Consider the following 144,179-nt stretch of genomic DNA (forward strand, 5'->3'; position numbering starts at 1 on the left):
CAGTATCAGTGTTCTTATATTATTAATTACCTGCAGAACTGTCAAGCGCGTCTGTGCTCCATGTCTCATGCCTTCAAACGCCCATACTTGTTCATTGCATGTTTGCATTGTCTTCTAAGGCGCAAGTCATTTATTAAATCAAGAAAAGTTTGACGCAGCTTTTTCTACCACAGCAAATTAAATTTTTACTGTTGAGATTTGGGGTCAGTTAATCAGGAAATGACGATTTTGTTTGATTTGACTTGTTGAATGGAAACGATGGTTTATTCGCACATATTTTTTTGTGATATTCATGATATTCATGAAGTTAATGCGCATTTTTGGATGGAAACATAGCTACAGTTAGAAAAAAAACCCATAACATGTACAGTAATAATCTGGCAGCTGTGGTTGCAGCTGTGGTTGCAGCAGTGTTGCGGAAAGTTACTTTTGAAAGTATTGAAAGTTACTTCCTGAAAAAGTAACTAGTTAGCATTACTTAGTTACTTTTTATGGTAAATAATGCATTGTTACTTTTAAGTTACTTTTTCTTACATGGCTGAGGGTTGATCTCTTTTTGAATTTGCAGTTTTTTTTTTTTTAAATAGATGAGCTCTGCAATTAACAATGCACGCCATTGCCATGGTTTACCTTTAAAAATACACAAAATTAAAATTTAACAATGTTATATTCTGAGAGCTTCTTGACCCCAGAGATATACATGTCGTATACAGATTCATGAAAATTTCAAGCAATATGTTTGCTACTAGTGTACTTTTTCTCTTATTAGTTAAGTCAGGGGTGTTAAACTCAATCCTTGAAAGCCCTGCACAGTTTAGTTCCAACCCTGCTCCAACACACTTACCTGTAGGTTTCAAACAAGCCTGAAGGACTCAATTAGTTTGATCAGGTGCGTTTAATTAGGGTTGGAACTAAACTGCGCAGAGCTGCGGCCCATTTGGAACTGAGTTTGACACCTGTGAGTTAAGTGAACCCTTGTCAACCTTTGCGTTTTTGCTGGGGTTCTCCCGTATTTTATCATTCTATCCTGATATCATTCTGTTTAAGTATTTTCTTGCATTTGTCTTGTACTTTACATTAAAAAAAAAAAAAAAAAGTCATAGTAGCATCAAAGAGCCGATATCTAAAGTAGCATCTAAAGTGTGATATAATTGCAAGAGCTGTTTAAGAGGATTAAATTAAATCGGTATCCCGTATTTTTACATCTCATAGTTGACCGGTATGGAAGTCACTATTTATTGAGGCAATCTCCTTTTCCTTTTCTTCCTTGTGTTCAAAATAATGAGTACTTCTATCGTAGTAATGGCTATGCCATCTTGGTTTGTCTGATCCCATGGGGAGCACATTCACTCATTCGCTCATTGAGTATGTGATTCAACATGGCTACATTAATTTTACTTCAGCAAGTCATCACCTTGGAATTATAATGTTCCGCCTGCGTTCTGAATGATATTCAGATAATGAGCTTTAAAGGTTTTGCATTCCATAGCAAACAGTATGTGTGTAACATTTGTTTTTTGTTTTTTTTTTATAAAAAGTCTTAAAATGAAAACAACTTATAAAAAAACATCCCATAATGTAAATAAGTTGTCATTTATTAAGTATATGTCAATAACTCCATTTTGACAAAAATGTCTGACAACGTTTTTTGATATGTTTAATGCAGTTTATATGTTTAATAGAGAACTCAGATGAATCAAAATGATTTAAAGTAATATTCAAAGCAGAAACTTGGCTTAAAGGCTTTTTAAGCTGCAGTCACATTAGAGATTGAGCATGCGATATTCTGCAGTGCAGCGCTGCGAATAGGGGCGGGATTAAACAAGCTTATTAGACATTTAAAAAAGCTGAGGTGTGTGTTTGGGTGTTTATAGCAGTTTGACTGATTAAAAATTTGTTGTTAAATTGTTTGCGGTGCAAAACAGCATTTCCCGTTGTGTACATCGTTGCTACAGCATACCATTAACGCTACAGTGTACATGATCATTTTAACAAATAAAAACACTTACAGGTTGTAGTTCACAGCTTCTGCTTTGAGGAGATTTAACCGAATCCAGCAATGAACTGGGAGAGATTCTGGAAGCTGTTTTGTCAAATCATGCTTGCTATGTATTTTATAATTCTCTGGAACAAAATTAATATTGAGCTGTAAGCACTTCTGTCTTTGTGTTGTGTCTTTTGGAAGCCCAAATACAGAAACAGTCAAAGCTCTGTGGAAATAGCAGCGTTTGGACGCATTGTAGCTCCATCTCTGCTATAACGTTACATTGCCCTGGGCACGGCCCTTAGCTCCGCAGTCTGTGTGCGCGGCAAAAGTACGTTTGTGATCTCACAAGGCCCGAAGTATTTTTTTGAGTAGTCCTCAATATTCGCTCATTGTAGGCTTTGCTACGCAAACTCTGTAAAAACCAAGCTCTCCCTTTGCGTTGAACTTTGAGCTTTTTACATTTGGTGATGTTGTTTCAGTTCACACAGCTACATTACACACCAACTAAAAATATGTAAGTGAACTAGATACTGAAATGTAGTTTTTTTTACCAAATGAACAGTTAAGGTTTACCAAATGAAAAATCTGCCATCATTTACTAATCCTTGACTTTTCTAAACCAGTTTGAGTTTGTTAGTTCTAAAGAACACAGAAGAAGATACTGAAGAATGTTGAACAACCACTGACTTCCATTATATTTGTTTTTCCTACTGTCAATTTCATTGCTTAGAGGTTTCCAACATTTATCAAAATACCTTCTTTTCTGTTAAACAAAACAAACAAAAAAACTCAATCAGCGTAAATTCGGAAAATGTAAGCAATTTTATTTTAGGGTGAACTATCCCTTTAAGAACAATGTTAGAAAGTAACAGCAAATTGATTTACCTTTAATTCACTTTTGATCCAAATCATTAATGAATAAATTTTTTCATATCTTTTTTCTCACAGCCTCTTAGTCAGAAGCATTTAAAAATGATAAACTTAAAAAAAAATCTCCATTCTTTTATTAGTATAAGTTCAGTAAACTATTGGTTTGACATCCATTTGTTGGCAAAAATAATCCCACGATGCTGTGATAGGATGTTCACGAGAGTTCAGTGTGACTCTTTAGTTGTGCTGCACGAGCAGAAGGAGCAAGTGGCAAGCTTCTCAATCCTCTGAGAAATCAAGCAGCTTAAGCAAACTGTCTTTGCGGTCCAGGAAATGGACAGGCTGCTCAAACAACACCAGCATCTCTCAAGAGCTGCCATTTATAGGTGCTCAAGGTCCTGAGAAACAGGTGAGCGATGGAGGGAGGGATGCCAGATGTTCTTGTGGTTGAAACAGAGAATGAGACACATGTGGGGTGAAGAAAGGGGGGGGGGGGGGGGGTAAACTCTACTGAGCCTGGGTATTTTTGACCTTGTCGGTAGCATTTCTCAGAAACAATCATATTACATCTCCTTAAGTTTTTTTTGCACCTCCTTCGGGTGTGACGGAGCTCAGAAACATGTCCAACGGAAGCTTCACCTACACACACACACACACTCCGCTGAGTCACACAATCTGTCTTTAACGTAAGCTGAGTAAGACTGACTCTGCACTCGTCCCAGGACGACTATCTTTAAAATGTGAATGTGCAATTGACAGCATGTCATGTGATCTACTAAAAATAGTCTTTAGGCCTAATAAAAACATATAATGAGATGTTCATTCAGTTGGATACATTTAATATTACTGACTATCACTGATGATTTGATTCAAAGGTGAAATAAAGGTCAATCAACTTACTGTTACTTTCTTACACTGAAATGTAAAATCTGTCATCATTTACTCACTCATTTCTTGTTCCAAAGCAGTTTTTTTGTTTGTTTTGTTTAACACAAAAGAAGGTATATTGATGAATGTTGGAAACCTGTAAGCATTAAAACTGACAGTAGGAAAAGCAAATATAATGGAAGTCAGTGGTTATTCAACATTCTTCAGTATCATCTTTGGTGTTCTACAGGACTAACAAACTCAAACAGATTTTTTATTTGGTGAATTCTAAATGTTTGATTGGTTAAAAACTACATTGCAATATCTAGTTCACTTAGTTTAATTGCTGTTCCCTGTGCAGCTGCTCATTATTATGTTTTTTGTTTGTTTGCATTTTACAGAAAAGCCTTTTGGTGTTGTTTTATAACTTGTTTATTCTCAATTCACCCTGCTATTTGGGCTTTTATCTTTTTTTTCCATTGGCAATAACAGTGGAAATATTCAGGAGGTTTCAAGACTGCAAGATACAGTAGTGGCCAAAACTGATGATATATGGAACCTTGACCCGACACACTAAAATAAACCCACGCAATTCATATTGGTTTAAGGTTTTTTACTCTTCGGGTTTTGTGACACTTTTTAGCATATTTACACTGTAAAAAATGTATGATTAATAGTCCTGACAGCATATGTTTTTAGGTCATTGTAACTTAGTATACTAAGTACATCATGTTGTAACTTAAGTTACACAAGCTGTTTTAAGTCAGTTTAACATAATATATATAAAATGGACTCAATGTTAATTTGATTCAGCTTAAAAACTTATTGCAAATTTTTATTTTTTTTTACTGCAGTTAAAGCTACTTCACTTATGCTAAAAAAATCAACATAATATTATGCCTGAATAAAGCATGAAATATGAATTTCCAGCCTGAACTCACAAGAAAGCCTAAATATTTTTCGTTTTGCCAGAGAAAATCGTACTAAACTGTATGTATTAGATCATACAAATTCATACGAATTAGCCACTAAATCAAAAAGTTATGAATTGCCATGAGACTGTGTTGGAATTTCTGTTGGCCAAACATTACTTTTGTGTCTAGACTTTTAAAAGTAAACAGCTGAAGTATAACAATTTAATAAAGGCTCTTAATTAAAATGGTGAATATATATCATATACTTCTTTTTCCCCAATTTGCAATTATGTGTTGCAACGTAAACCCTGTGAAACTCAAGTGTGAAACTCATTTTTTTTTCAAAGTATATTGTTTGCTTTACATATTTAACACATTCAGTACAATTTCTAGATCATTTGCAAATCATGATTGTACAGTGTTGTCAAGTTGGTGGCTTATTAGTGGACAAATGTGAAAGCTACTTGTGTGCAATGTAAATTTAACTGCTGTATAGTACCTATTTGTATTGAAACTTGTTATAGATAGTTGTAAAGTTAATTATATATTCATTCTAAATAAACATTTTTTATATGGCCAGCATTTGAAAAAAATAAAATAAATAATGAAAGCTTTAAGACAAGAACACTTATTGTTCAGTAAACAGTTTTAATTCCAAAATGGCATTGATGAAACCTTTTTTTTCATTCATTTTCCTTCAGCACCACAGCGGAATGAACTGCCAACTTATCCAGCATATGTTTTACACAATCTTTTGACTGTGGTAGAAAATGGAGCACCCAGAGGAAACCCACGCCAACACGGGGAGAACATGCAAACTCCACACTTAACTGCCAATGACAAATCCTCCCCTGTGAGATCGTAATGTTCATCAGATGCGCAGTTATTAAGAATACTATGATGTCAATATCCTGTACTGCTCACATGATGAGGTAGGCCCACTCAGATGCTGAACAGGTTTCTTTGAGAGTGGGTTGTGCAAAAAAAGAAAATTCTCCTAGAATTGTAATCGTTTCTCACAGTTGAGAGTTTGTTGGCTTGAAGCTGTGAATTAAAATAGCTCGAGAAGAAAAGTCTGTTTGTGAAATATACTGTACTTGCAACTGTCAAAGTTGCAAGTATAACAAACAAAGTTTCAAGTACTTTCATCTACAAGCACCTTAATTTTGTCTCAGAGTCTTCCAACCCACATGGCAAAAAACAAGTCATTTCTAATAATAAACAATATAGTGGTGGTGACACAGTGAGCTGGTTAGTACTGTCACCTCACAGCAAGAAGGTCGCTGGTTCAAATCCCAGCTTTTCTGTGTGGCATTTCTGTGTGGGGGTTGCATGTTCTTGGCGTGGGTTTCCTCCGGGTGCTCCAGTTTCCCCCCACAGTCCAAAGACATGCACTATAGGTGAATTGAATAAACTAAATTGTCCACAGTGTGCATGTGTGAATATGAGTTTATATGGGTGTTACCCAATACTGGGTACCGGCTAGAGGGGCATTCGCTGCATAAAACATATGCTGGAACAGTTGGCGGTTCATTCAGCTGTGATGACCACTGATAAATAAGGGACTAAGCTGAAAGGAATACTAGTGTTTTTTTTTTTAAACCAATACTATATAGTAAAGTGCATTACACTATAAAGGAACTGATGAACTAATGAACACTGTCCTGGTATTACTTACTTTAGTCTTCAATATTTGCCATTTTCAAGGGGAATAAAAACTAAACAAAAGGTTAAAAAGCACTAAAGGTAACATTTGCTTAAATGTTTTAAACATTAGGCCTCCTGTTTTTGTCCTCTGAACACTACAGAAGACTGATCAAATATTCAACAGATTCCCGCATGCAGCTGCTTCCTGTGTATTACACAGACTTCTGAACTGTCACACACACACACACACACACACAAGCAAGATACAGGACTTTGCTTTTAATTAAAAAGCCGATAGTCATTTTTCATTTTTGATTCATATGTGCAAGCTTGTCATCATACAGCAAGCATGGAAAGAAAACAAACACTGGAAAACTGTGGTTTGGAAAATTGTTTTGTTTCATTTGCTTCGCTTTTGTGGAGTTACAACTTTAGACCCCTTATAAATGTCAGTCAGTAAAAATGATTTACTGTTTGCCCGTGTCATCAGTTTCATGAGGTTTCCTCATCTTGCTCTCGCCTTTTAAATAAACATCTTTGCGTCAAATTGGTTCATGCGTGAACACTGACAGTTCCCAGAAACATTCACAGTCCAGACATTACAATACATAGATTTTTGAGCATAGATATGTGTCGGGATCAAATTTTTATGTTGCGATTAATTGCTGAAGTTTGTATGGTTTGATCACGATATTGACCAGAGCTGCAGAAAAACTTATGATTTCCTAAAAATGTATGTATATACATGGTCATTCATACATTTTCCTTTGGCTTAGTCCCTTATTTATCAGGGGTCATCACAGCTGAATGAATAGGCAACTTTTCCAGCATATATTTTACAAAGCAGATGCCCATCCAGCTACAACACAGTACTGAAAACACACCCGCATACTCTCACATTCACATACGCACTCATACATTACAGCCAATTTAGTTCATCCAATTCACTTAACGAATGTCTTTGGACTGGATCTTGCTGTGAGGCGACAGTGCTAACCACTGTGCCACCATGCACTGAAAAAAATTATATAAAGATAATTCCTTGGATCTACTAATTTTTTTTTTACGTTAAGTGGTTGTAAACAATTTATTTGGGCTGAATTTAAACAAATAAATTAAGTTGAACATTATTAAACTTAATTTGTTTGTTTAAATTCAACACAAATAAATTGTTTGCAACAGTTCTGCATGCAACACTTTTTTTCATTGTATACATGTCAAAGGAAACCTTTTTGCTTTTTGCTCAAACTATTTATTTAAAATGAGCTGAAACACAATTCTTTAGATTTTATTCCCAAAACTTAATTGTTTTATGTTCAATCCACTTAAATTTGCAAAAACAAAAAAGTTAATTTAATAAATTCAGTAAAGTAGGTGACATTTTTACCGTAAAGTCTCATTGATTAATGTTCAAGTCAATCAGAAAAGGGTAGATGTATTACACTTACTAATTATGTTAATATTATTTAATAAAATGCAACTAAATTGTATGTTAATAATAAAATGATTATGACTTTTGATTTTAGTGTTTCATTAGGAATTCAAAGCAAATGAACATCAGATTAAAGCTGCGGTCACACTGGGCTTTTCCTCCCATATACTTCCATTCATACGCACGTGAGTGCATCAGACCGGAAACGCGGGTCTGCGTTAAGTTTCGCAGGTTGCTGCAGTGCAAAGTTCAAGCTTGGTGAACTCTGACCTGCGAAATCGCATCACTTGACTACGTGAGACCAATCGAGGATCAAAACATGACCTCTCTGGACAGAAATTTCAAACATGGAGCAATCGCTTTCTTTTTTAAATGCCTAATAAGCTTGTTTAATCCCGCCCCTTTTCGCAGCGCCGTACGACAGAATTTCGCTCACATAAACTCTAGTGTGACTGTAGCTTAAGATTAGGAAATGTTAGTGGTAGTTTTCATTATATTGACTTTAGTTAAATTAACAAATGGAGCCATACTTTACAGAGTTAACAAACAACCAACATGAAAAAATATTCTGAATTTTCAATGTCATATTAACATGTTAACGTTTAAAAACGAATCGCTTAACCGTGGACAAAGAATTCTTTATCATTTGCTGCTGATGAACAACCACGGTGAATACAGCAATCTGAATATTCTTAACACTTTAAATGTTAATAATAAATAAATATTCACAGTATTTTGAAGTGGCCATGATATTTTTGATATTTCTACCAGGCCTGTCACGATAGCTTATTGTTGTACGATATATTGCACCAAATATATTGCGATAAACGATATTATTGTTATTTTCAGACCATTTAATGCCCCTCACTATATATGGCCAGAATTACTATAATATTATTACAATGCAAGTACAGAAAGAACATATAATATTTTGTATTAAGAATATTTCATTGAATTCTAGTCATTTTAACTATTTAATAATCAGGCATTGGCGTCAGAATGTGAAAATGTATATTCTAAACAAACAAATAATAAGTAGTATTTATAACAAAGTGCAAAGTAAAAGGTAACAGAGGCTGCGATATCTGCTACCAGATCTACTTTTAGCTGTCAGACACCAACATGGAAATATACTATAGTAATTTATAGTAAACACTACAGTGTTTTTAACCACACTGACACTGACACTTCCAGTAGAGCTAATGATGTTGCTCAATCAGCTAAAGTTTTTCTGAAATTGGTCGTTATGTATGGGCGATACATATTGCATCACCAAAAATGACTGAGGTCATGTCCATATGTTGTACAATAAGTCGATATATTGATTATTGTGACAGGGCTAATGTCTGTTTGTGCATAAACAATGCCATAATCTAGATGTAACAGTCAGGAAAGCGCAGGAATGAGTGAACTGGTGCCCCCCACTGAACACCGATCCTTACAGCACAGTGACCCGCGCCTGCCCTCCATCTGGAGGAGTTCTGGAGCACCAACAGACAACAGCAGTACAATAAGCAGATGTCTGCGCTAATCAATGCCATATTTCCAGTTCCAGCACTGATAGAAGAGAGCGAGGGTATATGTTCATTCACACAGTTAATCACCCTGCTGCCTATACAGCCAATCAGTCGGTTTCGTTTCATTCTGCTTAAACCAGATCGCTTCAGTGTAACTCACTCTGGATCGCAGACCTTCACCCGAGCATCAATAAATCTGAATGTCAGCAAACATTTTGATAAAGAGCCATGAGATCATAATTTACATTCAAGTGGGCCTTTGAAGGGATGCTTCGCCGAAAATACTATATTTACTCAATTTCAAACCAGCATGATGTTCTTCTTCAGACCAAAAATAAGAAGATATTTGGAAAAATGGAGGCAATCATTTCCACTGACTTGTATTGTACACTCAAAACAATTAATTTGCTGCTTGTTCAAACTACTTATGTAAGATGAGCTTAAACAACACAATTATTAAGATATTTTGGGATAATTTAATGTTTTATGCTCGATCCACCTCAATTTGTGAAGTTAACTAATAGATTTTACCAGGTTAAAGGTGAATATAAGACTTTCATATATAGAAGTACACTGTAAACAATGCTGGGTTCCACACATTCCTTCTGTCCCAACACAGATAAAGTTAACGTAATTATTATTATTATTTTTTTTTTCCCACCCAAAAAAATGAAGAATTGTTTTTTTTTTAGCTCAATTTAAATAAGTACTTTAAACAAACTGCAAAAATATTTTATTTGAGTGTGCAGTAGACTCAACAGACTGTATACTGCATCTAACCTTTAAAGTATGTAAAATTCTAATTGAAACTAAAACTTTTTGAGTTTCAACATTCTTCAAAATATTTATTTATTATGTTTCACACAACAAAGACAGTGAGTATGTTTACATGGATACCAAAAATCCGATTACTCTGATTACGAGCCTACCATTTAAACCAGAGATGTCCAAACTAGGGCCCGAGGGCCAAAGTTGGCCCACGCTAACCTTTGGTTTGGCCTTCTGTCCCATCTGAGAAGAGAGGGAGAATAATGGGGATTTTGGGGGGAATGCCTTTAATAGAGATTGCCATTTCTAATTTACATAACCTTTGTTTTTTAACTGTTGAGCTACAAAAAAAAAAAAAGCTTTTTTTCATTTATTGCGAAACATTTGTTCATTCTAAAATGTACAAACATGTATAATTATTTATACAATTATTTAAAATGTAATACATTATAGTATTAATTTAATTATATAATAAATTATATAATGAATTATAATACTAAATTCGATTAAAACTACATTGATAACTTTACAGTTTGGTATATGTATCTCTAAGCCACCAGCCTTAATCAAGTTTAGTTTTTGGCCCTTCATAAGAAAAAGTTTGGTCACCCCTGATGTAAACATTGATTTTTGATTAATTTAATCAGATTAAAGTTATTACTAAACATAAATGGATTTTAGACGTGGATTATGCTGATTTTAGTCACATTATTGAAGTGCAGTGCAGACATGTAAACACCTTAATCAAACTATTACCGTCATGTAGGACTTTTCAACGCATTTGCGATAGGATAGTCTATACATACAACTATTTGACACTATTCTCTGCACCTACTGAGTCAGTGAAAGACCACAGACACCGGTGTTGTAAAATGTGTTTTTTTTTTCTCCCATACAGTGTGCGGTCTCAAATTCCATTAAAACAACACTCTTCCAGCAGTTCATACTCACATCCAATATCTCGTTCGTCAACGGGGGGCATGCATGAAATGTTTCCCGAATGAAAATGAAAGTGTCAAACTGCAGTTAAAGTCAACAAATTAAAAATGAAACATCCAAAATTACATGAAACTCTGGAGGAAATGTGGATAGTGTGCAAAAAGCAACTCATGTAAACACTTTTATCATATTATTGTCTTATTCAGATTAACGCAATCCATTTGATCACTGGTGTCCATGTAAACTTAGTCATTGAGGGTTGGATGCACAAATGACATTTAGGAGAATCTCGGTATAGTCAAACTGTTTTAGTTCTCATTGATTTCCATTCAACAAAGGACATTTTGAAATTTTTAGGATAACAATAATATGGAAAGCAATATCTATTTTTGTTTTCCAGAAGAAAGTCAAGCAGGTTTAGCATGACATGAGATATTTTGAAGTATAATGGTAATGAAACAGCTTTAGAATCCTTTGACTTCTGCTGCAGAAAAACTAAATCCAGTCATGGCCACCGAAACTCTTCTACACCTACTCAAAAATACTACTTTTCCAAAGAAGGCAGCAAGCCATTAAGGTTTGGAGTGACATGATGGTGACTTGTTAACGGCAGGATTACGAGGGGTTTACACAATACTTGTCTTCAACTAAAATAAAATTAAGAAAATCCTTTTTGACATATAACCATTCATGTACTCCTGTTTTGTGGATGCTTTAAAATGTCAACTTTTAAAATTAGCTGCCAAAATGTATGTTTATTATACCACTGTTTAATGACAAAAATGTGATTTTGTTGAAATGGTGACATCTTACACTTCTATATTAAGTTGTTCAGTGTATTGGTGTGCGAGTAATTGACAACCAAAACATCACTTTTTAATTTATCTTTATTTCTATAGTGCTTTTACAATGTAGATTGTCAAAGCAGCTTAACATAGGAGTTCTAGTAAATTAAAACTGTGTCATCTCCTGTTTTCAGAGTTGTAATTCAGTTTGGCTCATTTCAGTGTGGTTTATTTTTCACTGCTGAAAGTCCAAACACTGAAGAGCAAATCCATTGATGTGCAGCTCCACAAGTCCCAAACCAAGCAAGCCAATGGTGAAGAACAAACTTCACCAATTGACAAAGGTGAAGGAAAAAAAAAACTCAAAACAAACCAGACTTAGTTAGGCACAACCATTTCTCCTATGGCCAAACGTCTTGTGCAGAGCTGCAGTCTAGGCGTCGGAGGCTAGAGAACCCTGGACGTCCATCGTGGAGAAGTTGCAAGTGTGTATAGGTCATGGGTGGGTGTTCACTATCACCTTCAAAATAATATGGAAAAAAGGCATTCCTAATTAACTAATGATTGGGAAACACCAGCAGCACAATCTCACTGCAAAATGAATGTAGTAAAATGACCGTAAAGGCATTTCATTCATTTTATGAATGGAGATCTAAGGGGAGTTATTTAAGGACAGCTCAGACCATTTGATGAAGATGATGATCATGTCTCCATTTCCCAGAACCCCTGCTGATTTCTGATGGTGTGGTCATACTCAGTGTGATTCATAGTCTGAAGCCAAAGCAATCTTGTCCAGGTGTTCCAGTTGAGTCCAGCTTTGCTGACCCCTCCGCCATGGTGAGAGCTCTCTAAAACACTGATTCATTTTGCTCACTGCATGCGGCGCCTCAGAGACACTGGCACTCTGCTGGACTGCTGCTTCACCAGCGCTGCTTACATGATTAAAAACAAACAGCAGGACACAAGAGTAGAACGAGCTGTTTGACCAGGCTGACTGACAATCTATGGATGGATCTACAATCTATGGATCTATGAAGAATGTGAGATTTGCTAAGACCGGGGGAAGAATTAGCATGGGCTGATACGCAAAGCTCATACTAATAGTATCTGGATGGGGACTGCATGTCTCAGACTTGCAATGTCAGACACAGTGCACTCAATGGAGCTAGTGACGGGGTAGGGTTAGGGGGTGCCCATTAAAAGCATTGCATGCAGCTCACCTTGCAAATGTACCAAATCTGCATCCTCTCATAAACAGTGATGGGAATAACGGCATTTAAATAAGTGGGGCTACTACCGGCAATACTTTATTCAGTAATGAGTAATCAAATGAGTTACAGTTTCCCCTGTTACAACGCTATTGCCGTATCTGACAATAAATGTGTGTTACTATAATTAAGACGGTTTTCTTGCGAGCAGCGTCTGTCTCAGTCATAGGAACCTTTTTTCCTCTGGGGGGTGTGTGTGTGTGTTTGAGGCTGGGGTAGGACACATAACCAACCACTGATGATGATTGGTGTGTCTGTGAACGTGGTGTAATTGAGAACCTGATGATTGGCTCAGTAAATTTCAGAGGCAGAATAGTGCGGGTGTTCACACAGAAGCTCACACACAGTGTCGCACACACCAACGACCAGGAGTCAGAATAATGGCAAATCCAACAAGCTAGCTTTTGCAAACTGAAAATATAAGCACTACTTTTTTTCAATTTTCTAATATTTATTATGATATGTTGAATTTGATGATGATGATGGTGTCTCTCACATTGTCCTACATCAACATTACAATAGAGCAGATTAGTGTACAATGTTTTATATTTATTTTATAGTCATTTGACAAATTAGATTTTTTAAAGTAACACAAAAGTTACTTTCCCTGGTAATTAGTTACTTTTATAATTATGTAACTCAAGTTACTTTTTGTGAATAGTAACTAGTAATTAAAACTAATTACTCTTTGACAGGAACATGGTCAACACTGCTCATAAATACTGACTTCAAGCATGAAAATACTTATAAAGGGACAAAACAAAGAAACAAAACAATGGAACGCAATGGCTTATGTTACCGACATTATTCAAAATATCTCAAATTGGATTCAACATACTCAGAAGCCTTCTGTGGAGAATGTGAACTATAACAGAACTTTCAATTTGTGAATTTTATTTATAAACAAATTTCAAGAGGATCAGGTGCTTATGATTGTTTGCGACATAATTCAATTTATGATTCACCAATCAGAAGATTCTTAAGCCTCTATAAATACCCTTGGTTTCATACCACAGTCTTCTTTGTTTTAAAGAATCCCTCCTTCCACCCCTACTGCTCCTCCTTTCCTAGATGGGTGCCATGGTGGCCCAGTGGTTAGCACTGTTGCCTCACAGTAAGAATGTTTTTGGTTCTAGTCATTACCAAGATAGCTGATGTTTCTTTGTTGAGTTTCCCCTGGGTTCCTCCCACCATACAAAAACATGCAGCTTAAGTTAATTGACTAATCCAAATCGGCACCATAGACATGCTCCTAGTAAGTAGTTATCTCTTAAGAGCAATTACTATCTGTTCAATTAGCTACTACAGCAGGGGAATTCTCAAGATCTACCTGAGCTTTAATTCCCCTCTCACTTTGCAACAGGACAGCATGCCAAGCAAGCTTTATAATCAATCATCAGCTAAGTGTGAAGACTTGAATAGTTGGTTTAGACCTTTAATAAGAAACTTGATGCTTAAAAGGAACTCGCCACGTTGTACAAGTCCCCAAAAGTCTTACCATTTTTAATTCATTCAATTGATCTATGGGTCTGGCAGGGCCATTTCTGTGCCTGAAAATTGTCACCATTTCGTCAAAAGCAGCAAAGTTCCTGAGAGTTTTATTAATGCCAACACCTACCACAACCCTAACCCTCAGTAACATCCAGCTCTGAAGTAGAAACCACTTGAATTTCCATGAGTATTATGCTGGAATTAGAGTATAGATCCTATTCTGCCTAGAATATAGCAACTTTTCATTTTAGTCTGTCTTCATACACAATGTAACTACAGAAGAGTCAACTAAATAAAAAATGTGTCCTCTTTTAAATTATTATTATATTTTGAGCAAGACGCTACTGGTCCAATCTGATTCAATTATTTAAGCTAAGCTAAGCTAAACATGGGCCAGCCAGACCCGCAGATCATCTGAAAGGATTTAAAAATGATCAAACTCAACTGTGTAATTCTAGGTAACTTGTAAAATGGGGTGATTTCCAATTCCAAGTCTAACCTCCTAGGGCTTGAGTGTCCACATACAGGGACAGCACATTTTAGCTCTTAAGTGGCTTTTTAAAATACTTTGAATGCTTTATATTTTGTTACAGTCATCCTTCAACTGTTTTGAAACGCCCCAAACACTATTTTAACTGTCCAAAACGAACAAAAAAATGTTGTTTTTACTCTCCGATACTCAAAACATGTTAAAAAAACACACAATGTTACATAAGCATTAAAAAACAGTCAGGAAAAAGGACCACGAGTCCTCATATATGGACATCATTTTTATCTAAAAGTACATCATATCAAAAGATGATACTAAGGTTTTATTCCAATTAGGTTCCAATAAGCCCAAATAGCAAAGAGAAATAAAAAATGCATGTAAAAAAACAGATTGGGCCTTAAGAACTTCAACCATGTGGCAATTATGTTGTCATAAAACACATTCAACTGTATTTCATGAATGCAATTCATTATAAATTAAAATGGCAGGACGATTATCAATTAAAAACATCAATGGCTGACCATTTTATCAAATGACTGATCAATTTTCCTTGATAGAAAGAGTAAAGATGTCTTACAAATGATATGAAATTTTGACCAAAACAAAGTAAAAAAGTAAACCCAGCAATTTGCAATAGTTATTACATTGTAAAATGATGTAATTTTAAAGGAAAAAAGACACGTTGCCTAATCTGACATTTTTAAAGAATGGTGATTAGTCAGTGATTTTCACCTCAAACATGATAAAAAGTACTGACAGCTTATCTAATAACTTTAAAAATAGCACAACAAAAATGATCAAACTAAGCAGACTCTTCTCGTGAAATCCAAGTACAACTCCTATGATACTAAAAATATATAGAAAACCAAATAATAATAATTCAGAACACATTATTAAAATAAATAGCTGCATTTTCATCTTGTAAACACAAAGCCTTTCAAACTAAACGCAACACAGATCATGCATATTGAACTCAGCGAAGGCACTGAAAACAAGATTACCCATAACATCAAATTCTGTTTTTATTCAATAGTACTCTCTTCATAATCATAATCCATACATCATAATTCATTTAAAACAGTATGAAATTCAACACATAAATCACTTCATCGCTACAGTAAAGGCTGACTAAAATGAACCAGAATGAATAGTAACAGACTGCATATGTAGTATCAACAAACGTCTATTTACAGTGCATAAACTCTGTCTGCACCAGGCCATGAATGCAAGTCTGCTCCACAGAATAAAAGACCAACTAGAAGTTTAGTGTACTTCAGGAGAATCCAATGCAACACTGATGGCCATATTGTAAGAAACAGAATGAAAATGATGATATTAATATGGCAAAAGAAATCTCATCAGGCCAACCTGAACTATATTTCATTGCTTGTATGCTCAAAGACAAAAATCAAGAAACAGTAGTGATGTTTAATACCTTAAAGCTGTAAAAGTGCTTGAAAAAAAAGAGAGAATGAAGATAAAAACAAATGCTGCTCCTTCTGGTGACTGTGCAAACATGAGATGAAATGAAAGCACATTTCTTTCACATGACTGGATGGACTAGAACATGAGAAATTAAAGCCAGAATCCTTTCTGCTATTCCCAGCCATTATTAACACAGACACTGGTACATGTGTTTCACATTGGTACAAAATATTGGTTGTTATGAAAGTTTGCTAAATTCAGCAACACACACACACACATACACACATACCTCCAAAAAAAGCTTGGGTCAGGCCAGCGGCTCCTTCACTTGTGTTTAGTACAGTTCTGTGGCACATTCAGCATGTTTCAGCAGTTTGTGTTTATACAGCATTATTGATCAACAGTCTTTCGCTGTCTCAGAAAACATAGCCGGTCAGGAACAGCGGAGACACACTTTTGATTGCGTCCATCTTGAGTTCAGGGTCATCGAGTTCAATGTCTTCTCAGTCCAGCTCTTCAATGCTGGGTTTATTTGACTGCATCATAGGCCTGCGGATTGAGCCGAGTAATAAGGGCTGTTAACCTGGAGGAGCAGAGAGATGATATTCAGAAGCACAGTCGAAGACATAGAAACAAACAGCAGTAAAGTGCTGACTGAGATGCACTGTAAAAAGTAGGGATGCATAACATATAACAGCAAAAAATTTGCCTAAATGTTTTACTAAATATAAACATAAATAAAGGAATAATTAAAAAAGTCAAGTACACTGCAAAAAAACAAAACAAAAACAAAAAAAACATCTACAAATCGATATCGCAATGTGCGAATCCGCAATATTCACATCGCAGGATCTGCAATGTTGAGTTAGGATTACAGTTGACCAAATACTGCAGTTCTGAACATACTCTACAGTTCTGAGTCACTGCAAAGTTCTCTCACCTTACAGCAGGAGTGGCCAAACTTTTTCTTATGAAGGGCCAAACACCAAACTTGATAGAGGCTAGTGGGCCAAAGGTAAATATAGTTGCCATGGGTAATTTTCTAATTGAATTAATAATATTTCAAATGACTAGAAAACATTGCTTTATGTTAAATACAATATTTTCATTTTAGAAATGAACTTATTACAGTAAAAACATCTCATTTATGAATGAATTACACTAGTTTTTCCTTTGATTTCAATGTCTTTTGCATAGTCCTCTATCTGTCAAGTGACACATTTACAACATATAAAGAGCCCTAATTATGCATTATAAAACAATATATTTAGGTTTGGGGGTCTCCAACAATAGGCTGATATGCATGCAAGGTCAAAAAACACTTTCATTGTCTCATAATGTGCATTTATTTTGCCTAAATATCCTAACAATCTCCTTTGTGTGAGGCTAATCTGCAGTGATTGGTCTGATGACTCTGTTCTGATTGGTTGACGGGGTTCAGCACGAGACAGAGAGAAACGCCCATCACGGTTATGAGGTAGCACAGTGTATGTGAGAGCCTAATGCAGGAATGCAATAAAGCTATGCAGTTTGTATGCAATTACTCTACTCTTAACCATAACTCCAATAACAATAAGTAAGTAATAAGTAATAACAGCGACACACATTTAGTATTAATCAACACTGGCAAAAGTTGAACTATTTAGAAAATGTATTGCGTCGCGTGTGAGGGACAGCTGATGGTGTCCATAGCAAAGGCAAATGGCAGAGGATAACGAGCTCACAAACACATTTAAATTTGTATAGGAAGAAGCTCGCGTTATATTTTCAACATAGTTTTGGATGCATTATGTAAATAACCCCATACAGATTTAAGCTGAGAGATACAGTACGAGCACTGGTCTATAATAAATAAGTGATTACAAGCCGCGTATATCGATTACAAGTTACAACACACAATTAACAAACACATTTTACAAACTACAAAAAAATGAGGCAACAATTTTAATGACACATATGTTATGATCCAGAGGAAGAAGAAACTGGTCCAAACAAACTGCAACAGTTACTGATAAAGTCCCTGTCAAAGTCCCATACATAATAGTCTCTGCTGCTCCATCCTTTAATAGCAGACAGTCCATGAATCCCACGTTGCAGCGTAGGTTATTTTATCAAAAATAGGAAAAATGACAAGAACAAACAGCACACGGTTGGCCATACTGTGGTATTGTTATGAATATGAACTTTAATCCGTTATACCCGCAGCTGAATCTCTATCTGTCAGTCATCGTCATCTTCATGCCATGATCAGTCCTGTGATCCCCCATGCTTCGCTAGTGTGTAAAGTGAAAGGCGCGTTCATGTTTTACCTGATCTGGCACTTTATGTTTGGTGATGTACCACATCAACGTCGGCAAGACAAAAGATCCGAACCCAACAAGATTCATTGATTTGACTATTGAAGTTTCTATTTTGTTGAAGAATCAATAGTTTTAAAGAAGGTGCACTTTCAGATTTAAACCTCAGCTGGATGTTTTTATTCACTTAGTGCTGTGTTACTGCATGGAAGATCATTTTTAAAAACCCATTATAGGGACACCAGTTTCAGTGTGCTTTTTTGTAGCTCAACAATAAAGCAAACAAAAAAGGTTACATCAAATTAGAAATGACGATCTCTGTGACAAAGCCATTTGCTCCAACCCTCTCTATTATTTTCACTCTCCTTTCAGATGGGATGGTGAGCCAAATCAAGGGTTACATTGGGCCAACTTTGGGCATCACTGCCTTAGATGCACATATTCAACTTTCACTCTGTTTCTAATTCTGATCGATGTATTTCAAGCCAATTCAAGGCTTTTGCACACAATAATTTATAATGTTTGTAGATTCAAAATTAATTATATATAATTACTTACTCAATGAAAACAGTGTTATTTTACATTTGATTATTCAATTTGTGTCAGAACCCTGTTTGTTTCTTCAGAGGCAAAAAAAAAAAAAAAGAAGGAACGGACTGTTATTTGTAGCTTTGCTGTGTTGTATTTTTCTATGCTTGTATTAGTTTAGTATTCTTGTAATCTGGTGAAATTGTATTTATATTGCAATATATAAAAATCACAAAAAACAAAATATCTCTTTGCAAGTTTTTTTCCCGAACATCCCAACATACAATGTACTGCCTTGAAGTCAAAGTGTTTAAGCCCTGGTAACCACACCATAAGCCCCAGACACACCTACATCCTAGAAAAGCTGTTGGCGCAAATATGAAGATTTAAATCCAGCTGTACTGCACATCAAACAACAGAAGTCTTATTTACCGTAGGAATACAAATATTCCGTGGGTAAATATTTAGAGTGAAGGCTGTGGTTTGTAGAATATACTGGAGAAGATCGTATGTAAGGGATTCCTAAAGCCAAACGAACACTTAGGAAAAGTGATGTGCGGTGAATTAATGGGTGTCTGATGCTGTTGTTGTGTGACTCACAGGAGAGATGATGATTCACTTCCTGAAGCAGTGAAGTCAATCTAGCGGAGGTGCTTCAGGGCTTCAGGTCAAATGTATGGTAATTCTGCTGGAGATTGGGCAGGATATTCATTAAAAGCTAAATAGCAGAGAGTGGAGTGGATTTAATCTTGAATGAGGAGAGAGTTGAAGCATTTGTGTTTTCTCTCACTCGCAGAGCACACAAATGACCAGGAGTGTGTTTCTAAAAACCATCGTCAGCCAACTAAGGTCGCAGGCTCCGTCGTTACAAACATAGTTTGTTGATTTGGCGTTTCCTAAATCCATCGTTCCAACAATCATTCGCAAACTGCGTTCCAAACTTGTAAGCTTGCGACTGCACGTGTGGAGCTGTAGTTAGAAACATAGTTCCTGGCTGTGTTCTATTCCCACTTATCCCACCTATTCCCTATTCATTTAGAACATTTTAACATTTAAACTAGGAATGATTAAAAAAGCATTAAAGTCATCTCTCTTAAGGTTAGATGTAATAGGTTTTCAAAGTATTTTCACAATTCAGTTTTTAAAGATCTTCATGTTTAAAATTGTGCTCCCTTGGCAATGCATGTTTGAAAACATTCATGTAATGCTGAACACAGCCGTGGCTCATGACAAAAGCTATAGGTGACCTATTATTTAAAAGCGAATTTGTTACATCTCCAATGCTTGTGAAAATAAATGTATCATACGTTAATCATTTAAATTTATATTAATTATAATTAAAATTATGGTTTAAACCACCCCGTTTAAACCGTCATTATGGGCATTTTACGTTATAACTGGTGGTTCAAACGATGGATCTGCGACAGAGAAACTACGGGTTTTGGAAAACACTTGTCACTACATCGTTCTTTTCCCAAACGATGCATCCTACTATGATAGCTCAGCCACGAGTTATGTCGTTGTTTGGGAAACGCACCCCAGATTAATTAAATCAGCAAACCATTAAAGGGACATTTCACCCAATAAAATTTAAATTGTGTCATCGTTTACTCCGCTTCTGTTGAACTCAAAAGAGATTTTGAAGAAACTGAAAAAGCTTCTGACTTTCATTGATTTTCCATAGTATTTTCTACTCATGGTTAGTGGTTTTCAGCGTTCTTCAAAATTTCTTTTTTTTGCGCTCAACAAGAGAGTAAACAGTGAGTAAATTATCATTTTTTGGTGAACTGTTCCGTTAAACGAACCTTTGAATCAAGAGGTGTTAATTCGAGAACAGATGACATCAGGGGCCTGTACCATGAGGCCGGATTAGCTGGTTAGCCAGTTAAGTTTCAGTTTAGTTTGCAACAAACCTGGGTTAACTTCCAGGGCAGGTTAGCTTTGAAGTTTAAGATACTACGGCAGCAAAGAGAAAATCTTTCTCCAACCTTTAAGCAATGGCTTATAGTACTTCTACACCACCTGACCTTAGAAAAAATATGATATACTGTAAGAGGTAGTACTGATATATTTTTTCTTACTTGGCAACCTGTTTTAGATCACAAAAAGAAGATGGACCCTTCAGTTATTATACTTTCCTTGCTATAATTTTTTTTATTTCCCATTTTCCTTTTCTTTCCTTTCCTTTTATATATAAGAGTAAAATATGTTTTAATTCATATTATTATTTATTTGTATTTTATTTTAATATTGTTCATATATTTTTATAGAACCTGAATGTATGTGTACGACAGGTTTTACTTGTTTGTTGTCTAAACAAAAAAAGAACATGTAAAAAAAAAAAAAGTTATTTGTACTGCAGGTTTCATATCTAACATGCTAAATAAAAACACCTAAAAAAAGAAAGACCTGTAATGGGTGTGAAAGACAGAGAACAATGTGTTTTTACAGAGGTAAAATTTATAGCCCCACATTAGGGAAATTTGCTGAATGCTGCAGTCATCACAATCAACCAACAGTTCACAAGACTACACAAATACATCAGTTTTTAGACACCAGAAAATAGATTAATAAACTAAATATGTACATTTAGTTGGATAAAAAGTGCAATATAAAGCTTTGGAATATAATAAATTAAACGTTTTATAAAATAGACATACACAAGTATAGATATTTCATTGTTTCTTTACAGTAATCACTGGACCTTGAGAAGGCATCATTTCTTTTGTGTACAGCAATGATGTTAATATAACATCAATCTCTGCAACACATTTTTAAAAACATAATTTCAACACATAATGAATCCAAAATAGATGCAATCTACTCCATCTTCATATATTGCTGCAATATTTATTTTAACATAGCGGTGAGGTCAAGTTTTGATGCATCAGTATTCTATCAGTCACGTTTTCGTTACAATCGAAATGTGAGATTTCTTCACATAAGCATTCCTGCATTGATATGAATAGAAGTCAAGGGAATAAAAAGTGTAGTGTGGATAAATGTGTTCAAACTGCCACAAAGACCACCTGCTCTCCATATGCAAATAAACCCTAACCTACTAAATCTACTAATACTCTAATGGGAGTCAGTCAATGTGGTTCTAATTTGCTTTAGTCAACACTTGGTCTCTACAGGGAACTATCAATTTAAGATTATCCCAGAGTGTTTATTGTTTTTCTTTTCGGATTTATCTAGAAACGTAAGAATTGCTTTTAAGTGCTTTAAGTATCAACAAGTAACATTAAACTAATAGTTCTTCTAAACTAGTAGACCTCGGTGCTAAATTTAGCTTATTCTTTTCTGGATTGCAAAGGCTGAATTGCACATTTTCAAAACGTCTCCTAGACTGTTATTTCTGTTTGTGGTCAAACAAGGAATAGACAGATAGCTCTATGTATATAGTGCTACAAATATGCTGGGGTCAGACATCTGTTTGTTCCCACTCTTGTTTTCTACTAAAATTATACATTGACATGCTATACAGTTGAAGTCAGAAATATTTGCCCCCGTTCATTTTCCCCCCAATTTTTTTTAACGGAGTGAAGATTTTCTAAACATTTCTAAACATAATACTTTAATAAGTAATTTCTAATAACTGATTTATTTTATCTTTGCCATGATGACAGTAAATTATATTTGACTAGATATTTTTCAAGACACTTCTATACAGCTTAAAGTGACATTTAAAGGGTTAACTAGGTTAATTAAGGTTGACTAGGCACGTTAGGGTAATTAGGCAAGTAATTGTATAATGATGTTTGTTCTGTAGACTATCGAAAAGAAATATAGCTTAAAGGGGCTAATAATTGTCCTTAAAATGGTTTTTCAATAATTAAGAACTGCTTTTATTCTAGCCGAAATAAAACAAATAAGACTTTCTCCAGAAGAAAAACTATTATCAGACATACTGTGAAATTTCTCTTGCTTTGTTAAAACATAATTTGGAAATTATAAAAAATAAAATAAAATCAATCAAAGGGGGGCTAATAATTCTGACTTCAACTGTATATATTACCATCTCTGAGCCAATTAGCTCATTACCTGCAACTGACTGACTATGACCAATATGCAATTATGTAAGCCACTAAAAATATCTTTAATTCAGTTATTTAGAATTTTATTGCAGGGTGTTCTGTCGTCATTCCAATGTGTGCAATTCTTTTCATGGAAACATAAAGCAATTTATTTATTTATTATTTATTTATTTACTAATGAATGAATTCATTTATTTATTTATTGTCACATCAGCAACTTATGGCTAATTTATGGCAAGATGGATATAGATAAAAACATTACATAATAAAAACAAAATTCGTATTAGAATAAAAAGTTGCTTAGATAAATATATAAAATATAAATGAATAAAATTCACACAAAAATACATTCAAAGTTGAATATGATTTTTTAGTTAATTTTTTTTATAAATAATTTAAGATTTTTCCTAGTGGTACCTTTTTAAAAATATCCAAAGTACTCTTCTTATTAAATTGTTGTCTAATTGTATTTAAACTTTCACATTCCAACAGAATATGTTTGATAGTAAGAGCAGCCTGGCAGTAATTACATTTAGGTGGGTCTTCATTATTGAGTAAATACAAGCGAGTCAACCTAGAATGTCCTATTCGACATCTAGTATATACAGTTTGATCATGCCTGGTTTCAAAATTATAATTTGCTCAGTGTCTTTCATTTAATTTTGGGTTAATTTCATGTAATTTATTATTGATGTAGTTGTCCCATTCCCTTTGGTTTCAAGTTCTCAGGAGGAATTAAACATTCTTTCACTTTGACCTGGAATCCAACAGAAGGTAATGTTGAACTTCTCATCTTCTAGTGTTGTCAATTTCTTTACAATCATGGAATTTATGGGGTGATCACACTTAGAAGCTTCAAGTGCTTAAAAACAGGATTTGGAATCTGTGCAGATTAAAAAGTTACAGTACTCTGTCGCTAAAGTAGTTCCAGGCAAGTTCTGACCACATAACAGTTCTATATGACAGAATCAAATGATTTCAGGTATTTCATAAAGTTTGAAAATCACGGAAATGTGTTGTCAGTGCTGTGCTGATGTTTTTTATTAATACAAAAGTGTAGTAACTTGGAATTTGCGTGTCATTTCTCACTAGTGAGATACTATTGATGCTTATAAATCAAGTTTCATTATTAGTAGAAACGATGCCACCTAACACTGTTGCAGAAAGCACAGGCCCAGGTAATCCACATCTCTCTTTCCATCTCCATCATAATTGCGTTTTTTCTGCTATCAATGGCTCAAGTCTCAATTACAAGCTCAATAAGGACATCTTGGAAATTGCAGCAGAAATGTCATTGTGTGCTTCGTATGGATTTGCCTTAATTACTTTATTAAAGTGTAAAAGAAACATTATATTCTAAAATAACACCAATTCGATGGCGCCGAACATGTTGATTGGCATTTATTTTTTAATGAATGAACTGAAATGAATCAGCACTGAACTAAATAATAGCACTGCCGTCTTGTTACAGCTGCTTTAGATTTGCCTTGTATGTAAAGTTTGAATAATTAACCGTGTTTGCATGCATTGCATTGAGAATTTAACTGGAATATTGCGTAAAACATTTGGAAATAAAGCATTGCTTCCACCCCACACGTTCAGAGAAGTAAATCCTTTCTAGGAAACGTGGAAAGATGTGCTGTAACTGCAATGTTATATTGAGTATGGAGAGGGATGCCTTATGTTTGGAATACTACTCAGAGTAGTTCTTCCTCTCACAGTTAGACAATTCTAAGAGTTAATGCAAAATCATTTCGAGGCTGAACTTTTGCTCAGACATTGTTGGATTTATTAAAACAATATTTGAGCTTGAATATTTAAGGGGTCAGTGAACTTGTCAGACCCATTATTCAAACATATGATCTTATGAGGCAAAACTGCATGATTTTCTAAATCAGTATTGAGTAGATTATTAAATAAATCTGTTTCCAGTGTAGTTTATGTCCATACCCTTTTATTGGGTTAAAAATGATCTGACTCAGTGAACCACATACTTTTTTTTGTTAGAATTTGCATTTAAGTTTCCATCTAACATTTATTTTTTATGCATTATGGTTGAAACCATTTATTCATTCAATCATTCTTTTTTTTTCGGTTCAGTCACTTTATTTATCAGAGGTTGCCACAGCCAAATGAACCGCCAACTTATCATGCATTTGTTTTACGCAGTGGATGCCCTTCCAGCTGCAATCCATCACTGGGAGACACCCATACACTGTCATTCACACACATACACTACGGACAATTTTAGTTTACCCTAATCACCTATGGAGCATGTCTTTGGACTTGAGGGGGAAATTGGAGCACCCGGAGGAAACTCACACAAACATGGGGAGAACATGCAAACTGCACACTGAAATGCCAACTGACCCAGCCGAGGCTCGAACCAGTGACCTGCTTGTTGTGAGGTGATCCTGCTACTCACTGCGCCAACGTGATGTCCATGGTTGGAAACTTAACTATTAATTGTATTACTTTAAAGAGACTACATGAAAAGTTTAATTGGAAAACAAGATATATCCATTTTGAGAAATGTTGGTTATTTGACATTATTACTTAAGACATCAACAGTCAAGTTAATTCACAATTTTTGTACATTAAACTATTACTTGAGCTCAGTGAAGGCCAGGAACACAAAATTTTCAAATCCATGATATTTTTTATTTATTTTTATGTCCAAATAGTTCCTAAATAAGTCAAAAACCATACCAAAATGCAACATATTTATCTTAACATTGTCAAACATCCTAAATTGGTTAAAAAAAAAACTATACACCATAAATATATGGAATAATATATACAAAGATTGATTAACAATAGTAAGATTCTGGGTTAGATTTGGCCAGAATGTACACAACACAACATCACTTTTTATTATTATTATTATTTTTTGCAAAACGCTATATATCCACATTAGGCTATATTCTACTACAGTAATTCCATTAAGAAAAGGTAGTGAATCAATGTTTTGTTTGATAAGTAAGATTAAGTTAGTTAGATAGACGACTTGTAGGTTGTTACAGAAAGAGTGAAGGGCGGCTCCTTCACACTACAGCTGAAAACCAAACCTGTATGATCAGAGCGGGCAGAGCCGCAGTGTCAAAGTTCTTGTCTATGTTGTATCGCGAAACAAGATCGCTTCGCCCCATCATATTTAATGAATTATTTCACTGTAATAATAATAATAATAATAGCTTATTTATTGGTTGTTGTGAAAATGCAAAAGCGTTTATTTTCTCCATAACAACCTGTACCCTTTATGTTCCCTTAATAAATTAACAACAAGAAGTAACGTGAGGTTTTAGGCTATAAATAATAGGTGCAACTGCATAAATAAATCTTCAGCTTCATGTAAGAAATTATTTAAAAAATAAACTTACAAAGGACACTTAGAAATGTCGCCTTGCTGACAGGTATCTTGTGATGGGGAGGAGCGCAGGAAAAAAGGCGCTCCCTGGCCTTCCTCTTGATTGACATCAGCAGAGACTCGTTCCCTGCTGCATTTGCGTATTGTTGACAGACGTATTTTGTTCTAGTCCACTTTTGTAGCGTTTTTATACATTTTTGTAAAGTTGAAGGCTTCATCTTCTATTGCTAAATCAATAAGCAAACTCTCTTTCTAGGGGAGCTCGCGCAGCTTCCTGAATGTTCTATAACTGTTCTATCACACTTTGTAAAGAAACTGGTCGGGCGGATATGGCGTTTTGTGAAAAAATGCGTTTTGTAGCAGGCCTAAAATGTACATTCTTAAATGTTATTAATGGCAGCAATTTACACATCGATTAAGGTACATCTGAATAGTAATAAACAAAATACAAATGTCACAAAATGGCGTTTATTGCGCTTTGCAACCAAACTCATCATATATATTGGATGCAACTTTTCTACTATGGTGATTAAGGGTTCTAAAAACAGTAGATATAGTTCCAGTTCACAATTACAATCGGTCCTCGGTGAAGAAATCTAGACATCATTAGACAACCGTACTAAGGGATGCTGGTAGAGCTACTCTGTTGCCTGGCAGGCAGTTTCTCTATAGCTGGCTAAACAAAACTCTATTTCTTTTTTTCTAGTCATCAAACTTAATGTAAATATAACAAAGTGCCAAAAACAGAAATATCTGATCATAGTCCATATAGCTGCTTAAATTACACATTGCATTACCATTCTAAGGCAATTACTGCCGCATTTGTATTGCACTCCAGAACGAAACCCTTTCCATGCTGATGGTCCAGTTCGGCACAAAATGTAAAGTTTAAGCAAAGAAAAGCATAGAAAATAAGCTAAGAAAATAGTCTAGATTTTTATGCTTAAATCACTATCATATTGCTAAAGTGTTAAATGTTTAACCTTAAATAAAAAAATTCAACCTGACTTTCTAGATTATCTATATATGCCTGTAGAGTCACAGACATTTTTCTCATGTAAACCAAAATATGGTATATTTACAAAGGTTCTTGAGAGCATCTCTTCAATTGTGTGACACATGAAATTAACGCTTATACTATAATTAATTGAATATTACTACTAAAAATCCATTTCCAACATCCTTTTACTTCCAAGCAAAGAATGATGGAGAACTTTGCAATGAGTATTTTTCGGGGCATTAAATCATGTTCAGTCTCTCGTATATTACATGTTCATGATGATGTAAATCCAAGACTTTTGTCATTTGAGAACATAATCCAGATTACAATGCCTATTACACTGCCTGCAGTACAGAGGTGAGAGTCCAAAATAAAAAGCTTTTACAAGCCTTTGAATGCATTATGGAAAGCTGACTGGGTTATTTGAGGTGAGTGACTATGGCTGGACTTTCCATGGCACTGCATCTATTCATACGGGCAAAGAGAGAAAGCTGAGTGCAACTGGCATTGAAAGCTTACTCATTCTGCCATTTCCCCTCCTGCACATTAACTTCCTGGGTAATCAAAGAATGACAGAAAATACTCCAGCAAGGTAGTCCAAAAGTAAATCTAAAACCCAAGAATGGTGACCAAAAACATGTGCTAGGGCAGATAATATGGGTTTATCCATTCAAATAGCCAACACATTCATTCATGAAATGACTATGATTATTCCTCACAGACAATAACATCCAGAAAGTCTCCAAAAATAACCGTCTCCACAACTAATAAAACACACCAGTCTAAATAAGCTGTCAAGTACAACTGGATTTTTGGTTTCAATAATCTAAAGTTGGATGTGATTCTATGTTGAATCGCTCAGATAGAAAGGGTTCAGAGATAAAAACAAAAAGCAGACATACCTATTAAATCCTGCATTTTTTTACCCAAAGAGTCACTGAGTTTGTGTTAACATGTTAAAGCACAAGAACAAAATGTCTTTTCTTTTGCTAATTAAGTCTGTGTGTCTGCACTCTTGCTCAACGAACACAAAAATGCAGGGCGACGTGCACCTGGCGTGAGAAAGAGCATCCATTTAACACATTAGTGGCATGATCAATTCTTCACAGCTGCCTCACCTTTGTGTCTTCCTTCCTGCTTTCATTTACGTTAATCCACTGCCCTTTAAAAACAGGAGCAAAAGGACACAAAAAACAACTTCTAAAATACAAATAGGAAAATATGACCACCAGCAAAGGCATATCATTTTTATCATTAGGGTTACATTTGCTCTTATACTACTTATACTACGGAAATTTAAAAATTTGACTGATCAATTCGACCAGGCACGTGCACACATAGGGGTCGACCTGTGCAGTGCACATGCCCTTTTTAGTCTTGGATAGAAAGTGCCCTTGCAAAATGATCTGAAATGCCCCCGCGACACCCGTCCCTGCCACCTGCCTATATTACCTACACAAGAAATCATCCACTCATTTATTAATAAATAAATCATTAAAGGTTTAATCATCATAAGCTATGGATATTAATTGTTTTGGCCGATTGGTTGCCAGTATTAGCTTACATTTTATGAATCAGCACAGACTAAAAAAAAAAAACAAACAAACATTTAAAAACTTCTTAAAAACTTATAACATGCTTTAAATCTTAAGTAAGCTTGTTACTGGCCATTATATCACTTGATCTTAGCAAGTTTAGTGCCAATGTAATTCTCAAGACCCATTTAATCTACTAAAAAAGGAACTGAATCAGACAGACTAGATATAAATAACTCAGTTTTACTTTAAACTTCAACTTTAAGCCAAAATAATTTCTTTCTAGCAACTTTTCCTTTTATTAGACACAAAAACTGATATATTTTTTGCCATCAATCTTGTACGTTTTTGTTGTAACTGGCAGCTTTGACCAGAACATTCTTGTCCAGTAGTTCTAGACGCCCTGGATGGAGTAACAGTTCATTTTAATCCAATTCAGTAATCATTAGCATTGAAACTCTTTTTCACTATAGCTCAATAATAATGGCTGTTCAATGGATATTTCATGAGTTATATTTCACATACGTACATATCTATACCCCCCCACCCCACACGCACGCACGCACGCACGCACACACACAAACACACTTCATTTATATCCCAGTGGAGACTCTTACATTTACTGTACAGATTCTATCTCCCTAACACAATCCAACACATAACCCCAACCCTCATGAGTCCCCATGTGTCTGTGTGCATCAGGTTTAAGTCCCCATTGGGATTTAAAAACAAGTTATTACACACATTTAATTATGAGTATTTAGAAAATAAAAAACAGACAAGCTTTCAGTACAGAACACTACTTATGTTTGGCGAAAGTTACTCATTTTGGGACATCTCTAAAAATGCAGGATAGTTGGTCACCCCTTATATGTGGTTTTTCAGACAATTTCTGGTTATGGTTCTTGTGATCAGACCACAGGGTATTTGGAAAACGTAGTCAGCAAAACTAAAAGCAAATGACTGACCCAATAATAATACCAATCTAGAGGGCCCAAATAATGCATAGATCAGCTCTGCAATATTACAGCTTGTATTCAGTGGTGGAACAAATGTAACACATCATTTTCAATTGTGCACAGTGTTCTCCTCGTTGAAGGGAAAACATGTTAAGTAGCATGTTATAATGGTAATGGGATCCTGCAATGCCTGACATAATTTGTCTTCTCCTATTCTGGCATAACAAACTGATTTTTTGTTTCCTCAAATATGCCACCCTGTGCCACATAAGAGTAATCTTAAGAAATGAAAAGTGATTTGGAGAGAGCAGCGAGCAGGCGGCCGATTTTCTCACGGCTGAGGCCTGTTTCAGTCTGAAGGGAAACACTTTCCTCCACCCATACTTAGTGACTTATTTTTAACCGTTGACCCAAAGCATCTCTTTTCCACAAGCCAAACACAATCCATTTCAAAACAAAAAAGGACCTCATTAAGACCTAAAAAAGTGCTTATTTTTATATAGCAACTACACCAAAAATAAAACAGTTAAACGCTGTATTTAAACAACAGGTCATACGGGGAAACCTCTTTAAAGTATTTTGGACAAAATTGGTCACAAGTTGTACATTTTAAATAAACCTAGGCACAGAAAGTCTTATACATGTTTGAGCTGAGACATTTAACCTAGACGTGCTTAAAAAACCTTCACATTGCTTTTGTAAGCTCATTACTAACCCACCTTCAGATAATAGACCATTTGAATGTGGTGATGCCATTGACCCATGAACATTTCTTACTTGTTATCAAACTATTTCATAACTGCAACAAGAGGCATTTCAATCCTGTCTTCATGTTAAAACAGCTATCATAACATTATTTATCAACATGTGGCACTTTTGGGTTCTCGGAAGCTATAGAAATTAAAAATGTAAAACAGGAAGTACGCCGGGACCATTGTTGTTGTTTACATCCCTTAAAATGGTCTATAGTACAGGGTTTTTATTTTGGTAATTTTTTTCTATAATACAGTTCCATAAATATTTGGACATAGACACAATTCTACCATTTTTGGCTCTGTACACCAACACAATGAATTTGAAATTAAAAACGATGTGCTTTACCTGCAGACTGAAATTTTTGTATTTACTGTACATCCAGATCAAGTGAACGCTGTAGGAATTACAACTGTTAGCATATGTGCCATCCAATTGTTAAGTGTCCAAAAGTAAACCATTGTGTTATTGTATAAAGCACAAAAAGAATTGTGTCCAAATATTTATGGATCTAACTGTATTTGTACAGTATATTGCATTTGTTTTGTCTAAAGTCTGTGGAGAAGCATTTGCTGAACAAAACGTGGATTTCACTTCAAATGCAAAAACACAGAAAAGCTTTCATGAATTGTCATGTGTTTTGGTTTCCAAAAGGCTAAAGATGCTCTCAGTTTGAGAAAACAAGTAACAGGGTCTCTGGATAACGCGTGGTTGTGGAGAATTTATGTAACTGAGGAGTATCCGGTTCTCTGTAAAAGCCATCCAAAGACTTAAATAATGAAATCAAGTTTGTCAAAATTAATCTCTTTAAGAGGAATAGCTGACCCCAAAAAATAAAAACCGCTGCTTCAGCCTTGCATTGCTCCAGAATTGTTTTCTGTAGATGGCTAAGAGTGTTTGCTTTACTTCATGAAGTTTGTAAAAGTGATTTGATTCTATTTCTAAGACTTTCACTTTAATGTGTGAATATTTAAATGATTTTTTAAAAGACGAGACAAAAAAAAAAACTACTTTATTTATTTTTTATCATGAAAATGATTCTAAGGTAAAGCAATTTTTATTGAAAAATTACTAAAATGTTTCTCACCTCACATCACATATAAAGCTATTATTTTACAACAAAAGACTATAACATAAATACATGTCACAAGGGTACAGCAGTCCTGGGGAAAGTTACTTTTTAAAGTAGTGCATGACAATATAGAGTTACTCCCAGCAAAAAAGTAAATTATTGCGTTACTTTGTTACTTTTTATGGTAAGTAATGCGTCACGTTACTTTTGAGTTACTTTTGTGTTACTTTCCCTTACCTGGCTGAGGTTTGATCTCTTTCAGAATTTGCAGGTGTTTTTGCACCTTTTTCATAGAGAAGCTCTGCATTTAAAAACCACCTATATAACATAAACCTTCAATTTCCTTTAAATAATGTAGGATATACATGCTGTTTATACAGATTAATGAAAGCATGTAAAGTAATGTGTTTGCTATATTTGTACATTTGTATTATTAGTTAAGTAATTTCGTTGTCTATTGAGATAAAGATTGCAATAAAGCCTAAGAGTGGGCTACAAACATGAAATAATTTACATTAAAACAGATTTTAATCCTTTAAATGTTTAACAAAATGAACAGTTAGACGATAAAAAAAAACATCTCCAAATAAAAACAAATTTTTGAGCTTTATACATAGAATAAATGACTTCATGTGGCTCTAACAAATGTGTAAATCATTTCCCAGAAAAGAAAAAAAATCTTTCTTTAACAATAAAAGCAATAATCATATTTGTTTAGTCGAGATAAGTCAAGTTATTGTTGCACCTGAAGACTGTGAACTGATGACAATTATTTGTTGTCTTTGCATCTATTTTATATCAAATAAAATTTTATATAAAATAAAAATTTGATTTTACCCGGATCTCCTAAGTGAACCGGTCAAACTAGTTCATTAAATTGAACTTGAGTTAAATTGAGCTGTCGTGAAACTGTTTGCTTCTTCAATACTTACATACCGGATACTCCCTCTGACTCACAATAAACCAATATCCTGAGTTATTTAATTAGTAGAACAGTACACTGACTCATCTATTTTGAAAAAAAGAGACCTGATGCATGCAAGCTGACTGTTCCCTCGCAGCACACTCTCTCATTGAGTATGCCATTAAATCTGACTAAGATCATTTTTAATGCGCAATATATTTCATAAAAGCCAATTAAGCAAGCTAAAAAGTACCTTGTGTTACATTTTTTAAAATGCAATTTAAATAATATTACTTATCTTTAAAAGTGATGCGTTACTTTACTCGTTACTTTGAAAAAAGTATTATTATTACGCTATGCATGTTACTTATAACGCGTTACCCCCAACACTGGTGTACAGACCACATTTTTTGGGTGCTTAAAATGCACTGTAAAGTTCTAGAAGAAAGCAAGCTATTGTATTCTTCATATCACTCCTTGGCATTTCATAAAAGAAAGCAATAAAGGTTTTGAACAACATGATCGTGAATAAATGTTGACATTATTTAATACGGATTAAATATAGAAAGAATTACGAAAGGTCAGATTGCAAACACACCTCTTTTTTGAAGTGTAACATCTTTCATCCCCAATGGACAATTGTATTGTGGTGAAGGATTTTTAAGGATAAGACTGAGGTGTGTGTGTGTGTGTGTGTGTGAAAGAACTCAACACTGACCCGTGAGTCGTACTCCAGGACAAAAGGAGGGATGTCGATCTGTTCAGGCAGGACGCAGGTGAAGAGCTGCTGCAGGTTTTCTATGTGATGGACTTTGTCTTTAAGGCCTGATACGCTGAATGTAGTGAAGAACCATGTAGAGACCTAACGGGAGTCACAAAGAAAATATATAGATGGAAAATGAAATAAAACAGTAAATGTAGAAATAGCTCTTGAAACATTTGAAGTGATAGTTCACCTCGCAAAACTTATCATTTACTCATTATTTACTCTCATGTGGTTCCAAATTTTATGATTTTCTTTCCTCTGTTAAACGGTAAAGATATTTAAAGGAAGCTAAAAACCATGAGCATTGATTTCCGAAAAAAGAAAAACAAACAGTGTGGAAGTTAATGGTTATAATGTTTTTCAGAAGATCTTCTTTTGTGTTCAATAAAAAAAAGTTTAGAACAAGCCAAGAGTGAGTAAATGATGACAGAAATTTTATTTTCATTTAACAATTCATTTAATACAGGTTTTACACCCTTTTTTTAAAAAAAACAAATGCACATTAGATCAATTCTGAACAACATTGTAATGTTGCATGCTGTCTGAATGCAATGTTTTAAACTGTTAAAATGTGAAACAATGGGTGAAACCATGTTCTTTTGAAAGATATATTTGTGCAGAATAAATAAGTGATAATACAACAAATTTTAACTCTTAATCACTCGTCAGCTTATTCCCTTCTTTGCCAATTTATTTTTTGTTTTAAATGATTCTCATGTCCTTACAAACACTTTTCACACGTCTTTTTTTTTTAAATCAATATATGAATTATTTTCATGTCAACAATATACAGAATCATTTTAGTATACATGTAAACGTTCTTTTCTAACCACCCTCCCCCTCATTCCCACCCTCACAAGACAGAACACTTAAATGGGCATAATTGTGAGACATCTTGCTGATGTGTAAAATAAAAGGAAATAAACAAGTAAACAACGATGACAAATAAAAGATCAAGTCATTCTTTTTCATCATTATTTTAAGTCAATGTAACATACAAGTTATTTATGTATTCAATGAATGTGCCCCAAATCTTGTTGATTTATTTTTTTAAGATTAAAGATTATTTGTTTCAACAGGAACATAAGAAAGTTCTCTAAGCCACACAATATGACTTGGTGGTTCTGCTGATTTCCATTGTATTGTATAGCAATGCAATTCTTTGCTTCTTTTAGAGCCATTTTAATTAAAGTTCAAAACAACAGCGTTTATTAAAAAATTAATCTTTGCAGCTATAAAATCAATCATTTACCCAACACAAGGTATTTACTTTAACTCTAAAGGAAAACAACATTTCATTCAAAGCTCTGAAGCTCTTCAATAATTTGCAGCGTTTTCTCCAATGACGCACCTTTAATGCTTGAACACGTTTCACACCTGGGACTGTTACAATGGTCTAGCATTCTCTGACTGAAATGGATGCATTATAAAAATGAACAATTATGTGACGCTTAATTGCCGGGGTTCCTCTACATTTGGAGCGCACAAAGCATAATTGTCGAATAATTTTGCAAATGAAAGCAAAGCCTGGCAGAGGCAACATGCTCTCGTAAGCACTTCAATTACCTGAATAGGTTCTGTGGAACACTTTGGAACAGTAAGTGCGGGCACATCATGAATCTCAATGCGGTTTCAGAGATGCTTTTCAACATATTCAGTTACAGAGACGCAAAAACAGTCAATGCGAAACATGTGCAGCTGACCGCCATGAATCAGAACACAGGCCCTCATGAGCTCGGAAAGAAAAGCATCTAGCACTGCCTTTAATGGACTTACATCTAAGTTGATGAACTGATTACATTTACCTTGGAGCGGAACGTTGGGTGAACGAAGTAGAAAGCCCTCAGGTTTTTCTTAAACCTTGAAACACAAAGGAAAATCTGATTTTAGAAACATTATCAACACATTCAGCCAATTACTTAAAACCCAAATAGCGAATTCCTGTGGCGCACTGAGCTTTGAAAGGATTATTGCCTTAACAAAAACAATAAACCCATTAGGACAAGAGCTAAAGCAGTTTTTAAGAACTAGGAAAAGTCGGTGAATGGCGTCCAGCAGAGCAGCCGCGTCCAAGCTGCTCACTGTCATCCAAAACACACAGATGGATAGAGATATGGACAGCCAGAAGTGGAGGGGTGTTCGAAAAGTGTTGAGGATGTGTCCGTCAACCTTTCCCCTTTCCCACGATGGATTCGTCCCACCCTGTCCAAGCCCATGAGCAGGGGTCATAGAGACTGATAGCATCACTGGCTAGCTCAGCTGTAAACATGGCGGTGATCACTAACTGAAATACCACAGAGACTCAATGTTCTTGCTCAGGATCATGTCTGTAAAAGGCTTTCTTAAAGAACAATGTTGTGTGAGGATGAATAACACAATGATCATCTCCCCTGCTTCACTGATGCCTCATAATAAATGACACGAGTCAATTGGCCTGGCTCTTGATGTTATGAGTCACGCTGATCTCCACGATGTGCGGAAAGTGTGAGGGACTGAAGCTGGAGAGAGTTTCTGCTTTTTATTTCAAGACTGTGGTTTTGTCTGCCTGCATGCTGTGATTGTCCCTCAAAAAAAGAAAAAGAGATGAATGCCTGACCTCACTATCACCTCCCAGGGTTTTGACTTTCAACAAAGACTCAAACTCTCGACTAAGCCAGGAAAAAGACTTTTCGATTAAAGGAACATTAGTTTTGTTAGCACACAACAGCATTGAGGACTCCGTGGTGATATCTTCATGCAGGTGTTTGTAGGCCTCTGCGGTGGCATGATTGCTGATTTTGAACTGGTTAGAGGAGAGGAGAACATCGAGACCTTAGGTTTACAAGGTGTCAAAACCATTGCAATTTCTATGTGTTCTAGCCTTGATAACCAAAACCCCACATCAGAATTTCCCAAAGTGCTGCTTGAGATGAAAGTAAAATTATTTCACTTCGCTAGGAGCAAATGGCCACAGATCTTTTGTTCTTGATTCAACACAAGAAATCACACTGTTTTGACTGTATTCGCATGATCAACTATTCCCATGACCTATTTGGGTGATTAGCCATGACACTGCAAAGCAAATGTTTTATTTTAAATACATTTAAATAGCTTTTACCACTAAAGTGAACTTTGGATCAATTCTCTGTCCACACAACATGCTCCTCAGCAAAGGTTGGTTTCACATTTTTATTATTTCTGCTGCTGAAAAGTTTGGTCATTGTGGGATTTCAGCCTAAATGTTTTTTCAAATATCGAGACACTATGCAGAGATAAACAAAACCTTATACATTTCAGAGCTGAACAGGTGAGCAAAAGCAGCTACAGTGTTGATATTTTTGTCCATTAAGATTCTCTGCAAAAGACTGATTTTACGTGACTGCCATTTTAATAGCATAAGTGAGGCTGTGGTGGAAAGAAAGACGGAAGTATCGCCTGGAGTCACACAGGAACTGCGTCCGCGATGGCGTATTGTGTACCTGGCTGTTTTTCTCATCAGCGAAAGGAAAGGGACACAAATTTATTATTTCACTGTTTTCCGAGTGACCTAAGGGTCCGTTCGAAATAGATAGTGGGGAAAAAGGGATATCGGACCACATTTTCATTTAAGGTAAAGGAAATGGCACTAGATAGCTAATGTTTTCTTTCCCAAACACACGTTTTAGATGCCATTTATCAACTCAAGTTAATTAACTGATTCTTTTACTAAATCAAACTTGTCACAATACTGAATTTTGGCACCAATTGGTACTGAAAAAAATGTATTCATGATTGAGCTAACAATTGAGTGTGTTCTTAAACACAGCTGATTTACTATAGTATTCACCAGTTCTCAACAAAAATGACTGTGATTGACCGTGAAGGTCATCCGTTCACCAGACTTCATCAAGTGCAAACGAGCGATCCGCTGATGGATGATCTTCACGGCTTTAAAATGCTGTCTATGCATTTATGTTTGCACTCAGTGAAAAGCGGTGAACTGGTGACCTTCGTGGCCAATCACAGTCATTTCTGTTGAGAATGTGCTCAACAGCGCTTAAATGGCAGTAGGACATTTTTTTTGGGAATAATTTAGGAAATGGTAGAATTTAAAACATCACTACCGATTGGTACCGAAATTCCAGTATCTATTACAGACAACACAGGGGTGTGCTCCAAACATTTAAAACAGTACTGCATTGTTTTATCGCTCACTGGGTTACATAGGCTGAAGCAGGGAAGCGTCTCCACAGTGTTTACCTGGTGCCAAGAACTGTTGCCTAGGAGGACACTTAAGCGTATTACTCTTGAAGAGATTATGATTTTGTTTGATGCCTAATATGCTTTTAATTGTTTAAATTAAACTTAACTGAATGATATTAAAGGGATGTTTACACCACATCTTTAAAAATTGCAGCAACAGCTGGAGGTTTGTAGTCCACGGCACGTTTTTGCAATGATGAGTGCTGGTCCTCTATATCCAGGTTTCTTCCCACTGCAGCCTTGCTTTAATTTTTAAATTGGCAGCCACATGAAATAAGCATATATCCTATCCTCTCATGAATTTGTCCGCCTAGGATGACCAATGTTTTTTGGGGGACTTCAAGTAAGATTTAATATTCTAGAAATCACAGATTTAGAAAGACCAACTTCTCTTGCTCCTGGTAAGTCTGAAAGACTCATCAATTTGGCCTTCATCTGGTCAACCTGCTGTTAAAGGGTTTCAGTTACTTCAGAGTGGCTCACCAACTTGCAAATTGGTGAAAACTGACAATTTGGACGGCCAGTAACACAGTTACAAAAAAGTTTGTCAGATAACGAAGAAATCTACCACTACTTTAAAATAAGGAAGTACTCGCTCTAAACCTGATTGCCATTCCTTTTCAAATACCTTGTTTAAAGTGATAGTTCATAAACAATGAAAATTCTGTCATCCGTTATTAATCCTCCACTTGTCCAAAACCTGTTTGAGTTTCTTTTGTTGAACACAAAGGCAGATATTCTGAAGAACAAAAAAAGCCAACTTCCACAGTATTTTGTGTAGAAGCCAACGGTTGTTTTTACCCCCAACATTCCTCAGCATTTCTTGTTTTGTGTTCAAGAGAAGAAGAAAAAACTCCTAAAAATGTAAAATAGCTTGAGTGTGATTAAATGATGAGGAACTATTCATTAAAGGGGTCATAAACTGAGAAACAAAAATTCCCTTAATATTTTGAAATAAGAAATCACGTATTATAAAAACATCTAGCAAGTTCTGGAGCTTGAAAAAAAAAGCTTGTTACTCTAAAAACAGCTCTGTTACTTTTGTTACTCTGCGGAGCTTGATACTCTAAAAACAGCTTATGGACATAGAAGGCAGTCCAAATGACAGGAAATAGAATGTTCTACTCCATGATGTAATAAAGGGGAAAAGCCCCACCTCCGCAGAAGATCGACGCCTACTTCTACTCCACTGCCTGTTCCGCATTGTTTACATGCAAAGCCAAATCACACAGTGGCAGTTGATTTCTGAGTCTACAGCCTGCCACACACATTCAAACAGAGCATTCTGATAAAAGGTCAAAGACAACACAAAGAAATGGACCAATTATTTCAATGTTTTTTGATGTTAATATCTTGCTAACATTATCAAAAAACAAATTAGTTCATGGTTATGGTAGTTCAAGTTTTTTCATTCGTTTATTTTCATTAATTTTCTTGTCGGCTTATTCCCTTTATTAATCCAGGGTCGCCACAGCGGAATGAACTGCCAACTCATCCAGCACATTTTTACGCAGCGGATGCCCTCCCAGCCACAACCCATCTCTGGGAGATTTCCACACACACCTACTGCGCCACTGCGTCACCTACTCAAGTTTTTTATAATGTGAAATATGCTTAAAAAAGATTTTATTTTTAAATTTACTTTAATTAGGTCTAAGCAGAGACTTAAGACATTTTGTAAAAGGTAAATTCTCCTTAAGAGACACGAAAAACAAATACAAAATACAATCAGGATCACTCATCAATAGTCAGCTGGCTGTTAAAAAAAAATACACTGCTCGGTCACACTTTTTTTGATGGTGCATTTGTTACATTTAAATTACATTGCATCTACATGCCAATTAATTCTCATTAGATTATAAGTTGACTGTTAGGTTGGGGTTAGGGCTAGTGTAAGTTGACATGTTCATGCAAAGTTTCTTATAGTCAGTTCAATGTCTGTTTAAGGAGCAGTATCAACATATTAAGCAGACTCAAATGGAGCATCAAAATAAAGTGTTACCCACCGTTCATATAGTGATCAATTCTTTTTGTGTTTGGTGTGAAAGAACAATTCGCCTGCAATTCGCCAAATTACTCAGAGTGAAAACGCATTAGTGTGATAGAGGTAAACCAGAGGAAACATGACTCAGCCGTGATTTACATCGAACGGTGCTTTCCAAACTTGTCAAAACCCACAAAAGGATCAAACTTCTGTGAATAATCTTCATGACATTCGAAGAACAGGACGCCCAAAACAAAGACGTTTGTTACACCATGTCCTGCGCGTTTGGGTTTGAGGAGACAGACAGAGTGCTGTTCCGCACAAGAAGCTCATAAAAAACCTACAGTCACCAAACCAGCATTTATATGAAACTGTGATTAGCTTTTCCATGTCTGGGAGTTATGGTTTTAAAGAAAATCTTCGCCAAGAACTGGGTCAAGTCATCTCGCAAACATTGTAAGGTCATACAGAGCAGGAAATGTGGGTGGTTTGTAGTATCTCTGTAAAGGGACAGAAATAGATCTTACTTGGCGTCCACAATGTCATAGAGCTTCTTGAGAAAGTCTGTGTCCAGGTGGTTGTGTTCACCGGTGAGCGTGTGGAAATACACCATCACATACTCCTTCACTGTGATGTGGTCCATCACGTGGATGAAATACAGCAAAGCCTAGCACACAAACACACCATTATTCAGGCATTTAAATAGTAAAAAAAAATACAGACTTCTATACTTCACTTCCTGGCACGAATAAAATACAAAATAATACACATAGCATCTACAGATAAAGCAAATCATTGCAAATTAGTACTATTTGGGATGGCAATATATCATTTTTTTCAGTTTTACAGATTTTGTTAAGCAATAATGAAAATTCCATTATCATTTACTCAGCTGCACATCTCTAAATAACTTTTTTGTTTTCCAAAGAAAGCCACATAGGTTTGTTAAGACAACACATCCTGACAAAAGTCTTATCGTCGATCCCTGTTGAAAGAGCAACAAATAATAACTTGTCTTCAAGTTGATCATTTGAAAAAGTGGCAGATGGTCGATTTTTCAGATGAATCATCTGTTGAACTGCATCCCAATCATAAATACTGCAAAAGACTTATTGACACCCGCATAGACCCAAGATTCTCACAGAAAACTGTAAAGTTTGGTGAAGGAAAAATCATGGTTTGGGGTTACATTCAGTATGGGGGCATGAAAGAAATCTGCAGAGTGGATGGCAACATCAACAGCCTGAGGTATCAAGATGTTTGTGCTGCCTATTATAAACCACAGGAGAGGGCATATTCTTCAGCAGGATAGTGCTCTTTCTCATACTTCAGCCTCCACATCAAAGTTCCTAAAAGCAAAGAAGGTCAAGGTGCTCCAGGATTGGCCAGCCCAGTCACCAGACATGAACATTATTGATTCTGGGAGTCCTGCAAGAACGCTTTCTTTGCCATTCCAGATGACTTTATTAATAAGTTATTTGAGTCATGCAGAGATGTTTGGATGCAGTCCTGCAAGCTCATGAGAGTCATACAGATATTAATTCTTTTTTCACTGCACCATGACTTTATATGCTATACTGTACATTATTTCTGTTAAGTGACAAGACTTTTGTCTAGGCAAAGTCAAATCTTACGGTCCTAATTAAATAATTAAAAATCAAGGCATGAACATATTTTATTTTAGCAAAATAAGCATAATCTAGAGGCCTTTGCCTTTCATATAAGCCACTTCTGATACCAAATTATTAACTAGAAGTCAAGTTATTACTTGTTGTTCCTAAAGACTTTTGTCAGTTAGTGTATACAAATAAACAATGAAAGGAATTTCGGTTTTGAATGAATTAATGCTTTAATAAATATTTTAATCAGTCACATTTTCCAAATTGTCATTAACAGTGAAACAACGAACCCCTTGAAAAGTAATAAATAAAACTGTGTTTTTTTTATTAAAGAATAAACATTTCAATCAAAGTTTACATTCAAACCTTGTAACAAAGATTCTATGACATAATCAGTTTTATGAAAAACCATTTAAATGATTATTTATCTAAAAAATTTAAATTTGCTGTTCATTTACTGCTCCTCAGGCCCTTCAAGATGTAATATGTTACTTTTCCTCAATAGAAAATTGAAAAAAAAGGTTTTAACCATCCTCCTTGGTGATTAGTCTAAGGTCTCCAGGACTTTGATAGTAAAAAAAAAAAAAAAAAAAAAAACATTTGAAGATTTTATAAAGCAAAATAAATCGGTCTGTGCAACTTGGAAACTAAACATTATTTATAGCATCACTACATTTAATCCATGGCTCAACAAAAAGTATGAACAATGTTCAGTTTCTTGCATAGACTGATTGAAAAATATTTTTTTATTTTGCCTATATTCAGTTTGCTGTTATTAAATTCAATTAAACATCACAATGTGCATAATTGGTGTCAGCTAAAAAATGTCTTTAAAATTCCCACGAACCAGAAGCTGTTTTTTTCAGATTGTGACAGTTCCTAGAGAAACAGAAGATGTGCAAACAGGAGGCATAGACGTTTTTTTCTGCTGCGAGCTGAATGGATGTAGTAAAGTTCATTCAGAAAGACTGGGAAATGTGTTTTGGGAGAGTTATTACAACCTAACAGACACCTCCTCCTCACCATTAGTGTTTGTTGTCAAAACTGAAATGTGGAGCAGCGTGGTTAAGTATGTTAGCCATGTCTAATACCTCAAAACACGCAATCTGAGAATATAACAAAAAAAAAACAGGAAGTGCTTTTTATTTAGATTTTAATTTTAGAGTACAAAAGCAAACTTTTTTTCTTAATGACATGCACAGATGAATTGTTCACTACAAAACTGGCAATGTGATCTAACAAAATCTTATGGTTAGTCTCGATTTCATGTGCACTTTAATGTTTTAATGTGAAAATAAAGTCACCTACTTGGCCTGATAAAGAGTAAATTAACAGCAAACTCTTGCTTTTGGGTGAAAAAAAAATTATTTAAATTATTTAGCTTTTCATCATATTAGGCAACACTTGTCGCTAAATCTGTTGAAACAGAGTGTATGAGTGATTTCTCTTTTACCTTCTCCATGTCAATAAGCATCACTGGAATATTCCTGCCAACTACAACCATGACTGTCCTACCGCACAGATCGACACCTGAAAATGAGAGAGAGAGAAAAAGATATAACTATATTACGAAAGGATGATTCCTCACATGCACTCAGACCCTAATATGGGCAAAAGATCACATTCCCTCAGCTGAAAGCATTCGCATGTGCAGCAAATCTGAGAATCATGTTACACGTTTCAGCCTCACCCTGTTTAATGGACTCATCTTGCAGAACTGCAAGAGTTATGCATATATATATATTGAAATGCATGTTTATGCACCATATTATGAGAAACATCTGCACATGCATGGCCAAATGGTTTTATAAAGCCCATCCTCATGTGGACAGTGAACATGTATGTGTTGAAGTGTACAGCTGGATAAAGTCTGCCCCCATTTGGTCAACAGAGTCAGTGTGATTTAGTTTTATGAAAAGTATGGTTGGGTGCTTTTTAGGAAAAAAAAATACAAAATTAATTTAGCAGGACTAATAGCTTCTGGCTAACTGTAATAAAATGACATGATGTTTAAACTCAGTGGGTTAGCTTTGACAGCAATTTTAAAATGAAGATAAATTCTTATCGACACAGAAACTGTTACTTTGGTGGCTATTTTTTATCCTGAAATTGAGAAACGAGAGAAATGGATTACAGAACCCCCCGATGTTGAGCTCAATGAGGCGGAACAAAGGTTTCCTGCCCAGAGAGCAAACACACAGATGGAGAGAACACAAAGTCCACGTGTGCAGAAAGATATACAGAGAGAAACAGCAACACAAAGAGAACATGTGCGAGATAAAAACAGGCAAACAATTGACAGTATCATACTGCTACAGTAACTTTAACATGCATAGACTAAGAGCTGTAGAGTTAAATATTTTTTCATCACATTAATTGATATGCCAGATAATTCAATTAACTTCTGTCAAATTAAAAACGATTTGAAATATTTAAAAAAAAATTAATAAAATTAAACTCTGCATGAACATCAACATTTTTGAAAATTTGCCTTGCATTAAAAGAAACCCACTCAGAATTAATGAGGCAGTGTTGTTTTAGTACTATAGGAGTGTTTATAGTTTCAATACATCTTTGGAAGTTTGAATACATTTTCTGTATACATTGTAATGATTTGATGACTCATTTTTGATCATTGGTTTTTATATTATTTACATATTTTTTGTAACTAAATCTAAACTAAATGAGTTCCAAAATATTTTATATAATATATATTGTATATTTTTAAAGATCTTTATATATTTAATTTTATAGTGATTAATAGTTAATAAAATATAAATATAATACTTTTATTCTGTTTTTTTATTCAATTTGATATGTATAGCACATTTAAAAATAACCATTGTTAACCAAAGTGCTTCACAGTGTCAGAAAACGTAAAAAAAAAAAATAATAAATAAATAAATAAATAAATATATATATATATATATATATATATATATATATATATATATATATATATATATATATATATATATATATATATATATATATAAACATAGCATCGTATTGCAAATCTTAAATCGAAGTGAATGATAAAGTATACATGCATGTCTTAAGCATTGATTAAAAAAGATCAACAGTTTGATCACTTCTTATAAAAGTGGTCAAGCTGTTCCATAAATTTTGAGGGGTGACAGAAAAGGCTTAGTCACCTTTATTTTTTAACCTCATCCTCGGAACATCTAGGACAGGGGTCCCCAAAGTTTTTCCTATAACAGGCCAAAAACCAAGTTTGATTGAGGACTGTGGGCCAAACCAAATTACAATAAATTTGCCAAAGAGAATTTCCTAAAGATGCTGCTTTAAATCATATTAACTAACGGATTATCATTTTTATCATTTTAGACTGAACTTATTACAGTAAAAACCCATTCCATTTTTAACACAAAGGCGTTCAATGCAGAATACAATAGACAACCTGCTCCTGCCTTCACCTTGATTTGCTCACAGATGACTTGTGCATCTGTCAACTGACAGTATTTACATTTTAAAAGTCTGATTCATGTACAACATTCTATTGAATCATCTAATTTTAGTTGCCTTTTTTGTAGCTCAGGGAGAAAACAAAAAAACAAAAGGTTGCGTTTAATTCAAAATGATAATCTCTGTCAAAAGCATTTGCCCCAACCTATCATTAGGCATTGGATGATAACCGTTTTCAAGGTATATCGCGGTTTGGAAAAGTCAAGGTTTTTAAATAGTCAAAGATTTGTGCAATAGCATTCCTACGGTATGTGTACAATTTTTTGTTTAATTTTTAAAATTTTTGTTTTGTTATTTAGGACAACAGTATCTCCAGCAGAAAAGATCTCTATCGATGCAGTTTTAAATTGTAAAAAAAAAAATGTTTTTTAAACAAATTAAAACAGCAGAAGTCAATAATTCATTAAGCCTGAGATGTTTACTATTGCAAAATATTTAAATGTTTCTCAAAATAAAATACACTGTTCAAAAGAAAAAAAAGTTTTTGTTTTTTACCCAGACATTTAAAAAGAATGTATTTCAGAGCAGTAATCACAATATCAGGAAACTGTGAAATCATAATATCTTTATCCAAGGTTATCATACCGTCAGAATCTTATACTGGCCTATGTCTACCTATCATTCTCCCTTTCTTTCCGGATGGGATGGTGGGCCAAATCAAAGGTTACCATGGGAAAAAAGACAGACAGACAGACAGACAGACAGACAGACAGAGAGAGAGACAGAGAGAGACAGAGACAGAGAGAGACAGAGAGAGACAGAGAGAGACAGAGAGAGACAGAGACAGAGACTGAGACAGAGACTGAGACAGAGACTGAGACAGAGACTGAGACTGAGACAGAGACTGAGACAGAGACTGAGACAGAGACTGAGACAGAGACTGAGACAGAGACTGAGACAGAGACTGAGACAGAGACTGAGACAGAGACTGAGACAGAGACTGAGACAGAGACTGAGACAGAGACTGAGACAGAGACTGAGACAGAGACTGAGACAGAGACTGAGACTGACCGGTCTGATATAATGCCTTCAACGCTGCTATGTCTGAGAGGTCCTCTGCACGAGCTTTGCAAAGCCAGCGGTTATAGCTGTAAAAACAAAAAAGAAACCACATCTAACCAATTTATGACAATGTAAATAATCTGATATGAAGTGGATTTCTGGGAAAAGATACAAACAAACATGCACACTTGAAGTACGCAGTTCTACAGTATAAACATGTCTGTAATCAATAATTTTGAGTATGAATGAAATCATAACATAAAAATTTTCTTAGCAAATATACGGCTAAATATGGCTGACAGCTGTTAGGATGCTGCTAAGTTTCCAGTGTCTTAAATATTTGTTATGATAACCAAAGTTTCAAAATGGGTGGTAGTAAAGTAAAACTGCTGTTACTTATTAAAAAACAGTTGTGATAGTCTCCTCTTCCAATTTGTGTCATATATCGGAGTGAATCTGCTTCTTAAGCTAGAAAATATGTAGGCCAGACCTTGGATTTGTCTAACAGTAATTGATTGTATGGTTGAATGGTTGTGGTTTGCTATTGGCAGACCTCATCATGAGTGACAGATTGTCTCATCTTTTCACCCATGAACGCCATCAGAGAAGAGATGTCATTGAGAGTTGAAGGAAAATGTTTTGGTTAAAGCTTCTAAGGGCGCATGAATTTATAATAAAAAGTAATGATGTGCAACTGATGAATTATTTATAATAACTCTATGATTCCAAGTAAATCCAAAATATGATGGGATGAAGGCTCTGTAGGTTTCTTAGGAATTATGACCAATATTCTATCATAGGAGTAAACTCATTAAATAATTATTTACATTACATTACAGTATAGTAATGCATATTTTTTTTTAGATAATGTAGTAGGGTAAAAACGAAATTCCGCCTTATCTTCAATTGTAATGTTCACATTTCTTATTTTAATTTAAAAGTAATATACACAATTCTTCTTTTCAAATGAACACAAATCTGATATAAGTGCAAAAAAGAGGTGCTTCATTTCAACATTTGACACATTACACCAAAACGTAGAAAGAAAGATATCAATTTACAATGACTGCACAGCAGAGTCAACAACTACAATACTCTGGAAGAACCTACCAAAGTAAATATTTGCAGGTGGTTTCGTTTAAAAAATGTTGTAGGTGTAAAAGGCAACAGTATAATGATATAACCCTACAGGCAAAATACACATTTAACAGACGTCTAACAGACGTCTAAACATAGACGTCTTGGCTAAAACCAGGCTAAAATCAGAGAACATTTAATAGATGTCTAATAGAACAGCCCAAAACTAGACTAGTCATTAAAAACACAGATTAGACAGATTTCAAGTATGTATTCATTCATTGTTTGTTTAATTCAAGTTTAATTATGGGCTATTCTAAGTCTATGCCTATTAGATCTTTACTGACAGCCCGAATTTGGCTTTGTTTTAGCCTAGACGTCTATGATAAGATGTCTACTAGACTTCTTTTAAAGAAATGCTTGCTGGGAACTAAGCATCTTACTTTCTTTGGTGTTGTTTCTGCTGGGCTACTTCAGACATCTGCCCCTGAAGGATGAGTTTCCGTTGCTTATCCACATCTCCTTCCATACGAGCAAAGGCATGACTTCCGACCAGTCCCAGATCCGAGTCTAGTGAATCATCCTCCGGGTCATCTGCAGAAAATTGGCACAAGATTAATATTACATGCTTATTAGCATGCATTAGTGCACTACATTAAGAGTTCTGGATATTACAAGAAAAACAAATCCAACATGTCATAAAAGTTCACTGAAGCACAAATTCTTTGGCCATGATGAACGTCAAGATATACTCTCACACATTTGGAATGAACATTACCAGGTTCAACGAGCGCTACAATATGGTACAAATGTGGTCCACTCCACCAGACGTGACCTCCCACCCTCAACCAGAGCTGGGAACGCCAGTGGTGTGTGTGATGTACGGCCAGGCAAAGCGCACAAATAATCCTCATCTGTTAATCTTGTTTACATGCATATGCCAGATCTCGATTACGGGCCAACCTTCGCCATATCCAAACAGACATGAAAAGAAAGTCCAGTCTTAACAGCAAACACAACTTTTCTCATTTTCTCAGCTCAACTACATGGTCACAGGTCAGTCTGTAAAAAATGTAGCCTGAAATGAAAGAAACACTAACAGGTAAATAGGAGGATGACAGCCAAACAGTCAGCTGCTAGCAAACCTAGGCTGAGACATCGAGATTCAATTAAATGCAGATGCATCCTGAAAGATATCAGTCCAAAAAACATTACAGCATGTTGAAGCAAAGAATAAGATTTTGTTTTTTGCAATGCAACATAACATATGGTCATTTTATGATAGGCCTTTTATGAATGGACATTATCAATGGTTGCTCTGTCTAATAAGGCTTTTAGCTGTTTGGATTTTGAGAATTGGAATTTATCACATCATGACATTCAATTTTATGAAAGGCTGTTTATGTAATAATCACAACTTGTAAAGAATGAAAAGAATTAAATCCAAATATATTTATAGAATAGAAAATGAATGACAGAACAATAAAAGGTACAATGTAAATAAACTTAATAAACTTCATTTAGTGTAAAATGCAGCTGCCATAGTTACCAGGTCTAGAAAATATGATCATATCACTCCAATTTTATCTTCCTTATACTGGCTGCTTGTTATGTTCAATATTGATTCTAAAATATCGCTCCTTACCTATAAAGCTTTAAATAATCTAGCTTCTGTTTATCTAACCAACCTTATGACGCGCAACAATCCAATCCGTTCTTTAAGATCTCAACACACAGGGCTTCAGTTAGTACTCAGAATAGCAAAGTCTACTAAGGGAGGTCGAGCCTTCTCATTTATGGCTCCTAAATTAATACATACAATGCATCGTATAACAGTATCATGCATGAGTGTGCTCCTTGCAGGTGAGTGGCCTTGACAACCACCTGTAAGACACAGTTCTCTTGTCGTAATGCACCAGATATTTTATTAAAAAAATTTTCATATAACTGCTATTTTTTATGTGTAAAACTTAATTTTTGCATTGATATTTAATATTTATTTTCTTTGTTCTCTACCTGGGGATACTCATTTTGAGGCCTCTAGAGGTTGTGTAGCACCATTGCTCAAAGATCTGTGAAGAGATGATGCCAACCATAGAGGACTTCTAGAGGCATCCATAATCCTGGACCAGGCCGTATCCTGAGCAGATGCTGTGGCGGTCATGGAGAAGTGGAGAGCATAAGACTGATTCCTGAAAGACTCCAGTGACAATTGAGTCTCCGAATTGATCTCATGGGCAAGCCTGAACACCCGACGGTGACCTTCTCACACCTGTAGCTTCTCAATGATAGACATCCAGCATTCTCCAGCCAACAGTGCTCAGACTGCAGCTCTTCACAAGAAGTTTGGCCAGAGGACAAATGGTCTAGCCCAACTGAGGCTGGTTTCTTTCAAGGTTATTTCCTTAACTTTCGACAATTGGTGAAGTTTGTTCCTCAGCACTGGCTTGCTTGGTTTAAGAGCATCGATGCATTTGCTCTTCAGTGTTTAGACTTTCAACAGTGAAAATTAAAACACACTGAAATGAACTAAACTGAACTTCAACTCTGAAAACTTCACTAACAGTATCAATTTACTAGAATTTCAATGGTGAGCTGCTTTTTAATCTACATTGTAAAAGCGGTATACAAAAAGATGAACTGAAATGAAAATACCTTAATTTGGCCAGATTTTTTTTTAAGTATAATGTAAATGGCATAGAAAAAAAACAATAAACTGAAAAGTATCAAAACAGTACCGTTTAAATCCCTAATTTTCATATGTAAAATACACAACAGAACATATAAGATTTAAGAGAAATAAGAATGAATAACACAAAATATACAGGCAGAAAGAAATAAGAGGAACTGAAGAAAAAAGCCTGAAGGGTGAATCAGGAGAAAATAGATTAGGCAAGTGTGTGGTTTGAGGCATGCTTTGAAACCACTACATTATAGACTAATCCACAAGAGCTGGCTGTATTAGTGAAGCCTAGTCACCTGCTGTCTTTAATATTACTTTAAGAATAACAAGCAGACCTGCATCACATGATGAAAGGCCATGTACGAAGACAAGAGTTCGAAAAGATCAGTCAGATCAGTGACCGGGTGCAGCACAGCCGGTTTACAAACATTGAAAGAGTGCCCTTTAATGTCTTTCAGAAAGACTACATAAGAACAAACACTGCTGATCCTCATAAAAACCTGGATTATGAATCTAGCTAAACCAAAGATGGAACGAGGAACAATTCAATAAATCATAAAAAAGAGAAGTAGAATACTAAACTTTTAGACCTGCACATTGTCTACTTCAGAGAGGACTCAACACCGAACCCTGCAGGACTACATTATTAATACTTGAAGTAAAGAGCTTACACTTTAGGTGAGAGCTCTGATCCAACTGAAAATTTATATTGTGACCATGACCTGAAATTCATTGTCCTTTTATTTCATTTGATGTACACCAAATGCAGCCTTTGTTGCTTATGTCACAAGAGTGGAGACTTATGATGCACATGACAAACATGTTATAGCCATTTTATCCTGCAAGTCGATGTCAGAATGGCCACTTAAAATGCAGTACGAGAACAAGGTATCAGTTAATTGTCTGAGTTTGTATCGACATTACACAACATACAATAAGACAGAATAATGATTGATTATAATGCGTTTTACTAGTTGTAGACCTCAGTATTATAGTTACCAAAAATGTTTGATGGGAGAGAAATTAGATTCACATAGGATCACGTAGGAAATATATACAGGTCACAAGTCTAAAACACCATTTAAGTAGTGTAATTTTTCATTCAATACTTATTTGACATTCATCAGTCATTGTACATAGTTTTGACTGCCAATCAGATTACATATATTAAATGCAAACGCTATGAATATACTGTTCTATTTGTTAAAGAAACCTAACCAGCCTGAAACCGCAGGCCTGGCTCAACCAGTAATGTTGGAATTAACCCTTGTGTTTGGTTCAAATTTACTACCCTTTCATTATGTTCGTGGCTGTTTTTGCCCTATAGACTCCCATTATAATGACATGCAAATGACACTGCAAATCCATGACAGTACATGATTATGCATTCTTGATTGTTGGTGGTTTTACCTGTTGGAAAGAGGTCAAATGTGTAATTTGTACTGTTGATTATCCGTTGGCAGCATTAACCCTTTAGATAGGCCTGTGCAAAAAAAATCTGGAGTTCTGTGGAGTAAAACATATTATAGTGTGTGTGTGTGTGTGTGTGTGTGTGTGTGTGTGTGTGTACAACTGCTTGTTAACGTAAATTTATAATCAGTCAATCACATGGCAGCAACTCAATGCATTTAGGCATGTAGAGATGGTCAAGAGGAACTGCTGCAGTTAAAACCGCACATCAGAATGTGGAAGAATAGTGACTTTGAACGTGACATGGTTGATGGAGCCAGACAGGCTGGTCTCAGTATTTTAGAAACTGCTGATCTACTGAGATTTTCACACACAACTATCCCTAGATTTTACAGAGAATGGTCTGAAAAAGAGAAAAAGAGAAAGTGAGCTGCAGTTCTGTGGGTCCAAACGCCTTGTTTATGCCAGAGCTCAGAGGAGCCAGACTGGTTCCAGCTGATAGGAAGGCGACAGAAACTCAAATAATCACTCATTACAACCGAGGTATATAGAAGAGCATCTCTGAACACACAACACGTCCAACCTTGAAGCAGATGGGCTACAGGAGCAGAAGACCACACCGGGTGCCACTCCTGTCAGCTAAGAACAGGAAAATGAGGCTACAATTGGCACAGGCTCAACAAAATTGGACAATAGAAGATTGGAAAGACGTTGCCTGGTCTGAGGAGTCTCGATTACTGCTGTCACATTCGAATGGTAGGGTCAGAATTTAGCATCAACAACATGAAAGCATGAATCCAACTCGCCTTGTATCAATGATTCTGGCTGCTGGTGGTGTAATGGTGTGGGGGATGTTTTCTTGGCACACTTTGGACCCATTAGTACCAATTGAGCATTGTATCAACGACACAGCCTACCTTGGTATTGTTGCTGACCATGTCCATCCCTTTATGACCACAGTGTACACTGATGGCTACTTCCAGCAGGATAATGCACCATGACATAAAGCGCGAATCATGTCAGACTGGTTTCTTGAACATGACAATGAGTCTCCACAGTCACCAGATCTCAATCCAATATAGCACCTTTGCGATGTGGTGGAACGGGAGATTTGCATCATGGATGTGCAGCCGACAAATCTGCAGCAACTGCGTGTTGCTATCATGTCAATATGGACCAAAATCTCTGAGGAATATTTCCAGTACATTGCAGAATATATGCTATGAAGGATTAAGGCAGTTCTGAAGGCAAAATGTGGTCAAACCCAGTACTAGTAAGGTGTACCTAATAAAATGAAAATGAAATTTGAAACCGATGTCCATTTGTTATCAGTTTTTCATCTATTCTCTTTAACAACACAAATGATAAAGAAAATGAACGCTTAACATTTGTGTTGTGCCACTTCAGTAAATATGGAGAAGCTAATTTAGTTAAGCGATCACATTAGTTCCGATTATGCAGTAGCTTGTTGTCACTCTCAATCGCTCAAGCAAACATCCAGAAGCAAAACTAATAAAGCTCAATACTGAGTGACCTTAACTTAGGTTGGAAATAGCTGATTTAATAGATCAGTTGGTAAAAGACCTTGGGCTCCCTTTCCATGACCTGGATTAAAGCATTGAAAGAAAGGCAGGAAAGTGCAGTGTTTATTTACATGGGACCTGACTTATGTGGCTTGTTTAACTTGGATCAACAGCTCTACTGAGACTTGATCACCTTAACACAGCTGGCGCGCAGTCCACGAGATCTAGGCTTGACATAAAGGCAAGCCAACAAATATACAAGTTTAATCTCCCACTAACAAATAAATATACACATGTGCTCGGAGTGCTACGGCAAGCAAGCAAGCCAAATGGACACTCACTCTCATATAAGCATGTAAAGATCGGTGCCTACACACACATATATGTTGGTTTTGGTGGTTTATGAGGACTCTCAAACGTATAATGTATTTATTATGTAAATAATAATGATAATTATTATTATTATATGGCCTTACCAAACCAGTGGCAGGTAACATTACACTACAGAATGTTTCTGAGAAATAAATTTGTTCCAGATGAATGCGGCCAAACATTTACTCGCATCCTTATGTTGATAAGACACCATAGCAACATCACAAAGATTAAGTAATTGCGTAAATTCCAGTGTAGTGATTGGCCAGTAGTACACAATGATGTCTTTGAGTTTTCAGCATGTCTGTGCATTAATTCATGAGAAATTCAAGTTGGTTCAAACCAATCAGCGCCCTCTATTGTGAATGAGATGCAACTTCATTAATGTGCATGAGATAGCTTCTTCTCTTTTTAGCGGTGTTCAGAGACGCACCTACCAAGTTGTGTTGCCAAACACAATTAAACCCAATAGAAGAAAAAGAATTGTTCAGAAACATGGGTGTTCTTTCCATTTCCAAGCGATTTGAGCACATTGAGCCCCATTTACCCTGATGCGTTTGTTTTAAAATGGCGTTTAAGAATGAAAGCGGTCCACAATAGCTATTCATCTAGCGTTCCCAGTTCCAAGCCAACACTACCATTTTTAATTTATTGACATCACACATTTTTTCTAGCTTTCAAAAATGGTGTACAGTACATTCTCTCAGCATCAAGGGCATCAATATTCTGTATATTACTGGTTCATCTTGCCATCTGTGGTTTCAGCATAAAAAATAAAAGGCTATTATCATGATTATATTGTAGTATTAAAGTGTATTAGTTATTTAGTAGTGCTATTTGTTGTTTTCATTTGACATTGGTGTTAGGATTTTGAAATGGCATCAGATTTATCAAATTAATTTAGATGTCTTGTAAAAAAATAAACAATACTGGCCAAAACTCATTCATTTTCCTTTCAGACATAGGCAGAAAAATGTGTCCTTTTCTAACGTCCTGCTGTAACTTAAATAAAAATTAATGAGTGCAGACCAGTCTTGTAATATTTATAATAACTTGGGTCTCAGGACCTTATTTAGTTAGAAGTACATGGTCATTTGCATTCATCTGAAAAATATACAATAGATTTACTTTTGAGGTGAGGATAAAAATATATTCATCAAGGGCAAAAATGGAATGATAAAAAATAAACTATTCTTTTATAAAAATACAGTATTCCTATTTCAAATAAATTAAATGTTCCATTAAAGAAACCTAAAAAGTTCACAAAAATATCAAATACACTTGTCGTGATTATGAAATACTGTTTCCGGGTCCAAGTCGCTACTTATTTCAATTGGGAAATAAAATTGGTTAATGCCCACTTTTTAGGCATACACACATTAAAGTGAATTTTATATAAAATCATGCTGTACACAACTGTCTCTGGACTTGCTGCATCAGACACTAATATTTTACTAATATTACACTAACATTACTCAGTTTCTGTCCATCTCATATTACATTTTTATATATACAGAATTTTTATATATCAGAATTATTAAACCCCCTTTGAATTGTTTTTTCTTTTTTTAAATATTTCCCAAATTATGTTTAACAAAGCAAGAAAATTTTCACAGTATGTCTGATATTTTTTCTTCTTTCTTCTCTTATTTGTTTTATTTCGGCTAGAGTAAAATAAGTTTTAAATTTTTTAAAAACAACTTTAAGATCAAAATATATATATTTTTTGATAGTCTACAGAACAAACCATCATTATACAATAACTTAGCTAATTACCCTAACATGCCTAGTTAACCTAATTAATCTAGTTAAGCCTTTAAATGTCACTTTAAGCTGTATAGAAGTGTCTTGAAACATATCTAGTCAAATATTATTTATTGTCATCATGACAAAAACTATTTTGTTGAGAAATGCATTTAAAAAATCTTCTCCCTGTTAAACAGAAATTCGGGAAACAAATAAACAGGGGGGCTAATAATTCAGGGGATTTAATAATTCTGACTTTAACTGTAAACAAAGAGATATATATTGCAATTTTCTAAATTATATCAACATTCATATAAACATTTTCTTTTTTCTGTAGCTCACATATTAGATCAAAGTGGTATTTAATGCAAGTCGCCTTGTATAACATCGTCTGCCAAATGCATAAATGGACAAGTAAATATTGATTTAAAAATAAAGTCTCTTAAGTGGCAAATCAGCATATTAGAATTCTTAAAAAAAAAACATGTGACACCAAAGACTGAAGGAATGATGCCAAAGACTCAGCTTTGCCAATACAGGAATGCACTGCATTTTAAAATAGTAAAACAGTTCATTTAAACTTGTGTAATAGTTTTTTACACCAATTCTATTGCACTGTATTTTTCATAAATTAACAGCAACCTCGATGAGAAAGATAAGTGCTATCTGAAAGACTTATAAATATGTTAAATCTGAGCTCACCCTCTAGATTGACTGGCTTTTCAGCAATGCGGATCTGTCTCTCCGGGACCACCGGCTCTCCCTCAGAATTGCCAATGTCGGCAGGGAGGAGAGGCAGACTGATTCTCTCCTCTTGTTTTGAGCGTGGGTAATACAAAGGCAATAACTTCCTGTACACTGGCTGGAAGAACAATTACAAACAAACTCAAGGTCAATCGATCACACATATCAAACATTTGACACAAATATTTTATATCTCTATCTATTTATGAATGTTGTGTTATGCAACTGTTAAACAGAAACACATGAAACTGTATAATGGCGGAGCTCACGGTTTCACCCACAATCACAACAAATCTGGCCTCTGAATAAGCAAGAATTTCATAAGAAAATGAGAGGCAGGTTTAGAGATTTCAAGGATGGATTCTGTTGCATAACAGTGAAAACGAAATGCTGCGCACCTCCTCAACATCCGAAACAGCAAACACCAACGTCTCAATGTTCTCGCCATGGTTCTCCAGAAATCTGCGAACAGTTCCTAAAAACAAACATGGGGAAAGCACATTCTGATGAGATTCCTCTGAATTTCATCACAGAGGGCTCAACTCACATGTCGCATGTTAAAAAACAAGAAAGAAAATGAAATTACTTAATGCTATATGAGTGGCGTCCTCGACAGGATACGCTCTTTTGACTGTGCTGATCACACAGAAGCCCACAGAAACCATGGCATGCTCCCTGCAGGCAGAAATGTCAGTCATACATGATTTAACTTTCTGACAGTCAGTCATTAAGCGGGTTCCTCACGGCAGAAATGTAGTTTACATAAACATGAGCACTCCTATTGACACACGGTGCCATTCCCAAATATTAGATGAACAACATTCATCTTTACAATCACAAAAGCTAACACATTCAGACTGGGAATCTTATATATTTTCGTGTCATGCCACAAGCATACTGCAAAACATACTTGCCACTACTTTTTACAACTACTTTTTAGTTCAATCAATTGAAAATGCTTTGCGATTAGGTTTAATTGGTTTATTATTTACTAACATGAACTAATAATAGGGTGACAGGGCGGCGCAGTGGGTAGCACGATCTCCTCAAAGCGAGAAAGTCACTGGTTCGAGCACCGGCTGGATCAGTTGGCATTTCTGTGTGGAGTTTGCATGTTCTCCCCATGTGCGTGTCGGTTTTCAAAAGGTCAAAGAAATGCGCTACAGGTGAATTAAATAACCTAAACTGGCCGTGGTGTATGTGTGTGAATGGGGAAGTGTATGAGTGTTTCCCAGTGTTGGGCTGCGGCTGGAAGGGCATCCACTGCGTAAAACATATGCTGGATAAGTTGGCGTTTCATTCCGCTGTGGCGACCCCAGATTAATAAAGGGGCTAAGCCGAAAAGAAAATGAATGAATGAACTAATAATACTAACAGTACAGCATTTATTAATCATGGTTCAACTTATTAATGCATTATTAAAATCCAAATTTAAGCTTGCTAACTTTAGTTATTACACTGTGTGTTAACAAGAACTAATGAGGAACTAACGTTAAAAAAGATGAACAAATTCTGTATTTAATGCATTAAATAGTAAATACATTAACAAACTTTAGCTAATATACCCCTACTGTAAAGTGCTACCAATCAAATTAACTATTCTAGTCATCTCAACTAACTCAATGAAACTGACTAATAAGTAGCACCAGACAGAATCTGTGGACGTTTTTTGCTGTTTCTGCTGAGAATTTTGGTAAAAGTCTGCGGATTTCTGCTGAATGATTTTGGAAGTATAATAACTAAAACCTTAATATATATGAAATAAAATAAAAAGAAATAAATATATTTATTTATTCATATACTTAATATATGAAATAAAAAGTAATACCTTTATAACTTTTATGTAATGTTTAAAATGCAAATCCAATTAGATTCACTTTATTTGGTAAACAAAGCAAGTCTCTCATATAATATCTCTACTAAAATACAGAAAATATGACTGTACAAACTGCATTATACATAAATCTGATTAACATTTTCATATTAGACAATAATATTACTTTAATAAATAAAAAAACTGAATAAATACACATTTACACACATTTACTCAAGTAAATAAACAGAATTAATGATGGCTTAAAATCTGCGGAATTCTGTGCGCGCAGATTCCGTGTGGGCCTACTAATAAGTTAAACTTTATAGAACCTTGTAAATTTAGTTGAAACCAGATTAAAATAAGTTAAAGTGACAACATTTTGTCAACTTAGAATTTTAAGGTTTTAACTGACATTTTTGTCAAAATTAAGTTACTGACATATTCTTATTAATTGACAACTTATTTACATTATGGGATGTTTTTCTATTTAAAGTTTTTTTTTTTTTTTGCATTTCAAGACATTTTATATAAAAAGCAAATGTTACACACATAATGTTTGCTATAGAATGTAAAAACTTTAAAGCATTCAGAATGCAGACAGAACCTTACAATTCCAAGGTGACAATTTGTTTTCAAGACATTATTTTGACAGTGCACAAGGTTAATGCTTCACGTCATCAGACATCATCATTAATAATCGAGAGACATTGAACATGAATGTTTTTTTTGTCCTAAACTCCTTGATGACATGGGGAATGCCATACCAACCAGGATAATGTAAAATAACTATTCAAACATTTTTTTTAAATGCACATCTTACCTTTATTTTTCATCCTGTTTCTAGTCAAAATATCTCTAAATTCTTAAAGCAATGAGCATTTTAAAACGAGCAAAAAATATTTTCTTGTTTTAGGAAATGATGTGCCAAAATGTTTTTTTCCCTAAAACAAGCTAAATAATCTGACAATGGGCCCTTTTCACATTTCCGGGATTCTCAGTTGCGGAAGTCGCCATAGTTGGGTAAACTTGAGTGAATTGGAGAGTACAACCAATATTTTTTTTACATCCCTATTTGCTGAAATAATGAAAGAAAACTCAACGTCAAATTTCTCTCAGCCCCATAGGCGCTGCATTAAATCAGCTCACATACGCGTTAATTCATTTTTGTAATTTGATGCAAAGATGATATAATACATTCATAAATGCATATAAATGTTCATACGTTTAAAAAAAATCTAAATATTAAACACTTTTAAGGATTAAAGATTATGATGACCGTTGTATGCTTCATAACAGGCTTGTGAAAAGGGTCCATAGGGTAAGCAAAATAATAGATATTTGGACTATAAACAAGACAAAAATATAAGTAATAAAAGCCTTTTTTTGCTGTGTGAGCAGAACTAAGCCTATTTACCAAGTGCAACCCATGTGAGAATATCCAGGCTGTTTTAAAACACATTGGCCATTTCACTACCAAATGTTCTTGCAATGATCCTGCTTACTTGGCAAGCTGCAAGACGTTTCTGTAACAGCTGTATAGAGAACTTTCTGCAGCTGTCCGGTACTTGGCTTTATATTTGGGTCCAACGGTGTGAATTATAAATCGTGCAGCCAAGTCGAATCCCTCTGTCATTTTTGCCTCACCAGTCCGACATCCTGGAGAAAAAAAAAGATGTGCACACCCTATATCATCAGAAATAAACAAACAAAATGATGAGATAACATCTATTAGAAATATCAACTGTTCATTGCTCATCAACAGATCATTTCTCGACAGATGTCTATTTGATATCCAGTTAGCGCCCCCTACCTTTCAGCTTAAGTAGTTCATCTCTTAATTCAGGTCCAGCGTGTCTGTGGATACTGTCTGATATGGGGTTCTTGTCTGTTAGTGTCTCATTGCTTGTGTTGACGATTGCTGTGCAGTTTAAAAGTGCCACGTCTCCATTACTGCAATATAAGGGAAAGATATAGGCCAGCAGATCACATATCAGAATCTTCAGAACATCATGTTTGTTATGTAAAAACTGTGAGAACAACTGTAGAGACCACAAAAACTAAAAAAACATTTTAAGTCATTAAAAAAGGGAAACAAGTAAATATTAATAAAAATAAACTTGATTTAGAAATCAAGCTGAAAACTACAAGGTAAAAAAAAAGAAAAAAAAAGAAAAACTACTCATAAAAGCAGTTTTGTGCTTTGTTATTCAAGTTTTCTTTTATCCTCCTGTTTATTTATTCTTTTGAATTGCATTATGGGACTTTGATCTTTCTTCCAACAACTTTAACCTGAAAAAGTAAAAAAAAAAGTTACATTTAATAATTATTTATGATTTAAAGTGATCCATTTTCAGGGTTGGTGTTGTATATTACCGTACAAAAACCTTTTAATAAACTGCCAGTACATTTTCTGTTATTCTATTATTTATCTATATATTTCCTTATACATTATATCATTTCAAACTACTAAAATGTAAATAAAAAGTCACTTTGTTAAACCGTAGAGTTGAATTTTCAAAATCAAAAGTCGAGCAGAGATCAACATCCCATGCAATTCACAAACGCAAAACAATCATTTATTAACAGATATTTTTTTACACTGTAGAACTACTTCACTGAAAACTCAATTTAATTTGTTAAATTACTACGACTCAAATGAAAATAAAAATAGATCAAATGTTGTGTTAATGCTAACCTAATATAATTGCACCATCATAACAAATCAAAACAGATTTGTTTTCAAAAGATAATTATCACAACAATAAAAACAAAAACAGTGATAATGGAAATCAGAAGAATAACATGATATGAAAAATCCTGAAAATGAAAAGTCTACATGCGCTGCTGAATTCCATTTGTGCCTGATTTTCCAGAAGGACAAGTATTATGAACTGAACATCATAGAGAAGTTTCATGCAATGCATTTCCTCTTTCGTTTAAAAAAAAGAAAAAGAAAAAAGCAGAAACTATGAATTGAGAGAGGGGGGAAAACTTTTATCCTACCCTAACAAAGCTACATTGCACAGAAAGCAAAGCACAGCTTGAAGGACCTTTTAGACATGTGACTGAGCCATAAGGGGGATTTGTGGGCACGAGGAAATGACTAAAAGACTTGAAAATCTTGTGCAAATAACTGATGCAATGAGCACAGTGCAGACTGAAGAGTGAAAAAAGAAATAACTGTTTTGGCCCAAATTATGCAATCATTGAACTTTACTTTTTCCCTACATGCACATTGTGATTTGATTTATTAATATACATTTTTATTAAAGAAATATTTAACTGATAAACAGAGACAGCGAAATAAAGAAGTCAGTTCTTTTAAAACAAAAATGTTTAGCATGTCACTTACAATAGTACAATCTTGTTGTTAATGTCCTGTCTGAAGGTAAACGGTGAGTTAACAGAGTTGAGCTGATTGGTCAAGTTGTCCTCTTCTTCCTCCTCCTCCTCCTCATAGTGGTTTTCTCCATCCAGCTCGTCCTGGACTCCCTGAGGCTGGTCCCATGTGGGCAGGTTCAGAACCTCCACAAACTGGGAACGGGCTCCCAAGGGATCCATTGTGCAAATTTGCTGTCTGATTCTGAAGTGAAAAGACACAGAGAAGCATTTTCTTTACTTACAAAGAGACTGTAGAATGACCTGAGGCATGCTAGCGCATTAATTTAATCGTACACACACAAATGCCTGATTCAACTGAAACATATACGTGGAAGACTACGATAACAGACTTCTGTAAATCTCAAGCACACAATTAATGCGTATAATTATTAACAACGTAATGTAAATATTGATTTTACACTTGAATTTAATTAAGAGTTGATTTTGTGATGTTTAATTAATTATAAATAATTTCCCCACATTTTTCGAGTGCCCTGGACTGATTTTTGCTGTTTATTGTGAGGAATTTCTTACACAAAGAGCACCAATGCATTATTTAAGCTGCCCCTGGGCTCTTTTAGTCTGTTTTTGGAATTATAAATCTTATTTTAAAGGAACTTTATTAAAAAAAATATTAATTTGACCTTTTAAATTTGAAGTTGTAAACAATGAAGCAATATGCTTCTTAGAGAACACTTGACAATTCTCAGTTTCTATGGATTTACTGGTCATTTTAGGTGTGGGTTTGTGTAAACTACTAATATTTGTTTTATTATAAAATCTGATCTGGTCATAATATCAATTGTTTTAACTTATTGGGATAAAAAAGAAGGTATAATGCACCAAATATTGCTTGCTTTCTCTTCTTCAGTTAAAACACAGACATGTTCTCTAACAATTAATAAAAAGATATCCAAAACATGGCACCTTTTCATATTTATATTTTACCTATTAATATTTCACACAAAAAAAATCTCTCTAAACATCTTTCATGTTCGTTTAAAATTTTGGAGAATTATCATTCATAGAAAAAACCCACAAATCTTATACCTAGAGAAAATGATAGATGACAAAGCGCACATAAAAATGACATCTTCCCTTTAAAACAACTGATTGATTAGCAAGAAAAATATCTTCATTTATTAACTGAAGTAATGTGGATTGCTGTGAAGCTCGCTGAATATGCTTTTTATATACATCGAATTTGAAAGAAAACCTTCATTTCACTTTGACTGATCTAACGGAGTGATATACATATTGAATGGCGAGCACATGATAAGGAAATGATTACATCTCTATTAATCTTTAAAAATTTCCCAATAGAACAAATTTTGACTAACAGATTAAGTATAGTTTTAAACCTTTTAACACATACATATATATACTAGGACTGCACTATATATATATTTATATATATATATATATATATATATATATATATATATATATATATATATATATATATATATATATATATATATATAAAATTTCAGCATTGATACCACAATGTGTGCATTCGCAAGAGTCAGCATCTGTTATAGTTGGTCAGCAATGAAGAAGAGAAGCAGTTTTAAAATGAAGTGACACGACATCTGATGTACAGATGCCAATGGCACATGTAACTGCTGCTGATGAAGAATGTACAGTGTTTACATTTTAAATTACATTTGATTACTCAATAAGGACAGGACAAAGTAGAGATTTACATGAGGTGGTGCATCTCGTAACGGCGGATCGAACACATAACAATGAAAAAATATATGTGCTGTTAATAAAAGAAATACATCTTATAAGTTTTTAATGCATTTTCCACCAATTTATTACAAATTTCATGATATATTGTGGATGGTTTTCTTGTGATATATCACAGATATCGTGATTTATCATTATCATGGGCAAAATATCATGATTATATCGTATTGTAGCTGAATATCTGCCTAATTTTTTTTACTTTCATCTTTACTCTATCTTATTTATTTGTGCAATTTATTTCATTCACTCTTTACCAAGATGACTCCAATTAAAGTTAATGATTTTATTCCAGGTAGAGTTAATCAAATCATTGAATCTAAACTAAAATTGCATTCATATTACAGTATAAATCTCAGCAAAATAAAGTAATTGCAATGTTAGATTTTTTCAATGCCGTGCAGCCCTAATATATACACATACATACATTTTAAATGCTTATATTCAAAGTGCAAAGTACTAAAATTGCATTCATATTACAGTATAAATCTCAGCAAAATAAAGTAATTGCAATGTTAGATTTTTTCAATGCCGTGCAGCCCTAATATATACACATACATACATTTTAAATGCTTATATTCAAAGTGCTTATTGTGTTATACTGTCTTTAAAAAACAAACAAACAAACAAAAAAACATTACATATGTTTAAAATGTATTCTTCAGATTATAAAGTATGTTATAAAAACTCCAGCAACAACTCCTGTGTCTGGCCAGCATGATCTGCATGAGTGTGAGAAGTGCAGTGTTCATAAACGTAATTGACTTTGAGTCACAACAGAGAGGCTCTATCAGTACACACAGACACACACACACACACACACACACACACACACACACACACACACACACACACACACACAGGAGTCCAGGAACAGATAAGATATTCAGCAGCATTGAGGCGCATGTGTAAAGGTCGACTCAAATTAGATTTCATCATCAACATCAACAAAGTATAGGCTCGATCAAACATATAAACGTCCAGTCTCCATGTTCATTAGCACCAATAATAATACACTGCGTTGAGGAGAACGAAAGGGAAAATAACACCTCGTATTAATTCCAAATATAACAACTATAAAAGTGAAACTGCAACCAACCTAAAGCACCACAACTACTCATCACAATGTCCAGCCACCTACCAGATGATGCAGATATTCAGTCCAATCTCCTGGAAAAACAAAACCGCGTTAGCTCAAATCCATGCACGGAAGAAAGAGTCAGAAGCCACTGTCAACGTCCTCTCTCTCCTTCCGCTTTTAAATAGACCATTGTTAAAATGTGATTTTTACTGGTTGTGGTCAACACATCGTGCGTGCAACATTCAGCGAGTTTCCTGATCAGCTGATTCACGAGAACAAAAATCATCACTTCCGGGATTGCGGCAGGGAGTGTGGATGTGTTGTCAATCCGTGTCGAAAACGCACAGACGTGTTCAAAAATGTAATCACAGATTTTAATAGACGTTCTACGTTCAATGAGAATTGCAAAATAAGTACAATAAAAATAACGAATATATAACTTATATACATGTTTTATTTGCGAGCGCATTTGGCCTCAGGCTCAACATATTGACTTCACAGACCTAAGTAATCAATAACATGAGCGTAAATCACAAGAAGAACACATACACAAACCACACACGCAAAGGAAATAATAAGGACGGAATAAATAATATTTTAGTCGCACAAATATTCATAAAACGGTAAATATGCTAAATGTTTTGTTTAGTTTCATCGTTGTGCTGCTCGGTAATCTACTATGTCTGCCTTTACAGGATGTCACACATGCGACTGGAAAGCATGTCGTAGTTCTCCCCATCCACTGAAGAAATACTTTCATAAGGACTGCAAATACAAAAGTCGTCTAATTCACAAAAGTATGTAAATATGTTTTTTAATACACAGTGGTTATTATGAACTGTAAGATAGTGTAAAAGTTTACATATCCGCATTTATATGCGATTAAAAGAGCTGCGTTAGCTCAAAGCGTGGCGTCAGGAGTAACTTATAGCTTCAGTTAATAGCCTATTTAAAGAATAAATTTACGTTGTAACTGGCTATAGCTTTTATATATGTTCATGAGAACCATTTTGTTTGCAGCCGAATAACTAAAACGCGTCACAACAACAGATCTGCTGTAACTTTTATTATAACTTTATGCCAAATTTTGATGTGCCACACATCTTATTATATTTAAATTAGTGCTAATATTTAATACGTACTATGTTAGGTGCAAGTTCTGACAAAATGTACCGTTATACACTAATACAATTTAATATAATATATGATGAATAGTATAAGACTGATAGATGGACTGTTGTTATGTTTGCATAGAAGAGTTTGAAGCAACAAAACAGCAGGCTAGCATCTAAAGTTAACGTTATCATAAGTGCAAGTAATCGAGTAGTACAAATGAAAGTACAGGTAAATATACAGTAGTCAACAATTGAAGCAGATCAGTTTTTTTCTAAATTGTCCTGAGACAGGAATGGTTGTTCAATAGTTTTTAGGACAACTTTGATAAAAGGTTTTGATTCACAAACATCTGCTACACATATTATTTTAAGAAAATATTATTGTAATTTAAAAAAATGTGTAATATTTATCAGGGAAAATTTGTATTTTTTTGACATTTCATGAACCCCTGGAGAGGGACATTCTAAAATGCTTAACGTGGCTTAATGTACCTAAACCTTAACCAGAGAAATCCAAATTTGTTTCAAATTGTACTTGTAATCAACCCCAACTACCAAACTAATTAAAAAAGAATGAGTCCCAATTCTATAAAGTGAAAAACAGCACATTAAGCGTTTCCTCCCCCATTGAAGTCTATTCTAAGGAGCTTAAGGTGGCTTAATGTACCTTAGCAACAATTAGAGAAAATCAAATTTCGGTCAAATTTTACTCATGACACTTTCTGATGTCAAAAATTTAGCTCTAATTTTGGTGAGTGAAAGTTTTCACGTTATGCCTTTTAATTCCATTATAAGGAAACAGCTTAACAAGGCTTAATATACCTTAACACCGAGCAAGAAACCCAAATTTCTATCAAACTTTACTTGTGATTACCCCTAACTCTTGTCAAAAAAGCGGGCTTTAATTCCATAGATAAAGTGAACAATATCACATTAAGTGTTTCTCCCCCATTGAAGTCTATAATAAGGAAAGGCTTAACATAACTTTACAGCAACCAAGGGAAACCATTTGTTAAAAAGAGTGTTTAAAAATCAAAATTAGTGTTAATCACAAGTAACATTTGATAGAAATGTGATTTTCCCCCCACTTGTTGTTAAGATACATTAAGCCAAGTTAAGCTTTTTCCTAATAATAAACTTCAATAGGGGAGAAAACACTTAGGGCAATGTTTTTGACTTTATCTATGGAATTGGGACTCGTTGTTTTTACAGTAGTTGGAGTTAATTGTGAGTACAATTTGACAGAAATTTGTGTTTCTCTGCTTCATGTTTAGGTACATTAAGCCACATCAAGCTTTTTTCATGTTAAGAGTTTTAGAATGACCCAATTGAGGTAAAGTTGGTTTTATATTCACACACTCGGACTTTCTCTTTAATAATATAATTTCAGAAAAGTATTCTTTGCCATTTCTAAATAGTCAAAACATATTAGTAGCCAATGGCTATCAAAGTACAACACTGCTCACAGTCAGTTAAATAGTGCTAATATTGTTTTGAAGTAATGTTTACATCTGATTTCGGACCAAATATTCAAAGTATCATGGTAAACACTATAAGGAGCAAGTCACAAGTTTTCATTGAACAAATATGTGAATATAAAACCAACTTTACCTCAGTCATTTATCCTACCATGTTAAAAGCATGTTGTAGTGCAGCTTTATGCAGATAACCAATTGTGCTCAGTTTAGAAAATTAAAGGAGTAATGTGTTGTTTATGTGTTCTCCAGCCATGGGTTTAACTAAGCAGTACCTGCGCTATGTGGCGAGTGCTGTATTTGGAGTGATCGGCAGTCAGAAAGCCAATATCGCCTTTGTGACCCTCAGGGGTGGAGAGAAGGGTCGATATGTTGCAGCGGGGGCTTGTGAACATGTTTTCATATGGGATGTCCGCAAGGCTGAAAAGGTATTTGTTTAGAATGTTTTAGAAGATCATTTATTGAACTACAGTATAATTTTATAGAAATGTATCACTGATTTTCTCATCTATTCATTTCGCAGGTTCTCATACTTGAAGGTAAAAAGCATGAAGTGACGTATCTGTGCCCCTCTCCTGATGGTGTGCATATAGCTGTTGGTTATGAGGATGGAGGTGTGCGAATCTTCAGTTTGCTGAACGGTGAAAGCAACGTCTCCTTCAGTGGACACAAATCAGCCGTTTCAGTCATCAAATACGATGCTCTGGGAGCTCGTCTTGTCACTGGCTCAAGAGTAAGACCTCAGTTCATATTAGAATTCATTCATTTTTTTTATACAGATTTTCTTTTTAGCTTGAACTAAACTTGTTGTGTTTCAGGACACAGATGTGATTGTGTGGGATGTCATCAATGAGTGCGGTCTGTACAGACTTAAAGGACACAAAGATGCCATCACACAAGTTTTGTTCTTGGAAAGTAAAAACCTGCTGATTACAAGGTAAAGCAGACTTCAAGTTTTATATAGAAATAGAATTTTTAGACAGATTTTAAATCCGAACTTGACAAAAGTTTGTCAAAGATATCAATGCACATCAATAAAACATTTAATCAGAGAGTACATTTATCAAAGTATATTCAATACCTTTTAAGACCTTTTTAAAGACTCTTTCCATACATTTTAGGACCTTATAACCACTTTTCAACCAGAAAACACTGTTGAGATTTTAACTTACAGTATATTTACTAAATATTAATGTAAGAAACTAGTCCAAAACTAAAACATTATTCATATACTGAATAAAAATCTAGCCAATTCAGCAGTTTGGCGGCTATAGAACTGCAGAAATAATGGTGTTGCCTTACTGCAGTGAACAAAGCAGCTTGTCAAATCTAGCAAGATAATACTGATTTTGTAAACTACACAGCATCAAGAATTAATTCAGGCAAACTTTAGCATACAACCATACATTGCATAAACAAAAAGACTTTTAAAAACTTTTTCAAGGCCTTAAATTTCTCTACATTGATTTATCAAGACACAGCGGACACCCTGTTTATACAAAAATAAAAAATTTTAAAAACCTTTTTAAAGGGATTGTTCAAATAAAAATACTCTTCATTTACTCACCCTCAAGTGGTTCCAAACCTTTATGAGTTTCTTTCTTCTGTTGTACACAAAAGAAGATCTTTTATAACCTGTAACCATTGACTTCTATTGTTTAACGCCACTATAATTATCTGTGTATAGTTTTATTTTAAATTTCTTCTCCTCTGTTTTGAGTAACAACATTCTTTTGAAACACAGTTATATGCTCAACTCACATATACACTTTCATATCTTGCTCCTTTGGTTTCTGTTAATATAAATGCTGAATGAATAATATAGATAAAATGACAGATATTTAGCTGTATGTGGTGGCTTCACACCTGTTAAGGATCCATTTCATGTTTTCTCAGTTCCAAGGACAGCTTTGTAAAGTGGTGGGATTTGGACACACAGCATTGTTTCAAGACGATGGTGGGACATCGCAGTGAGGTAATTCAAATCGCTGTATACTTGATTGAGACTTGATCTTTCTAATATAATACAACAAACTAAATGGACTCAGCTGTTACCTACAAAATTAAACTTACTAAAAATGTAGTATCTTTGATTAAAAAGTTTAAGAGTGCACATTTCAGGCTTTATGCAGGTACGTTTCTTATGTATGTGAGGCAAAAGTTTGCAGAGATTCAACAGTTTTTTTTCCAACGCATTTGCCAGTCATGTTGATAGAAGAGTCAGAAAGAGAAAACACTTCCTGTCTGTTTTACTAATTTTATAAAAGCATTTTGTTTTGTTGTAATTATGAATATATACAAACAAAAATAGATCCTTTGCAGTTTTCACATACATGAGAGACATACCTGCATAAAGCCTGAAATATGCACTCTTAAATAATTATTATTTTTTTTTTTTAATCAAAGATACTACATTTTTAGTATGTTTACTTTTGTGGACATTGTTTGTCCTATCATTACAATAAAAAATTACAGAATATTTTATGAATTAATGTACTGAAATGTGTGTCCCCGTTTGCCAACCCTATGGAAGTTAAGTCACGTTTTGAAAATGTGTCTTTTGCACTTTTCTGATATCAATGTTGTCTTCTCCCTATAGGTGTGGGGAATGGTGCTGTTAAACCAGGAGAACAGGTTGCTTACAGGGTCTGCTGACAGTGAGCTCAGAGCCTGGGACATTCAGGACATTGAGGAGGTAAAGAGATGTTTATTGTGCTTTGTAGGTGGGATACTTTCCGGTACAGTCTTGACTGATTTTTGATCTTATGTAGAGAATGACTATAAAGTTTACCCTTCTTCATAGGTTAAGGAATTGGGGGAACCACAGGAGAAGAAAGTCAGAACTCTTCTTGATGATGAGGAGGAAGATGAAGAAGGACCCGATGAGGAGCCAGAAGAAGTAATATCATTTCTTTCCACAATTCCATAAGAATTATTGATGACAGGATATTGAATTATTAGATATATTGCACAGCTGAGGTGGTGATATGGCCACAATGTGAAGCTTATACTATGGTTACACATAAAACACTGTTCAGATATTGTTTTTCAAGATATTTGTCAGGTCTTTGTCCTCAAACAGCTCATGTAATTCACTACTTGGGCATCTTATCCAGAGACTTTTGTTTTGATTAGATTTTTGTAGGTTGTGAATTTACTGAAATCATTCAGCGAAGTGACATAGATTTGTAATGTGGTCAAAACCTGCCTGGAACTACTTTAGCTGTGCCATTATGTGAAACTAATTTGACCAGCCAATCAGAATCTAGCATTAAACAGCTGTATTCAGTGGACATAAGTGACTTAACACGACAAAACACAGTTCATTTCGTCTAAAAACATTTCCTTCACATGTTTACCAAAGATTTGATATGTGTCAACAGAGGATTCTCAGCTGTAAGAATGCCGGGTCTATTCTGAGAGAAGCCAGAGACAGAGTTGTATCGTTGGTTACAGATGCCAAAGCTAAAGTTCTAGCCTGTCATGTAAGTATGAGTTATATATTCAGCTTTGTTAGCTTTTTCTTACCAAACACAATTCCACAAAGAGGAATTTAAAAGGATAGTTTACACAAAAATGTAAATTCCTACTCACCCTTCACTTGTCACAATTTTGTTGAGTTTCTTTCTTCTGTTGAACCCAAAGGAAGCTATACTGAAGAATTTTGGCCATTGAATGGCTTTTGGTTTCCAACATTCTTCAGAATATCTTGTTTAATGCTCAGCAGAAAAAAAGAAATTTAGCCAATAATGTGGAGATGTTAATTTTGGGGTAAACCTCCTTTAATGTATATCAAGAAATGTATTTGAAAACCTTCACAGGGCCTGGATGCTACCCTTGAAGTTTTTACTGTACTATCAGAGGAGGAGATCCAAAGAAAAATGGACAGAAAACTGAAGAAAGCCAAGAAAAAAGCCAAGTATGTTAGACCCTTGTTTTGATACCAATGATGAAAGTATGGTATCCTGATTGACTGATATATTGTGCAGATCTCAAGAAGGAGGAGAGGAAGCTTCTGAACCGGTAGTGGAGAGGAAGTTGAAGGATGAAATCATGAAACTGGCAAACATAAGGGCGTCATCCAAGATCAGGTCAGTTAGTAATTTTGCATTCAAGCATAGTCCTTGTTTGTGTTACTGTTATCAAGTGTTCAAAGCTAATTTTTGACATCTACAGATCAATGGACTGCCTTTTGGTTCCTAACGGAGAGATGAAAGTTGTTCTTCTTCTGCAAAATAACACAGTGGAGACATACACGCTGAAGACTACAGAGAAGAATCCCACTGGGAATAAAACCTCTCGCCTCACACTGGGTGGTCACCGTTCAGATGTCAGGACACTGGCCTTCAGCTCAGATAACATAGCCATCCTTTCTGCCTCAGGAGACACTGTCAAAGTGTGGAACAGGTGAGCATGATGAAGCCACAATTCACCTAAATCACATATCGATTGTTTTTTTTGCGATACCAAGTATCTTCTTCTCTCAGGTCCACCTTGCAAGTTATTCGTACCATGGGATGCGAATATGCTCTCTGCTCGATATTTGTTCCTGGAGACAGACAGATTATCTTAGGATCAAAGGTATGAAACAATTCACTTTGTAAAACATCAGTCAGTGAAGGTTTGAATAGAAAATAGATCACCCTTTTTTCTGCAAAAGCTACAAAATGACAAAAAGTGATATCTGTGAAGGAGACCATATTTTATAACGAGTTTAGATAAAAATGCTTTAACTTTGTGGAAGGAACCGATTGAAATTAGTCTATTGTTAAACATCTGTCCACAAATTCAACAAAATAATTTTTTAGCATTAGTTTACCATTTTAATAATTTTACATTTTTAATTTTTTTAATTTAAAAAATAATTTATCATTTATTTTTGTTTAAGTTTTAAAATAATTTGTAATTGTAACTTCTACTTTTCTATTTCTTTTCTACATTTTTATTTAATTTTATTTTTGTTAGCATTAGTATTCTTTTATTCTTTATTTATTTTTTATGTTTTAGATTTCAGGTTGTGGCCAAGAAAATATGTTTTTAATCTACTTTTTTATTTTAAAGGTTCTGTGATTTATTCAGTGTTTGATGTAATCTCAGATTGACATAAAGAGAGGGTGGGATGTATTGTAGCTCCTCCCCTTAAAAAAACAATAGCGGTTGTTTTATCACCGCTCCGCCAGTGAGAGTAGTTAATCACAAGCGCATCAAATGTGAAACATCTTGAAGGAGGCGGGACATATAAGATGCTAGAGAGCATTTACAGACAGGGTTTCCGCAGGGTCTTAAAAAGTCTTAAATTCGCTGTTCTTGGTCTTAAATATTTTTGCACAGGGATACGTTTGTTAAAACCAAAAGAGGTCATTGCAAAAGTGACCCAGATACACAATTACAGAATATGTTTTTCCACCAGTCACTGATGTATATGTTACAATTAGGAATTTAAAACTATTTAGTAGTTATAAAACCATACTTAAGGAACAAATTATTTCTTATAACTGGAAAATAATATTTGAACCTTTCGGTTGTTTACAATATACTGATGGCCTGTTTATCTAGGTTTTATTATTGATAATGGTCAGGAATGTTGGACCATTATTGCCATTTTTGCTCCATCAGTAGAGGACAGAAACTAGCCAGACAGTAATGTGTGAATTGTTGAGTGGTCAAATAAAAAAGTCAATATTTTTTAGTAAATGTACTTTTTTTTTGCTTTTATTTTTTCCACATTAAAAATATAATTGTAGAGCAACCCATGTTCTGTAGTCATTAATATTTAACTTTAATAGGTAAAACTTTTCGAGATATGAACAAAAGCAAGTGATGCATCAAAGTTTGATCTAAAAAAATATTGAATGGTTATAAAAATCTTATAATCATTAAAATAAATTATAAAAAAAAATTATTTGTTTTAAAATCTTGAATGATATTAATGATATGATGTTCTTCCTATTCTCTGTTTATCCACCTGACTTTACAGTGGCTTTCTTTTGAACGCCCTGTTGTTTTAAAGAGCCTCATCCGTTTGAGGTGTGCGCGCAGTCAGCAGAGGTGTGCAATGTGGTGCCAGGCAAACGTGTAAATCAGCCTGAAAATGTTTGTTTGTTTTTTGAATAAATGTTCCATTTGAATACATGTATTTTGCCACTAATTTTGTGATTTTTCTCTTTATGTGTATGCATGTTTTTGATATTATTTAAGATATAAATGTAATACTTAAGTGTGATACTTAATGGTCTTAAAAAGTTCTTAAAAAGTCCTAAATTTGACAATATGATATCCGCAGAAACCCTGTACAGAGCAAACTGAAGTATGAGGTGATGTGAAAAAAACATTAATCCATTTAGGCGGAAGGGACAAACTGCAAGCTTTAAATGTTTTATATCCTCAAAAAGTGAATTTTGTCACTGTTTTGGTGTGCACTAGCTTATAGATATCCTAAAAACTAACAATACTGTAGAGCTGTGAACCTACATTGGTTTCACAGTTCGGCTCGGTTACGATTATCATGCCATGGATTCAGTTTAATTAGATATCTCGTTGTATTGACGCCGCTTTCCATGCACAGTTTTATATTTCCTTTACAGCAGCAACTCTTGTATTAAAATGTATGAATATATTTATATTTATATACTATTTGTAATACAATTTTGTCATTTAATACAAACAGTCAGATATATAAACTGTACCTTTAAACAACACGAGCATTTATAGCAATTAATATAAATATCCCGCTCGCTTTCTGGTCCTTGTCTAGTTCTACACCCCTTTGATTGGTCACAACCTCAACAAAAAAGGCTGCGATTGGCTCTTGCGCGCTATGGTCTTCATAGATGATTAACACTGATAAATGGCAGGCGGCAGCGGCTATCACAGCTGATCCATGATAGACACGGTGGAGAAACCTCTGCATGCACTCGCTCGTGTTTGTATTTAGAAGTATAGCTGTAAAACAGCCGAGGGGAGAGGAAAAGTCACGCCAGCAGGTCAAATGGGCCACAGTGAGAGAGAGAGAGAGGGAGAAAGAAAGAAAGAAAGATAGAAAGAAATGGAGGACTTTTATTCTCTTAATCACAGTGAAATAGAGGCTTCTGCTGTAAGTGTCAGTGAAAGACTGATCCAGCAAACACACACGCAGTGAATTGTGCACAGTTTCTGAGTTTTAAGTAGTTTGAGAGTTGTAAATATTCGCACTCGCCTGTCTCACCATAGCGCATATGAGATAAATGACGTCAGCACATAATAACCGGCTATGATTTTTACTGACCGATACCGAATTGTCTGTATAGCGGTGCACCGAAGAAACAATTAATTTTTACACCCCTACAATTCTGATACTAACATCTAAAAACATTAACATTTCATGGGGCCTTTAATTTAATTATTAAAGTATTTTATGTAGATACACTTGTGTCGCTGTAATTCTTTACTATGGAAACTGATTCCTTTGACATTTTTCTTTACTTTTATGTAGAATTGTCCTAATTGTGTCATGTATGTCTCTTGTGTCAGAGTGGGAAAATTCAGATTTTTGACCTGGCCTCAGGAAGCCTTCTAGAGACGACTGATGCCCATGAAGGAGCTCTTTGGTCCATGTGTCTCTCTCCAGACCAGGTATATCCAGCTTTCTCTCTGTGCACAAATACTTCATAGTCTCATCCCTTCAGTTTGTGCCTTTAACAAATTTCTGCCTCTATTTCAAAGACTGTAAGCTTTCACTTGCAGCTTTACGAGAATGTATTTGACTTTTGGATTTATGTGTGTCTATACAGAGAGGGATTGTAACCGGCGGTGCTGACAAGACTGTGAAATTCTGGGACTTTGAGCTCATAAAGGATGAGGACTCTATGATAAACAAGTGAGTTATTATCTTTGATCACAAACCTCAGCTGTCTCGTCCAGGTTTCTGCATCACTCTTTTTGGCTTTATTGTATTCTTTCTCTGTGTAACCCACAGGAGACTGACGGTGAAACACACGCGCACGCTGCAGTTAGATGAGGATGTGTTGTGTGTTCGCTTCAGTCCTGACCAGAGGCTACTGGCCGTCTCTCTGCTCGACTGTACAGTCAAGATCTTTTACACAGACACGCTAAAGGTAAACCTCAGCATGCAAATGTGGCCTCTCTTGAATCTTAAATCCTTATGAATGCTTTGAAATAGAATGTATCAAATAAAAAAGACATTACTTTTTTTAATAACATTTACTAATCAACATTTTTTCCATCAATGGAGCTTTTTCCTGATTCCAGGTCAACTTAAAGAGCAGTAAATGGGAGAGTACCACAAATAATTTGCATTGTATTTATTTTTGCTTAAATAATAAAGGAAACTCCACAATAGTGCTTTTATGACTTTTAAAATGGAAATGACAGTTAAAGCGTCTATAATAAACTGACACTATATAAACATTTATTTGGGGGTGATCTGATCATGCTAATTGAGAAAGCCTGATATTTTCATATAGTACATGTTTACATGTCTCACTGCGTTTGATTGTACTATATAGAATGGAAGAATCTCTGATTTACTAGTAGTATTTTGTAGTAGTGTTGCTCCTAAATATAATTCAGTCTTTCCACAAATGTTCCAAGCAGATTCTTGATGGTATAAACAATTGCATATCTAATTGTGTATTTTTATTGAATGATTATTATTTCATGTGTTCGTCTTTCGTATGCTATATCAGTGCTTCCCGAAGGCTTGAAATATATTTGCAGTGGTAGCTGAATTGAAACACCCCATTTACCCATAGCACATAAATAGTTAACTTAATGCGACAAACAAAGCCTAATTAAAATTTTAACAATCATTTTATTTATTAAGACACTGTTTTATGCTGTTTTTTTCAATGGCTTAAAGTAAAAAAAAAAAGACTGTTGAAATAAAAATAAAAATCCACTACTTCTCTTACTTTAATGCTATTCAGGAGCCATGTGCACCCACTGACAGGTCAAATCTGCTCCTCTCTCTCTTTTACATTCAAAGCAAACTTGAATGCCAATGCATTTTAAAAATGTATTTAAAATACCCTTTATAATATAATAACATCATCAATTTAATAAAATAATCAGCAAATAACAAATAAAAAAAAAGAAAAAGAAAGAAAAACAGACAATATCTCTAAAATGATCATAATTACAAGATTAAAAATGTGTAGATTATTTAAATAAGGCAAATGCATTGATTAACCATTAATGGTGTACATATATTTTGTAGCCAGTTTAGACCAGTCATTTCATCCTCTCCGAGTATACAGTAAAGTTTTTCTAAGTCATTTAAAGACCAAAATAGTAATACAAAAACACATCTGAGCTTTAGAAAGTGAAAGCAAAAGTCAGCTCCCGAACATTTCAGGAGATTTAGGGCATACTCACATTATGTACAGTTGCCTTGAACTGGGCTAAAGGTGAACCGCGCTCTATCACATAATATTTAATAATATTGTGATATTCAAGATTTGTGAAGTCATACAGCTCCGGATACCTCGAAACAGCAACCACTAGTCTCTTCTACATCTTTAAAAGTCTCTGTAGTCATCTTGACAACACAAATGCAGTTTTAACCTCAACAGAAACGCCACCTTTGCTTTAATTTGATTGACTTTTTTCAACTGTGGGATGCACAGCACACAACAGCAAAAACATAAGATGCAGCAGGCGGCTAAAGAGCCCTTAAAATGTTTTTTTTAAATGACCTTCCATGCAGTGTGTAACACAGCTCTTAGTGAATTAAAATGTCCAGCTAAGGCTTAAATCTGAAAGTGAGCCGTGTTTAAAACTATTGATTCATCTTTAAAAGAGTCGACTCATAGTGGTTCAAATAAATCAAATCGTCATTGTAACGAATCTCCAGACTCTGGAAAATTGAAACTGCCGACCCCGCCCACAAACACTGTAGAAAGAAAAAGAGGAATACAAATACTGTAGCAGTTTCCGGGTGAATCAAGTGGCATAGACGTTCTGAAGTGTGAGGGAAAGATAGTGTTACTTTCCCTACCCAAAGATGAGGCTGTGAAGAGTCAGGGGTTGAAGTTTATTTTTGCAAGCATTATATAGCAATTATATATTAATGTTGATGAACCATGGTGGGATTTTCTCTCTGTCTCACGCTGAACCCAGTCGATCAAACAGAACAGACTGGGTTATCGAACCAATCAGTGTGGATTAGCATCTTGCAAAGGAGGGGTTTGGGAACAAATGAATCGCTGAACGAATCATACGGGAGTCATTGGGATAATTAGGTAAAAACAAATGCATATTATAAGACAATTAAAGTGTTTTTTGACCATCCACACATATCAGCCTGTTGTTAAAGACCCCCAAAACCAAAATATGACCTTTTATAATGCATAATATAGGGGCTCTTTAAAAATGTGAGGCTTGCAAGGTGCATAACCAGCACGCAATTCGCTCAAGGCCATTAGAAAATCATTTAAAAGGTGTGCCTCTCAATACAAAAAAAAAAGTGTGATTAGGGCCATAGAGGATAGAATGATAAAAGATTTGCCCTCTTTCTCTTTTTTTGTGCTGTAGTTCTTCCTGTCGCTGTATGGACACAAACTGCCTGTTCTGTGCCTGGACATTTCACATGTGAGTCAGCTGACTAATACTTCAGTTCCTGTAAGTCAGTTTGACTGTTTGTGCTGAAATGTTGATTGTGTGTTCTGCAGGACAGCGCTTTAATAGCCACAGGCTCGGCTGACAGAAACGTGAAGATCTGGGGATTGGACTTTGGAGACTGTCATCGCTCCATGTTTGCTCATGACGACAGGTAATAAAAACTCTGCTGCTCGTATATAGTGACACATAGTTGGCACGTCTGTTCTCTGTCACATTACCTGTGCGGTTTTCAGTTATATTGTTAGTGAAAGTTATAATAGCGCTCTGACAAGTGCAGTGTGTTTTCAGCGTTCGGTCAGGTGTCACCCACCTCTCTGTAATCGATGGATGACATCAGTCCAGATGGTCATTATTTGTCATCCGCTGTTTGTCTTTTCCTCCGCAGTGTCATGTTTCTTCAGTTTGTCCCTAAAACCCATCTGTTCTTCACCGCCGGAAAGGACAAAAAGATCAAGCAGTGGGACGCTGACAAGTTTGAGCACATCCAGACGTTGGAGGTGACCTTCTCTCCATACCCGGACTAGGCATTTTTCCATAGCCGGAATTAATTTTCCATAGGCCGCTGAGGTGGAAGTAGCTGTTACATTTGAGGGATTAGAGTTCTAACAAGAGCCCAGTCAATATGCAGCAGAGGCTAATTGCATTACGCAAACCTTGGTCTGCTTTTGCTTAGGAAAGAATCAATGTAATCGCAGACAAAGATGTATTGGATCGTTTGGATTATTACATGTGCTCTCTGACTTTGAGTTTGTTTTTGAACTGTGACCTCTGGATGTTCCTCAGGGTCATCATCGGGAGGTCTGGTGCCTGGCCATCAGCCCGAATGGAGATCACATTGTGTCCTCGTCTCATGATAAATCTCTCAGGCTGTGGGAGAGAACGAGGGAGCCTATTATCCTGGAGGAGGAGAAAGAGATGGTGAGTGCTTGGTTTTTCAGCACAAAACAGGTTTGACGTGCTAATATGCAGATCTGAAAGGTGCTTGAATGACGATATGTCTGGAGTTTAAACTGATTGCTGTCGTTTTGTTTGTTTATGTTAGATTAACCAAGGCATAAATGGTAAAGCGCTTTTCTGGAAAGGGGGAGTGCAGCTTATTTGCATTTAAAGAGACATAGATGAAAACATTAGATTTCACCTAAAAAAAAAAGTGGCTTTTGGGCATGTATACTAAGGCCGTACTCACAGTAGGTACAGTTGCCTCGAACCGGGCCAAAGCACGCTTGTCCCCCCTCCCGTCTCCCCCGACGGCCCGCGCTCACACCACAAACGGGCCTCGGCACGCTTACGTCATCGCTGCTGCGCAGTTCAGTGAATAGCGCTCTCTCACTCAGCAGCACAGTGGAGATTTCTCTAGTTATATCGTTTCAGTCGTTTGTTACGCAGTGACATGCAGTCAAATATTTCGCCAAACAGTCCTTAGGGATGCGGTGACACGCAGTCAGATATTTCGCTGAACAGATCCACCAATTTTGCCGCTCATAAACAATCATAAAGCCCTCGTGCTGCAGGAAGGGGGTTTGCTGAAGCCGCGCAGCTGTCGTGCAGTGAGGAGTTCTCGTCTTTAATAAACTACGGCAGTTTGCGTTCACTGAACAGTAAGAATGATTAATAAATCCATATGAAACAGCCCCTTAAAAGTCACATCTCGCTTTCAGTCTGGGCTTTGGCGCGTTTTGCACTCACACACAAGCGTACCGGGCCAAAGCCCAAGTGAACCGCGCTCAGGCACACCTCTTCCAACCGGGCCAGGGCCGGCCAAGTGAACCGTGCTTAAGCCCGATTCAGCGCACTCACACTTCTCAAACGATCCGGGAAACGGGCCTGGGCACGGTACGGATGGCATAGTGTGAGTAGGCCCTAAATGATCTGAGAGAGATGTAACTTCATACACACAATCCTGAGGATACCCGAGTCTTTCATTACAAAAATGTCAGGGATAATCAGGGGACCACATAAGATGTACCTTTACATGAGTGCTAGACATCTGGAGGTTTCAGCTGTTGAACAAAGGTGTACCTCCAATCTTGGCCTTTTTTCTAAAAAAATTAAACAAGACACTTAATATTATTCATAAATAAAATGTTACTTTATTTAATGCCACACTCATTAAAACCCCATTAAGGCTTGTTAAAAACTAAATGAATTAAGACTCATTAAAAAATAAATGTAATAAATAGAAATTCCTTCCATTTTTAATTGAAACACTTGATTTTCAAAATTTGTAACTGTGTGTTATTAATAAATAAGTTTTTCTTTTACTCAATAATTAGAAAGTAAGGTTTGTCATTCTATTGTTATGCAGATGATTGTTAGATCTTTGTGACACGTCGGAAAAAGGACTGTTAACTTGCTTCTTGATTGTCTTAGTAAAATTAAGGCTTAGATGGCTTTTAATTTTTAAAGTGTTAATGAAAACAAAACAGAAGTAATGGTTTTTGAAGGTACTGTTGGGCCTCCTCTATTTAATTTAGGTTTGTTAGCTCAGCAAATTAAGATTACAGTCTCAAATTTAGGGGTGAAATTTGACTTAGATTTTAAATTTGACAATCAGATTAGAGTGGTAGTTAAATCTAGCTTTTTCAATTAAGACAACTAGCAAAAATAAAGCAATACTGTATATACCAAAACAACAGTTTTAATCCATTATTTTGGGATTGTGCTTTCGGTGTGGCAGGTCCTAGACTTTGGAATGTGTTGCTGCTGCCCATTAGACAGGCCTCTTCCCTGTTTTCATTTAAATTAGTTCTTAAAAGTCTTTCTTTTTATTGGCCTTTGACACCTGATCTTAATAACTGGTTATTTTTAATTTAAGTGCCTTTTTACACAGTTTAGCTATATTTTATCTTGCAATTTATATACTGTTATGCTTATTTTGTTGTATATTTTTTTTGTACAGCACTTTGGCTCTATAAATAAAGTTGGACTTGACTTACTCGATTGTAATTTAAAATATAAAACTGTTATTGGCTTCATTATTTGGAGAGAAAAATACTTTGCATCCTGAGCATACCCTACTGATCACTATGTATGATTACTGTGTTTTTATAAAATCTGTTTGCTAACTGCTGTTTTCATTTCAAAGAAACCCAAGTATATCTGAAAATATACAATGTAACATATAAAGTGACCTTTGTAATATTTTTCATTTCAGGAGAGGGAAGCAGAATTTGAGGAGTCATTGGCTAAAGGTGATGATCCTGTGGTAAGTGGCTCTCTCATACTCTAGAGGTCAGTTAGTTGGGATTTATCTCTCTGCATAGTCTCAGTCCTTCTGTGTGTATCTCACAGGTTCCTGGAGAGACTAAAGGTGAAGCAGAGCCTGCTGGGAGAAAGACTGTTGAGACTGTGAAAGCTGTGAGTGCACAGAGCTGTACAGATAAAGAGCTTCCCTCCTTTATATACAGTAATGGAAAAATGACACCCTCTTCTGTTTCTATAGGCCGAGCGAATAATGGAGGCCATTGAGCTTTACAGAGAGGAAAGCAAAAACCTGGAGGAGCACAAAGCTGCTTGTGAGGCAGCGGGGAAAAAGGTATGAGTTTTTCTTGAAATACAAAATGCTAAAAGCACATTAAGAGATGAAAAAATGCATTAGAACTTTGTCAGACTGCAAAGATTTAAGATCATAAAATATGGATTTTACACATAATGATGTTGGTGTATTACTTGTTTTGACCTTGTTTTTTGTGCTCTTTATAGTTACCACCTCTTAAGATGAACCCCATCCTTATGGCTTTTGGAAATATCTCAGTGAGTGTTTATGTATTAGTACTGGGCTTGTTTTGGTTGTCAGATTTAGTCAATACAGTAATTAGAGGCTTACAATGTACAGTACTGGCAAATACTAATAATTATATATATATTTCAAATAATGATTTAATGCTGGGCTTGTTTGTCATATTTGTTTAATTAGAGCTGTACAAGGTACAGTATCAGCATACAAACATATATATTTATTACTAATTTAGTTAATACTTGAGGTGCACGATGTAATTATTTTGATGTGTATACAACATGCGTTGAAATGTTTTATATGGATTCAAAAAGACCTGTATGTTGAATTATGATGAATTTAGCTGTAATGCCAGATTAATGTATGTATTAAAGGGGCCATGAACTGAGAAACCAAAATAAACTTGATCATTTGGCTCATTAGAGGTCATAGCACTATAAAAACATCCTGTAAGTTTCAGAACTCAACACTTTGTTGTTCCTCTAAAATCATCTTATTTTAAATTGAAGTCTGCGAAACCACAGGATCTGGAATGTTCTACTCTGTGATGTAATAGGGTGAATAAGCCCCGCCTCTACAGAGGATTGAGAAGATTGATTAATTCACTGCCTGTTTAGCCCTGTTAATATGCAAAACTGTTAGCCAATGACAGCAGTGGTTGTTTACTTCTGACTATAAAACACACCCATTGCAACAGTGTTCTCATGATGAGGGTCTTTATGATGTAAAAAACCTTGATTACATTATAAGTGGACCTGATCGAACAATACAAAATAAAAAACAGAGGTTTAAATGTAGATACATTTGCGCTTTATTAATTCTTGCTTCAACATGATTCAAAATTGTTTGTGATAATATTAATTTGTTGTTTTAGTTCATTATATTATAGAAAGGCCATCTTGATCAAATATATTTATCAGTTACTGAGCATAATGTAATTTTAAGGCAACATAATGTACGTATAAATGGAGTGTTGTTGGTAATAAACCACAATAAAGAGCTGAAGTTATAATGTGATATCGATCACCTTTATCTCCACAGCCTTCTCGATATGTTCTGGAGGTGATGAAGAAGGTTCGGTCCAGGTGAGAGCTTTTCCTCAGCTCAGTCAAAAGCACTTCCAGCATCTGTTTCCCCATCTGTCGTGCACAGTAATGTTTGGGTCAGTCTTGAGTTTTGCTCACCTCCGTCTCTGTTTTGCGTTAATAGTGAGCTGGAGGTGTCTCTGCTGGTGCTGCCCTTTCCATATGTCCCTGATCTGCTGAAGCTCTTCAATGCTTATGTAAAGGAGGGTCTGGAGGTTGAGCTGGTTTGCCGCTGCCTCTTCTTCTTGCTCAGGTGCTCATCTGGAGATGTTGCATTAACACACTTCAGTTTTCCTATGAAAAGCCTTTTATAGTGTGGTCCATTTGATAGCAAGTGCTCGACACATGCACACTAGAAAGATTCATCCTTGTCAAGTGTCTGCACTTCTCTTCAAAGGTTGTAAATAATTAAAAAGCAGAGGCATTACATGCAAATAAACTGTCAATTTTGAGCTTTTTGTATTACAATAAAGGTTTTTTCTCTCCAATGGAAAAAAGACATCCATAATACACTTTTAAGTGTTTCTTTTGTCACACCTTATCAGTATGTCTGAAGATTTCAACGACAATCGATATTTAAAGGCTGTTTACTTAAAAGTAGGGTTTTCCTCCTGTACTGCAGTACAAAAACTGCCTTTCTAACAGTTTTAGTCTTGTTTCTAGTCCGAATATCTAAAATTCTTAAATCAAGAAGCATTTTAATGACAAATAAAAAATATTGTCTTGTTTTTAGAAATAATATGTAAAAAAAAAAAAAAAGTAATATTTCCTTAAAACAAGCAAAATATTCTGCCAATGGGGTAAGCAAATTAATCTTAATTCAAAGCTAAAAAAAACTATTTTGCCAGATTGTTTTGCTTGTTTTAAGAAAAAACTCACTTAATTTTGATGTTATTTTCTGAAAACTACATAATATTCTTCTTGATTTAAAATAGTTTTTATATTTGGATTATAAACGAGACAAAAACTCTGTTAGAAAAGCATTTTTTTGTACTGCAGTGCAGGAGGAAAAACCTACTTTTAAGAAAACAGCCTAAATGTTAAACTAAATATTTAAAATTACTAAAAGTAACTAAATATTTTATTTTATATTCTGTGTAGATAATCTATATTCTGGAGATGTGTACATAGAGATATGTAGCTTATACATAATTTGCCTGATTTTATAAAACATTATTCCACAAAACTTGGATTTTTTTTCTGGCTGTTGACAGTATTTTCTGAATTATGACTGTAATATGCTTAAATGTAATTTTAAACAATAGTTTTGAACCAGAGTTCATCCAGTGTTCAGATTTTTCTACTAGAAATGTATGCAGATTAACAGATATTTACTTTAATAACGCCTTGCATCTTTAAACATGACATTTTAGAAAATGTGTAATATAAAAAAAATTATTCTTAATGTAATAAACCAACTGAGAAAGTATGGTGATAATTATTATTATTTTTGCAGTATTATTTTTTTTTTTTTACCCTATTTACCTGCAGTGTATTAGCATAAATCTAAATTACTGCCATGTCACTGTATTTGACCCTAATTTACCGTTTACCCAGAGTCCACTTTGGTCAGATCACCAGTAATCAGATGCTGCTGTCTGTGATTGATGAGTTACGGGCCAACACGATCTCTAAAGTGCGAGAGATCAGGGTGAGTTTGTACTGTATACTGTAGCCACTGCAATCTCATCTCTTATAGGAGCAGATTGGGTAAGGCTCTGTTTTCTCATTTTCCTGTTTTCAGGATGTCCTGGGTTTCAACAGCGCTGGTCTTCAGTTCCTGCAGCGGGAGATCGAGAGCAGAGAAGATGTGACGTTCTTTGCTGATGCCACAGACCGCTTTGAAGAAAAGAAGAGAAAGAGGAGGAAACGGGAAAGAGTTATTCTCACAATCACATAACAACCAGGACAAAACTGACATGACGCTACTGCTGTGTGCTTTTACAGTCAGCATGTATGTATGTATTCATTGTTCTTTTGTACTCGCCTCAAGTTCATAAAGGTGAATTTATCCACAAATCAACTTTAATGAGACTGTTGTGTCGCTTTTTTTACTTCAGTGTTTTCAATATCAACAGTAATTGATAAACCTTTAAATATAGACCTGCTGTGATCTCAGAGGTTGTGAAGTTTGCAGTTGTTTTTTTTTGTTGAATTCACTTACATTTGGAAAAATTATCAAGTTAACTTAATCGGTTTCTGTTGGGACAACATGAAGGAATTGTTTGAAACCCAGCATTTTTTACAGTGTACACCAGTCCATCATTTTACAGTTACAAACAGAAGTGTGTCATTTCAAAGTCCTTCATTCCAATTTTGATACCATAATAAAAACAATTAACCTAATACATATAAAAAGCATTTTCTCCAATACAAGTGAGTCAGTAATAAAATTGAGATTGCCCTTAAATCCAGAATGGAGGCGTGTGAGAGATCTGCAGAGTGGATGGCAACATCAACAGCCTGATGTATCAAGACATTTGTGCTGCCCATTACATTACAAACCACAGGAGAGGGCAAATTCTTCAGCAGGATAGCGCTCCTTCTCATACTTCAGCCTCCACATCAAAGTTCCTGAAAGCAAAGAAGGTCAAGGTGCTCCAGAATTGACCAGCCCAGTCACCAGACATGAACATTAATGAGCATGTCTGGGGTAAGATGGAGGAGGCATTGAAGGTGAATTCAAAGAATCTTAATAAACTTTTTGAGTCCTGCAAGAAGGCTTTATTAGCCATTCCAGATGACTTTATTAATAAGTTATTTGAGTTATTGCAGAGATGTATGGATGCAGTCCTCCAAGCTCATGGGAGTCATATACAATATTAATTATTTTTCCACTGCACCATGGCTTTATATTCTATACTGTACATTATTTCTGTTAAGTGACAAGACTTTTGTCTAAGCAAAGTCAGCTTACTGTCCTAATCAAATCATTAAAAATCAAGACATCCTCATATTTTGTTTTAGTAAAATAAGCGTAATTTAGAAGCCTTTGCCTTTTATAAAAGCCACTGTTGATACCAAATGATCAACTAGAAGTCGTTGGATAAGCGACGAGACTTTTGTCAGTGTATATAGGATAATACTAAATATAGGATTATTTAATAATAGGTTAAATCTGCACAATCTGAGACATTCGTTTGACTGTGATGTAGCAAGAAATATACACGTCAGGTCTCAAGTGCCCCACATTACCCAATGTCCCACATTAACCCGATATTAATGCCCATATGTTTTCTGTTATGCTTAATTTTGGGGGGAAAAAACCCCTGAAGTGAGTCATCAAGACAGATTGTCATTCTCACCGATCACTTTGAGCTTATAAAAACACAAGAGCTTTCAGTAATAATGAAATAATTCAATTATAGTCTTTCTGTATGTCTAAGGTTGTGCTGACCCGCTTTCAGCTGGAGGGAGATCCAGACTTCACTGAGCTCATAACCTGGCCTCAATTTACAGTTACAAGCATGTGTGAATGCAAGATTCATAATTCAAAACCAAGAATCTGACGCTGCTTTTTTCGGCGACATTTTTCACTGCTCCTCATTCTGAGCATCAGTTCTCACCCACCTCTCACACCTCGACTGTGTGTTAACATCCTAATCATCAGTGTCTTGAAAATAATGAAACAAATCCCTCAAGACACTCTTTTCAGACCTGTTCAATCTAACCGTATTAAAAAAGCAAATTAAGTGTATATTTATAAAGCTGTAAAAAGGCTTGCAGCATTTTATGAGTCCGGTCCGGGTCTCAAAGCTATAAATGTCACACCTACCAATATTAAAAATTCCTCTGAAAAAAAGGCTGACGTTAAACGCCTGAGAACATGTTTTGTGTTAATCTCCGTGCTAATCAAACGCAGCCGTGTTTTAATGGAAAACCACATTATTTCAGCATCGCTAACCACCACTGACAACGACTGTAGATTCAGCGTGTGGAAAACCATTCCTTAGATAACCTTTTGACCTCCTGATTTTGTTGTAAACACAGCAGAATAACAGTTGTTTCAGGCTGAACTAATTTCAAAAGCTACACTGCCGAGTCCAGAAACAATTCAGTCTAATATTGTGGCTGATATTATTCGTAATAATAACAGGGTGCTCATAACGTCCGCAGCATACGGAGAGTGTGTTTGAAATGTTCCTGACATCTCCACTATTCCCCGACGCTTGAGTCATCCGGCTGATTTAAAGCATCTACTGACCGCTTTTCACCTCATAACCTATATTTTCTTCCTTTATTACTCGGACATCAGTGATTGTGTCATTTCTTAATAAAAATAATAACCGCAACTCAAATAAAAAAAAGAAAGAAAGAAAGAAATGCACAGTTGTCTTGGTTTTGAGTTTACATTTACATCATTTGTCATTAAGTAGATGCGTTTATGCATTTTATTTTTAAATCTGGAAGACGTATTATTAGAGCATTTTCTCATCTGCAAGACATCCTATTTAGCGTATCTTTTCAGAAGTTAAATAGATGTTTAGAATAGGTAACTCAAATAGTTTGAGGAAACCGATTGCAACAAACCATTTAAGTTAAAAAACTAATCCTAATAAATACTGTGTACTTAATCTATTTGAGTAAACAAAGGAATTTGAGCACAGTAAAACACAATAAATGAAGAGAACTCAAACCATCTGAGTACTGTAAAAACATCTACTTAGCATATTTTTTCAGATGTTAAATAGATGTTTAGAATAAGCAACTCAAACTGTTTGAAAAAAACGATTGCAACAAACCATTTGAGTTAAAAAACTCATCTATATGAGTACTGTGAACTTACTCCATTTAAGTTAAAGTAATGAAGTATTTAATTAACTCACCTTCAACACTGAGTTCAAAACTCTTTACAAATGAGTAGAATTAACTTTCAGCCAATTTTGAGTTAACTACACTCATTTCATTTGATCAAGTTGACTTCGGTTTTACAATGTAGAAAACGTCAATTTAGAGTAGTCTTTAAGATGTTTCAAATTGAAAGTGTTCAATTTTTCAGATCTTTGAACACTGCAGATGTTTTCCAGACCAAATGATCTTCGAAATGCATCTTGTAGATGTAAACATGCTCTCAACAAAGCAACGTTGCACAATCCATGCTGTAAAGCACTTTATTATTATACATATGCACTATTCCTAGTCTCTAGTTATGAGTTTACGGTTTCAAATGATCTGCGTAGAGCAAGTTCAAAGTTAACTGACTCAAAATGAGCCAAGAACATGTGAGCATGTGTGAATGATTCAGTGGTTACTGAAAAATTACCATATCAGTAATTTCTGCTGAATGTAAATTTGGTCTAAAGCAGTTTAGGCCCACTTTATGAAAAAAAAAAAAAAAGTTTGCCACCCTGTATTCCCAAGGTAGGTTTTATTTTAATATTAAAAATAACAATTAAATCGATCCCAATTACTGACCATGCATTTTCCCATGCAGCTGTCATTGCCGATAATGCTTTACTCATTTTTCCCTTTTGAAGTCTGTTTATTCATTGCATGTTCAGATTTGTTTAAATAAAAAAAAAACACTAAGATTTTACTCATTTATTGCATTTGCTGCATTTATTTAATAAAAAATACAGTTATAATTGTGAAATGTTGTTGCACTATAAAATAACTGTCCAAAAGTAGTTAATTTATTTAAATAATTTATTCCAGTGATTTTTAAAATTAATTTTTAGTATCACATGATCCTTCAGAAATCATACTAATATTATTTATTATTAATTAATTCATTCAGTCATTCATTCATTTTCTTTTCTGCTAAGTCCCTTTTTTAATTTGGGGTCGTCACTGCGGGATGAACCGCCAACTATTCCAGCACGTTTTTACGTAGCGGATGCCCTTCCAGCCGCAACCCATCTCTGGGAAACATCCACACACACTCATTCACATTCATACACTACGGACAATTTAGCCTACCCAATTCACCTGTACCGCATGTCTTTGGACTGTGAGAGAAACCGGAGCACCCGGAGGAAACCCACGCAAACGCAGGGAGAACATGCAAACTCCACACAGTAACACAAACTGACCCAGCCGAGTCTCGAACCAGCGACCTTCTTGCTGTGAGGCGACAGCACTACCCATTGCGCCACTGCGTCGCCCGATTAATTATTATCATTATTATTAGTAGTATTATTGTTATTATTATTATTAATGTAATAGTAATAAAACAGTAATGACTGGAATTTAATTTAGTTTGAATTTCATTTGAAAGTACATACAAAAACAAAGCAGGTATTTGATATTTAAATAAATATTTAACAATTTAACTTTTTTTAACATTTAATAATTGCTGCCTTGACGAACAGAACAACAATTTTCTTTGAAAAAACAAAAACCTTGAAAAAAACTGACCTGTGTATATATATGTATATATGTGTGTGTGTGCGTGCGTGCGTGTGTGTGTGTGCGTGCGTGCGTGTGTGTGTGTGTACAGTTAAAATCAAAATCATTAGCAATTAGTGATTTTTTTTTTTCTTTTTAAATTATTTCCCAAATGATGTTTAACAAAGCAAGGAATTTTTCACAGCACTTACGATAATATTTTTTTCTTCTGGAGAAAGTCTTATTTGTTTTATTTCGGCTAGAATAAAAACAGTTTGATTTTTTAAAAGTTCAAAACCATTTTAAGATTAATATTATTAGCCCCTTTAAGCAGTATATATTTTTCGATATTTTACAGAACAAATCGTTTATTCAATGGTTCAAGTTTTCTTACAAAATAAACAATTAAGCAATTAAGTCTACTTTTAATACAGTAGACGACATGAGTTTATATACTCACATTGCCAGATTTGTTACACTACTTGGGTCTGTTCATTCTGTTAAATTAAACCATGACACCATTATAAAATAACATTTGTTCAATATTTAAATAAAAATCGTAATAATTTATATATAAGTATAAAAACTTAAAGAATAAGACACCGTAAACTTTTTTGGAGACTGGTAATCACTGACATCTTACAACAGCAAAAACAAATAAAATTGAAGTCAGTTACTACTGTTTTGAAACATTCATCAAAACACCTTTTTGTGTTCAAGAGAAGAAAGAAAGTTAAAAAGGTTAAGTGGAGGATGAGTAAATGAGTTTTCCTTTTTGGATGAACTATCCCTTTAAAAGCTTTTGCTAAAGCTTACTTGACCACTGGGCGGCAGCATTGCCTTTCCAAAAAAGATATTTAACCAAGACTTCAGTGACTGTCCATCTTAATGCTTTCTTTCAAACCTCCAGACCTGAAATCTTGTCAAAAAGTCATTGCTTCGTTTTGCTCACTGAGCACTTAGTATTATGAAGTTTGTGCTTCTTGAAAGATCTGGGATAACAGTTAGCATTTGCATTTGCTAACTACTTTTCATTTCTATTAACATTTTATTTAATGCAAAAAAGGTAACTAGAAATCAAGATAACAGTAACAATTTTGCCACTCAAGTTACCAATTCATCTTTCATTCTTTCTATCATGCCCTCGTTTTATTCTCTCCATCACCTTCATTTTTCTGCTTTCTTCTATCAGTCACAGCTGGCGGCCATATTTCAGTGTTGAAAGTCACCGCTGAATTCACTCCCACCATGAAAACGATTTCAAGCAGCAACAGATGACCTCAGGCCCAGTGTGTTTACATTTAAATTGAGATAAAGCAACCAAGATCTGATTTCCGAATGTCATTTTTTTGTTGGAGGGCCCTGTTCAGTGATTCACCAGAGGTGTGGAGAGAAACAGAGGCTTTCGTTGCTTTGTGAAGCCCATTACAAGCACCAAGCCACACGCAGAGAGAGACATTTTTAAAAGCTCTCTCTAGAAATCCACACAGCTGATGTAATTAGTCATTTCAGAGTCATGCACTTCATAATACTCCCTATAAACAGACATTCAATCCTTTCCTCAGCGTTCACTGTTTATCCTTGTCTTTTACAATCCGTTCTGGACCACCGTCTGTTTATCCTTCCTCAACAATAATGCTTCTATACTGCCACACAGGAATGCTGTTCATTTGTCCAATTAAACAAGGAAAATAAATATAGATCGATTATAGACACAGTGTCGAGATTTGTTCCCAAAATACTTTTATAACAGTGCACAACTTTCAGATTTACGATGCACATGCAGCAGGGGTGATGAATGAAATATGTCCTCCTGGCATGTTTTTTTCCCCCCAAAGGTTTGATCTACATCATTATCCAAATATATCCTGGCATAAATCTGGATTACACAAGCAAACCGGCCTTCTGTTTGTTAAGAAATTTACACAATAAAAAGGCATACGGATATATACATATTTAGACATTGAGGAGTAGCTGAAGTGATGAGGATGACAGTGAACATTGTTTCACTGTAAAAAATTATATAAACAATTAGTCATGACAGCATATGTTTTTAGTTCATTGTAACATATTAAACTAAGTTAATCATGTTCTAACTTACTTTTCTAAGTTATGCAAGTAGTTTTAACAATATAAGTCCAATGGACTCATAAGGTTAAGTTAATTCAGCATAAAAATAAGGAAACCAGGATTTATTTACAGTGTTGAGAGGTCAGTGTGACTTCATAGATGCACACTTATGAAGGCAGATGTACAGAGCGACACGTGGTGAATATGACCTGACTTTCTTCCCACGTTCATAACTAATATAAAATGGTTGAATGCAATGGAGGCTGTCGCACCCATGTGTTATTCACCCAGTGTGCCTGCTTTAGATTTTAAGACATGTCCACTGAAGATTTATGGCCTATACATTTTTGAAGTATTACAAAAATGGGGCTGGATGTCACGGTGTCAAAAGTCCAGCTGCATAACTGAGTGTTGTTTTTTTAAAATTATTATTATCTCATATAAATATCATTACATTATTATTATAAATGATAGTGACAGAAAAAGGTTTGATGGTTTTGTATGTTCCAATATGATTTATTTAAGTTAAAACTAAGCTAAATGTTAATTTATATTTATGACTTTTTAATTACAATTGTAATTTCTCCATCTCACTTTAATAAGTACAGTGTTTAATAAGTAAAACTGGCCTCAGACAGTTTAGTTTAGTCTGAGTCAAACTTGCAGGAAATACCAGGCTTTGCTAAGGCTGGTTATTTTACCAGCGATTAAAGTTAATACAGATTTCAAAGAAAAATTTTTTTTTTAAATATGTAAACATAAGCTGGACCTCAACAGATCATATCAATGTCATAACGAATGCTCAAATAATATAGCCATTTACAGCAAGCATAGTGTTTTTAGTCAGATTGTGTCGTCTGTCATATACAGTAGTTCTATAGGTCTGTTATTTTTATTAAAGAAGATGTATTATTTGAGTTTATCACCAGAAATATAGAAACTGTATTATGTAAAAAAAAAAAAAAAGGGTTCAATATCGGGATCGGATCTGTATCAGTCAACACTCAAAATTTTGGTATCGGGATTGAATCGCTTTTAAAAACAATGGTGTGGTGCATCCCCTGTCATAACTAGGGCCAGACAGAACATTTTCTGCTATTTCTGTACAGAATTCTGTTAAAAAACTGCGGATTTATGTGGAATGATTTTGGGAGTATCATAACTAAAACCGTATATATGAAATAAAAAGTAATACCTTTTTAACATTTATTTAATGTTTACAAGACAAATCCAGTTAGATCCACTTTATTTAGTAAAAAAAAGCAAGTCTCTCATATAATATAGACAGAAAATATTACTTTACAAACTGTATTGTAAATAAACCATATGAATAATTTCATTTTAGCCAATAATATTACTGAAATGAATAAAAAACTGAATAAATTAAAATTTACACACATTTACACAAGTAAATAAACAGAATCAATGATGGGCTAAAGATCTGTGAATTCTCTGTGCGCAGATTCCGTGTGGTCCTAGTCATAACTATTTACATGATTACAATTTGAAAATAGAATGGATAATAATTTTTAGTTTTAGTTTTATTAAATTATTATTTAATTAAATTGTATTAAATTGTATTAAATTATTAACTTAATTATTATTAGCAGTAGTATTTTGTTTATTACCTTTCTATTTTTGCAGTATATGGCATTTCATTGACATCTCCTGTTTAACGCACTTGGCAAACACCAAACAGGTGCACAGTATGACTAAAAATAAGGCAAAATAACCATTGGATTAAGCTGACATTGCAATTTTGACCGTTTTAACAATTCTTCAAATAGGACAGCAGTTTATTTTACAATAATTGCAAAAAACTATGCAAGAACGCCTTATGAAAAAAACAAGTATACCTATAAATCTCACAGTTCCTGTAACAGTCGTTAAGCAGCGAATAAATATTTTATTATTCATTTTTCTAATTGTATCAATCTCTAACATATTTTATAGAGTAGAAATCAGGCCAAAACAAACAAAGTAAACGTTTTTAAATTTCTTAACCATAATAATTTTTCAGTAGATCCTCTGTGACACTCATGGGGCCATTAAATATATTCTTATGGTGTCAAAAAAGTCAAAAAACACTGTAACGCCTTTTTAATTAAAGAGTTTACATTATGATAATTTAACTTTTAAAGTCAATATTTGAGTTTATTTTCTTAACAGAAATTGCTACTTAAAAAACTAAACTTGTACAAAGTGTAACACCTAGCCCCGGCCTCCCCTTCAGACCACTGGCTTCAGCTGTCCAACAACAGGTGTGAACAGGAAAATCCAACATCCGCGATCTCAAGCAGAGGATCAGTGAGGATGATGGGATCTCCTGTCCTATGGATCACTTTGTTTTGTCCCCTGATCTGTCTGGGTTTTGTATGCCGTTTCTCTCAGTTGGAAACACGTGCAATTATCTCCAATTAATGGAGGTCACCGGGGTCTGTTATGTAAACATCCCAGTGTCAAAGACAATAGACGGAGTGTCTGAGGACAACAGCATAGAATCTCAGTGTATTTGTAAGTCTCAGCTCAGCTGGACTGTGAAGAAATGCTATGAAGTCCCTCTGGCATCAAGACTCGATAAATTCTGCCAAGTCTGTGAAGAATTGAAAGTAAACCAAGTCAAAAATGAGCCGTAAAAAGCGAATTATACACAAAAAAAGTCAGTGAAAGGTTGTATTCATTAGAGACTGTATGGTTTTTCTTTTTACTGGGAACATGTGGACTCAGAGCCCCACATGTCAGAAGTGCCTACGGGGATGCGATATTCATGCCTGACATGGGTATGTTCGTTCCCTTTAAGGTTTACTTCGTCTTTTAAGAAAAAAAAGGGAGTATAGGACAAAATAAAAATGTCCCGAAGGCATGCAAGCTGTCATAACCATCCCTCCCCCACCGCCAGACCACCCAAACCGCAGAGCGACCCGTCAATCATCAAACATATGCCTTCATTTTTATAGACTAAGCAGTAAAACCTTCTCAAATTAGCACTAAAGATCCCACATTTCTGATGGGAAGGTATACCAAGAGATATAAACACATCGGCTCGCCTAAAATGTTTTGTTTTCCTTCTATTTCATTCACCACAACCACCGAAAAAACAAGCCAAGGAGTGCTGCCTGCCACCGTCCTGTACGGGAGCGCTCAAGGTTCCACGCGGCCTCCTTTCCATCTGTCAGCGCGCCGGGATTGAGACGTAGATCTGGCTCTAATCTTTTGGCCAGTGATCACACCTCAGCCGGTCCCACATCACAGGAGCCCCTCCACCAGCATCTCCCTTCTGAGAGCCCAGAGCCCCGGGGTTTGTGTAATCCTGCACTAATAACATCTCAGCAGCTTCAGCGCCCACTAAGAGGCCCAGATCCGTCCCGACACCCCCGTACAACAAAGGCAGACGCACTGACTGCTTCATATTAGCGTTTAATTAAGTTAAAGAGCTCTCGTTCCCTCTCCGTGTGCCATTCCTATGGGCTGCCATCAGCGGGACGGGCAGGGGCCTCCTGTAGCCCCTGGCCAAAGCAGATCTCCAACTCATGTGATTAATTCAATAAAACCATTAAGAGTGACCCCCAAACTGAAGTTCTGCACAAACGCACACACTTAAACTTGCTTAGCACCTTCATTCGCTGCAGATCTTCTCTTGAAGGCTGAGATGTAATCTTTGGACTTGTTGGTTTTAGTTTGACAAAAAATGAGTCAAATCTGAAAACCCTTTTTTGTTTTTGGTGTCTCGAGTTACGTTTAATCTGGCCAATGTGCCGTGGGGCCATAAATCTACTGAAGCAATAAAATATCTTGTGCGCTTCGATTACATCACCATGCTGATTATATTTTTCTTTTAATTCCGAGCTGTTATTATAATGCCCCACAAAACCGAAACTAGTTTAAATCTATCATTGCACATTTTACAGCGAAGAGTCTGTATTTAGTTTCAAACGCATTTCCAGTTTCATTTTTACACCAGTATACAGTGTAATATTTATACAGTGAGATCCCGCACTGAGGGGGAAGAGGGATTTAGCGGCCACTCTCTTATGAAGCTTCATGCTCATAAGGATGTAAGATCACACTTCGCTAAGGTCCTGTTAGGGGGGAAGTGTGGCTTTGTTTCCCTTGAGTCTTTTACACGGGGCCCAAATGGAATTTGTACAGTTGTTAGTTCCGGTCCTCCATTCTGATTGGCTGAGCAGAGTTCAGAGGGTGTTGGTGTTTATTATAACAGCTCTGATTCTTTATGGTCTACTCATCACATATTATTTTTATTAACAAAATAATGGTTTCCAAAAATAGTTAGGAAGTAAGATGGTTTTCAAAACTGATAACTTGCATATGTTTATTGAGCCTCCTCATAAAATATTGGTAACTTTTTAACTACACACTATGAATCATCTATTAAGCATTAGCAAATAGTGAATTCATTATCTGTAAAAGTATTAACTCTACATTAATAGACGTTAAAAAGCAGTTTATAAATACAGCTACAAAGCTGTATTCTTGACTTGTAAGCACATTTATAATGATTTTTTAAAATTATAATGAAATAATATTGATTCATTCATTCATTCATTTTCTTTTCGGCTTAGTCCCTTTATTAATCGCCACAGTGGAATGTTTTATGACCTTCTTACTGTGAGGTGATCGTGCTACTCACTGCACCACCGTGACGCCCAATTAAAAAATAAATAATAATTGTATCTTCATACTTTGTTAATGATTTTTGTATCATTCATTAAGTATTGCATTTTTTACAAATTAATTCCAGGGTGCGTCTCACTATTAGTTTTACTCGATCTTAGTGCGGCATTTGACACCATTGACCACAATATCCTCATAAATCGCTTAAAGTCTACAGGTGTCCAGGGACAGGCTCTACAATGGTTTAAGTCAAAATTAACTGACCGTTACCAGTTTGTGAATATTAATGGACAGCCTTTACAAGTCAGCCCAGTAAAGTATGGGGTGCCTCAAGGATCAGTTTTAGGCCCTTTACTGTTTACAATTTACATGCTACCTCTGGGAGACATTATTAGAAGACATGGGATCAGCTTTCACTGCTATGCAGATGATACTCAATTATATATTTCAACTAAACCTGACGAGACGTCTGAACTGTCTAAACTAACTGAGTGTATCAAAGACATTAAAGACTGGATGACCAACAATTTTCTTCTCTTAAACTCCGACAAAACAGAATTATTACTTATTGGGCCTAAATCTTGTACACAGCAGATCTCGTAACTCAATCTACAATTAGAGGGATACAAAGTTAGCTTTAGCTCTACTATAAGAGATCTGGGTGTCATATTAGACAGCAATCTTACTTTTGAAAATCATATATCTCATGTCACAAAAACTGCCTTCTTTCATCTGAGAAATATCGCTAAATTACGAAATATGCTATCCATCTCAGATGCAGAAAAGCTAGTCCATGCTTTTATGACTTCGAGGCTGGATTACTGTAATGCTCTATTTGCTGGCTGCCCAACATCCTCTATTAACAAACTTCAATTAGTACAAAATGCAGCAGCCAGAGTTCTGACCAGGTCTAGAAAATATGATCATATCACCCCAATTTTATCCTCCTTACACTGGCTGCCTGTTAAGTTTCGTATTGAATTTAAAATATTACTTCTCACCTATAAAGCTCTAAATAATCTAGCTCCTGTTTAACCAACCTTCTGTCTCGCTACAATCCAACTCGCTCTTTAAGATCTCAAAACTCAGGGCTTCTGGTAGTACCTAGAATAGCAAAATCGAGTTTAGGAGGTCGAGCCTTCTCTTTCATGGCTCCTACACTCTGGAATAGCCTTCCTGATAACGTCAGAGGCTCAGACACACTCTCCCAGTTCAAAACTAGATTAAAGACCTATCTGTTTAGTAAAGCATACACTCAATGCATCACCTAGCGGGTTCCACACAGGCTTCTGCATCTTGCTTATGACACTATGAACAGCAGCTACGCTAATTATTCTCTTTATTCTCTATTTTCACCTGGGGATACTCATCCCGAGGTCCTCAGATTATGCGGAGTCACTGATTGGATCCAAGACCAGCGACGAGATGATCCCAAGGTTTCCATATCCGGGACCAGGCCATATCCTGAGCTGCTGCTGCGCTGATGGTCATGGGGGGTGGAGAACATGTGTCTGATTCCAGCCACGCTCCAGGGACAGACGAGTCTTCGCTGAGGCCATCTTCCAGCCTCCACCGCGGTGACTGAAGCTCTGCACAAGACTTTTGGCCCGCGGAGAAATTAAAATGGTCGTGCCAAACTGAGTCTGGTTCTCTCTAGGTTATTTTTCTTCACTCCCATTAGGTGAAGTTTTTTTTCCCTCTCCGCTATCGCCACTGGCATCTCATGGTTCAGGATTGGTAGAGCTACGCATCGATGAATTTGCTCTTCAGTGTTTGAACTCTCAGTAATGATTAAATCACACTGAACTGAGCTAAACTGAACTGTACTGAACTTAAACACTAAAAACTGAACTACACTGTTCCAGTTACTATGACCATTTATGTGAAGCTGCTTTGACACAATCTACATTGTAAAAGCGCTATACAAATAAAGCTGAATTGAATTGAATTATGTAAGAATAGTTGGTGCTATTTTAATATTATTCGGAACCCACAAGAAAATGAATAATGTACTATTTAAATTAACATTAATATTTCTTATTATTCAGGCATATACTTATAATTGAATTGTATGTTAATAAATGCTTTATTAACTCAACTTCATCCAATTTTGTTACCTAATCTACACTACTTATGCTTATGTTATAAATGACAATTAAAGGCTCAGTTTGAATCTAAACAAGAAAAAATAAATGAATTCATTCTATTGATTTGAAGATACACAAATGAAACCGTATCAAATGTAACATAAAATTATTGTACAGTTTTAAACTTCGCTAAATACCTTTAAAATGTTGTATCATAATATATTTTAAAATGATTATATTATTGTTGTTTTATCCAATTATATTTATTTGCTTTTATTTGTAATTGTATTTTGACAATCCAGTCATTCGGCAATGTTTAATGTTTACAGTAATTTTATTTAGTATTAAACAATTCATAATTATTAATTATTAAGCACATTATAAATACTATATTTACTAATGTCTATTAATGTAGAGCTAATGCTCAACAAATAATGAATGAACTATTTGCTAATCAACAACTATGAACCATTTATTAAGCATTAGCATATAGTTAACTTATTATCTGTTAAGCAATAACTCTACATTAATAAACTTTAGTATGCAGTTTATAACTACTGCTACAAATGCTGTATTCTTGACGTATAAACACATTTATAAAATGCTTAATAATTGTGTTTTTATACTTTATTAATGATTTATTTTTCATTACTTAATTAAGTATTGCATAATTTACAGAACAGTTATTTACGAATAGTTGGTGGTTTCATTCAGAATGAGTTTGTAAATGACTAATAAACTATTCAAATTAACATTCATACATCTGTCTTATTATTCAGTCATAAATGAACAGTAAATTTTTATGTTGATAAATGATTTATTAACTCAACTTCATCCAGTTTTGTGAGCTAATCTAAAGTGAGGACTATTTATGCTTTATAAATGACAATTAAAGGCTCGCTTAGATTATAAACAGAAAAAACAGAAAATAAATGACTTTATTCATTTCTATTTTTTTGCACAATTGAAACTATCAAATGAAAAATAAATCTTTGCAACCTTATGAAAAATTTAATTTCTTAACAGTTTAACATCGCTAAATAACTTTGAAATGTTGTATCATAATATATTGTTAAATTATTATATTGTTGTTTTATCCATTTTTTTACAGTAATTTTACAGTAATTTTATTTTTAGATAGGATTGCAAAGATGTACTGTTGATTTGATACTAAGCCTTAATTGTCATCTATGAGGAATTTACGAAGCATAAACAGTCCTCACTTTAGATTAGGTCACAAAACTGCATGAAGTTGAGTTAATAAAGCATTTATTAACATACATGGTAACCATTACGACATGCCTGAATAATAAAATGCATAAATGTTGATTTCAATAATTTATTAATCATTTTCTTACGTATTCTGAATTATCTTTAAAACCATCGACTACTCTTAAGTACAACTGGTTTGTAAATAATGCGATACTTAATTTAGTAATGAAAAATAAATCAGTCACAAATTATGAAAATTCAATTATTAGGCACATTATAAATGTGGCTGTAAGTCAAGAATACAGAATTTGTAGCTGCAGTTATAAACTGCTTACTAACTTCTTTTAATGTAAACTTAATGCTTAACAGATAATGAATTCACTATTTTCTAAGGCTTGATAAATGATTTATAGTGTGTAGTTATTAGAAAGTGTTACCAAATTTATTCATATATTTTTGCTCAAACTTTGACTTTTATATATTTTTGAAACTTAATCCATAATTTCCCTCCACCAATTATTTAGGTATTAGAAGCAGATGTTGCCCTTGACTATAATTCATTCTAATTTAAAATATAAAATATTTGAAAACCTCAACGACTGTGAGTTTTAAACAATAGTTTTGAATTGTGCAAATTAAAAGCAGAACGCAGAGAAAAGCTTTGATTTTTCAGAAGTGTGAAGGGCCTTTTTTCTGATGGGAAAAATTATTCAATTTAACATACTATAAAAGAACATATTGTAGTCTCAAAGACATCTAACAAATTGAATATATATTATATTATAAAGCGGTAAAAATGACATAAAAACATTATAAATCCAGTCCTGTGATGCTTTGTTATTTTCAGAGCCGGGTCTGAGTTACGACCTCAGACATTTTGGAGATGATAAATTCTCTCCGAGCAGTCTGACCCTCTTTCTAAGAAGTGTGGACTGCTTCATTACTGTGACAGACCCTTCCTTTTGCTGTACTCTGATAGGCCCAGATCTTCTTCCCATGTTTCAACATCTCAGTAAATCTAAGCAGCTTGAGTTTAGAGTGAGCATGCATTAAAGGTGTCCTGTAACCCTGTTGCTTGCCTGACATTTGGTTTCAGAATGGCACTCTTAACGGCCAGACTGGTACTATACTATTCCAAAGGGTGTGTGTTACAGCGCAGGTGTTTATGTGTCATTTGTTTTAGCCGTGACTGAGAATATGCACACTGCACCACCATGTAAGGGCTTGTTAATTCCGCATAATCATACAAAAACGCTATTCTCCAATAAACTATTGCATTAAATTGTTAAATCTTTTCCCAAAATGTCTAATTTGGAGTTCTGTTTTCTGATAATCAACGTATAAGTTGTTATGATGATGATTTGAATTTTTCTGGCAATCTGGTGCAGTGTTTGTGGAAGCTTTGCTCTACTGCGGACAAGCTCAGCTCTCTTTCTGACTACAGGTCTCCCTGGACCCCTAAAACACAAGACTACCCCGTAACCCGATTCCCAACACACATGTTCAGCCTAAAGCCTGTAAAGCACAAATATTAAGCACCTGATAATTTGATGGGAAGCAACAGAAAATGTGCAGAGTTAAACTGGACACCTTTAGACTAAGATCTAATTTATTAAATGAACCAACTTCACAAGGCTGTAAAGCTACTGTAAAGGTTTTGCGTGGATAATTTATCATGATTTGATGTTCTTTTATTGTCAGTTTTTTCTTAGGGAACCAAAAAAAAAAAAAAAAAAAAGAAGGAAAAGAAATGTGTACACAAAATTAAAAAAAAAAAAAGTATGAACAAGAGGCTCCTGGCAAAATTCAGTAATTTATTTGACTTCAGCAGACTCTTGATATACAGTTGAAGTCAGAATTATTAGCCCCCATTAGATTTGTTTTTCCTTTTTAAATATTTGCCAAATGATGTTTAACAGAGCAAGGACATTTATGTTTGTCTATATCAATCAATTTAAGAATGTCTGATAACATTTTTTTTCTTCTGGAGAAAGTCTTATTTGTTTTATTTCGGCTAGAATAAAAGCAGGTTTTAATTTTTTAACAACCATTTCAGGGTTAAAATATTTGGCCCCTTTAAGCTAATTTTTTCCCTGATTGACTACAGAACAAACCATCATTATACAATAATTTGCCTAATTACCCTAACCTGTCTAGTTAACCCAGTTAACCTAGTTAAGCCTTTAAATGTCACTTTAAGCTGTATATAAGTGTCTTGAAAAATATCTAGTCAAATATTACTGTCATCATGGCAAAGATCAAATAAATCAGGTATTAGAAATGAGTTATTAAAACTATTATGTTTAGAAATGTGTTGAGAAAATCTACTCTCTGTTAAACAGAAATTGGGAAAAAAATAAAAAAGGGGGCCTAATAATTCTGACTTCAACTGTAGATATTTGTTATTCAGTACATACACATTGGAGACTAAACGAATCTACAGTTTGCTAAATGTTGAGGCCACGACTTCATTCTATTGTCTTGGGCTATAAAGTGCATACTTAAAGTGCAGTTTTTAAATGTATTAAATGAGTTGCATATATACTAAAGCACAGTAAAAAAAAATAACTAAATAAAAAATTAGGTATTTGAAAAAGATCTTTGAGATTCTTCACATTTACTGCTGTTAATTTGGCATCTGATGTCCTAAAAATGTAGCAAGCTATCTTTTTAACAGTTTTCACTGATGATGAGCTGTTATTAAGTGACTGTCAATCCTTAAGACAACAGGAACTGGTCAAAAGTACAATGTAGTAATGAAAGAGAGTAGAATTTATTTGGGCCTGATGGAAAATGTTATGATCATCATCAAACAGGGGAAAGACTGAACTCAAAGTGTGCCTAGAAGTCAGTGAAAGGTGAAAGTAAAAGTGTCACGCTTTGGGGAAAGTTGATTTGGCCTCAAATGTTTATCAGAAGCTCATTTAGGTGCATGATATGTATTTCTTTCTTTCTTTTTTTCTTTCTTTCTTTCTTTCTGCAAATAGCACACACCACAACGAAAATGTGTTGGGGGACCCCAAAAAGCTTATAGATTGTTTATTAGATTTTATGGAGATGCACACAATCAATCTAACATTATAAATTCTTTCCAGAGATATTCAAGTTATCTGGTGTAACTGAATTCATATCGCAGTATATATTTCGCAAAATAAAAAAACTTGCAATGTTAAAATTTTCCAATATTGTGCAGCCCTGCTATCTATCTATCTATCTATCTATCTATCTATCTATCTATCTATCTATCTATCTATCTATCTATCTATCTATCTATCTATCTATCTATCTATCTATCTATCTATCTATCTATCTATCTATCTATCTATATATCTATCTATCTATCTATCTATCTATCTATCTATCTATCTATCTATCTATCTATCTATCTAAAATGTTCAGTGTAGCTAATTACCTTCATTTGTCAATGTTGCTCAATGACATCAAACTGTCGCGGGATAGTTTCTTACAATATAGATGAGATTTGTCTAGATGTGACTTCATTCATTCATTCATTCATTCATTCATTCATTCATTCATTCACTTTCCTTCGGCTTAGTCCCTTAATTCATCAGGGGTAGCCACAGCACAATGATCCGCCAGCTTATCCAGCATATGTTTTACACAGTGGAAGCCCTTCCAGCAGCAACCCAGTACCAAGAAACATCCTTACATACATTTACACACACACTCATACACCACGTATGAGTGTGTACAATTTTTGCTGTGTGTTGACAGCACTACCCACTGCACCACCGTGCCGCCCCGTGACTCATTTATGTAAAGAAAAAAGCTGCTAAATACAGTGAAATGTTTTTACGTGGGCAATAGTGACATAGTAAATCAGGATCTCTGGATGGAGGACTGACCAACTCTGGATGGAGAACTGACCAACTTAACAGAAACACAAGACACGTGGAAATAGGCAAATTAAACTAGCAACAGGTGATCATAACCAATGAGTTGCCATGACAACACATTAGACAACTACACTGTAAAAAATGCAGGGTTCCACACAATTCATTCATGTTGTCCCAACACAAATTGATTAAGTTAACCTAACACTTTTATCAAATTTATGTGGATTGAACATAAAAATTAAGTTGTCCCAATGAAATCTCAAGAATTGTGTTGTTTCGGCTTATTTTAAATAAGTAGTTTGAACAAGCAAAAAAAAAAATGTATATATGTAATCAAAGAAATCAAGTAAATAGACACTAAACATCCAAAAGCCATGTAGAAGTTTTCAATGAAAGATTCATATCAAAGAATCTGGTAATCACACAAGTGCTAATAATACAAGCCCTCATGCATTCACAGATCCCATGTGGCAATGTAATAACTACTGCATTTTAGGACTCATTTTAGTACTAACTTTTCCATTCACACTGTATAAGGAAATGTTAGTCAATAATGATTCATTCTTGCAGTTTAAGTATTGAGTCAGATCCTGATTGCACCCATTGCTTCAGCCAATAGATGGTTTCTGTTTACTGCAGTTTCTAGTGAACGTTAAAGATGCCTACATGTCACCAAAGAAGCCTGTATATTTATTCACATGTGATTAGAGGATGTGTATATGCACCGTAAAGGAAAGGAGGAGAGAAACAGGAGGCTGAGGCGAGCAAGGAGGTGAGGAGAGGGCCATAAATTCAGCAGACGCTTGAGCAGGGAAGGGTGTGGATGCAAAGGAAGAAAGACCTTTAGAAATTTGCTGACAAGATTAATATGCAGTTGATGGGAAGGTTTTCACGACAGGGTGCCAACAAATAAACACAATTCAGGGATGCCAGATCCCCTGTGGTGCGGTTCCCCAGAATGAACACCGCCATTCCCAGGATTCCATGGGGCTGATCCAGTGTCAGGTGGTCCCAGCCGCTCTCACTCAGCCTCCGGGGACAGAAAAGTTATTTCATTCTCTGACAAACCAGAATATTGAAGTGCGATAAGGTTCAGCAGGACAGCTGGACACTAATCTCACGTCCATGCCAACCAAAAAGAGAAACACCAAAGGAACTGAGGCCAGTCATCCGATACTAGTGAGAAAAGATTTACTCTAGATATCATCAAGATCATGCCATTGGTGTATTTTCATCTTTTTCAGTCTATTCTTAACCTAATAAGTCACCATGTTTACTGTACCAGTGTCTGTCAGAACTTAGCAAATTGCTATTTGTACAAAATAAATTACTTAATTTTTTTTCCATGACTCAAAATATGCAGCTTATTTATACACGGACTTGAACACACTGGTTTAGTTTATTTCTAAAATAATTGTCATTTTGTTTCGACAATTTTTTTTCTATTTGTTGAATTATATGGTTATATTATCGTTTAACACTATTTTCATACAATCGGTAACATCCGAATACTAAACTGTAAAACCCAAAAAGTTAAGGTTGCAACAGATCATTTAAGTTCAAAAACTAATCCTAATGAGTATTGTGAACTGAATCCATTTGAGTAAACGAAGCAATTTGAGCACAGTATAACCCAATAAATGAAGAGAACTCAAACTAACCGAGTACTGTAAAACCCAATAAGTTAAGGCAACTCAAACCGTTTGAGGAAACCGACTGCTACAAACCATTTACGTAAAAAAAAACTAATCTGTATGAGTACTGTGAAAAGTAAAATTAAATTTCAGTAATTTGTTTACACATTTCATTTGATAAAGTTGACTGTTGGGTTTTACAGTGTATGTCCAGTTATTCTGTTGTAATATAAATATATATAAAATAATACTTATCAAATGCAAAAAAGCAGTTGCCTTGAGTTTGCCACTTTATTGCAAGGTCCAATCAACTTGTAAACCACTTTTTCCTATTTTACTTGCTATTGCTAAGACAGTATGTTTGGAGTTATTATATGTAAGACTAAATGAAACACCAAAAAGACAAAAGTCTGATCTAAAGAGGCAAATATCATAGACACACATGTAGGACATTAGTCTAATAATTATTGCTGTGAACTCCTGATAAATCTATTTCCGAGTTTAAACCCTTAAAAGCTGGTATTAGCATGAAGCAGATCACAGCGTCCTGTATATTAGCTGGTAGGCAAAGTCTCTCTGATGACTTGTCCAGATCAGAGATGCTAAGACTAAGATACCATGGCCAGGATCACACTTGAGCCAGCTTTACTACCAGGAGCCTCCAGCAGGCTGCCGTTCAGTCACGTTTTGGATCAGAGGTGAGCCTACTTTATGACCTGGTAGCCAGGACAAAGGCTTAACCAAGGCACTCGGCTTGAGCTTTAAATTCATTTAAAACCTCCATCAGGACAGTGAAGAAACACAATCATTGAACCAACAGCTTTGAAGCATGGGCTTCCCTAACCTCCCTCACCCTAGCCTCTTGAAAAGAGGCCAGTATTAATAATAAAATAATAATAAAGGCAGCACGGTGACTCATTGGTTAACACTAACCACAAGAAGATAGCTGGTTGAGTCCCAGCTGTGCCATGCTGTATTTCTGTTTGGAGTTTGCATGTTTTCCTCATGTTCACATGGGTGCTCTGGTTTCCCCCACAGTCCAAAGACATGCAGTATAACTGAATTGGGTTAACAAAATTGGCCATAATGTGTGAGTGGGAATGTGAATGAGAGTGTGTGGGTGTTTCCCAGTGCTGGGTTGTGGCTGGAAGGGCATTCATTGAATAAAACATATGCCAGCATAACTGACGGTTCATCTCAAAGAATAGTGAGTAAGTAGATCAACATGAATATTGTTTTACACCTGACAGTGTTGAAATCTACTCAACCCAAGCTCATACTGATTCCATACCACTATATACATTTTTGGAGAGAGCAAAATACATCCCAGGAGCTGCATTTTTTGCAGCTTTTGATTTTCACAAATCCACCAGAAGCCGCTGTGTGATCTCAAATTTTTTTTCGAGAGTGTCACTTGCGCCTGCTGTTCTTGTGAATATTCACTAGAGGCTGCTGTCGACTGAACGACTGTCTGACCAACCGACCGATCCCCCACCCACCCCTTTCCCTATACCCAACCAATAGTGTTTTAAAAAGCACAAATTGACCCGCCTACCCTACCCACCTTTTCTAAAGCCAAACTCAGTGTGTTAAAAAGCAATCCAGAAAAAGAAAAGTCCCCTGATTTTTACCACGTTTTCAGGTTTTACCACATTCTCACTCGGTTATTTACTTTTTTATTTAAATTTTTTAGCTTTCGTTTTTGTCTTAAATGCTTTCTGGCACTGTTCTTCACCAGACTCAAACCCCGCTGTCGCAGTCAACTCTGCTCTGCCTCTTAAGTCTACTGACGTACATGTCGAGCCAACGGACAAACTGGTAAAAGCGCAAAAGCAGTCCATATGAAGGTAAGCAGTAAGCTTGTAAGCATGAAAAGGAGTGGTGTCAGAGCTACGTAACATTCATTTTAAAGATGAAATGCAGCCATACGTGGCTCTGACTACATAATTTGCGATCTCCAAAAATGTATATAGGCATATGTTTTCAGAATGAGTCTATGTTGCATCTACTTTTTCCAAACGTGGTCCTGGAGGGCCAGTGTCCTGCAAAATTTAGTTCCAACCCTAATCAGATACACCTGGGCTAGCTAATTAAGCTCTTAGGCTTTCTAGAAACATCCTTCCAGGTGTGTTGAGGCAAGTTGAAGCTAAAATCTGCAGGACACCGGCCCTCCAGGACCAAGTTTGGACACCCCTGATCTACTTGATCATAATAAAGTTCAGACTTTAACTTTTATTTTGCAGCTAGAGTAGAATGTCAACAAAATCTTTTTATTTTTTATTTTTCAACTGAAATCTTTAACACAACACAAACACACAGTAATTATGTTCATACACGCAAAAAATTAGCCAATATGAAAGGTTTCTATTTAGGTCTTTCATTATGTGTTTTGAATCCATATATAAATTAAGAAAAGGAAAAATTTATTTCTTCGACTATAAGTGCCCTACGAAGTGAACTTCACAGGATATTCTGCCATGATTCCAGTTCAAATGTCCAAATGTGTAAATTTAATTGTATTTATGTACAGACGAATATTATGTCACAATTCACACTTCTCTCGTTTGTGTGTGATAACAAGCTCCAGACAGTGGCATTGTGCAAATTCATGAATAAACCGTTTGAAGTGAAGTAAAGATTTCCTGTACTCAAGAAGTATGGATCAATCCACACTGCATAGGGACCCTGTCAACCAGAATAAAAGACGTGGATATCTCAAACATGTCGTAAATAAGAGACACTTGCAAAATATGCAGAGCGGTGAGTCGCAAGGACTGGGATTGAGAACCACTGCTTTAGTCCCATTTTGGGTGGGCATCAAAGGGTTTAAAGGTGTCATGTCATTTGAAGGACAGGAACAGCAGCCAGGAACTATGGTTAAAACATGGTCTAATGATGACTTGAATTCTAGAAGCCCAGACGTACAACTTGTACTGCGCAATTCAGATGTTTAGCCTCTGCCAGCTTGTTATTGAACCACTGTGGTGTAGTCTTACCTTCAGGAGGCATGAAAAGGTGAAAACGTTAATGGAGCAACCCACTACAGCTCTGTTTGTTCCAGAAACACTGTTCATGTTTACTCATTTGCAAAAGTGCAGCCATTCAAACACTCACTTAGCATGCCTGTGCAAAGATTTATTTGGCAGCTTGTATCGAGACAGAACCACGGGGCTCTAAAAGCTGCAGATGCTTGCTGAGGGAAGTCATGAGATGAAGGAGACTTGAGCGTCGAGGTGCCAACAGACAAGTGATGGACAGACATGCAAGGGTTTAGAAAGGTCCAACAAGTGGAGGGCTCATCACTTTCTCCTCCTGTCTTGGCTCATGTCTCCAAGAGCACACTCAATCCCTCTATCTATATTTAACTTGAGGTCTTGAGGACTGCGAGACCCTGGCCTGTCAGAGCTGTCACTGTGCTCCACTGTATTCACCAATACTTCTCACGAGTTTGCCCCATGCATTCGAACACTTTCAAGTTGCAGCCATATGCCAGTAGAAATTTGTCAACAAGTATACAATTTTAAGAATAATTCTTCTCTCACACACACACACACACACACACACACACACACACACACACACACACACACACATATATATATATATATATATATATATATATATTTTTTTTTTTTTTTCTGATAGTACAAATATGAAGGAAGTTGTGGGAGAAGGATTTTAACTAACCAAGGTTGATTACAGATAAACACTCAGGTCTTCATCCGTTGGGACACCAAAATACGTAACTGGAGATGCGTCAGCTCACAGTTTTTGTTTTTGCAAATCCACCAGAGGTTGCTGTATATGTTTTTTGATTATCTCAAATTTCTCTCATGCATTCTCTTCTCGCATTAATTGACCCGAGGGCGCAATATACTCTTTAGCCGACCAGTCCATCGGCGTATGTGGTGAGCTACTGAGCGAACTGGTAACACCAAAAAAGCTGTCCATAGGAGGTATGTGGTCAGCTGGTAGCGCGAAAAGTAACAGAAGCGGCATTATACCCCCTGCCTTGTTTCTTCCAACTAATAAAGTCAATGTCTTGATTTGTATATGAGACATCTGAAAAACTTTGACATACACTGCTATTATATAGTTCCCAAACTGGTGTTTTCACAGCAATGCCACAGAGAATTATTTGGGGTCCAAGAAAGAACCATTTACAGAACATTCCCCACAAATAATCAATTGAATCAATTACTTTTGATCCCCGTTGTGTAGAAGTACCAATCTTTCTCTTTTTATGCTTGCTGTCCTCTCCACCACTAGTTTGGTCCCTGCACATCAGTTTCTGGGGCAGCATCCCTAAGATATGAATTAAAGTTTATGCATAAAACATATACCAAAGTATACTGTAGTTTGCCACCATCTCATGATCCAGATAGTTTTCAACTGGCCTTTTGTGTCTCTCTGAAACATCTACATTGAAAAATGTTATCTTTTTAAAATACTCTGTATTTTACTTTGATTCAGGCTATGGATCCCCACAAAAGTGACATGCGTCAAGCCAATGCATGCTGAAAGCCAAAGTAGTTTAGGTTTTAATGAGATGTACCCAGAATTAGCTACAGAATAAAATTTGACACCATTGTTGTGATTCATATGCTGATTCTTGATTTCTGTGTGTCTAAAGTGATTCGGATGTCTGATGTCAGATGTCAGAATCTTTTAACTGATTAAAGCACTATTGGATCCAATGCTGTAGATTCACAGACTGGCTGTAATCAAAAATGGAAAGTAAAAATAATGTTTGATAATATTTATCATAACAAAATTGCACTTGGCGTCACGGTGGTACATACGCCACCTGTAAGTCGTGGTTATTCTTGGTTACACCAGCCAATCACGTTCCGAGTTGGAACAAAGATTTTTTTAAATTCTTGGTTATGCTGGCCAATCACATCCCGAGCTGGAAGCAGGATTTGTTTTATTCTTGGTAACACCAGGCCAATCACGTTCCGAGCTGGAACAAAGATTCGCCCTATTCTTGATTACGACAGCCAATTGTGTTCCTAGTTACAATGAACGCTATGGCCAATCAGAGCCCTTATGCCATCAATGATTCCTACTTTAATAACAAATTTCATTGCAAATTCATTTCTGGACAACGATTGCAAAGTAAGTATTTTTACAACAAGTTGATTAAAATGAATAACCATTACAGTAACGTTAACTACTTCAAAACAATTGTGATCTTTTGATTGTTATAGATGTTATATAACGTTATGTGATTAGATTAACATTAGCCGACCAAGCAAACTGTAAAGTTTTACTACAAAATATTTTCTACAGTTATTATACATTTCTACACTTTCTGTTATCATTTACTACCATAATTACAATAATGCTCATGCATTATTCCCACACATTAATGCATCACTTCACTAATAATAAACTAATAATATAATAAAGCTTATCACTAATTATAAACTAATAATATAATGATGCTCACGCATTAATATAGAACTAATAATAAACCAATAATAATATAAGAAGAGTGCAAGAAGATCACAACCTTATGGCATTGGGGGAGTATGACAAGAAGAAGACCCTTTACCCACCACGTCAACCAATCCTACCTAAAACACGGACGATTCAGGGCCACTAAGAAGATTGTGGCACCGGGTGTGGAGAGCACAAACAGGTATGTTAAATTAAACAAACACAGAGTCTATAAATCTATGAATAAAAATATGTATAATTAACTGTAACTGTGTGAAATATTATCTCTAGCATTATTCAAAGCTAAAGTAAGCTAATAATTTCTTAGTTTGTCGCATTTTTTATTATTATTTATCTATTACTGATTTTTGAATATGACAAAAATCAATATGACAAACAACACAGTAGCCCTTTAAAGACCTAATTTATTAATATGCTATTTCAGTACCCACCTAGAACACAAACAAGATAACATAATGCACAGACATAAAAAAAATAACTTATAGACACAACAAAGCGATGCAAACAGATGCATGATTCAATGTTAATTTAAATTAAGTAGTCATTCATTCATTTTCTTGTCGGCTTAGTCCCTTTATTAATTCGGGGTTGCCACAGCGGAATGAACTGCCAACTTATCCAGCAAGTTTTTATGCAGCGGATGCACTTCCAGCTGTAACCCATCTCTGGGAATCATCCACACACACATTCACACACTGCGGACAATCCACTGCATAAAAACTTGCTGGATAAGTTGGTGGTTTATTCTGCTGTGGCAACCCCACATTAATAAAGGGACTAAGCCGACAAGAAAATGAATGAATGAATATATATATATATATATATATATGTGTATATATGTATGTATCAGGGGACAATGTGCACCTTTTCTTCTGAATGATGTGAGTTGAGAGTGCAACGCAATCTCACAGCAATTCATAACTTTTTATTTTAGTGGCAATGGACAACGACGCGTGCCCACACCCACAGACACTCACACTCACACACACAACACGCGCAGGACAGGGCAGCCGGAGCGACTCCCTTTAGATTCAACAAGCATGATCACTTTAATCAAATTTGCTTAAACTTAGGGTTCTAAAGTATGGCTGTAGCATATTTCACAAGGATTCTGACACAACAACGCTAAGCACCTATTTTACATAAGTTGAGTTTAGGAGGGAAAGGAAGAGGAAGGCTCTGTCTTTAGGCAGCTTTCGACTTCATCTGGCACTTAATTTACATGGACACCAATACTCAGATTTTAATGAGATTAAGATAATACTCTTATTAAGAGTCTACCATGTAAGCAGCCACGCGCCACGAAATGCAGAGGTTTTTCTTTCCATTCACCATGCGGTATCAAATTCCAACAAAACAAAAGTCGAAAGTTAAAAATGAAACACCCAAAATTGCACGAAACACTGGAGGAAACGCTGGATAGCCGGGTAATGCAACATTTATTGTTTTATATTGAAACTTGCCTTCAAAAAGTGCTTCCTTGGCCTTATCCATATTTCTTTGCATGTTGAACACATCACGGCCACAAGAGGAAATAAAAAGCGGCAACTGCGTTAATTGGATTAATTTTTTTTAGTGTGTTAAATATTTCAAATTAATCGCATGCATTAACGCACTATTTTTTTACAGCACTAATATTGTATAACTTATTGCATAAAATCAGTATTACAAGTTAATAGTAAATGAATATGATTCTTATTTTTATTTTAGACGCAATGTTGTTGGTAAAAAGTAGTTCCAAACAAAACTAGAACAGAGTAGTTGAGAATATCTGAGTTTTGTTACTGATTTATTATTTTATTTACAAATGCCTCTCTCATCTGTAACTTCTCATCTAAATCTTCTGTAGATATTATGCTGACTGTGAGTGTGTCTACACTATCAACCCAAAACTGCATTTTGCACACTGATGACTACTAGAACTACTGCTTCCGCATCCTCTACTACATCCATGTTTGTTTCATGTTTTACGTTTCTTTGTGAATTTAAAAAAGTAATTTAAATCTGTTCCAATATTAAAAATGATGTAGTGTATTCTTGCCCTAAGATAAGTGTCATTTTGAACTTTTATGCAAAAGTTCTGCTCAATTCTGTGGAATTCAGGTCTTGAAATAACCTCTTAACCCTTCAGGGGAAAAAAAAAGCATTTCAAACTAACCCAGGTCAATATATCTCTCAGCGTTGTTCTAAGCGAGCCCCCATTATCACTCACAATAAAAAATGAGATCTCCCTAAATCTCCACATGGGGCTTCGAACCGAAGGCCACAAAGCTTCATTGAGTAGCAAAATTAACACTCTCCTTCACTCCTCAGGGTCTCTCCCTGACAACAGCACTCACACATATTCGCACCCACCATATGGACCCATTGTTGCATTATCACATTGTATGAAGTTTAAGAGGTCAAAGCAGAAAACCATTCTCCTGAACAAGGACTTGTGTTAACACAGCACGCCATGGAGTTCAAGCACTGGACTGTCATGCTCACATTAAATCAAAATACACATTCATAAACATATGTCCACAAGTGAATTCTAAAAGTAATGTGCATTTGGGTGGCAGGCAGAAAATAATGTTCAGAATGGGCTCCAAGGTCACTGGCCCCGCTCCCCTTCCCTTGGCAGAGAGGATTGTAATAGCTGTGCTGACAGACGTGTCTGACCAGCTGGGACCGTCCTCACTAACACGTTAACCCTTTAAGACTAGAGAACTTTTGTTTTATACACTGGACCAATCCTCATGGGTACACTTTCAAGGGTACACTGTATGCCATGTCACTTGTTAATGCTGTATGTAAGTTTTTGACTCTTCTAAAGCATAAAAATACCATAATATGCTTGCATATATTCCAGATACATGCTGAACATTCTTGTTTATCTGAAAAACAATGTTGAAGTCAGATATTCTGCTTTAAAAATGTGCGTTACGAGCCGGAACGGCTGTCTTTGCTTTGGTCATTTATCCCGTCCAATGCCAGTTTAGCCAATTTTATTTCAGCACCCCAAGTTAGAGATCTGCGTGGGGCTAAATTTTGAATCCCCTTGCCTGCTCCCGCCAGGTTTTAGCCCTAACCCGACCGCTCCCGCTTATTTTCAGCATTTGTTGTCCTGCTGCCCGCCCCGCCCCGTTTTCTACCTGCCGCACCCATTCCCGCCAACGAGCAGGGGGGAGAACCAAACCGAAAACCATCCAGCTATACAGAATCCAGACAGCCTATAACAAACTGTCTGTATAAACACACATACACACACATAGACACACAACACTAAGCAAGTGACACACATACACAGACAGCAACAAACAAGCTAAACACAGCATCATGCTCTCTAATTCACACACATACATATGCGTGCTCGCTCGCTCGGGACCGATATTCTTAGCTCGCCTGCTCCCGTCCATAGTTACACCAGTTACCAACCGTTCCTGCACTTTATTCTGAAATGAATTACCGTGCTGCAAGAAATCTGAACCGCGAGAATGCAGGCCTCTACCCCAAGTTGCCTTGGTGAAAAACAGCACTGAATCATTGATATTTGTTGGCTTGTGCTGAGTCACAGTTCTGAAGTTCAACTTCTAACGGTTTATTTTATTTTAAGATTATTAATTTCAAGAAAGGTTTACAATCTAATTAATACATATTAAAGCTCTTTAACATTATTAAATGTACATGCTGAATCACTGATATTTTTTGACTTGCATTGAGTTCAATTTCAAACTGTTTATTTAACGCAATCTCACGGCAATTCGTAACTTTTTAATTTAGTGGCTAATTCGTACAATTTAGTATGATTTGCTCATCACCCAATAACAGTTGGGCTTAGGGGTGGGGTTAGGTGCCATGCCTCCTTTATAAAATCGTATATTTTCGTACGACTGAACTCGTACAAATTTGTTCAAATTAGACACTAAACTGACAAAACGTAAAATACTTACGTTACCTTGTGAGATTAGGCTGGTTTATTTTACTATAAAGATCTGAGGTGAGCTCTCTGCTTCTGTTTTCAGTATATGGCAATACATTTTGTGTAAAATGACATTCAAACTCAACATTGTTAGCATTTTACACCGAATAAAGCACATCAGTTTTTGTTTGGCTGCAAGTAAGAAAAGCCATTTCTAAAATATCAATTTCGCGTGTTGGTTAGTACAAATACTTCTTTTAATATGGAAAATATTTATTTTGTCATATGGCATTGCTTTTATATAGAACACGGTTTAAATCAGCCTTTGTTGGTGTCATCAATCTGACAACCTGCTCTTGGTGTGTTTTTAACCAGGGGTGCAATACCTAGCTCAACCACTGGGTGTCAAATTTACATTACTGCACCTTTAATGCTATTACGTTTATTTAAAATGCTATTTTATCGGTTTCCATTATTTCAATCGCAAAATTACATTTTAATAAACAGCATTTTTGCAGCTGGAAGGGCATTCGTTGCATAAAACATGCTGGATAAGTTGGTGATTCATTCTGTTTTGGCAACCCCTGATTAATAAAGAGACTGAGTCAAAAAAAAAAGAAAAAAGAATGATTCAATAATCAGTATTTTCTCTTTGATGTTTGAAGCAGTATACTTTAATAATGTTCAAAGCTTTGAAATCTGTATAATGTTTTAATGTATTTTATATACTTATTTAACTAAAATATGATAAAAAATAGTTGTTAAATTAAATTAAAAGTTTAAAAAACTGTCACACTATCTTTCATATACAATTTGAGTATGCTCATTTCTTTTTATTATTACTTTTTTAATCAAGGGTGAAATCCAGGCTGTACTGCTTACTATTTTTGTGGAAACTGATGCATTTTTCCAATATTTTTTTATGAATAAAAAGTTCAGAACAGGGTATTTGTCATGGTTTAAATGTATTTACTGTCAATTTTGCACAATAAAAATTTTCCTTGCTGATTAAATGTTATTTTTACATTTTGAAGAGAGTCAATCAATTATTCAATCAATTAAACAATCAGTTATTCAACAAGACAATCAATTAATCAATCAATAAAAAATAAGTGCTGGAATTGCAAAAAAAAAAGAGTAATAATATAATAGATAAAAACAAATGACATTCATTCAATAGAATCAAACAATAACGTAGCTCAGGCTGAGTTATAATCATATTTGTTTAATTCATCAACAAACAAAGATCACAGAAAAAAATATTGTGGCAGGTGGACACAAAAAATAAACTGCAAAAAACAAATCCACAAAATGGACATACAAATCTAAACATTTTCTCAATACTTCAGGAAGTTTTAGTGCAAACCATAAGATCCTATGACAAAAAGTAAGCAGAATGAGTTTAAATATCAGAGAAACAAACTGAGTCATGTGAGAAATGGCCTTTTATTGAGGTCCTGACTGAGGCGGCTGATCTGAGAACAGCTGGAGAAACACGGGTCACATGGGACTGGGCTTTCCCACCGAACAGCTGGGAAAACAAACCACCTCAGGACCCAGTACATAACCATACACATACACACTTCCATCATGCACAGCCTACACAGACATTAAACCTCTGCTTTAAATCAACAACATCAACCACTGGCCTTTAACCATCATCACTTTTTCCGAAGAAACTTTACTGCGCACGCACAAAGCAGCAACAGATTAAACCTGTTTAATGCACATTTACACCGACAAGAGTTTCTTGTGCTCATTCATAGACACATTAACAGCTCTCGGCGGTTTCAGGACTAAAAGAACGACAATGGCACACGCAGACGGCACAAGAGACACTTTCACTAGGCTTTTATTTACAGTGTGTCAGTTTAATATGCATCCATAATCCTTTTATTATGAATGCATAATTCACATCACACGTAACTCCATAAACATAACATCACTAACGAAACAAACGTAGAGAAGGAAGAAGTCATTTGTGACATTGATGTCATTTGTGACATTTTCTTTCCTTAAGTTTGGTTCAGGGCACAGACGTAAAATCCTAACTTATTATAATATGTAGTTGATCTTCAGAGTTTCTGAAAAATATGTCCTGAAAAATGTGAAGCATTGAACATCACAAGATAATCCAATGCTATCTCACAGCAATTCGTAACTTTATGATTTAGTACGATTTGCTTATTCTCCCAATGACGGTTGGGTTGAGGGGTGGGGTTGGGTACCACACCTCTTTTTTAAAATCGTACATTTTCGTAAGACTGAACTCGTACGAATTCACAAAAATTGATCACAAAAAAACACAGAAGATTGACAGCTCTGAAAAGAGGCAGAGGTAAATATGTTAAAAAGGCTTAGAAGACTAAATGGACTGTACACAAGGTTGAGAATGTAAATGTCTTTATTTGCCTCTTCATCCAATTATACATGATACAATGCTAAATCAAAAATTAGGACCAATTTATTACAATTTGCTTATCCTCAATGACAGGCACATTTAGGCGTGGGGTTGGATGCCATGGCTCTTTTTAAAATGTATACATTTTCATACCAATTAGCCACTAAACTGACAAAACATAAAATAGTTACATGAGCTCATGAGATCAGGCTGGATGATCTTGTGACAGCCAGTCCATCACTTTGTGTGATTTCACATAGCAGATCATCCCTAATATATTTGTGATACATTTGTTAGCTACTACACTGTAAATAATATCTGTAAATTTCCAAATTTTGCAATTTAGCTTTTTATTCGTTTTTTTTCTGTTTATTTATGCTTTAGAATTGCATTACAGATGCTTAGTCATTATTCCAATGACTTTTGACCATAAAAAGTTAGGAAAAGTGACTTTTATTAACATTTTAATAGTTTAAAGTGATCTATTATCTGGGTTAGTGTTGTATATTGCTGTACAAAACCCCTGTATAATTTGCCAGTACATTTTCAGTTATTTTACAGACTTATTTCTCTATATATTTTTCTTGTAGATTATATCATTTCAAACTACCAAAATGTCAATAAAAGTTACTTTGTTAAACTGTAGAATTAAATTTTCAACATCAAAAGTCAACATAGCAGAGATCAACATCCCAAAATGCAATTCACATCCGTAAAAAAACTGAAAAATCACAAAACACAGAAACTGGTAATTAGTATTATTTTTTTTCAGTGTAAAGCACATCTTCATGAACTTCTATGTTTAAACTGAACATTTTGATGTAGACAGAACACTTTTCTATTGTTTTTTTATGTAAATATGCACTAAACAAATGTGTATAATTGTTACGTTTAAACACAGAAGTTCATGAGCAGTTAAGAATGAGTTAATGATAATGTACCCCTCCAAGTATAATAATGACTAGGCCCACACAAATCTGTGAGCGCAAAATTCTGCAGATTTCCGGCGATTTTTAGCCCCTCATTGATTCTGTTTATTTACTTGCACTGTTAGACATTTCAAAGGGTTTTTACAGTAACTTACTGGCAACACTGTTGCCAGTAAGTTACTGTATTTTAGATTTACAGTATACAACTGTAAATCCGTTTACAGCATGTTACTGTAGTGTCTGAAAATGGTTAACTACTGTAAAAACCTAAGTTAACAGTTAGCTACTGTAAACCTTTTAATTTTGTCCTAAATATTTTATAATATAATTTTATTAATATTATTTTAATACTATAGACCTAAAAAAGACACAATTACAAAATATTAACAAAATAAACACTCTTTATTTAAAACATTGGAGATGCTTAAAACAAGCTTAAAAATGTGTAAAAACATTACATTTCAATCATTCAAAATATTTTATTTTAAGAAAAAAAACATTGAAAATGACAAAGCACATTAACATACATGTACAAAACTAATTTAAGTGTCTGACCTGCATATTGTTGAGAAAAAAAAAACCAATTGTACTAAGTACTACTGACATTAAACCAGACACAATTACAAAATATTCCATTCTTTAAAACATTAATAACGCTTAAAGCATTTAAGAAAAATGTGTGAAAATTACATTAAGCAATAAAATCAACACATTAAAAATAAATAAATCACACAAAGCACTAGAACATGCATGTACAATAAAAATTTAAACTTCTGAATTGCATATTGTTGGAAAAATAAATGTTTGTAACTATTAGCCGACTCAGAAAAAACCCAACTTTAAAATATTACTAATTCTGGTGTCAAATGCTCAACAAGGTCTGAATTCACATGTTCAAATGCAATTCATCTTTATTTCTATTGCACTTTTACAATGTAGATCAATGATGTCAAAGCAGCTTAACATAGAAGTTCTTATAAATTGAAGCTGCTTCAGTCCAGTTTTCAGAATTGAAGCAGTAAATGTCACTGCTGAAAGTCCAAACACTGAAGAGCAAATCCACCGATCCACCAATCGTAGCCAAGCGATCCAGTGGCGACAGTGTCATGGAACAAACTTCACCAACTGACGAAAGTGTAGAATAAAATCCCTTGACAGATACCAGGCTCAGTTGGGCACGACCAGTTCTCCTCTAGCCAAACTTGTGCAAGGCCGCAGTCTAGGCACCGGAGGCTTGAAAGTTCACCAGCGGGTGGTCAGGCTGGCCCATTGGATCAATGCGGAAACTCATTGATCACGTGTGTCTTTTAGGATTCACTCCTCCATGACCACCACAGCATCTGGTCAGGATTTGGCCCAGTCCAGGATTATGAAGAACTCTGGATAAGGACAAACAGACTAACATAAGCATAGAAGAAGCTTGTTTAAAAAAAATAAATCATATACTGGTTAATTATTTTGAAGCATGGCAGCTAGGTTGGGGTAGTTTTCAGCTGGTACTGAGCAACTGGCTCCTGCTCATAACCTGCTCACTACCATGTTTAAAAGATAACTAACCAGAATGTCCTGTTTATTTTTTTCCCTAACAAGGTTATACAAAAACATTGTAGCATTTGTGATGGGTTGATTCACTGCAGGACAGATTAGACTATTTGTTTTATGTATTCCTAATAAACTAAAACAGACTGAATACTGATACAACTATTGAGAGTGTCTCACCTAATCCAAGTTCTCAGTTAGCTGGTGAAAGAAGGATAACACACTGTTGTTCATGGTTGTCATTCTCTTTACTACTTCTCCTGCTATCTTCTGGCTCACTCTGGTTGTTGCTGTGCATTTTGTTTCATCCTCTGGAATTATTTATACAAAAAATTGTATTATTTTATTTATTACAAAATATTTAGGCAACATGAAATGGGGAAAAAGACATTTAATACATAGACAAATGCATGTATCCCAATACTAATTATTTTATTTTGAAATGTCTGACCCATGACAGACCTCAATCTGCTCAAAAATATTATAAACAAAGATGAAAAAAACCCTACTAAATGGTTTAATAAAAAAGGGAAAACGATTTTTTTATTTAGCTAGCAACTAAACATGTGACACATTTTGTATTAAAAGTAACGTTACTATATTGAGAAACAAATAGATGTACAGTACTTACTGTTGTATGAGGTCCAGTTTGCACAGGCAGGCTCCTAGTATTCTATATTGAGACCATAAAAAAGCCAAAAATACAGATAAGAATACCATGCTACAATCCACAACCTCCACACAACTTTTTTTTTTATTTGTTTACCTTGGTTGCTTACTGGTCTTGCTTATTTTTTAAGCATAAGGCTGTGCTGATCAAGATGTTCCTCCGAAATGCTGTTTGTTTCTTCAGACAAAACCTGCTGCTGTGCTCGTGCCATATCTAAACAGAAAAAAAATATAATGGTAACAATTATGTTAAACCAAATGTCAAGAGTTGTGATAAAAAAATAATTAGCAAACAATAAATAGCAAAAAGGTGGTTATTAGCATAATGCATAGAGGTAAAATTGGTTTTATATTAGCAGATTCAGACTTCCCCCTTAATAATTTAATTTCATAAAAGTATTATTTGCAAACTCTAAATAGTGAAATCATTTTAGCAGCTAATGACTATCAAAGTACAACATGCTCACGGTCAAATAAACAGTGTTAATGTTGATTTCAAGTCATACGGGCATGCTAATTCTGATCGAATATTCAAAGTAACATGGTAAACAGTATAGAGTCTTCTAAATGAACGAATGTGCGAATATAAAACCAACTTTACCTCTATGCATATTGTATAGATTTACGTTAACGTTCGGTTACGTCGCGATGTTATTTTCTCAAGCTAACGTTATAAGTTACTCTAAACCAGTGAAAAATAAGTTCACAACATCTAATATATATAGTATAAATCAATATAAGCTAAACGTTGCACGTTAAAATGAGTTTGAGTCCAATTCAGTATAAACTTAGCTCAGTTTAGCTAACAGTTAACATTACCATTTTAAGATCGCTTCAGCCAATGTTGCCGAGCAAACAAATGCTAATAGAGGTGCTCAAATCAATGTCGAGTGTTGTCAGCACAGACAGACGCGCTTTTACCTGGATTATTTGTTGGTCTTTCATTCATATTCTTCTGGGGGAAAACACTCTCTGCCGGACCGTTGTCTCGTGCTAAGTGTCCTCCAAAACTTTCTGCATACCTCTGGTTCCCTCCTAAACCAAAACCCGCTGCAACACCGGTTCCTATGTAAATAAATAAAAAGATATGACGAGAACAATGGCTAATAGTCATAAACAGTCTTATTTAAAGTAATAGTAGTGTTAATGTAATAAATTAAATAAAGGTAACATCTTAATAGATGATATATTTCTCAAATGGGCGAAATAACGCCAAGCCAGAGAAAATATTAATAGCCAACTTTATACTTTACTTTGTTCTTTTCTCGTCCACAAAACATTCTGTAAAATGAAACACTGCCTCAGCTTACCAGAGTAAAGTTTGTTAAATCCAGTATGTTCTTCAGGCACACTAATAAAATGTCCTCCAGAATTGCTCCAGGGTCCTCAGGCAAAATGTGGTGCAGAGTAGTCGAATCGCCGCAAGGTGGCGTTGAAGCAGTTGTGGAAAATACAGTATAATACACGAATTTTTACAAATACAGTACACCGCTGTATATGTTGTTCGACGTCACACTAAATTCCCATAATGCAACGGTAAATACAGTTATTTACCGTAAAAGGAATTTGCAGTATTACACTGGGTGAAATACAGTAAATAACTGTGTAATTTACAGAAATGTCTAACAGTGTGTGTAAACTAAGATTTATTCAGTTTTTAAATTTATTTCAGTAATATTAGTGACTAATATGAAAATGTTCATATAATTTATTTACAATAGAGTTTTGTAAAGTAATATTTTCTTTCTATTAGTAGTTATATTATATAAAATATTGGATTTGTTTACCAAATAAAGTGAATCTAATTGGATTTACACTGTAAACATTAAATACAAGTTATAAAAGGTATTGTTTTTTATTTCATATATTAGGGTTTTAGTTATGATTCTTCCAAAATTATTACGCATAAATCCACAGATTTTTAACAAAATTCTGCGCAGAAATAGCAAAAAAATGTGCACAGATTCTGTCTGGCCCTAGTAATGACATAAAGAGACAAGTCATGAGTTTATAGATACATTTAGCTAAAACATTCATTCTCCTTCGGCTTAGTCCCCTATTTATCAGAGGTCACCACAGCGGAATGAACTGCCAACTACCTGCATATGACAACGGATGCCCTTCCAGCTACAACCTAGTACTGGGACACCCAAACACATTCACACACATGCACTCAAACACTACAGCCAGTTTAGTTTATTTAATTCACCTATAGCATGTCTTTGGATAACTGTGGGGGAAACCAGAGCACCCGGAGTAAACCCATGAGAACATGGGGACAACAAATAAACTTTACACAGAAATGCCAACTGGCCCAGCCCAGACAGTGCTAACCACTCAGCCATCGTGCCACCATTTTCTGAAACAAAAGTGTTAATGAATACACTAATTAACACACATGTACTAACGAGTAATTAAGGTAGCCATTATTCACAGATGAACTCATGTAACTCATGGTGTAGTTAAAGCTAGTTCATGACTAGAATACCTTAACTCATTGTTAGATCATAATGAAGTAATATTTAAATTACATAATATTACATCATTATTTATGTACGGATATTGTAAAATGTTACTCAAATATCTTTGAAGGTAATGACTTTATTGCATTTTAGACAAGGGAGTTGAAATACCACTATATTTTATCCTGGTTAAAAAGTTAATAACTGATCATTTTTGTGTTGACCAAGACTGTGTTACTATAGAAAATATACAAAATAAATTATTTATAAGATAAATTAAATTTGGCTTAAAAAAATGACAAACTCTACTTGGATTAAACGTACCGTGAACCAATAACCAAAATGACTAATAACTATAGAGGCTGGGTCACAGTGTGCCCCATAGGATTGCGTTTTCACACATTGTTCAGGTTTTCTTTCCTCTCATGTTCTCTCAGTTCATCTTTTGATCCTCTTTAATCCATCTGTCTGCCTGTCTACACATCAGTGCTGGTGAGTTATTGCCCAGGCTATTTTCTCTCAGGAGAAAACCGAGCACTAAAAGCTGATAGACTTTAAAAATGAAGAACAAACTAGTGTGATCTCATTTTGAACACAATTTAGCCAAAATGAAGTTTGTTTAATAAGTTAAAAGGAACTAATATATAGTTTTGTTCAACAGGGGCATAATACATTCAAATGGGGTTAGGCTTTTATTTTAATGAAATGATTGAGAAAGAATGCATTACATTGTTCAAATGTTACAATAAAGACTTTTATGATGTGACAAAATAACATTTTTTTATGAAAAAGGATTTATTTGAAAATTTGAAAGAAAGAATGCTAAGAATAATTACTGTATGATATTTCACAATATTCCCAACCACAGATGATAAACTGAAGGTCAAAGCCAGTAATATTGCCATGCAAAACATTCTGACCTTTTCTCCACAGTAATTAGGGCAAACTTGATTCTTCTTTATGACTCCTTTTAATGAATAATGAGGTAACAAGATAACTGAAATGTTTTATCGCAAGGGCGAGAGAGGTGAAGCACTGAACAGTCATCCATCTTTCTGCGGCAGCCGTCATTAACGTGTAACATTGTTCACAGCTTATCAGAAATTTTATCTCACACCCAAGGATGTATGCAGACACAGGATCCAGACAGGCCGACAAAGACAGATGAGATCAAAATGTCAGCGGGGTGTTGTGTCCAGGGGACGTGCAGCTAAATATAGTGAAGGTGGACTGCAAGTAGTAAGTGGTGAAGGCAAGGGTGACAATGTTCAAAAACAAGGTGCATTGTTCACACCATGAGCTTAGAGGAGATCAGAACAGACTGAGAACTAATCTCCAACATTACACTTGAAAAGAGAAAGTTAGGAATTGTCCGCATCATGTTAATTTATAGCTCAAACTGATCTGCCAATTTTACCCATGCAATCCAAACACGAGTACCCAACCTTTGCTGTTTCCCTACCCAGATTTCATCAGCAAATTTACCCAATCCAACCCGACATTTTATACAACTTCCTTATCAAATCTGCGTTTCCAAATTTCCCTGCTAAGTGTTATCAAGTTTTTAGGTTTCTGCACACCCACACAGACAGTCACAGCTCTTCTGAAATACACTGTGGCCTCTCATATTTGCAGGTTGTATGTGTCCAAGATACATTATCTAAATGTAGTCATGCTCCTTTTTTTAAAGTTTACTTATTGCATGAATATAATTTTTTTGCAATCGGCAAAAGTAATTGTATGAGTCAAAATTATCAAAAATTAAGGTAAATACCGTTTTTCAAGAAGAATTTTAGTAAATTTCCAACTTAAATATATCAAAACTTAATTTTTATTTAGTAATACACATTGCTACAAATTTACTTTATAAAACTTTAAAGGGCACCTATAAGGAAAATCAACTTTTGAAAGCTGTTTTGGAAAGACTATGTGTAGGTATAGTGTGTCCACTGTCATATTTTTAAAAAACTTTTCTGATGTTAAAATAGGATCCAAATTTCTGCAATTTTTTGCCCTCTGAATTGATAGACTGTCGCATATTCACATGTCTCTGTATTATCTACAACACAGGACCTGCGCAACTGGGATTAAAAGATCTGTTCGAGAGCGGTGATTCATAGGTTGTAGGTTGCTAGGCGACTATCAACTGTTTTCTCAGAGGATGACAAGCTGACAGAACATTGCTGTCACTCTGATACAAGTTTTATTTATGGGGGAAATCAAAGATTATAGAATATTAGGGATGTAACGGTATCAGAATTTCACGGTACGGTAATACCTCGGTATGAATGTCACGGTACGGTATTTATTGAATCATTTACAGGAAAAAACAAAACTTATGAAAATACTCCAAAAAAGTGCCAAAAGTGTCAATGACATACAAATTAGCCATCTATCTGTAAGCTTTGAAACAGGAACTTCAATTTTAATAACAAAAAATTATTAAACCATGTAAAAACAATAAAGTTTCAATTTAGTATTGTTGAAAACTCATCACATTCAACATTTAATCACACTCAGCCCATCTACACAGATGAGAGCTCTGCTAGTCGGACTTCTCATCAAGCATCTCCCGCTGGATCTAATCTCACTATATTTATTAAACGGGATATTTCATTTATCTTGTTGTCTTTATCTAACGACATATTCCCTGACTTTGGTCATTGGAATCTATTACTTGTTCTCAGGTAACGTGTTTTGGCTGAGCGCAAAGATAAGTTAATGATTAATGTAACCACGTACATTCTGTATATTGACTGATCGCTTGCCTTTATTTCCTATAATGTATAAACTTATTGTATGTTATACTTTTATAATGGCCATTATCGATTATTAAAACTGATACTCAGCAAAAGAGAGGCTGTGTTTCGTATTTTCACTGAAATTGAAAGGAGGCAGTTGTTATCGGCTCCGTTTTGTTATAAATATCCACACAGTGAAGATGACGCTCATCTTATGCAGCACGACGCCTCAACATGTCTGCTGTCTAAGTTGCTAATATTAAAATGAAAATAGGCAGTTCCTTAAATCATGTTTACATTTTATTGTTGACAAAGTGAAACAACGAAGCCAGGGTGATGTGAATGAAGTTATAAAGTACACTGTTCCCTTTGAAGATTTACCCGTGTCCTCGGTATAGTCTGCTTTTCCATATCAAACTGAGAAGAAGACACTGCAGCCTTGATCAAACTTGCGAAGTCTGAACTTACACGGAGATAATGCAGGACTGAACTGTGTGTGTAGGCTACTTAATATTCAGGAAAAGCCCCAATCAGAGAGGCGAACGTCTGCAGCCCCGCCTCCGTTTTCAGATGTCTCCGTTTTCCATTATCCACACTGAGACATTATCCACACATTTCGAAACGCTCCGTTTTCGGCGCTCGAGAACTCCGGCGTAGTGTGGACGGTTGGCGTAACCGTAGCAAAACTTATGCGTTTTCAAACTAAAACGCATTAGTGTAAACGGGGCCTTAGAGTTTTCCAGCTCTTTTCATCCCCGCTTCTAGCAGCACACTCCATTTCCGCATTACTGGATCTGTAGTGACAACAGACCGCAAGGGATGATGGTCAAGCATGGGCTGATGGGTATTGTAGTTTTCGCTACCTCCCGTTCGCTTCATTCGCCTGAGCAAATTTTCTCAGAAGACCTATAGTTTTATCCGAGTCATGCAACTTCGGTAATATCGAAAAAAATTAATATTGCGGTATGACGGTATTTACAATACCGTTACATCCCTATAGAATATACAAGACATGTCACTTGTTTTTTTTGGAATGGGGAAAAGTGTAACGTCAATATGGTGAATAATGTGTGTCACACACCGGATGCGTGGATCTGCGCCACGACACGCGCACACATGACAGTGTCCTGAGTCATGGCTGGGCGCCATGGCGCCGGTGTATGTATCCTGATAGAAACCTATGTTTAGAATTCTGAAATGCATGGCGCTGCTTGGTGTGATGCTGCACGTTGGCACTTCTGGTGTGTGACCCCTTAAAGCTCTGCCTACTAGCACAGGAGCCAATTATTAATCGCTATACAACAAATAAATCCCGCCTTCTAGTACAGGAGCCAATCATTGATCGCTATAGACTGATGATGCTCCGGGGCAGGGGCTTGGACCAGACGTGAGTTTCAGCAGATTTTGTTGGATTTGGATGTTTATAAATAAAACTAAAGAGACAGTTGTTGTGAAATTGTTTTGGTGATTCCTAATAGGAAATTCAATCGTAAGCTTGGCAAGCAGCTTTCCTCTATTGGAAATATTGAACTTGTGCAAACTCTAGAAAAGATGCGATATGTGAACGCCCCCTGAAATGTTGCCATCATTTGCAATCTCTAGCAGTTGATCTTCCTGAATAGCCATGGTGGATTCACCTGATTTGTTGATAAATGGGTTGTGGATCTATTTCTTGGCAGTTTGCGGGTCCTTCACTAGACTTTCTTGTGCAGCCTGGTACCAATTTATCCACAGACTGGTACCGCTCTGCAGCCCGGAGGTTGAGGACCATGGTCAATCGATTTATTGAATCATTAATCTTTATCTAAACAAAACGAATGACTGTCTTTATCAGCGAGTCATTAAATCATTCAGTAGTCAAGCCCTTTAAAGCTCAGATTCATTCAAGAATTAAACTGGTAACTTGCCGAATAAGGAAATAAATACTAGCATGCTATTCTTTGTATGTTGTATGTTAGTATCTAGCTCTGTATTCAGACAATATCTTAAATATATCTATCAACGCTAAGTCGCTAAATTGGATACTGAATCAGCAAACTTTAAAACTGATTCATTTTACAAATTATATTAGTTTGTATCTCTGAAATGTATAGCAATTATAAGCACTCTATCATAACAACACTGGCTTGAATCAGAGCTGCTCTAATAATTGTTGACTTTTGTCTGTGCGATCTTGCTTAATGCACTTGGACTTTTTCCACTTTATTTGCAAGAACATTCCAGAACCTTCAGTGGCATTCATTCACCCAAAAGCACCAAGCTTTCATCAGCTTTAAATTATTTACATATTTTCAGTCAGTCTCAGTATCCAAACACAGCTGAAGTGAGCCCATGTTTCAGAGGTCATAGGCCAAACTAGTTTAAACCCATTACATGGTGGAACATAAGGGACTTTTCCCTCTAATTAGGATCTTTTAAAAATCGTTAAGTGCACACATGTGCAGTACATAATAGAACAAATTTTTTAATGGTAATGTTATGGTCATTCACAAAAACAAAACCCTTAGAGACATTTTCCCTTGTCCAAGCCTGGCGAAGTTTTTTTGAAAGTCAAAACACATTTAGGCCGTTAGATTTGTATGACAAATATGCACTTAACCTCTGTCCTGAGTAATATATGACATTCTATCAATGCATAATGAATTAATAGTATGTTTTGAAAACATTCTGTCTAGTCATACGGGTGTGTGTGTGTGTGCGTGTGCGTGTGCAGAATGGACATTAGTAGGCTTCTCCTGCAGGCCAGATGTGCTGGTGAGAGACGCCTTCACCCCTGGACAGACGCATGGCACTAAAGGCTGCAGAGTGATATGAATCCTGACAGGAACCTGGCTGTCATGAACACAAAATTTTAGCCTCCTCTGCAAATGTTTGAACACGTGTAGGGCATGCCACACACACAGCCATCCATATAACTACCATACATGTTTCAATATGCCTAAGGAGGTCTACATACGTGTGTATAGTGGATTTTAGCAGTCTAAATTACCACATATTAAATGCATAATGCAGTGGGTAGATGATGCATAATATGTCCATGGACCACTAGGGATCTAGAAAACATGGATTTCTTGATCACCATTTATTCATTCATACATTTTCTTTTCGGCTTAGTCCCTTTATTAATCTGGGGGTGCCACAGTGGAATGTACGGCCAACTTATCCAGCATATGTTTTACGCAGCGGATGCCCTTCTAGCTGCAACCTATCACTGGGAAATAGCCCTAAACACTCATTCACACTCATACACTACAGACAATTTTAGCTTACCCAATTCACCTGTACCACATGGAAACTCATGCAAACACGAATGATCACCATTTATTTTTAGTATTTTTTCAAACTTAAATTCCATTGATGTTTGGGCATTTTATTGTCTTTCCTTGCAGTGTGACAAATGACATTGACTATTTAAAGAAGTCATTGGCAAAGCTACATGTCAAGGTGGCTCTGGATCGCTTAGATTTATGGCTGGTCCAACCAAAAGCACACACAAAAAAACAAACCTTGCATATAAAAAGTCCTACATATAAACACAAAGCATAAAAATAAGATCCTGGTGGAAAAATTCTGATTATATTCTAGTAATACTAAGGTGTATGTGTGTCTTTGTGTGGAATGCAGAATATACTGTACTTAAAAAAAGTGTTATATATAGTAGTAGTCAGGTAATATACAACAAAAATACAACCACCTTTAGAAACACTGGTATTTATTGTCCCATAGGTGAGCTGTTATTCAGTAGAATGTTTAAACAATATTTTAAAAATCATGCTATTCTCGTTTTTATTCATTGTAACTATGTAATAATAACCAAGTCAAAAAGGATCCAAATGCAAGTCAGAGTTTATTAATATAATGAATAGTGCAAACAAAAGTAAGCAACGTGGACGAAGTCTTAGACACTGGAATCACAAGAAACATCTAGAATGCCAGTCCAGGCCGATCCTGACAAAACACAGAGAGATCATGAACACAGTGTAACGAACTGACAGTGATGTCCTGGCCTTAAGCTAGGCTTAAGCTGGCCTGAAACTGTGATGTAAACAAAACACGCATCGGAACAATACCCACAAGATAACAACAAACATGAATAGACAGAGCGCTTGCACCTGACAACCATGACAATTAATTGTTCCATATTGCACACTGTTAGTTATATATATATTTTTCTTTCTTTCTTTAGTGTTCGTGGTCGACCTACAGATCTGCTTACATTAAATAAACATTTCTACACTATAAAAAGCAACATGTTAACTTTTACAGGGTCAGGGTATATAGAATATAGATGAATAATATGATTTTTTCAGAAGTTTCAGAAACTATTGCAATAAGTAAACCATAGTTTAACACAGATAAACTACAGATACAGATAAAACAGAAAAAAATATTATATAATTATATATAGGTAATTATATTTTGATCATGGTTTTGCTACAGAGTACTGTAAAATGCAAAAGCTGCCAATAAGAGCAATCAAACCAATCTAAGAGTACTTCCACAGTAAAATGGTCCTTGAATGTTGTTTACTTATCTTACATCCCACTCATTTGTTATGAGTCCACTCATATGTCCTGGATCCCCAAGTTCTGGTGTAAAGAAATCAACTGCATGGAAAAAAATGTTACTAGAACAGACAAAATGTTGTTTCTATGTTAAAATATTTCATAAAACAAATGTCAAATTATTATATCAGCTCTGTTTGAAAAAATGTCATAATAAATAGTGTATTACACTGCTTGGTGACTATGAAAATGCTCCATTTAAATAGTCATAATTTTGTTTTGAAGGTAGGTTTGAACCCATCCAATGTTAAAATAAAAATTACAGAATCACTGCTTTTTAAAATTATTATTATTAATTATTTAATCATTATTGTTATACTAATTATTTTCTTTGTTCTCTATTTCAACCTGGGGATACTCATCCCAATGCCTATAGAGATTGATCATTGGCCGCATTTCCACTGTCGGGCCATTGTGAGCCAGGGCTTTTATCGGGCCGGGCCAATCGCCCAGGAGGTTGAGCAGTGAGGCTGAAATCATGTCGCGTTTCAACTGTTGGGCTAGTAGCTCGCAGCATGTCACGCAAACTTCGCCCTTAGAATGTCCCCCGAATAAACCGTCACACAACCCACCCTTTTCGGCAGGAAACAGGCAGATAAAGCACACTATCGCATCATCACGAGAGCATTAAAATGAAGACAACCGAAACAAACAAATGACACGTTACTGTACAGCAGTACATGATATGTCTATACGCACAGATCCGTGTGTTTCTATTTACTGGATTCATTTACTCGCCGATGACTGTTGGTATTGTGCATCACTCACCACTAACGGAGGGGCCCAGCTCAGTGAGCGCACAATCCATAATACAATAACACCACAGAAATTCTCTGTTAATAACTCGGTATGAAACGTATTTTATAACATCCTCATTTAGATGTCAAACATTCAGCCCAAATGCTCCGGAGAGACCAGAAACAAGTATTTCAGCACTAAGAGCAAGTAAAAAAATATTGCCTATATTTTGTTGGGTTCAGCATCTTTTCCCTAATAAAGCTCTTTGTGTATTTAAAATTAAATTTTTAAATTTCACCTTGTCATATAAAAACATAAACACTTGTTTGAGGACACGGAATACATTTTGTATTTGCAGTTTTCCCTGATGCGTTTATAAAGCACTGCTGCGCAGGACTGGATGACAGAAAAAAAAGGTAGCTTAGTTTCTGCTTTCACTCAACCAAAAAATGCAGTTTGCACGATTTGATTTATATTATCGTATCCAAATACTTTATAAATAATATTTTAAACCTTCTCGGGTGTTGTGTTTTTAGAAAATATTTCAAATCTTTTTTTTTCAGATAGGCCTGTGTAAAATGAAAGTTATATATGGCTTTGAAACAGTTTGATGTATTGTATATACCTACAATGTTATAGCTAGCCTTTGTTTATTTTATATTGGTTTATTTATTTAATGTGATTTTATTATATCAGATATTTGCAATTCGTTAAATTATATTTCAATATAGCTTAGGCTATTTTATCTAGATATGACACTATTGTTTTGAGTATACACAAGTGAGCATGAAATTTGTAAAGTTTTAAGTCCTTCTGTTGTATTCATATTTTGTATTATCTCCAAAATAAATAAAAAAAAAAAAGAGAAAAAGACGCTCACAGCATCAACAGAGTGAAGCGAGCGATCTTTTGCTCATTCTCACACACACACATACAGGCATCTAAATGTGCACAAACACACCTTTTAAACTTTACAAAAACTGTCCACAACCTTTACTGTCTGCTGTCTTTAATATGGGGTAAAGATTATTTTGCGTTATTGAAACATCAAGAAGGAAGCAGCAAAGAATGTAACTTATAAATTAAAACTTTATTATTTTATGCAACAGCCTTGCGTTTAAAAGATAAACATAAGGGCGATCATAAGCAATAAGAATGTTTGGTTCATGTACTCTTCTGCTATCGGAAAACTAGTGTCCGCCTCTCCTTTCACTCCTCCCCAAAGCCCCAGTTGGCCCTCTTTGGCCCAAGGTATTCGGCGGGCCGAAAAAGGCCAGCCGTTGGCCCCAAGAAAGCCCCACTTTGGCCCGATTCGGCTCTGGAAGTGACAGTGGAAACCTGACTGGCCTTGGCTGGCCCTGGTTCGCTCGCTTTAGGCGGGATAGTAAAAACGCAGCTATTGATGTGATCTAAGACCTGTAAAGAGATAATGCCAAACTTAGAGGACTTCAAGAGGTACCCGAAATCCTGGACCAGGCTGTATCCTGAGCAGATGCTGTGGCGGTCATGAAGGAGTGGAGAGGATGAGACCGATTCCTGAAAGACCCGAGTAACAGACATCTCTAGATTGATACTATCTACTCACACATGCAGCTTATTCATGATGAATGTCCAGTGTTCTTCAGTGTCCAATGCCTAGACTGCAGCTCTGCACAAGAAATTTGGACAGAGGAGAATAGGTCGTGCCCAACTGAGCCTGGTTTGTTTCAAGACTTTTTCCTTCACTTTTGTCAATTGTTAAAGTTTGTTTGTCGCCACTGTTGCCACTGGCTTGCTTGGTTTTGGGAGTTGTGGAGCTGCTCATCGATAGACTTGATCTTCACTGTTTGGACTTTAAACAGTGATAATTAAACCACACCGAACTGAAGTAAACTGAACTACTACTCTGAAAACTTGACTGACACATTTTCAGTCTACTATAACAAAACAAAATCTTCACTGCAGCAAATAAACTATGTTAAAGGGCCATGAAAGCCCCCTGTTTAGCAGGGTATTTTCACACCTCTACTTTGGAAAAAGTCAGGAAAGTGGGCGTGTCGAGCTCTGTTTAGGGGGGACTGTCGGAGGAGGGGAAGAGGGAAGGTCCGTAAAAATTTGCATAGAAAATGGTAGTGTCGGTTTGGGCACACGCTGACTTTCACAGAGGCATAACAAACACACAGACGCACGGGAGAAAGACAGTGACATCAGTGTTTACATGGACATCAGTAATCAAATTATTTGCCAAATTATTAAATTGTGGACTTTAACTGCAGTTTTGCTCTTTCATTCAGGAATTTCATTCATGCCCCTCATGACAAACGAGATATTTGATTTGAGGAATTGCTGGAAGTATGTATTTTTCATGCAATGTTTGTTACTGCACGGCGAGAGAAAAAAAAAACCTTTGCATTTTTTTGGTAACTTAGATGCACTCTGTAGGTAGCGTCAGAAACCCGTGTGTGTTATAACTGTCACAAAACGTGGCGAAAATCCTACACGATGGTAAGTTTGATTGTGGTGCTTACATGTTTACACTCGGAGAGCAGCATTTACAGCAGATTTTTCAGTCCATAATATTGTAGTGATGTTAACATACAGTAAACTTTATTAACTTTGAAATCATTTGACTAAGGTCCGTCTTTAAACACTGAAGAGTACTGCTGACGCTACAAACTAACTTTGCCTCTGAATAAACAAACAATGACCACTGGTTGCTTACTTACCAAATCTGTAGAGACAGGACAATCAACACCAACTGGAGCTGCGTCTTTATTAAAAGGAGACGAGCAGCAAATCCGGATTTCATCGATTCCAGATGAGAAAAGCTCTCGGGGAAAAAATGTTCCTTAGACACGCATTTCTGTCGTGCGTCGCGTGCACTGATCCACACGTGAGTCCAGCAGCGCTCTCATAGAGGGAAAATGAAAACAAAATCTTCACTGCAGCAAATTATATATGCAAAACTGACAACCCGCATCTCCAAACATTTCTTGTTCTCCCGCTTGGCAACGTAACGTGGCATCTCTCTGCCGTCTGAACACTGTACAGGTACAAACAGTTTTCGAAGCTATCATGCATATTAATGAGGTTGCACCGCATACATTAAAGAGCGCGCTGGTTGGTTTGAACCAAGTCTTACTTATGAATGAATGCAGCACACTCAGAGACGTCATAAGGTACTCCCAGGTACAGACGTCCAGTCTACACGCAAGATCTCATGGCCGTGACCCAGCTTCAAAAATTTGTTTCAAACCGGAAGTAATTTGCTTAAAATAATGTAAAAACAACCAATTTTTACTTTTTAGTGAAATATATGTGTCCTAATAGTGTTTTTAGCAGTGTGGGACACATATACGACTGTCAACAGCTCAAAAAATGTGTTTTGGTGTTTCGTGACCCTTTAAGCTGCTTTGACAATACAATGTAAAAGCGCTATACAAATAAAAATGAATTGAATTGAATTAAAAAAGAAAAGACATAACAGAAACTGAACAGTGTAAGGCTGTAAGATAAAGACATACACACACACACTTGTAAACTTTCACAGGCTCTCTTCCTGTGCGGCAACTGAAAGTCACATCCCCTTCTTTCAGCTCTCTAGAAACAGGACCTGATGAAGCGCTCTCAGGGACCTGCCCTCACAGAGCTCTTTAAATTGCCATTCTTGCTCAGGACCACCGCAAGTCATGTAACCCAAAGCTGTGACTTTCCCCACTGCTGCCGTAACACTGCCTATCCACCCAAGAAAAAGACAGAGACGCACTGATAGCTTTAACAGAGCCCGGTGTTTTTAGTATCACATCCATTGTAATACATGCAGTATCACATTTAAAACAGAGAGTACACAGAGGAACCATTTAGTTCACGCTCCTGACCCACCTCAGTTTTAAAGTGAAATACTGCCAGTCTCAACAGGTGAAGGTGTGAAAAATCACACAAGACTGTAATTGCTGGAGGTCAGACATGCGGCCTTCCTTCAGGGTTTAATAACATTCAAATGCCTTACGGGCATCTTTGAGCTGAGTGAGTGCTGAACGGCTCGTGTGCTTCTCTGCAAAGGCCACTGGGATATTTACAGCTTTTAGACATGTGAAGGTCATGCAGGATGATGGCTTTCACAAATGGCGATCGACTTAAAAGCCCCCCCCTACCGAATCCCTGAGTGTTCAATTGATGCAGACAGGCCGAGACTTCATACCTGTGACTGGGGCTCAATACATCAGTGAGAAGCTCGCAGTAAATCGGAGAGCTACAATGGATCCGCTGACATTTCTGCACAATAATTAAACTATCGAGAGGGCTGTGGGGGTAAGGAGGACTGGGGTGCAGACAGTTCCTTGATGTAGGAAAAATGGGGCGGAAACTCATTCGGAGAGCAGGGGACTGAAAGCTGTAAAGGGACGTCTGGGGCCCAGAAGTTGTGTCCAGTGAATATTTCAACTTGAAAAGTTTTTTCCTCCTTAATTTTCTGTCTGGCAGCCCTTTCCCTTTCATATAATTTAGAGGCTGTTCTTAAGGAGCCCTGTGCACAAGTATGAATAGGCCCCCAGGTCCTGACTTTTTATATTGCCTTGCAAATACATCGAGCCGCCACAAGAAATGCTGTTCACTGCTGAAATAGTTGTTATCATTTATGTGTAGTTTAATTGATTGACATATTTATTCCACTAATGTTATAGTTAAATGATGCAGAATGCATTAGTGAGTCTGTACTATAATTATGAAGTAGGTAGTACATGTGTAAACCCTTACAACAGAGGGTGAAGGTGAAGGGCTTCAACATTTACCCCTAAGAATTGGGACAGCACTACAGCACCTGCACTCGTCATCACATGTCATCGCGATCTCTTGCTTCATATGAGATCAGACGATTGCGACTGCTGTAGTTATTCCAGTTGTGCTATTTATTGGTATTTATCTTCAGGAAATCACTGAAGGTATGTATTACGTTATCATAACGATATAAAGTGGCAATAAGATCTTAATACTGTGCATTCAACACTGTAGCCACATTCATCTATGTAAACACATCAAAAACAACATTAACATTATATAAAACTTATTCCCAGCCACTAGACATTACTGACAGGGTATTTTAGTGTCATTGAGTGACAGAATGTTGTGGGACTTCTATACAGGATTTATGATTATGGATTATAGATCACAGAATTTAGCGGTTTTTATTTTAGCATTTTTTAAAGCATGACTCTAAAACACGAACGCGGATATATGAACGTTTTAAAACATATGTTTGCAAGTTCCATCATGGATCGAGAACAACATTGGATATTATTTTTTTGTCACAAAGAACAGCGAAAAGGAGCCCATAGAGTCACATATGCAATACATTTTGACATTGACATTTATTAAACAGTTAAATGTGAAAAAAAGGACGAAAATTCAAACTATTCATGTTAAATAACAGTTAACACGTATGTATTTTTTACACATTTATTCACACGTTTGCATTACTGAGAGCAGGAAAGAGACAGGCTGCACTGGTAAGCAGTATCTTTATAATGTTGTTTAAAATAAAATGAATGATCAGTCAATGAATCTGTCTTGACGGTCTTTACAAGTGAAGGCATTATTAACACCCAATATGAACTCCCAATTAGAATAATACTACAAACTATAAAATACTATTCATGAAAATACTTAAATCACAGACAAATCCAAATGCACAACACAAGCAGGCTGCACTCCAGACCAGTTTAGCTCGATGACGTATAATGCCTCCGCCTGTAACGACACCGTCTTTAAATATTATATAACTAATGGCCACAGTGATGAATGCTGATATAAGATTGTATAAATGTATTTTTGGTACATTCAAACATACCTTTTTTATATAATATAGGCAGGGCATGGCCAGTTTATTTATATAGCACATTTCATTTGTATTGGTAATTCAAAGTGCTTTACATAAACAAGAATAAAAGAAACAAGCAAATAAAAATTATTTTAAAAACTTAAAATTAATAAAACAGATAAAAACAGGTTAAAATGTGTTAAAACGAAATGGGTTATAAAAGATTAAAAAACGAAAATGAAAGAAATAATAGTGATCTGTGGGGCGCAGCACAGTGCTCATTCAGTAAAGGTACAGCTAAACAGATGTGTTTTCAGTGGAAGCTGATTACGGCAGCGGGGGGTGTAGTAGATGAAGGTGGATTCATCTTGCTTTGATTGAACTTTTGAAACTTCTATTTTACTTGATCCTATAATGATGTCAGGGATCTGTTAGATTTGTATTCAGTGAGCATCTCTGTAATGTATTGAGGTCCTAGGCCACTTAGGGATTTATAGACAAGTAGTAATACTTTAAAATCTATTCTGAATGTAACTGGGAGCCAGTGTTGTGTATGTGTTTGTCTGGCTAGCAGGAGAGCAAAGTTTGAAATGTGAAAATGATGCTTATGAAAGTTTGAAAGACATGTCTGTTATGTTTTTACTATCAGAAAGCTATGTTTTGGTAAAGTAGAAGAAAGTTGCTATAGGCAAAACAGACACACATATTCAAGAACACAGAAAAATTTGAGGGTGGTGAAACAGTATGCTAAAATGCAGTTGAAGTCAGAATTATTAGCCCCCCTTACATTTTTTTTTCTTTTTTAAATATTTCCCAAATGATGTTTAACAGAGCAAGGACATTTTCACAGTATGTCTGATAACATTTTTCTTCTGGAGAAAGTCTTATTTGTTTTATTTCGGCCAGAATAAAAGCAGTTTAAAAACATTTATGGTCAAAATTATTAGTCCCTTTAAGCTATATATTTTTTAGAAATGAGTTATTAAAACTATTATGTTTAGAAATGTTTCAAAAAAAAAAAAAACTTCTCTACGTTAAACAGAAATTGGGGAAAAAATAATTCAGGGGGGCTAATAATTCTGACATCAACTGTACATGCAGACAATTTGACTATTGTGGCCATGCAAAGTACAGTAAAAACACTCAGAGCTCTTTTGTGTTTTGTAATTTTAATGAAATGACAGTTTTAGAATAAACTACAAAAAAAGTTGGCATACAGATTTTATTTTAACAAAGTAATAAATTACAAAATGTATATACTGTCAAATGACTGCATGTGTGGTTCTAGTGTTAACATCTAAAAGTTCTTTAGAATAAAGTTCATTGTTAAAATGTATTTTATGCTAAGAAACTAATAACTCTTTCTAAGTAATAAACTAAACTAATAACTGCTTACTGAAAGGTTCTTTAAAGAATCCAAACCAGATTTTCTACACCATTGTTCTATTCTGGAACCCCCTAATGTTTTGAGAGTCTGTCCCGAAATGATTACTTGTACAGTGCTAAAACAAAATAGTTACTGTACTCACAGAAAAATTACATGAGCCTTACAGTACGTGTGCAGTCACACATTTAAATAAATCACACGTGAAACACAACTGGAATGTGTGGACCACAAGTGAAACAAACATGAAACATGAGATTTGGAACATTTTCAAAACCCTGTTTCATGTGTGTTTGACGTGTGATTTTTAATGATTGTGAAGCCTATGCAGTTTGTAATGATAAATATTCTTTACATTATGATGAGGCATGATTGTTGTAGACCATCATAGACCACATCATACACTCCATCATACACGTAGACCACCATCATACACTTGGTCTACATCAACATACACACAGTTAGATGGTGAATCTTCGTCTAGGTTCATAATTTTCATTCATTCATTAATTTTTCTTCGACTTAGTCTCTATTTCAGAGGTCACCACAGCTAAATGAACTGCCAACTACTCCAGCATATGTTTTATGTACTAGGAAAGACCCATATACACTGATGGCTGATTTAGTTTATTGCACCTATAGTGCATGTCTTTGGACTGTGGGGGAAACCGGAGCACCCAAAGAAAAACGCAAACATGGGTAGAACAGCAAACTCCACACAGAAATGCCAACTGGCCCAGCCAGGACTCGAACCAGCGAGTTTCTTGTTGTGAGATGACTAACCACTGAGCCACTAACTACTTGCCGCCCTATAATTCCATATAACTTATTAAAAGCTTCATTTATAAACACATTACGATTAGCTTTAAAAACTTAACACAGAAAAATCAGAACGATACTCAAGCCATGACCAGTCATAAATAGTCATTAAAACCAAATGTTTAATAAAAATTATTCATTCGTTATTATCATCCTTAGCGTGACAATCCAAGTCCAAAGAGATGTGGTACAGGTGAATTGTGTAGGCTAAATTGTCCGTAGTGTATGAGTGTGTGTGTGTGTGAATGTGTGTGTGGATGTTTCCCAGAGATGGGTTGCGGCTGGAAGGGCATCCGCTGCGTAAAAAACTTGCTGGTTAAGTTGGCGGTTCATTTCGCTGTGGTGACCCCGGATTAATAAAAGGACTAAGCTGACAAGAAAATGAATGAATGAATAAAATAAAAATCATGCATGATGGCAAAGGTCACACTATCATGTAGAGAGGCCTGTGAGCAGTAGCTCTGATCATGTCTGGGTCCATTGCTTTAATAGTGGCTAGTAATTTTTATACCTGCAATAAAAATGTGATGAAATGCTGCAGTCATAGGTCTTCCTGACACGTTAGGCTTTCTCTCCAGAGCTGTCCATTGAAAAAACAGGAGGAGAAGGACAGCAGGCCAATAAACACATACACACACACACACTGAAAGTGATCACCTACACACAGGAATGTACACATGTGCCAATGTTCAGGCTGTAGATTTATCCTCTAAAAATATATAGATACACACACACACACACACACACACACACACAGAAGGACAGATGATTATTTTAGCATATCGGTTCCGAACTTTCCTGTGGGACTGCTGAAACAGATATCACAGGCAGCCGGAGAGTGTGTGAGCCTGACCTGTCAGAGTCAATCTCTCAGCACTGTAGTTTTACCCAAATTCTTCATTCACATGTTGTAACTGCCACCTCGATCACTGGAGGGGATTTAAAAGTCCTGTTACATTACATTACAGTCAGTTTATCTTCTGTATTTTATTCCTGAAGTATACACAGTGTATTCTACTTATTATTGTTCTATAAAATTCATAATAAATTTGATAAATGAATGATTTCTCCAACTTTATAAAAAATAATAAAATCCAGAATAATAAAGTCTAGCAAATTAATTATCTGAAAATGTATGTTTTTTTTTATATGTATGAGAAATATTTTATTATTGTATTGAGACACTGCTGGAGCTGAACTTCATATTTTTTGACATTGCTGTGAGGCAACAGTGCTATGCACTGGGCCACCGTGTCACCCATCTGGTGGTAGGAAACCGTGGAACCTGGGGAAAACCCACGTGAGCACGGGGAGAAAGTGCAAAATCCACACAGAAATGTCTGCTGGTTTGGTAAAGCCTGGAACCAGAGACATTCTTGCGGTGAGGCAACAGTGCTAGGCACAGGGCCACCGTGTCACCCATCTAAGAAGGAGGAGTAGGGGTGGAAGGAGGGACTCTTTAAAACAAAGATAGGAGTGGAATGAAACCCAGGGTATTTATAGTAGTTTAGGAGTCATTTGATTAGAGCTTAGTGAATTGGATAATGCGGATTCAGACGCTAGCAATCATAGGCACTTGATCCTCTAGAAATTAGTTTATACATGAACTTCACTTATATACAGTTGAAGTCAGAAGCCCTCTTAGATTTTTTTTCCTTTTGAATTATTTCCCGGTTTTAACAGAACAAGGGCATTTTCACAATATGTCTGATAATATTTTTTTCTTCTGGAGAAAGTCATATTTTTGTTTTATTTTGGTTAGAATAAAAGCAGTTTTTAATTTTTTTAAAGCCATTTTAAGGTCAAAATTATTAGCCCCTTTTAGCTATATAGTTTTTCTGATAGTCTACAGAACAAACCATCATTTTACAATAACTTGCCTAATTACCCTAACCTGCCTAGTTAACTTAATTAACCTAGTTAAGCTTTTAAATGTCATTTTAAGCTGTAAAGAAGCGTCTTGAAAAAATATCTAGTCAAATATTATTTACTGTCATCATGGCAAAGATAAAATAAATCTGTTATTAAAAATGAGTTAATAAAACTAATATGTTTAGAAATGTGTTGAACAAATCTCGTCTCCGTTAAACAGAGATTGGGGAAAAAAAATAAACTAGGGGACTAATAATTCTGACTTCAAATGTGTATATGTGATTACTGCGGATTGATTTTCTATTTATTCATTTTATGTTTAATTTTATTAATTGTCGATTTTAGTTTTATTAGCCTATAAAATTATCTTTTAGATGAAGCACTGTAAGAATAGATTTTAGAATATATGTCAAAATACATATATATACATTAATATGCAGCATACACGCATTGAATATGTAAATACACATTTACCATGAACTAGAAATGAGCATGGTTTAAACTGAATCTGATGTGTTGATTATCAGATTAATATTGATGTATAATTTTTTACATGGATTTACAAGTTATTTTAGCATATGTTCATAAAAAAGTCATGTTGTCATGACTGATAACCAAAAGAATCACTAACCAGCTATGGGTTGAGCACAATAAGCCACAGATAGTCCACACGTTCACACCAGAGCACCAGAGGCCCATCTGGGCTTAACATGTGATTTCTTGAACAATGCTCCAGTGGCTATCACAACATCGCGCCCAGCCTGCTCAATATTACAGCTCTTATGACAGCGTATCACCCTGTGTGTCAAATATTCCAGTTCTTCTGACAGCGTAGCACCCCAGACTTTAACAGGTGCCCGATTCTCCTGCCATGACGGCATCACATCAGCACCCCGCGGGCCAGTTGTCACCCGACTGTAGATACTGTGTGTATAGAGGAGCAAATGGCTGCAGAAATGTTTGTACATGTGTGCTTATGTTTATGTGTATAGATGGCTGTGGTGAGTTGGCTTTAAAGATATGAAGAAAGGAATTTCTGCTGAAAAAATTATACGCTGGAGATCAAAATAAGACTTACAATTTCCTAAATTTTTGGGATCACTGTTAAGACATATTTTATTTATACAGTACTAACAGAAGTAAAAGAGCTGTTTTTAAGGCGTAAAACTTTTTTTGTTTTTGTTTTTAGGCTTCATATCTTCTAAAGCACAGTATTACAAAACCAAATCAGATATTTGAAAAAGAACAGTGATCAAAACTCACACTGGGTTATTTTTAATATTAGTAATAATAAAAGTAGCTTGACTGCATAAACATGATGTCGAATTGTAAAATCAGACTGAACAACAATCAAGACACACCAAGCACACACACAAGCCAGACTCATCAGTGCATGGCAGGTTCATTAACCCATGCAATAGCCCATCTAAAATGTAATTTTTAATTATTTTACTCATCATATGCTCTGATAATAAATATCAGAAATAGATACTGTTTGATGATTCAACATGGAGGTTTGAAGTTGTTGCACTGATTACACCATCAGAATCATCAGCTTCCATTCTTGGTTTGACGCTCATCATAAGAGAACTCACACTGCAAAGTATCAAAAAACTTCTGATATGTCCAGAATTTATTTGGAGGGAAAATTACAACAGCTTAAAAACCAACGATTAAAAACTACGTATTTAGCTAGCTATGGATTATAGCTTTTTTGAGGTCATTCATACATTCATTTTCTTTTCGGTTCAGTCCCTTTATTAATCAGAGGCCGCCACAGCGGAATGAACTGCCAATTTATCCAGCATATGTTTTAAGCAGCGGATGCCCTTCCAGCTACAACCCATCACTGGGAAACACCCATACACTGTCATTCACACTCATACACTACAGACAGTTTTTAGCTTACCCAATTCACCTATAGCGCAGATCAGTGTAAATTTTGATGTGGAGGTGTGAAATGAGACTGTAATGCACCCCAAATTTAATTGGAGGGAAAATTGGATCACAACAGCCATCAATTGGCAGTGGTAAACATATCAAATGACGATTAAAAAACACATGTGAATAAAAGTAATTTCTGAGGTCACTGACAACCAAATCATGACTAAATTTACATATTGTAAGCCAGTGTTCTGTCGATTTGTCCTACATCCCATTAATCAAGTATAGCACATTTTGATAATAAAATATGCTACGCATCAGATCAGTGTACATCTTGATGTGATGTTTGAGTCGTGTGATATGAGACTGTAATGCACCCCAACCTCAGGACAATTCATGTACAGTGTTGGTAGCATGATCTGACAAGTAGAACAAAATGTGCTTTAAGGAACATGTTTAGATTCCTTTCAGTTATTGGGGTTAACCTGGTACCTGCTCATTATGTGCTTACTTATTTGACGAATTCAATTTAAATTGCAGCCTAAATTTTCAGTTTTCACTGACTTTACAAGATGGTGAGCCATTCTTGAGTATCAGAAGTTCATTGAACCTGACAAATCTTTATTAGCATGTTGAGCAAATGAAGGAAAGGCTTGAGCCACAGCAAGAGAAGCTGATCTTTCCAAATGTATGATTTCGAGAATTGTTAATTTTTAAATTGTCAATAACTCAAGTACTTTAAAAAGGCTGGTCATCCATGAAAGACAAATGTAGTATTTAGGTAAGTAGTGTGAGCAGAGAACTGGTCCAATGCACACTTAAATGATAAAAGCCTGAGGTCAAGTGCTGTGGTTTGAGGAGGTTTTGGGCCTTTTGGGAACAAGACACACCAAGCCAGTGCTAAACAATTAGCACAGATGAAACCTAACTGTGTTATCATCTCGCGTTGGATCACTTCTATATTAAAAAGCTGCATGTGAACAAACCAAACAGATGAAAGCATACTGAAACAAGAACCACGTTTTGCAGTAGTTCGTTTTTTTTTGTTCCGCAAAGGGAAACCAAACTTCTGATGTGGACAATGCATAAAGAAAGCAGCATTCAGTACTATTATCACAGTTCTTGTCAATCATCATGGTGAATTCGCTCATGCTATATGTGTCTGATAATCTAATTATACACATTGTTTGCAAATATTTGATAAATGTAGCGAAAACACATACTTACTCTTTCGTTGCTGAATAAACTGTTAAAGCGCTCTCTTTAGCCCCTAGTCTAACACAGATTCTACACGCTGAATCAGGCCAAGGAGCTACAATGTTATCAAAACAAGAGCTTACGTGGGGAACACACCAAACCAACTAGCTTGAAAGATGTACTAACCAAAGTCTGACCAGGGCTTAATTTGTGCTGGAACACGCCGGATCCGGCACCTCTAAAATCTGATCTGGCACCTCATTTTATCGATCCCCCTCCTCACCCGCTCTCCTCCCCCGTCTGCTGTTCACTTTCACTTTATTCCGTGACTCCCCAACCCTCTTCACTTTCGTCCGCGACAACCTGCCCCGGCCTGGCTCTTAATTTACTTCCCCACTATACACCCATCCCCCACATCTCCACTCTCTCGACACCTTTATATCCTCAGGTAGCATGCTGGATCCATTACCCCGATCTGTTGCGTTACTTTGCGATTCACAAATTAAGCACCCAATCCGACCCAATGAAACCTGACAAAAAGAACGGCCAACCGTTGGCTTGGTGTATCCTGGCCCTTATAAAGCGACTAGGGTAAAATCAATGCAAATATTTATCAGTAGCCTCGTTGACAACATTGAGTTCTTTCCCTGTTTAGAATTACTACTCAATCAATCATTGATTTTCATGCAGGACCAATTTTGACTATTTGTAAAGCATTGTTGTATAGAATGGCATAGCCACAAATTCTTTTATTTTCTTAAATTTTTAAATTATGATTTCATTATAAAATAAAATCACATCTTTAAAATGGTCAAATTTTAATCTCCACTCTGTATACCATGTTTTAGTTCCTTTGCCCTGTTAACACCTATTATTTTGAGCCTGTGGCTGTGGTGTTCGGGAGACTCCACATGCTCTATAGGCCATATATTGTATATGTGTCATTCTAGTTTGTGTTTGTGTGTGTGTCAGATGTCGATTTCACTGAAACAGGAGCCATGTCCAATCTTCTGGTATTCGACTGGTCCCCCTTTCTCTGTCTGTCTACACACCATAGCTCCCGTACTAACAATGGGGCCACTGTTATGGGACACAGCCTAACACAGGCCAGACAGCAAACATACAGCTGTGTAAAGACACGCAGTCCAGCATCAGAAAGCTAATCTCCTTCAGGAATGCTAACACTCTTCAGATGACACCAGCAAATGAGCTTCCTCTAACACCAACACAATGAGGAATTTAACACATTAATTGGTTCAAACATAATTGTAATAGCTGATTGAGTCGTTTAATATAAAGTGGCGCTGAATAAAAGAAAAACTAAACAGGTTTAATCTAATCTTGACCTTTGACCTACAGGACACTTTACTTCAACAAACACTAAGAGCTGACAGAGAGAAATAAAATGAGCACACTACTCAAACAGCTGGGCAACTCTTCAATCAATAGCAGAGAATGAACAAGTCTTAAGATGCTTTGATCTGTTTTTTTAATATGACATCTGCATCTTAAAGCATGGCGCTCGTAGTGTGAGACACAATTCAATGGCCAAAGCTGGAAACAAAAAACTAATTATGTTCAAAAGGAGGCTGGATGTTGGATCCCAATTTATATGTCTCACTTCAGATGTCAGTCAATCACATTTTCTTGCTGACCACATGATGTCACTCTGGCACAATCAGAGCGTTTGCATTTTTGTGTCAATTCTGACAAAATACTGGCATTTACTTTGAACATTGTTGATAAAAATATACAATAACGGTTTTGTATAATTATATAAACTCAATGTCTAATCTTGAAAAATGATGCATCTTGTTAAGGTCGGGGTTAACTGATCTGAGTTGGGTTATGAACATTATTTTCAAATAGGACATTGAAAAATTGCAATGTAGCATTAAAACTCACTCATTCAAAGTTTTATCAGGGGTCGCCACAGTAAAAATTAAACCTTCAACAACTCCATTCTTTTAAACAGCGAATACCCTTCCAAAAAGTGCTGGAAAAAAACCACACACTCTCCCTTTCATACACTACGACCAATTTAGTACAATTCATCTATACCAGATGACTTTGGACTGTGGGGGAAATCAAAGGCAGACATAGGGAGAACATGCAAACTTCACACAGAAAGACCTCCTGCTCTAGCTGGGACTTAAACCAGCAACCTTCTTGCTGTGAGGCAACTATGTTAATCACTCAGCAACTGTTCCACCCAGGCATTAAAACTGAAAAATCTAATTTCCCTTAATTATTTGAACACATAAATGTAAGAGAGTAACAGAGCAACAATTTCTTATCACACCTTTTTTAGCCTCGCTGAATGGATCAAGCTTGTAGCAGAAGAGAAATGTGAACAGAATTATTCAAGCAACAAAATGTGCCTCTGAGAATTAGACATTGTGTTGGGCGAGATATAAGAAAACACACTCGTTTCATAGCCTAGTGCAGTGGTTCCCAACCTT

The 144,179-nt window shown here is 35.5% G+C and overlaps 2 protein-coding genes and 2 long non-coding RNA genes across 7 annotated transcripts; 1 reads left to right on the plus strand and 3 right to left on the minus strand.

Moving 5' to 3' along the window:
- Positions 1-15,972: 15,972 nt before the first annotated feature.
- Positions 15,973-63,776, minus strand: gdap2 (ganglioside induced differentiation associated protein 2). Of its 3 annotated transcripts, none has more exons than NM_001004563.1 (14): positions 63,573-63,746; positions 60,654-60,884; positions 59,112-59,251; positions 58,804-58,957; positions 56,072-56,160; positions 55,884-55,960; positions 55,444-55,603; positions 47,451-47,601; positions 45,940-46,016; positions 42,896-42,972; positions 40,351-40,490; positions 35,424-35,478; positions 33,571-33,714; positions 15,973-16,983 (listed from the first exon to the last, which is right to left on the minus strand). In NM_001004563.1, the coding sequence occupies exons 2-14, from the start codon at positions 60,860-60,862 to the stop codon at positions 16,942-16,944; spliced, it is 1,515 nt and encodes a 504-aa protein (NP_001004563.1). In that variant the 5' UTR covers positions 60,863-60,884; positions 63,573-63,746; the 3' UTR covers positions 15,973-16,941. The 3 variants fall into 3 exon arrangements, 1 of the variants encoding a protein (NP_001004563.1); XR_015498811.1 differs by having other exon boundaries at positions 15,980-16,983; positions 40,351-40,548; positions 40,604-42,972; positions 63,573-63,776; XR_015498812.1 differs by having other exon boundaries at positions 15,980-16,983; positions 45,940-47,175; positions 47,406-47,601; positions 63,573-63,776.
- LOC141376110 (uncharacterized) lies at positions 27,321-31,872 on the minus strand. The gene is made up of 2 exons (XR_015499347.1): positions 31,056-31,872; positions 27,321-31,014 (listed from the first exon to the last, which is right to left on the minus strand). It is a non-coding gene; the product is annotated as an uncharacterized LOC141376110 (long non-coding RNA).
- Positions 63,777-64,210: 434 nt separating the features above from the next.
- On the plus strand, positions 64,211-83,569 carry wdr3 (WD repeat domain 3). 2 transcript variants are annotated; one of them, XM_087265952.1, is made up of 27 exons: positions 64,211-64,313; positions 66,355-66,530; positions 66,626-66,835; positions 66,921-67,039; positions 67,999-68,077; positions 68,702-68,797; positions 68,906-69,001; positions 69,486-69,587; positions 69,924-70,021; positions 70,092-70,193; positions 70,279-70,509; positions 70,590-70,683; positions 73,612-73,713; positions 73,872-73,957; positions 74,057-74,195; positions 76,633-76,689; positions 76,770-76,870; positions 77,105-77,216; positions 77,503-77,637; positions 79,874-79,924; positions 80,011-80,076; positions 80,162-80,254; positions 80,422-80,472; positions 81,497-81,540; positions 81,665-81,793; positions 83,098-83,191; positions 83,285-83,569. In XM_087265952.1, exons 2-27 carry the CDS (start codon positions 66,357-66,359, stop codon positions 83,438-83,440), a joined length of 2,817 nt encoding a protein of 938 aa, XP_087122078.1. In that variant the 5' UTR covers positions 64,211-64,313; positions 66,355-66,356; the 3' UTR covers positions 83,441-83,569. The 2 variants fall into 2 exon arrangements, with proteins under 2 accessions (XP_087122078.1, NP_942574.1); NM_198873.1 differs by having other exon boundaries at positions 64,214-64,309.
- A 32,867-nt stretch (positions 83,570-116,436) lies between these two features.
- Positions 116,437-119,263, minus strand: LOC147842339 (uncharacterized). Its single transcript, XR_015498983.1, has 5 exons — positions 119,183-119,263; positions 118,359-118,475; positions 118,224-118,265; positions 117,773-117,903; positions 116,437-117,432 (listed from the first exon to the last, which is right to left on the minus strand). It is a non-coding gene; the product is annotated as an uncharacterized LOC147842339 (long non-coding RNA).
- Between the last annotated feature and the right edge of the window lie 24,916 nt (positions 119,264-144,179).

Source organism: Danio rerio, chromosome 9 (genome assembly GCF_052040795.2).
Source record: "Danio rerio strain M-AB ecotype USA chromosome 9, GRCz13ab, whole genome shotgun sequence".
NCBI classification, from domain to species: domain Eukaryota; kingdom Metazoa; phylum Chordata; class Actinopteri; order Cypriniformes; family Danionidae; genus Danio; species Danio rerio.

Excerpts from the sequence above, each read along its gene's own strand:
- wdr3 (XM_087265952.1), top strand. The coding sequence starts at position 66,357 with ATGGGTTTAACTAAGCAGTACCTGCGCTATGTGGCGAGTGCTGTATTT. Across the intron at positions 70,194-70,278 it reads AGGGCGTCATCCAAGATCAG|ATCAATGGACTGCCTTTTGG; the intron begins GTCAGTTAGTAA and ends TGACATCTACAG. Across the intron at positions 76,871-77,104 it reads ATGTTTGCTCATGACGACAG|TGTCATGTTTCTTCAGTTTG; the intron begins GTAATAAAAACT and ends TTTCCTCCGCAG.
- gdap2 (NM_001004563.1), bottom strand. The coding sequence starts at position 60,862 with ATGGATCCCTTGGGAGCCCGTTCCCAGTTTGTGGAGGTTCTGAACCTG. Across the intron at positions 40,491-42,895 it reads TGCTTATTGACATGGAGAAG|GCTTTGCTGTATTTCATCCA; the intron begins GTAAAAGAGAAA and ends TTTGTGTGCTAG. Across the intron at positions 35,479-40,350 it reads TATGACATTGTGGACGCCAA|GTTTAAGAAAAACCTGAGGG; the intron begins GTAAGATCTATT and ends TTGTGTTTCAAG.